General features: G+C 38.9%; 2 protein-coding genes across 6 annotated transcripts; one reads left to right on the top strand and one right to left on the bottom strand.

Annotated features, from left to right (window-relative positions):
* Window positions 1–525: 525 nt before the first annotated feature.
* Window positions 526–16379, top strand: GORASP2 (golgi reassembly stacking protein 2). Of its 2 annotated transcripts, XM_035571040.2 has the most exons (11): window positions 765–796; window positions 2751–2797; window positions 7905–7985; window positions 9584–9787; window positions 10201–10287; window positions 10805–10935; window positions 11555–11687; window positions 11810–11933; window positions 12300–12386; window positions 14427–14522; window positions 15312–16379. In XM_035571040.2, exons 4-11 carry the CDS (start codon window positions 9644–9646, stop codon window positions 15629–15631), a joined length of 1122 nt encoding a protein of 373 aa, XP_035426933.1. In that variant the 5' UTR covers window positions 765–796; window positions 2751–2797; window positions 7905–7985; window positions 9584–9643; the 3' UTR covers window positions 15632–16379. The 2 variants fall into 2 exon arrangements, with proteins under 2 accessions (XP_035426925.1, XP_035426933.1); XM_035571032.2 differs by lacking the exons at window positions 765–796; window positions 2751–2797 and adding an exon at window positions 526–720.
* A 20289-nt stretch (window positions 16380–36668) lies between these two features.
* On the bottom strand, window positions 36669–102810 carry TLK1 (tousled like kinase 1). Of its 4 annotated transcripts, none has more exons than XM_050711424.1 (21): window positions 102727–102810; window positions 78167–78285; window positions 76332–76403; window positions 72005–72080; window positions 69447–69493; window positions 68914–69000; window positions 67728–67817; window positions 66847–66939; window positions 65364–65474; window positions 63718–63854; window positions 62313–62501; window positions 54846–54912; window positions 51158–51255; window positions 47113–47194; window positions 46745–46836; window positions 46569–46658; window positions 45625–45794; window positions 44413–44548; window positions 41850–41961; window positions 41449–41556; window positions 36669–38424 (listed from the first exon to the last, which is right to left on the bottom strand). In XM_050711424.1, the coding sequence occupies exons 2-21, from the start codon at window positions 78278–78280 to the stop codon at window positions 38248–38250; spliced, it is 2148 nt and encodes a 715-aa protein (XP_050567381.1). In that variant the 5' UTR covers window positions 78281–78285; window positions 102727–102810; the 3' UTR covers window positions 36669–38247. The 4 variants fall into 4 exon arrangements, with proteins under 4 accessions (XP_050567381.1, XP_035426752.1, XP_050567379.1 ...); XM_035570859.2 differs by having other exon boundaries at window positions 102382–102805; XM_050711422.1 differs by lacking the exon at window positions 102727–102810 and adding an exon at window positions 101908–101987.
* Window positions 102811–121896: the final 19086 nt, after the last annotated feature.

Genomic DNA, 121896 nt, shown 5'->3' with positions numbered 1-121896 from the left:
ATTGAAATGGCGTATGTATGGAAGCAGAAAATGTACTTCAGCTGGTAAAATTCTTGGCCTTTTTTGGGTGACTCTTCCTTTATCAACTCATGCAGGTGTTACAATGCGCTGCAGTAAGTTTCTCGTACCCTATGAAGACCACAGGATTTCTTGTCAGATAGAGTTTAGTTATGTGTTACTTGCTTTGCCTTTTTACTTTGTACCGCTGCCTTTGGTGATCCTAGAGGTGAATTCTTGTAATGAAGTGATTACATCAGGATCTTCAGCGCCGTGTTCCGGCTCACCACACACTGCTCTTTTGTGCGTTACTGAACACGAGCGGCGACCGCAGCGCTCCCTGAGCACCTCCCCTGGGCTCTGATGGCGCCGCTGGCCGCTGCCCCCCCCGGGCCGCCAGGGGGCGCCAGTGCCGAGCGGGCGGCGCGTGGCCCCTCGTGGCCACCGTCCGGCCCCGCCCCCTCGTCCTGCTGCTCCCGCTCCCGGCGGCGGCAGCAGGGGGCGCTGTGGCGCTACCCCCCCGTCCCGGCCTGCCCCGCGCCGCCGGGCCCCGCCCCTGCCGAGGCGGGCGGGAGGAGCGGGTGCCACGTCCGTGGGGGCCTGTCCTGCCTGCCCTGCCCTGCCCTGCTTGCTTGCTTGCCTGCCGGCCCGCCCGCCGCCATGGGCGCCTCGCAGAGCGTCGACATCCCCGGCGGCGGCACCGAGGGCTACCACGTCCTGAGGGTGAGGGCCGCGGCGCGCGGCGGGAGGGGCGGGAGGGGAGGGGGCGGCCCCGCGGCCGTTAGGGCCAGGACGGCCGGTAGGGCCCCGCGGCCTCTCCCCTGCCCGGGGGCTCCCGGCGGCACCGCGGGGCAGCAGCAGGGGCCGGGGCCGGGGCCGGGGCCGGGGCTGGGGCTGGGCTCCCGCGGCCCGGGGGGCTCCCGGCGGGGCGGTGCTGCGGCCTGCGGGCGGCACGCGAGGAGCGGCCGGCTCCGGGAGCGCCTCTGCGGGCCCTGTGGGGGCCTGGAGGCCAACGGCCGGTGCGAGGGCACCCCCACGGCACCCTCACGGCACCCTCACGGCGGGCGCTGCTGTGGAGGAGCTCGTTTGCGCCTAGTTTTACCGCGTCAGCTCCCCGACTCGGGCTGGCCCCGCGTGCCAGGGGTGTAAAGGAGCTGCAGAACCGTGCCCGTGTGGATTAGTGCTTCTTCAACTTGGTGTGGCTGTTAGCAGTGAGCTACAGCTGTATGTAGGCGAAGAACAGAGGTCGTCTCTTAGGTGTTAGAATGTTGGGTGATGCTTTTGGAAAGCAAATGTTGATATTCTGATAACACCTATTCGTCTGGTAGAAAATTTTCCATAGAAGCTGAAGTCATGGGGGTCTTTGTTTCTCCTTTATAATGTTAGTAATATATAACAATCCATTTTGGATTTTCCTTTCCTCCACAAAATACCTTGTTTTAGCATGGTGGGTGAAAAAGGCATGTTGTGGAAGACACTTATTCTTTAGAACGGAATAGCGTAAATACCATCTTCTTACTTTCAGGGGCCATAAAATAAGTAAGTGGCTTGCAGTTAGAATGTCAGCTCTGTCAGATTCAGCAGTTCATATGGTTTGGTCAAAGCTTGGTAGTAAACTGAGGTGCATCTCTTCTGTGAAGCACAATCTGCTTCTTTATTATAATCCTAGTTGAATCTGGCAACTTTGTTTTCATTTAGGCACCTTCTGGTTGTAATGGTTTTGCTGTGGCTTGAGGTGGCAGTGTTTGATTACTGGTCTCTAACTGTAATTGGTAGGTGCATGTTGAAGAAGTTGATTTGCGAGAGGACAGCCAGTTTTCCATTAAATACAGGAAAGGACCTGCAGGCTGTTGCAGGCAGACTGATGTTTCTGTTTTTCACTACTTTATCTTCCTGCTGAGTCTTCAGATGCCACGACAATGAACAATTATTCTTCCTGTTGATAGGCATCTTAAATCGCACCACGATCGCAGCCTAATAGGAGCAAGGCCAGTGCTTATACGTAGTTAGGTTTGTAGTTTCAAAGTTGAGAGAAGCTTTGAAGTTTCATAAAATTATAATTTGTAATGTTTAAATTGAAATGTATGTGAGCAGAATTTTCCAACTTAGTTTTCCCAAGCTGAGCTGTGCAGTTGATGTTCTGTAGCAAGGTGCTCAGCTCCTGCTGCTGGAGGAGCTCTGCACAAATACTTGGCCTGTCTGTGTGGCCCAGCCTCTGGCAGTGCGTTGAGCAGTGGTCTTGCTGTCTTCTACTTTATACTCAAGCTCGAACTTGAGTTCTGAGCTCGGTGTTTTACTTACGTAAATCAGACTGGCGGGCCTGGGAGCCACGCAGAAGCTGCCCAGGCAGCTGCACGTCATGGGTTTCTGACAGCGAGCTTTCCAGACCGCACCGACTGCCTCCCTGCGGGGCTGGTAGCAAGTGCCATTGCCGTCACTCCGAGCAGGACCAGAACAGAGAGCCAAGGGAATAATACAGACTTTTTAATCGCTAATTTCTCACTTTTTTTCACTTCCCTTTAAAAGATTACTTGAGTCTTTTTGGCAGCTCCTGCTAATATGCAATGCAGCATTGCTTTCATTGTGGGCTTTTTATCAGTGCACTTGCAACAGGAAATGTGAACCCTCCAGGACTGAAGCGTTGTAGAAGGAAAGCAATTTCATCACACTCATCCCCGATGGGACAAGCTGCTGTGGATTGCGCTGTTGGGGTTCCTAGGCACTGAAACGTAGCTTTTTTTTTTTTTCTTAAGATGGAGATGAAGTTGCAGACTGTTTTGTTGCCATCACCCCTTCACAGGTACACCTAATGATCTGTCTGTCCTGTGTTTGAATCAGTTCTTTAGAACATGTTTTTATTTGTTGTACACGATTCTGCTGTTAGGCTTTCAGTTACTGGATTGTGTGATGTGCTGATAAATCTTGCTTTCAACCAGTGCCTCCCCAGCTGATAGTGTGCACTGTTACTTAACTCTGGGGATTTTCACCATTGCTGCTTCTTACATTGGAAACACCTTTTAACATACAATTACGTGGTGGATTAGGGCGACTGTCTGCCTCTGTGTATTCTCAGTAGACACTTATGTCTGCTCTTCAAATCAGATTGAAGTGTAATTTTGAAAAACTTTACTGTTCAGCATTGCAAATGCAAAACTGCTATAGTTTGCCCACACTCAATTTGACAATTTTTTCAGAAATAAACAATACAAGAATTTTTATCTTCTAGAGGTCTGTATGTTGCTGTGTCGTATGCTGTTCTCACAAAAAGATAAGTGAACCACCATGGTTGAAGTTTAGATTTCTAACTTTTGTTTCAGTTTGTTGTAGTAGAGATGCAAGTATGTAGCCATGAAGAGGATTCTTCTTTTCTAAAGGGGGCTCGGTTTTTAAGTGCTCAGTGTGAATGCTCTGTGTTAAAAGTAAAACTTGGTGCTGTGCGGAGGGAATCTATTTTCTTGTAGAAAGCTTATAAAGCTTTTTCTCTTAAAAGCTGGTTGTTCATAAGGAAATTCAATACAGTTATACTGTGTAATGTGTTATAATAGCTGACAAATAAAATTGGTTATAAGCCCTAACAGAGGAATTGCTCACAGATTATACGTAATGAAGTTTTATTACCTATTACAGAACGTGCAGAAGAACTACAAAAAAAAACTTTATTCAGCATTTTGTTGGTAATAAAGTAAATATTACTTAGGATTTCTTGTTTGGAAAAAAAAATGCTTTGAAGCTTTTGCTCCCTAGAAGTTGTGTATTTAGTGCTTGCAGCCAAGCTCTAAAAGGTTTAAGTGGACACTAGTGTAAGATGTGACTTTCAAAAGTGACGAGAGCCTTCATCTGCTTTTGAGAATCATGGTTTCCATGCCTAATTCCATGTGCTGTAGCATCGGAGGCCCAGGGCTTAAAATTGTGACCACTGTGTTGCTAAGCAGTCATACTGTAATGTGTGAAATAAATATATACTATGTAGTTACAAGGGATAGTGTTGAGAAGGGGTTTTAGCAAGAAGAAATATTATGTATTTACTGAAAAAGAAATCTTATTTGTTGTACAATTATTATTAGTGTCTTGACCTTGAAACTTTTTCCCTGCTTAATTCTTGACAGTGAATTAAAAGTGAAATAAGTAGTGTGTGTGATGTATGTGCTCAGCAGCCCTGCTGTCTGGGTGCTGCCTCCTCGGTGAGAAGCTGAGGGCCTGCAGCATTATATGAGGCTGGAAGGGCCATAAAGCCCTTTTCTACCTTCTGACTTTCAGCATTCCTGATATTTTCTTTGCTTGCTCTTAAAAGCCTCTGGTGGCAGCAGTTCCACAGCTCCTCTTGGTAGTCTATTGCGCTGCTTTTCTGTACTCACAGAAAGTCAGAGCATTTACCCACAGGTGGCTGTAACTTACACGGCTGCAGTAACAGCTGGCTTTTAGGGAATTAGGCTTCCTAAGCTGCCGTGGATGGTATCTTGCCTGCACTCGCATCTGTTGTAAGCGGCAATACTTGTTTTTTTTTTCCTCAGTCCTTACTCGATTATAAAGGCCAGTTACTGACTGACTTGGGAAATACAAGCAGAGAAGCACAAAGCGGGATTGCTCAGGAGGCCCAGAATTTATGTACCTATAAATGGAACCTTTATTTCCATCACTAGCAGCAAGGTTTCTGTGCCCTCGTGTTTCCTAAGACACCTAGTTACCCTTTGTTGCTGTAGTGCATGACCAGGGCTTGGAGCAGAAAGCTGTGCTGTGTGCGTGGCACTGTGCAGCGGTGGTGGCAGATGGATGGCTGAAAACACGATGGTACAGCGTGGGAGCTGTGTGGGGTCACTGCTGGTGTCACGCAGCGCTGAGCGTGCTGCTTCTTTGAGGGGGAGAACTCTCGCGTGGAACGAGTGCAGCACTTAGGGGTTTTGCTGGGACTGTCAGGCATGAAAATGCTTTTCCATCAGTGGCATCGGGCCCAAACAAGCTAGGGAAATATGAAACTTTGTGACTGAACCTGTACATCACAGGATAAGGACACGCGGTGACAGAAGGGGTAGAGGTACATGTGTTTGTGTGATTTATGCAGCTATAAGAGCTTGATTACTTTCAGAGACAGCTCCCTGGCGGTATCTGCAAGCACTTTTACAAACAGACCGTGCAAAGATGTTCGGGGTTCAGATGGATATGGGGGAAAGTGTTCAACATCTACAGATAATTTCTGCAAACTAATCATTCAGAACTTGGAAGCTCTCACTGTGCCTTCATCAGTTTTGGGCAGACTGTAAGTAATGTACTTAGAATACCAAATCCATACATTTCATGTGTCAGTGAGCTTGACATTGATAGATGCTGAGTGTATGTAATTCTCATTTATTGTAGGTGCTTCTAATTTTAAAAGATTACCTTACTGAATACTGGTCGCTGTTGGTTTAAAAGGTTCAGGATGTAATCTATCATATGTGAGGTTGTGGTGGGAAGGATGTTGTGGCAGAGGGGTTGGGCTTTTTCTTCTTCTTTTAAGGAATGCATTTAGAAATGGAGGAAAATCTCTGAATGAAGAGCAGACCGTGTCAGGGCTGCTTTTGCAGCTGTTTGCTGGCTGACATCTGGCTTTTCATGATTTCAAGGCCATGATGTGTATCTAGGTCTAACAATCTGGTATGTTATCTGAAGAAATGTATCGGGTTGCTGGGTTTACTCATTTTTCTTGATGAGGTTTAAGATGACATTTTCTGACTTTGAGTTCTTCCAATAATTTCTGAAACCATCTGCTGATTTTGTTTAGGCAGAAAGCCTTCCTGTCAGGCATATTAGGCATATTAGAAAATACAAAATGTGAGCATGAAATAGGTGGTGGAATGAGGGAGGGAGACCCTATAAAGCATTTTTTTGTGCCCTCCCTAAACTGAGTAACAAACAGCACAAGCTCATCCATTAGCTACTAGAAGAACCACATCTGAGGAAAGGATGTTTTGAATGACTTGAGTACCGGAGAAACTTCAAGCCTGAGAATGCAATTATGGAACATGTCCATCAGAAACTGGAGTTCTTTACTGCTTTCATGAAACTGTTTGTTTAACCTTTCTTTGGTGGAAAAGCCTCGAGTACCTGACTTAGCAAGTTAATGCTCTCCATATTTGAGCAGAATAATCACCCAGCCTCTCTGCAACGTTTTTCATAAGCTACAATTTCTGTTTGTGGACGCTGTTCTGAGGGTTCTATGTTATTGGAAGTTTTAATACCTGAAGTTAAAGACGAGCTCTGGGTATAGTTCACTGAAGTCAAAGCAACACATCCTCAGTGTGCCCAGGAGTTTCTGTGCAATCATGTCAGAGGGCCCGCCACATGGAGTGTAGCTTGTACTCTCACCCCGACCTGGTGCACAGCTCGCTCTCTTACCCCTAGTGATTCTTGGCAAGAGGTATCTCGAACCCACAGACTGGCCTCATAGTGTGGTGCATAGCGTGGTGCAGTGCTTCTGGCTCGCTGGGCTGCGCTGGTGAGTGAGAGCTGTGGTCCCATGCAGTTAATAGCTGGCACCTGGGATAATACCTTTCATTTCCAAGGAGCATGCAGGTGTCTTGAAGAGACACTTCTGTAGACACACTTCAGGATCTCATTGGAAATGTGGGTTTCTGTGATGCTATTTCTACCTCAGTTGTTTTTATTGCTTTGGCTGAGATAGCGTTGAATTTGTACTTGTTGGCTGCTCTATCAAATTTTGACAGCAATTAATGGAACTACTGATTCCAAATTATTTTTCGTTCATGTTTCGATTATGTGACACTAACATTCTAGGCTTCTGGCATCTGTTACAGAAGGCTATCCACAAGTAATCTGTGCTTTTTCCAAGCCCTGACATTGTGATTGTGTCAGGTGGAGATAAATAGTCTGAGGCCAGTTTTAGTAGCAATCTAACTTTTTTCCATATTAGAATATTTTCTTTTAGATGAGTCATCCTAAGAAAACTGAATTCCTGCAGAATCAGATTGGTAGTTTGTTCAATACCAGATTTGTGCCAGTTTTGTCAGATGGATTAACACGTAATATAAGAAACCACACTGTTAGGGATGATGCTTTTTAGAGCATTTGGAAGATGAATGTAGGATGTAAAAGAAAGCCAGCAAGTAAAATGAATCAATTGACAAGTAAAGATAGATACACTTTGCTCCAAAGGCTGTAGGAAAAATCTGACAGCCATGTTGGAGTTTTTGTCTATATTGGCAATGCGTGTAACAGTGAAAAGCCAGCACTGGCAGAATATGTCTATCAGTTGTTCCATTTGGAATTAAAAACATACTTTAAGATTCTGGGAGAAATGCATATCCAACATTTAAGCCTGTCCTAGTGGGGTGGTTGAATTATTTGAGCTGCCATAGCTGCAACATTGCATCCTTCCCTTTTCTTGTGGCTTGCTGGTATGTTAATGAATCATAGGTTATACACATGCCCTCTATTTCTCAAGAATCTCAACAGGTGATGTTTAATCATGAGATAACAACCTCTGCTTATGCAGATGTAACTCTCCTTTTCCTCTAATAAGTGTAAGATGAAAAACAGGGCCCAGTGTTGGTACTTAGGGTAAAGATGCTGCTTTTTAACTAACTTTTTCAGAATTTCTTATGCTTGCCTATTGACCATAATGTCCTTTATTGAAATAAATGTCTGCAATTTAACTGCTACAGCTGTTGAAGCAGTGCTTGTCCCAGTGGTTGTTTAGTGTTGTCCTTCCTCAATAAAATATAGTGATCTTTTTACACTTTTTAAGGGAGGTATTGTTTTGGTACAAAAGATTATATCTGAACATACTAAAAATGGTACGTACAAATATCAGTAGTTTCTAGAACTACACATAGCACAACCAGAAATATAATTCTAATCTATAAATCAGCATTGGTACGCTGTTGCTAAACTCTTGTTTCATTTTCTGTTAGGTACAAGAAAACTCACCGGGGCATAGGGCTGGATTGGAGCCATTCTTTGATTTTATTGTGTCTATTAATGGTTCGAGACTGGTAAGTGTGCTGCTATTTTATAATACTGACTGAATACAAACAACATGTTGGGAATCTTATTTCTATAGATAAACAATTGTATTTATTTAAATATATATATATATATATATATATATAAAATATTTATCCTTGGTCTAAAATTGGAATGCCTAACTACATCAGAAATCAATTTCCTTTACCTTATAATTTTATCAGAAACTAAGCTGGAGAGTAAGAGTGCAGACAGACATGCTCTCTGAGACCATTTCTGCCAGCAGAAGGTAATACTAGCTGCTGACCCACCTCTAGCTGCTTGTGTGAGTGCCCCCTCCAGTTCAGTCTGTAAAACTGCTTGTGTGAGAACTTGCGAACTCATTTCAGTCAAAACAAGTTGGTTGAAAGAACTGTTGTCAAAGCTGTTAGTTGGGCAGGAATCATGTGAGAAAGTTTTCAAGTTGAGCTGTTGTGAGACAGCAAACCATCAGAGCAGTGGAAAAAAACAGCTGTGGGTAAACTCTTCCAGTGAAGCTGGTTCAAGAAAGACTCTGCAAAGCTGCAGGGCATATCTAAGAACATACGGAAAGAGCTCAGAGTGGGATGAAGTATCCTATCTCTCCTGTGGAAATATCTGCTCTACTTTAAGTGATTTTGTTCTCTGGAAGCATGACAAGTAGGCCCTGTAGTTAGTTCTCAAAAGTTGCTGTTTCAAATCAGTTTTCTGGCATTCTCATAATACAGATTTACTTTCAGAATTAAGAATTTGAATTGCACATTATGTCCTGCGTGGGTTTTGAGTAAACAGGTCCATGTTTACGTGGCCTAAGATTCCACTACCTGAGGACTGTTAAACTAATCAGAGCAACGTGTATGTCCATGTGCAAAATACAGTGCTGCATTAAATGCTAAGCTGGAGCCTGAAGTGGTGTAACCAGCCTGTAACCAGGATGTCTGTGAGCAGTGCAGCTTGGCTTTGGTCCCATGTGGGGCTGGTACCTGGCTTCACAATCTAGAGCTGGCTCGTTCAGGGGGGCCTCAGTCCCTGTCCTCTGCTCCCTCTTGCCAGAGAGGCGTTCCCGATGTCTTCTTGCAAACATGGCCTCAGATGCTGTTGATATACTGGTCCTTAAAAAAAAAAACACAACAGAAAACACAAACATCTATGATAGTTCCAAAAATGCTGTTGTTCTATGTTTTGAGTAACCAAAAAACAAGTTACTGGAGCTAGTTAATATCAGTGCATAAATTCTATCATTAATTACTTGAATGTTACATGAATTGAATGTTTCTGATGTGACCTTTGTTACAGGTACCAAGTTTATGAATGGGAAACAGGAATATCTCCATATTTAAATGTTAATTTCCCATATATCATATCTTAGGTTTAATTGAAGTGTTTTTACAATTGGAATATATGATCTATTACTGTGAAACCACAGTTTTTCTCTGGAGGTGTGTTATAGAATTGTGAAGGGACTGAAAGCTTGTTATGAAATAGCTGTAGAGAGATATTCTGATAATGCTTAGTGTTTATAGGAATTCTGACATGCAATAGTGATCCTATAGAACTGGATGCTCACTCTGTTCAACGCTAAATCAAGCTCTTATTTGAACATTTACAGAATAAAGACAATGACACTCTCAAGGACCTGTTGAAAGCAAATGTTGAAAAACCTGTAAAAATGCTAGTGTACAGTAGCAAAACACTGGAACTAAGAGAAACATCAGTGACCCCCAGCAACATGTGGGGTGGACAGGGCCTGCTGGGGGTGAGCATTCGTTTCTGCAGCTTCGATGGGGCCAACGAAAATGTATGGCATGTATTGGTATGTACAGACTTCCAAGTATTTTTCTTACTGCAAAATATGTTGCTTACTGTTAATGTTTTTCAGTTTTTTTTACAGAAAAGTAACTTGCAAGGGGGTATGCAAGCTATGAGATGAAATTGGTCTGTTTTCTGTTCATTGGCTTTGTTTTTTGAAAGGCTTTTGAAGTAGAATTGTGTATGTTATCAAATCTCATATCAGTGCTGTTGCACAGTATTCTGAACTCCTTGTGATGGTGTCTAATGAGACTGTCACCTCACTGCTGTTTTACTAGTTCAGTTTACTAGTTCACTAACTGGGTTGAAAACTTAACTAGTTTGTCTCACTCAAAACTTGTGTGAAGTGCATATGTGACTGTTCTGCTGCACTCTGGCTGTTACGTAATGTTTCGTAATTTTCCATCTTAAAACCAGGAAGTGGAACCAAATTCTCCTGCTGCATTGGCTGGACTCAGACCTCACAGTGACTATATCATTGGAGCAGATACTGTTATGAATGAGGTATGTACATATATATAAGTAATATATATATATATATATATATATATATATATATATATACACGTAAGTAACATCTTGATTTTTTTTGTTAAACTAGAAAACAGCACCTAGGTGGTTTGAAACATCTCCTATTCTGTCTGTTCACTGCTAATTGAAGTAACTTGATACAAAGAGGAAGGTGTTCTGGCATGTTGCCCTTGCATTGTGCTTAAATGCAATTCTGGAAATAAAAATTGCTCTTAAATATCATTATGAAGTCAGATGTAAACGTTTTGTACTCTAATGTTAATATATCAAATAGCAGATTTAAGATCTAGGGTTGTCCCACGTGTTCTGAGTTGTGCTGGCAAAGCACTTAAAGTTGTCCTTGTGATAAAACAGCAGCACCGCAACAACTGCACCATGTAGCAATTTCCAGGTTCTGTTACAGAAAGTTAGGACGAGGAAGATAATCATTCTCATATAAAGTGATAAAATAAGGACAAAAGAGCCCTCATTCGTTATTATCCTTTTGCAGTCTGAAGATCTCTTCTCCCTTATTGAAACACATGAAGCAAAGCCATTAAAACTTTATGTGTACAACACAGACACAGATAACTGTCGGGAAGTAGTGATTACTCCAAATTCTGCATGGGGTGGAGAAGGCAGGTAAGAAAAAATATATCATGGGAGCTGCGGCAAAGTGGGACAACTTTCTTATTAGCACTAGCCTAAAAGCTGCTTCCTTAAGTTCTCTGCAAAACCGGGAAAAGACTGTTCTTATATCCAAGGTGTTTCTGCTATAGTAAATTACATACTTACTTGAAATTCAGATTTAGTTACTAATTGGGGGGATATATTTGCAGAGGAAATTAGCTAGTTCAAAAATGCACGGAGTGCAATGATTGCTTTCTGCATGAGACTTCAAATACTCATTAGGCTGTAGTATATTCGTACAGTATCGCACTGTACCCAGAACAGGACTGCAAACAACAGGTGTGAGTTGAATGCAAAGGTATATTCCTGATACAGCTGCTTGGTTCAAATAACAATAAAACTTCTGCTAAATATTTATTGGTAAAAGCTACAGTTTCCTTTCTATTGTCTCATAACGATTACTTCTCCATAGAAAATGAGGCAATATTTAGCTTTTTCCTGTAAACACAGATATTTTTATAGAACTTATCTTGAAACCTGTTGGCATCTTGGGTCTTTCATGCATTTGCTTGATGTGGAGTTTATAGTATTTAGAAGTCAGTAAAGCAACTTTATGTTCATGTTTTAAAAGCCTAGGATGTGGCATTGGCTATGGGTATTTGCATAGGATACCTACACGCCCATTTGAAGAGGGAAAGAAAATCTCTCTCCCAGGACAGTTGCCTAGTGCATCTCTCAGTCCCCTCAAAGATGGCTTTACAGAGGTAAGTTGTAGTCACTCCTTTAGCTTCGTAAAATGGATTATGATGTTATCTTGCTTTTCTGCTTTTACTGGTTCTTGTGAAAACAAACCCTAATGATGTAACTTTTTTTTTCTTTTGGAAAGGTTCAGCTGTCATCAGTTAATCCCTCGCCAGCATTACCCCCTGGGCCAGCAGGACTCGAACAGAGTCTCTCCGGACTTTCTATTAGTTCACCCTCAACTACTGTCAGTAATGTTCTCAGTACAGGTTAGTGTGGAAGTAACTAACTTCTGAAATGCATAGATATATTGACTTTTTTTTTGATTCACAGGTGTTTCCATGTATTTAATAAAAGGGAGAAGAGGGACTCTTCCCCCAAACTTCTCTCTTCCCAAAACTTTTCTTAACAACAAAGGCTAGAGTACTGTAATAGTTATATTCTCTTTAACACAAGCATAACACAAGTACTGCTCACAAAAGATTTGGTAACTTCTATCAGAAATACGTGTTATTTTAAATAATGATTTTCTTCATCAATGTTGTACAGTTATTTAAGGCATGTACTCCCTTGAGGAAGGGAGCTGAAGTGTTGTATGCTTAAAATTAGTGTTGTTTTCCTGTATACTCCACCAGGTGTTCCAACAGTTCCATTATTACCACCACAAGTCAGTCAGTCCCTTACTTCTGTGCCAGCAGTTAATCCAGCAACTACATTACCAGGTGAGTAGGTAACATTTAAAACACTTCTGAAACAAAGGAGAAAGCGAAGAGTCTTGTCTTTTTCCACCCCTCTTTTAGGGCTGCAGGATATAGCTTCATACAGCTTAGGCATTTCATATCAGAACAATTTTATACAACCTCTGCAATGTTAGGAGCTTTTTTTTTTATAGACATGCTGTGCACATGGTTCTAGCACAGAGGACTGAGTTAGCAAGAAAGCTCATAATCACTTACATTTCAGCCCCCCCTGCATAACAGATGTAGCATTCTGGATTTCTATGGAAGGTATTAGCTGTGCTTGCAACACTTCTTGATTTGATACATCACTACTTGCCATACTTCATAAACGGTATGGTGCAAAATACTCTGGCAAGTAGCTTCAGAGTTCCTGTTTGTCCTTTTCATTCAAACATAAAGACAGAAAAAAGATTCGGGAAGGCATATCTTGCCTGTTTCTACATTCCTTTCACCTATTAAAAATTCAATTTTAGGAGACTCCTTTTTAATGCTCAGCTTGATCATTCTTAGTATAAGCAGAGGGCTAACAGTATAGAACTATATGTTGCAGTTACTGTTTCTGAATTATTTAGCAATTAAACTCTGTATAATAAAAGCAAGAATCTGTCTCCAAAGTAGTGTATGTTATTTCCTGATAAGTGTTTTGAGTACTAGTACTCCAGAAATATTCATAGTGGGTAAGATAGGTTTTGTATGGGATTTTGCCATATAATTGATGCACTGGTACAGGACTCAGTCATGCACTTCCAAAACACTGGAAGAACTGTGTTTTGTTTTGTAGGCTATAAGAAAAGTAGATAAAGGTTTTAAGTAATGCATGGAGGTATGGTCTGTAACATAGGAAATATTATGTAGGAGAGCTAAGTGCCTGCATACAAGAGTAGGGAACTTTTAATCTTGTACTGCATAGCTAAAATAGTAAACCATTATGCTTAGCTTCTGTTAATGTCTTCTCCCTTCCTGCATCCATAACCGTCTCCTCAAACAGCTGCAAATATGAATTTTTATTCCACCTTGTTCTCAGAACAGTACCATTGCCTTTTTGAAAGTTATTAGAATATTGCATTACAATTTCACGAGTATGGACATGCAAATTGTAAGCCTTAAATATATAGGAGGTTTAATATTTGAGTGAATTTGTGTGAAGTTCAGATTTTTTTTCAGATTAAAAAAAATCAAAGTTGCTTATAGCTGAGCTGAAAGCTCTTTGACTCAGATGATGTCAGCCTTTGTGGCTAATAAATTCTCAGGTAGGTAAAGAAAAATGGTTTTTAATCAAAATTTGTGTACAGTTGCCTGTTTTTAGACTTTCTCCCTCCTCTCCCTGTTGCTACTGTAATATTAGCAATTTATCTCAAAATTAGACTTCCTTGAACTAACTATCAAGTAGGAAGAAAGCCATTGTATCAGAAATGCAGCTAAGACAGGAGAATCAGGAGGGAAAAGATGTTTTACAGCAAACACAATGATGAAAGGCCATGTGTTATGTTCACTGTATGTTTGTATTGTATTTTCAATCCTTCCTGACCTTGAAAGTTACTGTTTTGCCTTTTCTATATATTTTTGTGTTTAACTTCAATTATAAACTGAATAGAAAAGACTAAGAATAGTATTTCCGATCCTTAATACTGATTTTTTTTCCTGTATTTCATATTATGATCTTCTGACATTCAAACTAGGAATGGAAGGCTTCTGGTACAGTGCTGCAGTGAAATAACTATTTTTGTTAAAAGCTGAACTTTGAAATTAAAAATGTTTATTCCTTAAAATAAGATTCTGATTTCCTCAGGAAAATGTGAAAGATTGGGATTGTGTATTTACTAGTCCTATCTTCCTGCAGTGGGTAACTTTTTTCATTGTGTAACGAAGTTGAAAGTCAAGTGAATTTGCATTTTTATATGTAAAGATGATGATCAAGATGTAAAGCAATATGAAACAACTTCAAATAATCAATAAGATCCCAGAGATGGGAACAAAAAAGGCTTGAAATTTTCAACTGTCATTTTTCCACTTTCCTCTCAGGTCTGATGCCATTACCAGCAGGGCTTCCCAACCTGACTGATCTGTCCAAACTTAATTTACCGGCACCACACATCGTTCCAGAAATCATACAGCCTGGTAAGTGCTTCTGCAAACTGAAACACTATAATAGCAGGTCTCTCCTTGATGATCTTTGACACTCTAATTTAGAACCATCTGGTGGAGTCCTAAAGAGGATAAATTGAACGTTTGCCGGAGATGGGAGTTGACATTAGTGCCCAGGTTGGGTAGGCAAGGAATATGTTTTGAGATAAACTAATTCTGAGCTTGTGTCTGTGTTTAGTTGTGTCATCCCATATTACCTGATTTATAACCCCAGGAGAGATTGTCCTGTGCCAAGAAAGAAAGTATGTAGTTTTATGGGTAGAAGAAAATATGAGGTGTTCCCTTGTTTGCTGGACAAGGAGATTGAAGAACCCTGACTGAATGCCAAAAGTACCGACTAATGCTAGATTTATGGTTTTGAATAAGATAAAACTGCTGAAGGTGCATATGGAGCAAGCAAAAAGAAATTGAAAGCTTACATGGAATAAGGTTCTCGTTAATTTCTTGTTCCTGGCAGTTTAAGTGAAAGCCAATAAAATCTAATCATCGGTATTAATGTCTTAAAGTCCTAGTCCTCTGGGGAGGTGGAAACAAACTTGAGTTTATTCTGATTCTTTGTCTCCGAAATCCAAAATGTATTGGGCTTTGAAACTCGTCTGCCGAATCAGTGCTGCAGGTATATCGTGCTCACGCTCCTCTTGGAGAAGAGGTAGCCATTTGAAATTAAGTAGGGGATTAGAGAAGGGGAAGATTTTAAACTAAAACAGAATCTATCCAGATCTGTGATATGTAGCAGCTCACTGCCTTTTTTTTTTTTTTTAGGTTTGCCAACTCTTCCGTCTTTGCCACCTCTGAACCTAATGGGAATAACACCTCTATCAATGCCACCAAAATGTGTTCCCCTGCTTCCTTTGGTCACAGAGGTTTCTACAGTGCCTACAGATTTGCTTCCCTCCATGACTCAAGCCGGAAGCTTTTCCGTTGACCCTGGCACTACTGTAAATGTAGAACAGACCTCTACACTCACTTTGGATAGCACTACTCCAACTTCTAAGGCGCCTATTGTTGACAAATCAAATGAATCCTTGGCCATTAATGAAAAAACATCTTGCACCACAGATACACAAGCTTCTGAATCATAACTCCAGATCACTGTTGGATTGGCTTGGTATTTATTTAGCCATGGGATACATATTTGAAGAGCAAACTATCATTAATTTCATACTAGTTTGTACTTAATCTTTAGGAATCCTGTAAATAATATGGAGGTATAATAAAAATAAAGGGGATTTATAAAGTGTGCTTGGTGGGTGGGGAGGAAGAGTACTGGTACTTAGCCAAAAAAAATAAAAATAAAATTCAAGGTGGTAAATAGAATTCCACTGCCAAACTCGGAGGTATATGTTTTTAATATAGCCTGATAGCCTTAGTCTGCTAGGTCTCCTTGCTTATTATTAGCAACTTTTGCTTCTGATAGAAATGAAGCAGTTCTTGCGTGTGACATTTACATACCATAGTTCTTGTCTTTGCAAGTATCTTGTTACTACAGTGGGGATGAGAATATTTACTCTGAGTTGTAAATTTTAACAGTGCAAAACTTCCACCTAAAGATATTTCTATTAAAGTTGCTGAGTGACCTGTTAACTGACATCTTGTTATTCAGCTTGTACACAAATCTTTATTTTGAGCTCTTGAGAGATGCTCAAGCCATGTTTTGTGACCGCTGCTGCGTTGTTTCACACACCCACTGTAAAATGGCATTTGGAAGGGAATGCAGGAAATGTTAAATGTAGCACACAATTTGGCACTTCATGACTACTGTAAGACAAATTAATGGATTAAGCATACATACAGCAATAAATTCCTGGAATTTTATCCCATGTGACAAAATAGCACGTTTATTTGCTTAACGCTTAAATTCTTTTAACTGTTCTGAGCTTAACTCTCAAGCACAAATCAGTGAAAGGGCTCCTGTCCAGAGAAACAGACCTAAGAGGGGAATGCCAGACTTCCTAGTGCAGGCAGGGTCAGTAGAAGTGGTTAGATCTGTTGTAGCAATGAGTCATGAAATCTGCCTGCAAATGTTTCAGACTTGTTTTTTTTAAATTGATGTTCAGGATGAAAATTATAGCTTAACTGTAGACATACACCTGTATAACCTGGTATGTGTGCTGTGCTCCAGGTGTCAGGTGCAGCTGATGTGGAAAACTTCTGTGCTGCTTCAGTCCTTCTATACTACTGGGATTTCATTTGTGTTTGTGTTTGCTACAAATATGTTCAAAGTATCATCAGCAAGCTGGAGACCAAGTCTGTCTCCACAGCCACAAAATCCCTTTCAGCAATGCAGTGTGCCTGCTCACTGTTTGGAAGGTGCATGTAATTGCTGATCATAACATTTCAAAGAATTAGTTCAAGTGGAAGCCTTATCTAATACGTGTTGTCCTGTCTTATCTTTATCACTTAAGTATTTGTACTTTCTTTTGGCCCACTGCTGCATGTTTCCTCATCAGCTGTTATGCCTTTAAAGGTCTGTCAAATGCCCCAAAACCTTTACTTTTTCACACTGTGAGCAGTTTATTTTCTTAACTGCTTGGAGCCTCCTCTGCCTTGGTAAGTACAGGGCTCACTGTTTGTCAGAAATTTACTTTTTTATTTACTTTTGTAAATCCAGTGTCACATACCTCAGAATTAAACCTTGGAATGAGAATAAGGATATTCCCTCTTTTCTTTACTGGATACAAAGAAAGTCTGTTAGTATGGAGCTTCATAAAGCCTTACAGGTCTAACAGTCCTTCCTGTAACTTTACAACCTTCCCCAGCTACAGTCCTCATCATTGTTATTTTCCTTCTTTAACCCAAGAGCAGTAGAAATAGAAGGTTTGTCATGTACCAAATTTAGAGCAATTGTTACCAGGATTGTAATTACTGATTGTAATCAGATGCCTTTTTTGTTGTTGTTATAGGATGGCACAGTGTCCTTTAGAGTAATATCTGAGGCTAGCTGGTATGTTTCTATGCTTTCCAACTGCAAGCTGCAAACTTTCATAGTTGTGCAGTTGTCTCTAATAGCAGAAACAAATTAGAATGCTTAGTCTGAAGTCATGCACTTCTGTTACTTAAAGCAATCAAGAAGAGACCTTAATATATCCAGCATCCTGATAGGTGTGAGTGGTGGAAGCAAGCAGTGTGTAAGTGTAGTCATCAGCAGTTCTGCTAAAGACAACGCAGCTTCAAACTTGGAGATGATTCAGTGGTGCAGAATTTAAGCTCTAATCTCCCAGCTAAGAAGTCATTAAAAGTGAGAATCAAAAACAAAAACGTGTCACTTAGAATAGAAGTGAGGACCTGAACTCCTACTATTGTACTCTGTCCTTGTGTTTTGATTTCCTTAGCTTGATTTAGGGAAATCATAGCTTAATCACTTCGTGGCAAGGGTCTTTAATGACTTTTTCCCCTTAAAAACAGTAAGCAGGAAGAAAGACTTAAGATACACGAAGGGACTGACAGCTAGTCTAACCCTGTTTCCATGAGTTCATGCATTCAGCTGTTAATGAACAGTTATGAATAAGCACACCAGTGTTATTTTAAACATCAACATATGGAGTTCTTCCTGTGCTGACAGGAGACAAGAAGGTAGACATACCAAGAACATCTTAAGTCCTGCATATAATTAAGAATGATTAATGTGTATGTGACTTACTGGAAGATGGAAGTATTTTCCTGTTCCACAAAAGGCTGCAGTGGTGTTCAGTGGTTCAGATGTTTTTGTGGGTGCGGAGCATCTCTATGGCTCTGCTTGAAAAACCACAAGCACATGTCAAAGAGGTGCATTCTGCAGCTTGAGGCTCTGCTGTGGCTCCAGGAGACAGCTGCTGAGGCTACAAAGTCGAGATGCAAGTATGGATAAAGCATTAATGATGATGAACGCTTCGTAGCTTTAGTGTGGCCATATAATGGGCTCTTTCTAACCCTGACAGCCATTTTTTTAAGCAACCCTGTCAAACATTAAACCTCACTGTCATGGTTGGAGCTCCAGTGTGTTGCCAGGAAATAGCTGTGCAGTGCCACGAGATGGCGTTCAATAGTTTATTTTTTGCTGAATTTGCGAGATTAGGCTTCATAATGATGGTGTTATCTTTTTTTCTTTCCCCTTTAGCAGCAGCAACTGTATTCAAATGGATGCCAGCTGGATGCTGTGTGATAGTACTTTGAGGAATTACAGATAACTGTAAAACCAACTGATTGAAGGCAGGAATGGGCTGAGTTTAAGCTATTTCTAAAATCCAGAATTTCGCTGGCAGCTTGTCAAGCTAAGCAAGGGGCAGGATCAAAGTTTTGAAGAAAACAGATCCTTACAGGCAAGACTCATTTTAGATAGTGCAATGCTGAACGAGAAGCCTGGGTAATATCTGCAGCCTCTCCGTGATGTAAGTGCTGATTATGGAATTAAATTTAAGGGGGCAGGATAAGGGTCACTGATGTTTGATCATGATGTCTTGTCTTCCTCAATTATACACCAGGCTTTGTCTGTACAAGTCAAATAAATGTTGACAATCCCTCCCTATCATGAAGGCCTCACTGGCATCAAGCTCAGTTTTGGTTTGTCAGTTGGAGCTGGGCACCTAGAATCTGTCTCGTTTTAGATTTGAATCCTGTAATGGGTGTAGGCAAAAAGTAAACTGCAAAATATTTATGCATTTGTAATTGTTTATAGTTTGTAAGTAATCTGTGCTATGTCATCCTGCTCTGTACATTCTTCAGAGCATTGCCAATGACTTATTATATATTTGTACAGCCCTGTGCTGGGCCTTCTAGTAAAAGCAAAAATTCTTTATGTGATTTGCTTACACTATCTGTGATGGAAACTGTTTTTTTTGCTGTAGTATGAGGAGCCAACACTTACCATAGTACTATTTTTAAAGTGAATTAGTTAAGATGCAAGAATAATCTCAAAAAAACTGCTCACTTAATCAAACATAAAACTTCATTTACCATTGGTGATTCTTCAACAGCTCTGCTCACCCTATCACCTGCCCCAGACAAAGAGATAAAGCTCCATAAAAGTTAAAGCATAGATATTTTGTAACATGTCAAGTTGCTAAGAGATTTGCAGATAGGAGCAGTAAGCTTAGTAAGGAACAAATACATCCTTTTCCAGAAGCCTCAACTCACGCTTGTCCATAGGCCTTGTGAACACATTCAGTTGACAGTGTACAGCTAGCAAATCAGGATTTCACTCTGAGGGCCAACTGGTGTTTCTTAGGAACATCCTTTGCACGTTATTTCAGTTGTACACTAATACCAAGGTGGTGTTTTTGTGATATACTTGGCACGAGCAACTGCATCAAGACTCAAATTCAAAGGCCACAGCCCAGGCCCAGTCAGGACTGGCAGGTGGAGGCCTGTTCTGGTCGAGAAAGGTTAAGGGGGGGGTTCATGTTTTGTTACTTTACTCCTTGGCAAGAGTCCTCGTCGTTGTTCCGCAGCAGGAGAGTACAGTCCCATCTCTGTCCGTTGGCCACACACCTGCCTCTCCACTGCCCCTTCCTGCACCTGCAGAGGCAGAATTTTGCCCTGAGAAAAGGCTGCAAACATGATTATGCTGCAGTTACAAGCTGAGTACGGCCCTACCAAATAGTCAAGTTCTCAGCCTTGGAACTTTTATCCTACAGGATCAGAAGATAAGTTTTTTCCTTTGTTGTGCAATGTAGTATTACTTTCTCAGCACAGTTTTGTGTATTTGTTGGGCTCAGCTAATCCTTAAAAGCTGCATTCCAGTGTTGCTCAGCTCATCCACAAGACAGCTTCAGAGAGACCACAGAGGTCAGGCTCACCTTGGGCAACCTATGGCAACAGTGAAAGCCACTTCTGCCAACAAAACAACCCATTTTAATAACAGTTCTCATGTCCAAGAGCTGTTTACTCCTTGCAGGCAAGTGGTTGCAAATTCATATACTTCGTTCATGGAAGTTGCAGCTTATAGGTGGGCTATGAAACCCCAGCAGAAACTACGAAATGAAACTTAAGTGGTGAACCTAGGCTTCAAAGCCTGCATTTGACATAGGCTTGCTGGTGAGGTAAGAAGATTATGAAGATAAATCAAGATTTCACTTCAAGGACCCTTTCTCCACTATTAGTCATCAGTAAAAGCAATGTAGAGCTACAGGCTTTACGTTTGACTGGGGTGTTGAAACTATTGGGGTCACTGGGGATTGGCTTTTCTGGACCTTCTGGTGTGCTGCAAGGACACTTACAGCACTGCCTAGATCAAGCTCCTTGAAGATGTCTCTTCCCACTCATTACAATCAAGCACCATCCTCTGCTGGCAGATTTCATGAACAAACAGCTCCTTTCACTGTTCTTGCTCCTTAGATGAATGTTAGCCACAAATAACCAAGTATCTTAAACACCACTACATTCTCACCTGCTATTAGAGAAATAGCTTCAATTTCTCCATGCTGCAACGTGTGTGCTGTGTGTTGCACAGCTAGTTCAGTAGCTGAGATTAGCAGCGTCCACCCTGCTACCATCTCTACCTTATCCTTCAAGCTGACTTCTCAAGAAATTCCATTTTCTGAATGTTCAGAATAGTCATCTTTAAAAATAAACTGAGTGCTTCAGACCTCCCATCGTGGAATTTCTACATACCCATAGTATGGGCTTGGAGATGTGCACTGATAGGGACTGGCACGTACCATCAGGCAATGCTTACACAATTTAAATAAAAGATCTGGGAAATCAAGCTAACAGAGGAATAGCACAGCTTGTTTAAGAAACATAAAAATTTGGAAGCAAATGTTGACATTTTTATAAACAGAGGCTCAATTTTAACAGTCAGTAGGCCCTAGTCAAGCTTAATCAACTATGTTAAAAGCTAGACTTGTAAGAAAAGATATGAGAAGTTATTTCACAACACTGTTTATGCCTTAAGGTGGGCTTGTGTTCACACGAAACAGAGAACAGAACAAATGAGGTCCCAGGCAGTGACACTGGTTTCCTAAGGCTCAGACATCTGACATCAGGAGATGTTTTTGTACATATAAACGGTACTTGGATAAAATCCTGTTAGAAAACAACTACAACTGCTAAGAAAACAGAAACCAACTGGAAGCCTGTGTGTTGCCAAACAACATGCTGGGCACTCGAAATGGATGATGTTTTTCAAAAATAATAATATCTTTAATACCTTTTGTTTAAAGGTTACGTTTTTATTTGAAACGTATTTCTTATCCATCTTACAAGTAACACCTGGTCAGAGAGAAGGGGGAAAAAAAAAGTCTCTGGGAAGTACCTGTTTAATAATGAAAAGGAACATACTGTTCCCAACCCACTTCTTGACCATTTTCCTTCCTAGCAACAAAAAAGTAATAAAAATAACATCCTTCTGTATTGCATTGTGCTTCTGAATATTTTTAGCTTTAAACTACATGTCACAAAGGAGTAGCAAGACTTTGAGGAATTTGGGGTGAAATAGCTAGAACCTTGAGGAATTGAGCCAAATATTTTTGAAATGCTTCTTGGGAACTACCATATCTCTCTCACACAGAGGTGTGCTAGCACGGCCTTACCTGGCAGGTTCAGATTGCTGGAGTTCAGTATAAGCGTGGTCTGCTCCAGGGTCTCACCAGCTAGCAGCAGTACTTGCTTCAGCCCTGGACAACTCATCACCATCTCTCAGTAAGTACATCAACAGCCCCTTCTGCAAAGGACTTGCTGCCTCAGTGGCTGCTGACATATCCTGTGCTACAGAGGTAATATTGTAGGGTAAGGCCTGAGGGCATCTCAGATTCTTGTCTTCTACCACTCCCATTTTTTTTCTTTCCTTACTCACCCAAAGTCTGTGTCATTTCTGGGTGGTGCCATGCACTAGCACTCAGAAAGGGTAGCACAGGCTTGCTAAAAAAAAGTGGTTTTTTTTTTTTTTTGCTTGTTTGTTTTGTGGTGTGTAGGAAGAGAGAGATAGACACTAAAAGAGATCTATTAAAGGGCAGGGAAGTCAGATGGCTGTCTTGTTCATCAACGCATTTGGAAAACCTGCTTGGCTCCTCCACAGAGCAGAGGGGTCCTACTGTCGCCTCTTGCCTCAGACTCCTCAGTTGCTATCCTCCCAGGGAGAGCCAAGGCTCTCTGAATGTCTCAGGGCCCCAGCAGAAAGAAACAGATGTGGGCACCAACATCCACTGCCTGGTGGCCTGTACGCCCTGATCACCCCCCCCCGCAGAGCTCTGTGGCTGGGATGGAAGCAGCGGGCTGGCCCAAGGGAGGGCCACGAGTCAGCTGATGGGAGAGAACCCACAGACACTGCTCTGCGCCCAACACCCGAGGCACCCCAAAGGCACACAGAAGCGGTTTTTCAAGAGGCAGGCTGCAATAGCAGCTCGCTTGCTCTCACACGTGTGTTGCCTGTTAGAGGAGAGACACCGTGCTCTCTTCACGGAGAACTCTCCAAAAGGATTAAGAGTAATAGAAAGCTGTTCTTATTGTGTACTGGGCTAAACATGAGCAACCTCTGCTCCTGGCCGTCATGCTGAGAACAGCCCAGGAGCGCACACAGTGCAGTTCAAGCACAAGGCCTTTGCTTCTAGCCCCAGGTCCTGTGCAAGGGGGAGTTTTGCTGCTTATCCAGCAGGTGTGCTTCACTAGAGAAGGGCCGTCAACAAGACCTGTATACAGCTCATTATAAAAGGAAAAAACAAAACAAACAAACAAAAAACAAAACAAAACAAAACAAAAAAAGTAAGAATGTGCTTTCTGAATTCAAATTGATTAGGCACCCTCAGCTCCCTTCCGCAGCAGTCTGCAAGAGCTGTGCCTGTTGGGCCTTTCCAGACCGCCCCCCAGCAGCCAGGGAGGCAGAGCTGGTGCTTACCATTTCACCTACCTTTGGCAGGAAACAAAACAGCTATTTAATCCTGACAGTGGGGCTCCCCAGCAGTTAATCTAAGATGGTTTAAAAAAATAATGTAATTGAAAATTATGTTTAGGGCAGTGGAAGGCAAAGATAGATTTTAAAATTTGGTAAGACTTAAGTCACCAAAACTGAGAGCCGTAGGGCTATTCTTCATAGCCATAGCCAGACAGGAACTCTGCTTCACAGCTAAGTCAGAGAGAAACCTTCCTGGAAAAGGCATCTTTTTAGCTGGGCTAAAAAAAGAGACAGGTGGTTGCAGCTCTGGGCTGCTCACAAGCCGAGCACCTGTACTGGCTGCTGCCCTCAGTTCTTCAGGGCACCAGTGGCATTTCTCATCGCTGTTCAGCCACAGGGCGGTGTTAACTGCTTGAGCACTCAGACCAGTAATGTGAAAAAGCAGCATGAGCAGACATGCCATTCTGTGAAATTTATAAGCAGATGAAGACATTTATTTTGAGGAGGAACAACTTCTGAAATGATCTGTTCCTCTAGAAAGCTAAAACCGGGCTGACAGACTATCAGCTATCAGCTAGGCAGTGATAAAGAGGGAGGACAGCTGCAAGTCTCACCTCCTAGAACAGCAGCACAGACCCAAGTGGTCCAAGGAGGCTGCCTTAAAAAGATGGAAGGGCATTTACTACGGGTGATGTGGTCAGCGTGGTCCCTTGAACCTAAGCAAAGGAAACTTTAGACCAAATACTTGTAATAATTCCTATGTCTCAGATTAATCTGCACAACCATCCTAGCAGGGAAGTGTTCAAATCCCCTTTCAAAAATGACAAAACAAAGTCTTGGGTTCAGCAACCCAAAGAACAAGTCTGTGCTGAATTACTGGAGCAAGATGAAAAACAATTGCTGTTTTGTGGGATTCAGCTCGCTCTGCCCTCTTCATATCCAACAGAGTCTGCTCACAGCCACTGCAGTGCTCCTCTTTGAACTGGTTTGGCTCAGTGGGTGGACGGGCATTTAGTTAGCAGTGGTCACTGTGGAGGAAGGAGGGGTTGGAGACTCCTTATTCCACAAGCAGTTGCTGAGAACAGATTCCAGCTGGCTGCAAGCACTCCCACCAGGATGTGAGGCACATCCAGTCTGCAGTGAATGGTGGTCCTGAGCACCCTTGTCAGCAGGTAAACACAAGCACCCTGGCACTGAAATGTATGGAGACATAGTCATTAATGTGGCACCTCATAGGAAAGAGCTGATTTTGCTGCAGTTTGCAGCAACAGATGTAAAAGAAGGACTACACCCTCCAAAAATTTGAGTGCATTTGAGGCAGTAAGACATAATAAAAAGGAGCCTGAAGCCAATCAAAGACACAACTGAAAAGCAAAGTGGGACGTCGGTAAAAATAGAATGCTCCAAGGGCCGATTTTATTGCTGCTCAAAAAACAACAGCTACCTGCAGCAGGAGGGAGCTGGACTTTTTTGTGGCCTAGACAAAGCCAGAAGAGGAATGGATGCAATAGGCAGAGCTCTAACAGAGGCTGCTGCTCTAGCTGCAGACTTGACACTAAGGCCAGGCAAGATCAGCATGATCTTCCACTCTGACCTGCTGCAGTATGCCAGCCACGAAACGTCACCAGGCGTTCCTGTGCAAGCTCCACATTTCTGGATGAGCTGGAGGATATTTCAAGGCAGAAACCTCAGTTGGTGGTGGTGGATATTCACCTACCACTATTAAAACTCTTCCCATATATGCCTCACTAGAAATAAGAGGTGATCCTTTCCTCTCCGTTATGGCCTTTGTAATACTGTGTGAAATGGCATTTTTTCAAGGGTACACTGCATGAAGAGTGCCTTGCTTGACTGCTGGCCACACAATCACAGGTGTCTTTGCTGTCAGTTATTGATGCTATCAAGAAAGCTGCAACCCTTAAAAGGCTTCCAGCTGAATTTACGCTCCAGGCCAGGTACCTTCTCACTGCAGGGTAACTTTTACCATCAGATTTCACTGGAACAAGATGGCTTTAAAACTAGGAAAAAATGAATGAGGAAATCAGTGATACCAATTATACACCAAATGAAGATAAGCCCCTCTGTCTCATTAGCACTGTTTAATTATGCTTGGATATAAATTCTAAATATAGCTCATGAGAATTCACAAGGGCAAGTGTTTGCTTCCACTGTTGTAATTCTCCCAGTATCTAACACTTCTTTTGCCTATAAGATCAACAGTTTTAAGGACGTGTCTGCTTGAGTCATAAGTAAATAAGATGCTGACACTCCACCCCTTTCTCAGCAGTGGCAAATGTTGTTAGGCAACGTCTTATCTCTGATATTTGCACTGCAGTGAGCATCCAAAGGTCTCAGCTGACTTCTCAGCTTCCCGTGGCGGGTCTGTGCGAACACATGGAGAGGACCCTGCCTCAGCAGCCTGTGTTCTTAACGAGGCAGAGGCAGTATATTGCCAACATGCATGAGTGTGTGTATTAATGCTGGTATATCCATCTATCTAGATCTCTAAATGCAAAGCACCAAATAACAATGGCATTTGGCCTGAGTTTGCAAGAGTTTGAAGTATTCCTCCCTGCTCTTAGTTGAGCATTTGACCCAGTCCATCCCTCTTTGGGATTAACTTTAATCTCTTTATGAGTTCATCCATAGAAACGTGGCAACAAATATTTCTATTTGCCTCAGTCCATTTACTAGTAGATTTCTGCAGGATGCTAGGTACCCCCCCTAAATTTGGGTCTTCCAACAAGGGTACAACTGAGAAGAAGAGGCAAGCAAGTCCCCCACTCCCCACAGAAAATGCCCCCAGTGCCAATTCTCTTCTCACCCAGAGGAAGCCTGCTCTTAGACCGTGCACACTGTACCTGTCCAAAACGTAGATGGGGGAATTCCTCTGGTCCAAGGGAGGTGGGGTTTAGAAAAGCATTTCTGCGCCAGCCAATGCTGAAAGGAGGGAATGGGGCAGGACAGCAGGGAGGAGAGAAACAAACACCTTTTTCCACTTCCACATCTAGTTAGAAATTCACAGCTTTAAGAAGCCCCATCCAGAAAGAAAGATAAAGATTTTTAAAATATCATCAGCATTTTTAACAGCCCAGAGAGTGCAAACATGCTGCCTAGCATGGCAGCAGTCTGCTAATTCTTTGTTGGTGGCTTATGACTTGGAAATACTACGCATTAGTCTAACCCTATATAAATCCTACAGACTGAGTGAGAATTTTACTGCCCGTGTAACTACAAGTTCGTTGCACTTAGGAAAACACTGTACATGTGCGTACTGGACTGGTACGCATCTGCCAGAAGAAATGCAATTGCTGAGTCACTGTGCACAAAGGCGCAGCCCTGGGTGTCCAAGGAGAGTAAATGTAGATGTGTTATTAGATGCTCGAATTCAGGCAAACCCTACAGGAGTAATCGCGTTTGCACCCATGGGATATGGGATAATTACAACACTGGGTTCTTCCTGCATTAGTTCAGTCAGGAAACACTTTATAGGAGGGTGAGTTTTTATTACTGCTGCTCTCTGGAGATAACTGTGCCGAAATGGCTCTGTGCGCTTAAATGCTGGTAGCGCCTGGATCGCTGTGGTGGCTGCTGTGATCTTGGTTGTTTCCTGGAAATTTTGGTTCTTCACAATCCCTCAGCAGACAGCGCAGACCAGCATGGGCTGTGTGCTAACAGTTCTCCTACATGCTAAAAAAAGCACTGCTTTGGTCAAGTATTTGTGTGACCGCACAAAAGAAGCGCCAAACTAGGCAGCTACGTAAGGCACCTGCGGGCGGTGGCATCGGCTCCCAGGGGGTTCCTACACCTGCTGCCCGCGGCTGTGCCTGCTGCTACCGACCCTGTCTGCTGCTTGCTGCCTGTCAGGTGAGAGGTAAGCTGTCCCCACTCCCTTGCACTCCTCTTAAAACAACTGGTTTGGGTCAGTGAATGAAGCTATTACGCCACCTGCGAGGGTAGGATTAACGGCTGTCGTGTGGAGGAAGTCTCTTTGTTCCAAGCCCTGGCTGAAAAGTTTCCTCCCTGTCAAATCGAGCAGAGACCTACAGAGAGCACTAAAAGTGGGCTCTAATCTCTGCAGTTTAGAGGGATGTAATGCAAACATGAAAGAGCATAACTGCTGGATACCACTCGTTGTTGTAATGAGACCATGCCCTTGGGGTTTATGACAAACAAATTCCAGTTGCTTTATTGCATTGTGTCTGAATTTCCCCCTGTCGCTTCAGCTGGGTACAGCACACTGTGGGACCATGACTGGAGAAGGAAGTTATTTGTGCAACCACAGAGGGAAGGGAAGGGGACCGCAGGAGAAAATCGCCCCCAAGATGTCCACGCAGCGAAAACATTTGAGAACAGCCGCCTGGCAGCTGGCTACAAGGGCATGATCCCAGCCTGGGCGCTGGCTGCTGCTCACCCAGGCTGCCAGCGGCAGGGCTTAGGGGACACTGGCTGGGAGAGGGGCTCCTCCCAGGGATACCCGGCCACCTGAGGGGCTCCTCCTGGGGACATGTGGCCACCTGAGCCCACCCCCAGGCAAGGCCCTCACCCCACCAGCCCGAGGGAGCCCCATGGGGTAGTGGCACTGCCTGAGCTGGAAGTGCTTCTGTGAAGCACTCAGATAATTTTCACATTAAATATTTGTCTGGAGTCGAAAATACAAAAAAAATCTTTACAGGTAAAAGGCTATTTAGCTGCCTTAAAACACAACAGCCATGCTGTTAGGGTTACTAACTAGCACATTATAATAAGTGAAAAACTCTCTTGCATATCATATGTTGTAGCAGCTATCACTGTCTTTCACCTTATTAGAAATTAATTTAGAACTATAATCTCCTATCATTAACGTGCTTTTATCACCACAATATCCTATGAATAGCATTAGAAATTGTAGGCAGTGACCATCACAAGGAAATGTGTAACTTGAAAATGATAAATGCAATACTTTAAAGGGCTTCTGAGTTGTGATTTTGTCATTTCAAGTGATAAGAACAGCAGTCACTAATAAGAATAAAGTCCAGAACAGAGATGAAAAGCTGAATTACGATATTTCCAGCCATTTTCAGTTACAAATCCATTCTGTGAATCTTCATACGTTTAGGTATTAATTAATGACTTTTACAGAATCATCATTATGGTATCCGAACACCTAAAATTCCCAAGTTTCTTAATAAGAGTCTAGGGCTTAACACCAAGATGGCGGAGACAAAACTCAGAATGGTTACAGTTAAGTATAAAGTTCTTTTAAATGGTACTGTGAATCCCCAAACAGAAGTCACACTTCAGTCTTGCTTTGATCCTTATTTTAAGACTCCTGCTTCAAGTCGGAGGGATTATATAAACCATTAAATTTCTCTCCTCCTTTGTTCCACGACATTCCTCCCCACTTTACACAAGCTATAAGAGAAACAGTTTTCTCTCAGTATTTGCTGAATCAATAGCTAGCCAAGCATAGCCAAATACTAGCAAATAATGATACAGGATGCCAATTTCTAAGAAAATCAGTGTCATTAGCATTTAAATCCTCTGCCTGCAGGAGGGAAGGCAGTCCTGGTCCAATATCCCAAAGGGACAAGCAATCCTGACTGCTCAGTCACACCATCTGCCGCTCTGCTATTCCCATGCCCAAGCTGTATGTCACAATCTCTAATTCTAGCAGGGGAAGGGTGCAGGCAGGTAAGATGCAAACAGGTGGGGAGCACCTGAGTGCAGCAGCTTGCTTTGGCACTTACAGGACACCGGGTGCTTCTCCTCTGCTGGGCTGCTAGCACAGCAAATCTGGTGCAAATCTCCAGTGGCACCTCCCAGTCTGTGGGGCGAGGTTTGGTTTGGCTGATGCTGATTTATGAGCCCAAAGCACTCGTACAGTTGTGATGGGTCAGGCACCATTGCTTTCCCCTTTGTGCTCTGGCCTTGCTTTCTGTATATCTGAATAAGGAACACCACGTGAAACTTTGCCGTTAGCTGTTACAGCAATTCACCTGGTAGCCACCCAGTACAAGGTGGCTGTCTGAACACATCCTGGGCACACAGCAGGTTATCTAAGTGAGTGCAGCTGAAGTGCCATTTCAGTCACACCACCTGTCTGGAGCCTCACCTAGCTGATGCCTGGTGCTTTTCCCCAGTTTCAAACGGGAATAGCAACTCATCTTGGCTTTTCTCTGTGCCCTGGCTGTACTGCTCCCTAGAACAACACTGGCAAAATCCCTTGCAACCTAAGCAATTGCTTGCAATAAAAGTGGGAAAAATATATGATGTGATTCACTGAATAAAAAATAAAATAATGATTAAAAAAAAACACAAAACAGAGGCCTTCACATCACTGCCTGATGTTAACAGGGGACATCAAAGCACACCCTAAAACAGAAACGCTACCTCAGTATAATTCAGCTGAATTTCTCACAGCGGTCTCTAAGCTTAGTGGTCTCTGAGCTAAGGAGAAAAAAATAATACTTTTTTATAGTTTTCACCATTAGGACCATGTTTTGTTTAACTTGCCACCTGTATCTTGATGTGTTAATTTTACCTGTAAATTAAGGCATTAATGTAAGGGGAAGAGGGTGAGATTCATTAAAAACAGAGGAATTGGGACAGGTAATAAAGGATGCGAGAATAATTCTTCTATTTTACGTAGTTGGGTTTTCTTAATTTTATGATATGACAATAACCTTTACAACATGCTGGTTTGTTAGGCTGGAATGGGTTTAGGCTCAGTAATAAAACTGTCCTGACGTGTGACAGCTCTAAGAAGACAATTTATGAGATCAGACTCAGCATTGCATATCGCCTTATGTAACCCTACAAGCAACAAGAGGATTTAATGGTATCATATAAACAGACACGACTCACCATTTAACCAATGGAATATGATGCTCTAAATTCATTATGGACAAGTCCTTATGTACGTTTGCCAATTAGTATGTTATTTACCTGGCTTTTCAATAGAAAGGCATGCAGGGAAGGTATTCCAGTGCTTGAATCAGCTCTGCCAGCTGCCACTGAGCCGCAGCTGTAAGCCTGGAAAGAACCATTTGTGCACTAGTTAGGATGATTATTTTTGTCAAGAAGAAAGTTTTCCATTATGCAAATGTACAAAGCTGTGCAATAACTCTTCATGTTGCTGTTTAGAGGGACAAACCTTGGAGAATTAAAGAAGCTGCAACTTCTTGCTAAGTCAGCCCCACGTATGTGATCATTTGGCAGGCCCGGTTCCTCTGTCATGCACAGCCCAAGGGCAGATCGGATAGACACTGGGGAGCATAGGAGAACATGTTTTATTTCTTTGCATCCTTTAAGTCGTTGTAATTCCCATTGTTTTTAGTGGTAACTGCTGTTCTAGCAATAAAGCCAAGCAAAGCTCTCCTGGATCTGCTCACGCATGCACAAAGCAGCACAGCTCTTGGTGCTCTGTCCAGCCAAGCTCTCACTAACACTAATGGGGCATCAGTTCCCTTTTCCAGCTTTCCTTTCCAGGCCTCAGAAAGCACGTGCATGTCCCAGCAGGTAAGACAGAAGAAGGTCTCTCATCTGTCTTTGTCTTGCATTGAGAACTCTTCTGGAAGAACTACTGGGATATGAATAGGAAAGGGCATTGGGAAATATATCCCTGGCTATTCAAACAGCATTTCTCAAGGCCCTGCACACATCTCACCTCTACTACAGTGATCCTTACAGGAATCTTTGCTATTCATCCAACTACTAACCACAGCATGTTTCAGGAATGCATCCTCAATAAGTCATGGAGTATGGCAGCATGGCAACACGCTGCAGCACTCCTGGGCACAGCACTAGCTTTCTCTGGCTTCTATTTTTCACGTCTTGGCTTTATTATTTATTTATGTATTTATTAAATCCATAAGCTCATTTACATATTTAGACATAACAGGATCTCAGCCTCTGCAAAGCCCCAGTTTCCACTGTTCCACTGCAGTTTGCAAACAATGTATAAATTTAGGTAAGAAGGAATTTGGTCAATAGGAAGCACATAGGGCTAGATCCTACCTGAGTACTACGATCTGTAACATCATCTTTGTACATACTATGCATAACCATAGAAGACACGGGCTTGCAGATGTCTATGACACTTAGCTACTGAAATCATCAAAAAAAAGCCCCTATGCTTGTCCATACAGCTGATGTATTTACCACAAGCTACTGCCTATCAAAGAGCAGCTTACAAGTGATTATTTTAACTACTGTCGTTTTCTGTTAGTGAAAAACATTTAGAACAGGCTGATTTGAGAGTGCATAAAGACTCCTTTTGTTCTGTCCTCAACTATAAATAGCTTAGCATTTGATCATCATTTGATCATCAAAAACGAACTATGACATTGATTCAGCAAGGTACTGACAGGCACTGCAGCACTGGACGTCTCTTCGAGCTATAGATGTTCCCAGATCTTACTGAAGTCCCCGGCTCTGCTGAGGACTCCCTTCTGGTCTCAGTGAGGGGAGCAATTATGCCACCCCTGCATTCATCAGTGCTGAAAGTAACAGGAAGACACATCACCAGGCCACGTGCAAAACCGATCCGAGCCCTGTGTATGAGCAGAATGGTTTTCCAAGAGTAACAGCAAACACAAAGGTGATATATCCAGGGACTGCTGATGTTTTATGCTGAAAAGACATCTGCCAAACTACAGGAACAGCACTGGGCTCAGGGCTCAGGATGCGGGATTCTTTGCCTGGGAAATGCTTGTTTCAGTTGACTACAGAGCCATGTGCTACTTAACATCGTGGCCCAGCTTCCACACAAAGGCAGGCAAACATCTTCTTTTGCTAGCTGACCTGCTGGTCTGATGGTAGCACATCCTCTGAGGCTACAGTAGATGTTTTTGATCTCCATCACTTTTTTGAACAGAAAGTCCTCATGTGTTTTAACTACGAACAGAAGACAGCCACAGATTTGCACAAATGGATTCTGAATTAAAACATCATGTAATGTCTTAATGATATCTGAGTAGCTCTAGAAACACTAGATATAAATGAGATTTCTAGGGAAAACCTTTTCCTTTCATTTACACACAGAATTTTACTGGTTCGTGAAGCATAACACAATAAAAAGATCACAGGGTGACTCACTCTATTACTTACACCTTGAGAATAATAGAAAAAATTAATTTCTTCAACAGCAGGAGTTTTACTGACATTCTTTTAGGAGTTGAATATGTGACATAAATAATGGAAGAACCTCACTTGTTCAGAGGATAATAGTCTTAACTCCAGAGAACGCTCAAAAAACCTGCATTCAGTTCAAAGTGAAATACATGGGGACTGCACAGAAAGCAAGGTGGACGTTCGACACAAATCCTTCATCATTTAACTCCATGGAAAAGTAGATCAAGGCAATTTGCTCACCCAAGTACAAGAGACAGGCTGACAGAAAAGCTTCACCTTCAGAAGTTACTCTACTAACATTCCTAATTAATAAAACTAAGAAAGTTGCAAGCCCCTCTTAGGTGACCAAGTCTGAACTCAAAATCAGCACTCAGTTACAACATCCATGTTTCTGCCCCAAACAAAAGGGTTATTTTGGGTCATTTCTCTCACCCACAGCCAAGTAAGCAAGCACAGCACCTAACTTGAGTATTAAAAGGCCTTTGGGCTAGTGCAAAACAGCAACTTCCGCTCAGTGAAAAACAGCAACTTTGCTGAGGTAGGACAGACATCAGGCAATTAACAGAGCATTTCAGATTTTTTATAAACTGAATTCTGTTTTGGAGTAGATCTGTTTCCAGCCCCTCAGGTATCACTCTGAGGCACATACTACAACAAACACCTGAAAGCTGGGAACAGGCAGTTTGAAGTCTTTATGTTTGTATCACTAACTGTTCATTCCATTAAAACAGCAGCAAACAATTTATACGCTGCTTCTAATACCTTAAGGTCACATAGTTGCTTAGGCTGAAATCTATCCTTTCAAGTAGACAAAATCTGTTACCAAACTAACTTTTGGCCTTGAAGTCTTACATACAAACCACAATAACCAGGACACCAAGAGAAAAAACTAATCATCTGCATATATATTAGCAGCATGGCAGGGAACTGTTTGTTCTTCACAGCATACATTGGACAGAAACTAATAAGCCTAATAAGCAGCAAGAAAAAGGTTATTAAGAAAAGCTCGAGTTTCCGGGGGGGGGTACTCTCCACTGATGGCTATCTTTAAGAATTGGGTAGACAAATTTGTCAGGGCGTACCTCAGAGAGTTTTTCAGGTCCCTTGCCTGGTCTGCATTGAGGCCTACACAGCCCTGCTGCCCATGCCTCCTGGCCATCCCAGGCAGCAAGTGTGTGGTACAAGGCCTGTCGGCCATGTTACACCCCCTCGGTCAATCTGTGGTGACAGGAACATGGCACTGCTGTGATATTGGCCTTCTGGGAACATTTGCAGTCAGTTTGCAGTCTTGACTTTCCTACCAACACAGCACAGTTGACTCTACAGCCAGCACATGGCTGTGGGGCAGGCCTCACGGGAGCTGTTTATGGGCCAAAGCCCATGGTGGGATAATGCTGGGACTACAAAAATGTGACCTAGCTGGGCCTGGTGACTTAGCACAGACATGGTGGTCTGGCAGGCCTAACAGATAATGGGACTGCAGTGGTGAAACTCCCTCAGTCCCACGTAGCCAGACACCACTTGTTTATGAAACCAGTCTCTCTCTTCTGACAGCAGTTGATACACAAATAAAGTATCTTTAAAAATACAACAGCAAGTGAGAGAACAAAGTGCTTTAGTCACTGAAATTGGAAGCCTCCAAATTTTGTGTCTGTCCCAGCTCCTTACACCCTGCCCAGACCTCCCCACCAGACTGGCCCCCCAGGCACCCTTTCCAACAAAATTACCTGTTTTTGGAGTAGACCAGCAAGTCCCAGGGCCCTCTGAGGAGAAATAAATGTCCCAGAGACACCCACCATTTTGGTGGCTGCAGTTTCCCCCAGCAGCAGTTTGACAAAATGGCGGTGGCTGCCACCTGCCCTGGTGGGCATGGTGGGCCCTGTGCCATGGCAGGAGCACCTTTGGCCCCAGCAGAGCTGAAACTGGGAGCAGAGCTGGAGCAGCAGAGCCAATGAGGCCCTGTACACACCCCCCAGACACGATGTGCCATGTCCTGACTGGCTGAGAGAGCTGAACAGCCTGGGGAAGATAGGCGTGGCCTGCAGATGCACACAGGTCTGTCCTCACCAACCTGCTGAGGGCCGCTCACAGGCCACAATAGTGCAATGGGGAAAGGAAAGACTTCATGTAATTTAAATTGTACTCCTCAGCTTGTGGACAGGGGAGACACGAGATGTAAAGCCCAGTGGCATTGACATGGGTTGGTTACAAACACCATTTCCTTCTTGCTCTCCTGCCTTAGATTTGTGTTTTCCCATAATCAGGAAGATGGCAAAGTAGGGACAGGATCTCCTGGGATGTCTCAAGACTCAAGGCATATTTTCCTTTTCCGGTTCTCAAACCACCACCTAGCCAGTCATCTGCTTGAGTTCCCAGCTTCCATGCAGGGTCCCAGCAGTGCCCTGCACCCCCCACCAAGCTGCATGGCACAGGCAGTGGCACTGTGCCTCACACACCCGTGACTCGCATACCGAGAGGGCTGGCGGCTTTGTGGGCTTTTGAAAGCTTCTCTAATTATGCAGCAGTTTGCTCATAGCCGCGGTGTGTGTGGTCAATAGCACTTGGGCAGCTGGCCAGCAACACAACACCCTTCCCATCTTTTTGCTAGTGTTAAAAGCACTCGTCAGAAAATTCAAGTATTAACTAGCCTCTCAGAAAGCTGCATCTATCAACAGCCAGGATAGACCAAGTTAAAGGTGAATAATGTTCCACAGTAAGATTTGAACAATTTCAGTACAAACACAAATAGAATAGTGCCAAAACATTTTTTTTTTTTTTTTTTTTTTAAAGAAACAAGCCAACCATTGTTAACTGTGGCTGCAATGACCTGTAGGACTATAATCATAGTTAAAAATGCAGAATTTCTCTTGCAGGCACTTCTGTTTCATACATAGGTGTTTATATGGTATAGCAATGTAGGCTTTTAGCATCTTTCAATAAACGTAGAAATTTTGAAGTATTTGTGAGTGTAAAAGAAAATAAGCCTTTTACTTCCAAGGTTCAATAATTCAATAAAAACTGATGAAGTTTAACTTCATTCCTCATCTACCTGATGCTAAATCAGTGGTGTGTTTAGGAAATACAGCAACGGATGATGTGTCAGTAAATGTACATGAAATACAGACTAAATTACTAATAACATCGATTACCTAAAGTGGATCAGCATTTCTTGACAACCTGCAGTAATTCAGGCCTTTAGATTCGGCCTCAGGGGTACTTCTATCCCAAGCACAAATTGCCAAATCTTAGGCACTGAAGACTCTAACTTGGACATCTTCTTGTGACCACAGAGTGACTCCATGTGGGAATACAAAACTTTTATTGATGGTACTGTACACAAACACAACTGTGTTCATTGGAGGCAAAAATCTTGCAACTTTCTTTCAAAAGATGAGATGGTGACTCTTCTTTCATTTATGTGGAAACTTACTAAAAACGGTGCTTAGATTTCAGAAGTATGTACTTGTCAAGCTGGAGTGTCATGTATTCAGCCACAACAGCCTATATTCCCAGATGCTAACAAGAAAAACAAGTCTGCATGTACAATGCATAATCTCCCCTATCTTTAGATACCTATACAATTTTTAGTTACTTAAGCAGTTCTCTAACATACTACTGAACTTCAGTGTACTAGAGGTTACCACAATACATTCCAGTTAAATAAATATACAGTTAACACAATCCTACATTTTTTCCTTAGGCAAAACAGTCTTTGATTTAACTTCTGAGATTGACACATGCAGAGTAAGAAGTACTGAAATCTCACATAAGCATGCAGCTATAGAACATTTCTTGAACCCTGCACTTCGACAATGCAGCACAAGACTCCTTGGTTTCACCCTGTAGATGATGAAAAGGATACAGTCCCAGCACTCTGGTGTGATGTGAAGGCAGTAAATGTCATTGAGTCTAACTTTATTCTATGGTTAAAAAATTCGATAAAGACCTACTGAAATACTTGAAATTGTTTTTGTGATGTCTAGTCAATTAAATAATGCCTTGGTTACTTCATTATGACAGATGCCTGAAGTTTTATGGAATTTTCCCCTTTCAGCCGTACCGTTACTTGAATGAATTATTCTATTATTAGCCCTTTGTAATTGAAGAGAGCTTGCTTTTAAGAGCTAAATGTAGCTCAGTGATATGATAAACTGATTTGCCCTGTGTTGAAATGTAAAAACATACAATGAAAACCTTGAAATTTCAACTGTCATTGTTTATTACTGTTTTGGCTACATTCTCTACAATTTCAGCAGCATCTTAAAGAGACAGTTAATGTTTCTTTATATACAATGAAAACAAAATGGCTTGCAACATCAGAAACAAGAGCAACAGTTTAACTGTACAATACTAAATGAAAACCTGTGGTAATACAGCCTCCTTCTTCTGAAATATGGACAAAATTACATATAGGTATTCAGCATCCAGAATGGGACAGTAAAAAGAATAGCAAATGGGAGAGAGATATGCTGTTCTGAAAAATAAATTTCTACCATACAAGGCAGTTAGAAAATGTTTCACATTTTAAAATATCTGTACAAGCCACAAGAAACATTTCCTTGTTGATAGGAACTTCCAGAAATAGAGAATAGCCATGAGCAACTTCTACATCTAGTATTGATGCGCTCTACAGGTTAAGAGCACAGTAAACTGACTTAAAGAACTGTACTGTATATTACCAACACAGATCTGTTTTACATGCCTTGATTGTTAACAAATTACCTACTCAATCTCTCTATAACGTACAGTTGACTTGCACCTTAAGGAGGTCATTTGATTCTTCTGCAAAAGTAAAAGCAACATCGTTTAGCAGCAATTAAAAGCGCTTTGAGGGAGACTTAAAAAAAATACAATATCCAATTAGAAAAAGCCATACTTTAAACATTTGTACAGGAATAAGTTGCTGAAATTTAACTGAAAATGTGACATCTGTACAACAATTTACAATAGAGCTAGAAGGGAATTTATCATTATTCCTGCATAGAACATTATACATGACCTGTTTGCATTTGGTTTCATATGTTGCTTGCTTTTATCGGAGGCCTGGAAAAGTTTCACAAGTTTCAATACCACAGCAAGTATAGTATTTTTAGTAAACTGAGTCTATTTCAAAATTAGCAACCTATCTGAGAAATAAGTACCGGGAATTCCCTATCACCTTCCAATCAAAATTCTGTGAAAGAACACCACATTTTTGGAGGTACAAGCCTGAGCTGCCAAATAAAATACTATAATTTTATCTGAGGAATCTGATATAGAACATAGCTTTGACCTTCCTGCACTTCTTACTTTGGTTTCAAAAGACCAATGTCTTGGATACATGGCAGTTTAGTTTATAACCAGGCACGGATTTTTTTTCCTGTGTTTTTAAATTTGCTCATTACCTTCTTTTCTTTTTTAATTTAAATAATGAAAAACTACCCTTCCTGTTAGAACTTTCCAGTATCAACCAAATGTACTTTAAGTATTAAAAAGATTATTTACAATGTTCCCCAGAAAAAACTAAAAACCTTTTCTTCAGTCTTAAACACAGTATAGCTGTTACTGTGCAACAGGCAGTGTCATCCTTCAACGTTTAAAGGTTATTCTCTGAAGGGTACATTTATTCACAGTCCATGATCCATTCCAATCATACAAATGACACTATGTAGGAGGACTTCAGTCTGAAAACACAGTTATCAAACTTGTCCTGCGTAAAAACACTCAAATGCTCCCAAGCTCAAGTCTGCATCTGGAAACTACACAAAGGTATCATGCCATTCCTCGACTGGAGAAATTTCAGTATGAAATAATGCTTGAAGTAGGTGGTGTAGGGGATGCTGCTAGCCCAGTCATATGCAAGTTTCCTGAAGAATTTGATCTCCGCATATGAGGGAGAAGATAAGGATCATTAGCCAGCTGATGGACATCAAATCTATCTTCTTTTCGGTATGCTAAGCAGCGTCTGATAAAGGCCTAGAAAAGGAATATAAAAAATTACCATTCCAAATAATTACATCTGCTTACAAGCAAAGAAACATGTCCTCCCAGATAAACTAGTTTTGAAAATAATCTTTTGTTCTTATATAATTCAGTTCAAAGACAGCCTAACATTTTACTACTGAATCCAATGAAAAACAGAGTACGTTGCAGCAGAAAAAAAATCTGCAAGCCTAATTGGCTTAAAATAATCACACTTCAAATATGTATTTCCATGTTCAGACAAAAAAAATGTAGGAACTACATTTACAAGTAAAACGTTAGCAGCTCACACAGTGAGAATTCTGCATGTGTTATCCCTGAACAGCTTAGTAAAAGCTAAAAGCAAATGTCAGAGGATTGAAAAAGTACAAAGGAGCTCCACAGAACTTCTAAAATCATTTAGCAATGCAGTAGATGAAGAGTAGATGGAAGATGCAGGACAAAACTTCAGTGCTTTAGCCTTGGAAAAAGGCATGTTCGTGTGCCATGACTGAATACAGCAAAAATGTGAATTTTGACAATGGTTGTTGCCACATTCAATTCGTATTAAATAACCAATAGACTATTTATGAAATCAGTACCTAGCTGTAACTTCTCTGCCAGAAAACACTCGATACTATATTTTAAACCAGATGAATTGAAAAAAATCTTCTAGCTTCAAGACTGCTCTTGAGACAATATACTACCCTTCATGTAGGTCCATACAATGTCAGTCAATTATTTTACAATGAAAGTTTCTGTCAAGTCTCACATCTAGTACACACAGAACATTCAGTCACTTGGGAACTCGGGCTTCAACATTTAATGATAGAAAATCCTTTTTATTGCTACAGAACTGATTAGCACATCATTACTTAATTTAGAACTTAATTGAAAAGAATTACATATCTTTTCTCGATAAATCTGTTCAGTTGTTTGTTCTTCACTCCAATTAAAAACAACTGAAGATTAAAGGAAAACTCATCTCTAATATACGTTCCAAAGAATCCTGCTAGAATTTACTTCAAGCACTTCCATATCCAGCGTGAATAAGTTAAAAATAAAAATCATACACATCTTAACATATATTCACACATTCTTGGACATTATGGATTTTAATCAAATGCTTCGTAATTAATCCCTATCAAATGAGCTGTTAACAATTACTTGCAAGGTTCTCAGGTTAACGTTTTGTTTCTAAAATTTTTGTAGAATACTTAACACTTCTGTGGCACTGCAGGTATTACTGTAATGCAAAGCAGAACACTGCACAAAATAGGAAAAAGTGACAAGGATCAAAGGACAGTCTGAAAACTCAGTGTCATTTCAGATTCCATACTTATTTAATATCCATATTTTCCAAATCAAACTTTCAGTTTAAAAGTTGTTCTTTTCTAACTACGAGGCCTATAAATCTGAGAGACAATTTAGATTCTACACAGTCATCATGAACAGTCCAAATTTACAAGTCAGTCTGAAATTTTTTTTTATAATATTTCCACCAGAGATTAAATGTTTCCCTCTCTTTTATAGCTATCATGACAGCGCTAATAAACTTCCATTGTTCTCCACTCTTACTCTTTTTTCAAACAAACAGAACATGGAACACAAAGGATGTAAAATAAGTCATTAATCAGGATCCTATATCAGGACCATGCTGAATTGTCTACTTTCTCCTGACATCCTCTACAAAAACACTACTAATCACAAAAAATGCAGAGTTAAAAGACAGAGATATAAGCCACTAGAATGTAATGGTATCAGTTCTATGCTTGTCTGTCAACTGTGTTGTAAGGGACATGAGGTGAAAAAAAAACTTCCCAAAAGTGAAATGAACCAAAAAAAGAACCCACAAAATCAAACAAAACAAAACAAAACAAAAAACCCACCAAAACAAACAAAACACACACACACACACACACACACAGGAAAAATTAGTTCTTCAAACCAATTTTCAAAATCCTAACATCAACTCAAACTTCTTCTAGAAAATATATTCAACATAAACATACCACAATTTTTAATAATAGGTTTATGTACTGAAATGACCTATTTTCTTGGGAAACCTACCTCATCTAGAATTGTGTTTTCTTTCGGTTTAATTTCGAGAAGATGAATTGTCTTAACATCCCTAAATTCTTTGCAGCTTGTGTCCCAAACCAAAGTAGGTATATCAGTATTCTACTAATCTGGCTTTTTTTTCTTTTTTTTTCTTCCCCTCCCAATGAGAGAATCACTTTTGCATATGTCCACTAGTTTTTTAGAAATCAGGACAATTTTACAAACAAATAACTCATATATAATACTTTATTCCGTATTCACAGAATTGGATTTGTTATAGATACTCACGGTAGCCGTTTTGGAAAACACATTAATCTGTTCTTTTCATGGTTAGTCTGTACATATGAGTTTGATACTACAGATTTTTTAAAATAAAAATATTACCAAATACAGGAAACATTGCCATCCATATTGTTAAGGCTGATCAACTATTTATTTAATTAGTCTTCTTTCTCAAATTGTCATTGAAATACTTTAATTGCAAGAATTTGTGTTTCTAAACTCAGATTTAAGTTAATACACACATACTATGACCTTTCAAGGGGAAGAATGTTGGCAGGCACACTCTCCAGGTATTCAGTAGTCAAATAGTTCTTTAAGCCAATAAGGCTGGGGAGAATAAACATTCACTATTTTCAGAAAGAGCTTTCTACTGTTTGCAGAAGTATTTCTTAAGAACTTTTAGAGAGACAGTTAAGGTCCTCTGCAAAAAGGCAAAGCAGGTGATTTTAGAGAATGTCTACTTCACAAGAAAAAACTAGATTGTAAGGTCTTGCATTTAGGACAAAATTTTAAGAATTGCTAAAATAAGTTTGATGAAATTAAAACATGAAAATATTAGTTCTCCATTATAGTTTCCTACATATTTAGTTACTACGTCCCGGAGCATTCTTTACTTAACAGCAATGTTATAGCTGAATCCTCAAAAATAAGTGACTGAGGTTTTAACTGTTACCCTGCAAATGTATGAAACCTTACCTTGGCTTCATTGCTTACAACAGGTTTGACAGGGAACTGAACTTCTGTGGCTTTTAATATTGTATTTTCTTGTAAGATATCTTGCTGTGATTGATTATGGCCAAATGGCTGAAAAATAAGCACAGGATTTTCTGCATGAGTTATCCAACTATTTTGAATTCATAAATATTTATGCCATAGTAAGTTGTTACAGTGGTAATATAAATTTCTAACCATTTCTGAAATTAAAACAAAAAGTTCTAGTCAAAATTTTCTACATTTCTTGCAATGTCAATGCACGCCAGCTAGAACTACAAGTCATTTTCTGTATAGATTCACATCTTTATAACTGTTGTTCAAAGTCTACTGTAGACAAGCATTTACACTAAAGCTTTAAGATTTTCAAGCAATATTTTCCTTACCTTTCTACCATAAAGACACTGGAAAAAGATTACTCCAACTGACCATACATCAACCTTATTAGAAATCTTTGGTGGCTCTTTGCCAACTACAAAACACTCTGGAGGCAAGTACCTGAAAAACAAAATATGTGCCTAGATGTCAGCAAGTACATGTATGCAATCACTAGAACTTGTTCAAATACCAGATTCTACAAATGCTTCATATACCACCTCTGATTTTTTGACAACTGTACAGTTACCTTATGATCTTCATTCCAACACTTCACACACCCTTCAGAACTGACACTGCAATTTTTTGCATTCAAATAGAGGGCCTATTCTTTACCTAAACCACTAATCATCATTTGTTTTTCAAGTATTGGGATCGTAGGTTAAATATATACCTTCTTCCTCTTTCAGCATGAGAAAAGATGAAAGCTATACAGGGCATTTTACAGCAAGGCCTGGTTAGGAATCAAAGCTAACATACATATGGCTTCAAAGATACTCTACTTAAGTTTTCAGTAAGAATGATGACATTAATCAGAGAGCTATGTGGTAGGACAAAGGTCACTGATATTTCCATTCCTACAATCTGCATGAAGCCATATTTAAAAAGCTGAAAGTTGAGTAAGTTCCTATGCCATCTCTGAATTAGGAAAGAACTAGTGAAATGGATTCTCCTTTAAAAAACAAGTAAATCTTCCAAATGATCAAGATGAGGGCAGTTAAGTATTAATGACTGTAACATTCAAAATTTAAAAATGTTTAAAAACCTATTAGAGCAATTACAGACCAGACATTCTTTCATCAACGGCATGTAAGTTTTTAGAAAAAATCTTGAAGAAATGTTTGTGAAAATGAAAATAAGCAGAAAGATGAGACAAGAATGCAACATGAATACGAATTTCACACATCACCACAAAATCTATTCTGGAATACTAGCGTGCAATTCTGATTATAACATTAAAAAACGATGGTCTTGAATTGATTCAAGTGCAGAGAAAAACTACTGAGATGATCTGAAGAATGAAAAGCCTCCAATTCAGAGAAAAACCAAAGAATATACAAACATAATAGAGCAATTACTTTATCAGGAAGGGAAACAACCTATTTCAGAGGAGAACGCTGTTGGTGCAGGAACAAACAAGTATAAACTGGCTACAAGTAAACACAGGCTGTAAATTAGAAGATTAGGTTTCTAATGATCATAGAACTGAGGTTACAGAACAGACTTCAAATCAGATTACTGGGGACAAAACACTAAACTCAATACAAACGACTAAGTTTACAGAATATATTATGTGACCTGACTACTTGGAAGGAGAGGTGACTAGACCCAATGACTGAAAAAATCTTTCCCAGTACTATACTACTTAATTTGTGTGATTGGCTTTACACATACAGATTTCCACCTCTAACTCACTCAAAACTTTCCCTAACGAAGATTTTGGGCTCAGAAAAGGTGTGAATTAGAAACACAGAGATTCATCACAAATCTATAATGCTCAAAGACCATTTTTCATCTCCCAGTTCACAACACTGCCAGTGCATGTGTTATTTTAGATGAAATCCAACAGACATTTTTTTTTGAATTGTGTTCCTACAATTAAATACTTAATGTTAAAGTAGCTGGAATATTAAGAAAAGTAGCAAAACAGTATAACACTTCCAAAATGCTTTAACTTGAATAATTGTCTTTTCACAGCATGTACACATTTTAGTTACTGCACGAGTGTACATGTTTTTTTCCTAAAAATTCTGAAGGAAAATAGAAAAAAATGTTATGTACAACTTCCAAATATGGGAAAATTCAATATTAAACAGGAACGACACTGGCTTCTCCATTTAGAGTTAGGTTTCAGTTTCAGACTGTATTCTTGCTACAGGCAGAAATGAGGAGAAAAAGAGCAAATGAATTCACAAAAGTAATAACGTGGTCTATGTAGGCTTTCTACTCCAGTCACCCTGACACAACTACCATGCACCCAGGCCCAAAGAGCTACTGTGCCAAAAAGAAGGTGCATCTTTAGAAAGCTAATTCGAAAAACAGCTTTTCTGTAAGCAACAAAATGCTTTTTGTCATTCCTAGTCTCTAGGCAGCTCCAAAATTTCAGGTTTTGGGATAAGCATGTGGGTACACAGAAAACAAGTCGCAGCTGCTGAGCTCTCATTAACCTTTAGGATGAAAGAGTAAATGCTCTTTTGTTCTAAGGACATTACCTTCTGGTAATCCCTGCTCTAAGATTTCCAAGGACTAAGCACCCACACTTAATCATCACAGCTCTGTCAAACGTCTTCAACCACCTGCAGCCAAAGATTAAACACCTGCTTCTTCTGGGAAACCATATTTACAAATCACAGAGATCTTCTCCACATTGTATATATACTTTTATCTTACTTCACTTTATGGCATCATTCTGTCATATTTGAGAATATCAAGATCCACTGTACTCCGTAAGAATCTTTGTCACCAATGTTAGTGTTTTTAATCCTAGCTATATATAGGAATTAGATATGAAACCATTTCTTAAGTCTGAACAATGACCCAGAGTCTGAACAATAAAATCAAACCAGGCATTACCAATAAGTTCCTGCTCCCTGGGAAGTTAAATCCATTCCATCCACACCGTAGCTATCATCATCCATTATTTTAGACAGACCAAAATCAGTAATTTTTATTTCTCCACATGCTGTTCCATCTACAAGAAGGATATTACCTAAACAGAGGGGAAAAAAAAAAATTGTTTCACTTTTTTTTATGAAGCTCAAAAAAAGCTATCAGAATGCCCAATTTTCAAAACTACGATCAATTCTCAGGAGCATTCAACTTAATGAGGGGTCAGTGACAACTTTACATCTTTATATCCTCAGGTCTAGAGTGACTTGACTATGACACATTTTAGTGCAGTCTCAGGAACTCTCTATGTTATCATCATCATCTGAAATGGCTCCCTCAACTGGGAGCTAGCTGGACAGTGAGGAAACAGCAAAGTGTAGCAGTATACTTGTCATAATGAAGTTTCATAATTTTCTGTCCAAAACAAATTCTACCCTACACAATTCAAGGTTTGTATATGACACAAAATAGTGCCAAGACATTACTGCAGTAACGTGCTAAGAATCTAACTCCATGTGTTAGAGCTGTACAGCAATTTCTTGATACAAAAGTTATTTGATGAGGTTCCTCTAAAAAGAGAACAAAAAATAAGGAGACTAAGAATACATTTGGTACAATGCCATAATATGAAATCTATTATTCCATAATATAAATCTATATGAACAATTTAGTACACAGTAGCAAGCAAACAGCCTGGCACTATTAGACCCAACGTTAAAAAAAAAAAAGTTCTGTAAAGTCCTGGTTTGAAATGCTTATCCTCAGCTGCAAAAAGTGATTGATTACTTGTTTTAATCCTTTTACAGGCTAAGAAATATATAAGAGAAAAATTATTTACAAATCAGCATTCCACCATGATCAGACAGGATTAAGCCAATTAATGATCTTATCTGCTTACATTGTTAAATGCTAATGTATGTATCTATGTGGTCTACAAATTTTTCCTACAAAGTGAAATCAAAATAATACAAAGGAGAAAAGTTATGACGGACATTTTTCTAAAGAAAAGACATCTGATTTTTACAATAAAATGAGAAAGAGAAATATCCATTTTTCAGTTGATTAAAATAAACCTGATATACGGAAGATAATTTTGGTATTTTCAATCATGAATTACAAATAAAATAAGGATAAAAAAAGGTGCTGACATTTTCAATTTTATCATTCCTCATTTACCTGGTTTAAGATCATAGTGTATAATAGGGGGCTTGATCTCATTGAGATACCGTAGTGCATTTACTATCTGCATTACAATGGACCTAGCTTCCTTCTCTGACATCAATTTATGTTGCTTGAGATAGAAATCCAAGTCATTGCCTTCACAGTATTCTAACACCGTGCAAAACCTAGGGCAGAATTTAAAGAGACAAAATTAAATGATGTATCAAACTACAAGATCAGAGATATGACAACCTCGTTTGATACGGACAAACTTAACGACGGCTACCTGAATATTAAACTATATGAGTGAAATTGTTAGTAAAACACATGGCATAACCATTAGCTTATGAAACTTGACATCAATCAGAACATTCATATTCACCAAAAAAGAAAATGCATCCCTACTGAAGAGAGATAAAGTTTAAAAACCAAACCAAACCAAAACAAACAGAAAATCCCTACCAACCAAACTCACACTTATTTATGCAGACATATTTCTCTGTAGAAAAGATATATTCATTATCCCTTAAGATGTGACACAAAATTTCATGCCCAGTGACCATGGGCCACACTTAAGCTACTAAGGCTCCTGATGGTATTTAGTCTTGGAAACTTAAGCTACAGCATTTCCGGGCTGCCCTTCAGCAGCCCTTGCTCTGCCCAAAAACATTACAACACTGTATATTCCCTTTCATCCTCAGAACACCCTGTAGGGTTTGCTAGTCAGGTGTTACAAAACAGTGTTTACATCACTTTATAGAAGGTCTGCAATATTTATCCGATACAAAATTCTGAAACTAGTGTTGTTTTTTTGTTTGTTGTTTTTGTTTGTTGAAGTTGCCCTAAAAAAACCCTAAATGTTTTGTCTGAAAGCAAGAACATATTCTTTTTGTTCAAATATTACAATACTAACAATCCTTGTCAAGTTTTAGAAAAAACTTATCATTTCATGTACGTACGTATCTGTATCCAAGGAGAAGTAGTCATATAGTTTAACTATCCGGGGGTGATCCAGTTCTTTGTGTATTCTATACTCTCTGCAGGCATGTCTAAAAGAAGATGGATACATTAATCTTCCACAATCAATAAAACGCTATTCAATTTAACATACGAAGCGTAAGTCATTAATATTTACTTGTGGTAGTTTTCTTTCTTTTCATCTCTCCAGCTTTTGTTAAGCTGGTGAATCTTCACAGCAGCATATCTTTGTTCATAAAGATCAAAAGCCTAAAAAAGAAACCCACAAATATGGGAAAGTTATAACCAAAATAACACCCAACAGAAAGGAAAAAAATTGTCACGTAATTCCCATGTCTACTGTAATGCTACCTCCTTCCATGCATTAATCAAGGAGTTTGTTCAACCTCTGTTTAAAGAGTACACCATGTTAAAATCCTCCTGTTTATTCAGATCCCTCACCACCCCTCCGCCCCAGTCCCCAAATTTAAATGTACAAAAATATATGACTCAAACATTAGATTTAGCAGACTAAACACACTCTACCTTGTATACTTCACTGAAGCCACCTCGGCCAAGTAAGTGGAGTAACAAATACCGTTCATTCAATGTGGGGTGATCTTTAAACCTTGAAAGAAAAAAAACAATTTAATTCTGTTTAAGTTACACAGTCATAGCCTACAATTTAAATCTCTTAGTATTACTTCTCAAGCAGCTCAAACAGAACTTTTCTTTCTACTAGTGATATCTAAAACGCCGAACAATATTTCACCATGTGCAACTTTATAGAACTATACAACACAGCCAATTTCAGTACCTGCTGACTACTCAGCAAACAACTGCTATCACAACACCATCATCAAATCACACAATTGTGACAAACTTTTGTCATTTTTTTCTTTTTGTGAGGATAAGAAAAACACCCTTAACCCACTCACTATAAACACTGTTCTCGTGATGAGTCAACAGAGAAAATACTATTCTGCATTGTCTTTTTTTTTTTTTTAAATTTTTGAAACTAAACCACTGCCTATCAACAACAGTAATCATTGTCGATGTCAGCAACAGTAATAACAGTAGAGTCTGTGTCCTCTCCATAGCATGAGTTCTGCTTCTAGGCTGTCTGAAAAATCCGAAGTGAGCAGAGAATTTCAGTACATTTTCCACCCTTTCAATCTGTTCATTTATCCTTTACTAATAAACATGCCCAGAAACCCTCCAATGGTAATATTCTAAACACAGGTGAATATTGCTTTGCAACCCGAATCACTAGAGGGCTGCTGTTCTCTTCCCTATCATCCTACAGTATGTATCCTGCTGAAATCCCAAACCCTTCCTCTGCATAAAGGTTAATGAGATGGGAACCAAGGGCTCTCTGCTCACTGTGCCAAATTTGTTATATGTCAGCTCCTGTTTTCTGGAACAGATAAGGAAGATATGCTTCCTTTTATTTATATATATATATATATATAAATGGACTTTATATAAGGCTAAGAAGTTAGAAAATAACCAACAGCAGTACACAAGAAAATATATCAAAGGACTGAATATCTGCACATACTCTTATCAAAAGCAAGAAGGAAAAACGCCTTCTAAATGCAAAATGATGCTGAAAGATACAGAAAAGGACCACACACTCTGGTAAAATGTGAAGACGACAAAATAAATCCCTCCATACGATCAGTCATCCAGAGTCTGACTGCTCACGTTTGCAACAAAGGGAAGCAGAAAAAAAAAGTGAAGGATTCAGAGAGATGATGGTGACTGCTGGAACTCTTTGGGGGTTTGTTAGATGAAAACACATTTTTTTTATCAGCTTCCAAAATCCTAGTAAGCTGAGCTGGTGACTTGATTGTCTTTCTAACAACAAATGGGATTTCCGAGTTTACACTTTTTGAAATACGGATTTTTAGTAAAGCTCTTCAGAGATAGAGAAACTAGGTAAATATTTAGGTAATATTAGGTAAGATTTTATGAATCCTAGTAGTAAATGACACAAACAAAACAAATGTTTGCAAGTCTCTTCACTCACAGTGACAGGTGACCTCATAGGGTCACAGGCCTCACAAAGCCTGATAGGCTCTATCATTTTATCACATCTTCAGTACAATGATGAGATACCTATACTCATAAATCTAGAGCCAACTGCTAATTATACTGCATTGAAAACCTTAAGGAAGGTTTATGCATATTTGAATGTTAAAGTTTTTATTCTTTTTAAAAATCATAAATAATAAGCAACACATTCAGTACAGATTAAATAAATTTAGAGGTATAATAATTATGAGACTGATGTTACGTGATCAGTAGCCCATTTCTTCAAACCACTCTTGAAGATTTTAAATTAATGTTTTCTTGGTCCTTCTATGACATCTATGCCCCTAGTAGGACCAGTCTTGAGAACATTTCCACCTCCCCCCTCCACTGCTGCTTCTGCTAACCCTGAGTGGCTCTCCGTGACTCAGAACCAGCACCCTGCAGGAAGCCCCAGCATCTCACGGGCTCTCAACCCAGACAGGAAAGCCCTAACCTGTAATCTCCACTTGTCCTGTTCTCCCAGTGTAGTTGTAACATACAAGTTTACCCATCTTTAAACTGGGCAATACAAAATTTTCTACGTTTTGTTGTTAAGCCTGTGGCCCCAAACAGGTAAGTTTGCAGAATACTTCATGTTTGGGGGGCTTGAGGGGGGGGCATGCATGCGTAGAGTGATGTGAAGGGGAAGGCGGCCAGAACAAGAAAGAGGGCTCAACCTCAGACCCCAGGTGGAAGTTGAAAACCCAGCAGGACTTGTGTCAGGACCCAAAGGCCACTTCAGAACCCTCTCTCTTATCAAGTGGTTGAGACCCAAGTAATATTAGGAAAAGACAGCAGGGGCTGCAGACCTAAGTGACTTCCCCATTACTTCTGTCTTCTGTATTATACTTGTAAGCTGCAGCTTGGCTACTTGGCAAATATTCAAGTCTAACTCTGCCGCCTCTCCCCCTGCCCAACGAAAACCCCCAAAAATATGAACACTAAGTAGAAAGCTTTTAATTTTGTATCACAAAGGATGCCAACATTGACTGGAAAAAGAAGTGAAGGTGCTTGTCCATGTCCTGTAACTGTTTTCAAGGGGGGACTAATTTGGGCACGTTTTGTCCCTGCCCCTCCTACACAATGTGTACACAGACACACAACCTGGTAATTTTTCTGTGGTATTTATTCCTTCTTGTTGAATTATTATTATTATTTTTAAACTTCTTATGCCAACATTGAGGATTAACAGTGGTTAGCATTTTAGCATTTAACATTCCAAATAACACATCTATTTTTATTTTGTTGTAGGACGTTTATTTTCAAAAGAAAATATTCTGCCACCAAAGTGTAAGTAAGCATCAACACCCATTATTTTTCATAACCAAAACAATGACACAACATCAATTTAGCTATCAATTAGCACTACAGCCACATGGTAACAAAATTTTTCTGTATTCCCTGAGGGTATGGGGACCATTAAAATAGTAGAAAACAATTTCATGTCTTGTCGCTTTAACGTTCAGAAATCTTAGTGTATATATAAATCTATTGTGTCTAAAAAGTAGAAATTAAAGCCCTCAAGTCCTAAGGCTACTGTTTCATAAACATTTACTAGTGCAGAAACAAGCCCAGTCCTGCCATTTCCTTCCCCATGGCTGCTCATTCCACCCTTGCACTGCCCTCTCTCCTCATGGCAGCACAAGCATTTATGCAATGGGGGGCAAAGAACTAGGCCAGGAGTTTGATTGATATGGTGTTAAAATTAATCCAGAAAAAGAAACCACAGGAACTGGAAATTTAACTTGCATCAACCTCCTGCATCTGTTCCCTACAGAAATGCTATTGCTAGCATGTGAAAAGAAAAAGGGCAAGTGCATAAGAAAGAAGTAGATAGGCAGAACTGGTTTCTTTCAAGCAACAGTGCCGGCTTTAAGTGCTGGTGGAACTGTGGTGTTAATGTTTGTATTCTCCATCATGGAAAACACACTTAGACTTTATTAGTTATGTAATTACTTTGGAATCTACATAGTTAAAGCAAATTTTAAATGCCAATTCAACATTATGATAAATTGCCATGCAAGCTGAAGTACAGAGTAACATTTAACTTAACTCAAAATACTTTGCATTTATCTTTTTTACTATCAGGTACCTGTGTAATATGTAAATTACAGTGCAATAAAACTAAAACTAATTTTAACTGCATCATAAAATCTCTGCTCTGACATCAAACCTCCCCACCATTTTCTTGCGTTACTGTCAGTTAAGGGAATTGCATTAGGTTCCCTTACAGGATCTTTTTTTTTTTTTTTTAACCTAGTAACATGGTCTTGAAAGTTTTAACTTTCTTGCATTATAATCTGTGTATGTATGTTATTTCCTGCATATTGAATAAAACCGTTAACTTAAAACTGGAAACCTTTCTATTTGGCAAAGTTTAAATGGTTTTTAAAAAATATATACATAAACTAACAAAGAAAAATTTATGAACCTGCTTCTCTCTTATAGGTAAAATTTGATGTTAGCTCATTATATTAAAAGTAGACGTGCAAAATTAAAACATTAAGTCTCTTACTGTGAATTATCTTCATTATTTATTCTTTTCAGTTCTCTTATGTGAAGATTTCTAACTCTTTCCAAACGTTCAAGTTCTGCTTGTATTTCAGCTTCCTCCTGCAAATGAAAAGAATGAAGTATAAAAGCTCATTTACTCCCCATTTGAAAAGGATATTTTTACCCCTGCATCAATACTAGTGGTAATGGAGGAACATAACATTATAAAACCCTGCTGAACTAGAAGCACTGTTTTCCTCTTAAAGCCTGAAAAATTCAGAAAGATAAGGCAAAAGCCTGTTTCAAGGAACTTTCTGTCCATGAACCCACAGGTAATGGGATGTTCATAGTTTTGTTCTGCACTGTAGGGATGCTATTCAAAATGAGAGGCAGCTGGGTTTTGTACCTCAGCCAAGGAGAGAAATTATCTGGGAAGCGGTCTGAAATTGATGTACAATGAAGAAAAAACTGAGATATGTGCAGTTACAGATTTTGTACAAACTGACATATTAGGAAAAGATGTCTGAAATATTTTGAGGCTGAAGCACAAACCGAAAAAAAAGAATAAATCATTACAGCAAAAGTGCTCTAAAGGTGTTGATATAAAACACCATAACCAAACTAATTTCAAAAGATTTTTTCATTTCTATCTTATTAAAATTACAAATGCAGAACATGTGTTGCCTAAAATTTCAAATGCAATTTCTAAAGTATGTCACCTACATACACCTAGGACATTCCCTAATCCTGGCACTTAGAATTATGTCATTTTTATGCTACATATCAGCACTGAAATATCTATTCAGATTTTCAGATTCTCCCTGCCTCCAAAAATGTAAAGAATGCACAGTGCCTAATTTGTGTAAACCAGTGTATTTATACTTGAAGCAAAAAATGTATACTCATTGAAACACACTGTAGAAAGTGTTGCATTTATTTCAGAGTTAGTACCTATAGGACGTGAAAGTTTGAGAAAAAAAAAAGTAGAGACAAAATTAGTCTGTACATGACAGCTAATAATTATGGAATTATTCTAGCTGAAAAGGAGAAAGAAGGCCTGGCATTTGATATGTTTTTTTGTTTGTTGTTTTTTTTCCCAGCAGTGCCAGTGGAAGCAGTGCCCCACATCATCTCTTGTTATTTTGGCACAGCTATTTGTACAGCCACATGGTGAACCAGACTGGAAAACTAATCAATCTCTTCTTTAAAAGTTAAAAAAAAAAAAAAAAAAAAAAAAAAGGTAAAAAAATTGCAAGCCTTGCAAAAAACATATTTATTTTTTAAAGAAGCTAAATCAGTTTTCTGACCCAATTTATATTGTAACTGCACATTCTGGCAGTGCTGGTGAAGGCAACAGGGCAACAAGTCATGGCACAAGGGAACAGAGGTATAAGTCAGCACAGGGGAGATAAAATACTTTAAAGATGGTATTTCCAAAAACTGTACATCGTAAAACCATATCCTGAAACAACAGCTGTATTTATATAACCTAGAACACACATTAATTAAATGAGTAAATTCAGGAACCCAGACCAGATGATTTCAGCTAATATCCTGAATCCCTTCTGTGATAAGCTAAGGAAAAAGCAAACAAACAAAAAAAACCCCACACCATCCTCAACCCAAACAGGACATTAGATGAACCTCCATTCAGAAAAAGAAACTCAAATCCCTCATAATTTAAAATTTGGACTAAGTAACACTAATCTGCTAGCAAATCTAGGTGGATCATTTGTTTTTCCTAACATGTACTGTCAAGTGTTTTTTTTGTTGTTGTTGTTTATACAATGTTAAACTCTTTCGTATTTAGATTCATGCTTGCAGTTCTCCATTAAATATCCTGAAATGATACGCAGTTCCTCATAACCCATTAGTCTTCTATAAAGAATTCTAGCCCTTCTCCCCCCTCAAAAGGCCACACACTTATACACACACAATTGTCTATGTTCTTCCCAAAGGCTGACAAAAAAAACACATCAGTTATGCCTCTTTTGGGCTTTTTTGTTCATATATTATGCAATTCAGTGGTTCTCAAAATGTGGTTCATAGGCCAATGTTAGTCCAAAGAGAACTGGCTGGTTGCATTGTTTCCAGCTGTTATTTAGGACACTCAGGCTGTGAATACCTTTAAGCAAGAATGAACCAGCTTAGCTGCCTCAGGTCACTGCTATATAAAAGGAAGTGAGAAAACAAGAGCCTCTCTCCAGGACCAAAGCTGCTAGTTGGAAAAGAATTTCCTGGGGAGCAGAAGGAAAAAGAGAACTGGTGGTGGCAGCATGTACAGGGCACCAAAAATAAGAGCACCAGGAAAGCATCTGGAGAGTGAAAAGGAAGAGGAGCAGACAGCAAAACAGCATATGCAGCAGGAAAGAATAAATGTAACCAGCAATGAAGCACTAGGGAATATATCCATGTAGAAAGATAATATTTTTCTTAGTTAACAACAAAATCTATATCACCCATAAGAATTAAAATGCAATAATGTATTTTTATTATTACTTTCAGATTTATTCAAACTTGGTTTGCTAAGAAATCATATTTATTTCCCCCTCTGGCATTCAGTCAAATTTTTTCTTATACAGAGCACCTTAGCATTGATGCTAAAGGTGAAAAACAAGTTGGGGATTAAACAGATTTGAAACAGCTTCTTTCATTAGTCACTTGAAATTTCCAACAGATTTCAAAAAATAGTTAAAGCATGGGAAAAAAATACAAAATTTCCTAACAGAATTTCATATGAAGCTGGTGCTATTTCTACAGCATTAACAGTGAAGGGCAAACTGGGCAGTCTACCTTGTAGGGCCAACAAGTTTCTATGCAAATTCCCTACCACAGATTCAAGTATTTTGTATTCTTTGATCAACAGTATCAGTGTTTTCACATGGTGGCCCAGCTCTGTTTAATCACAGCAGGATTTATAACAGGTTATTTGTACAACTGAAGAGTACAGGCCAGAAACAGAGTCTTGCAATGTTTCAAGGGGAAAAACACAATGACCTGTTTTGATGGAACATCTCAATAGCTACTGCTCAGCAGATAAAATATCTGTCTACTCAAACTGAATTATCACTAGAGAGTTTCATTTATATCTACATTTTAGTGGTACTTTCCTTTCACACTTGAGATATTTCTGCCTTCTTCAACAGTCACTCCTTTTCAAAGGCTATTCTTCAAAAGCCTTACTTGACTAAGCTATAGCTTGTTAATATCGTAACTACTTCATTACACAGATTTATTAGAATGGATTCAATAAAAAAGCACTGCTAGATTTTTTTCAGAAGTCAAGAACTGGAATAAAGTATCTGACAGCACATATCATTTAAGAGGCAGAGAGGAGGTTTTCCATAAAACTAGGAAAATTCTTTTCTCTCTTACTACAGGTAATATGCTAACTGGTAACAACTGAAATGTATACTATAGATAATAAAAACATGGTATTTATTCAGAACTGCAATGTCCCATACATCGGACCTTTTTAAAGATTAAAAACAAATGTAAAAAGGCCACATATCAGATTTGGTTGACTCCACATTCTCAACTCTAAAATGAGATCAGTAGTGGCAGTTACATCTCTGTTACAAGGATTCACTGTTATTCCCTTGTACTCCCAATGCTTATGGCAAGGAAGCCCTCTCCTTATTTTGATAGTACTAGTCTTCATGGTTCAGGGCATGCTCGCAGAACGTTAGAAAAACAGACCATATACATACCTTTTTGAGATGTCCTAATCGAAGTTTGAAAATTTCTTCCTGTTCGTGATACTCTGCTAGAGTCAAACTGAAAAAAAAAATAAAAATCTTATTAACTATTCTTACTTAAATGCTACAGTAAACAGAGCATCTTATGCTAATTATTTACAACCATAATACCAAAAGGTATATTTTTGAGCCATTTGAACATCTTTGTTTGTAATTTCAGAGTGAACACATACTTACAGAATGCATTTGTCTGGTGTTCTGGAACATTAACTGCCTCTCCCAGTAGACTCTAGCTGTTCTCCCAGACAGCCTGTTAGATTACCTGGATGCATTCTAAATCATCTCACCACCCTAGTATTTCAGCTGATGCTTCACTGCTTGGTTCTCAACTCTAACACTTAATGCACCAAGAGATGGAGATACAGAAACTAACTGGATGAGATTTGTAACAGTAGATTTTTGATCCACAATTTAGAAAATGTAGTGCTAATCCACAGATTCCAAGTTCATTAACACTACATTTTGCATGAGACCATAAATTCAGTTTTGAATTGGCATACAACTCTTCATCTTGTTCTCTCTTCATTTTCCTTTCAGATAAGATTCCTGGTTACAATTAATTTAAAGGTCCCTCACTGTCTGTGGGCTTTCTAGGAGAGGTCTGTTACCACCCAGATGATCCAGACTGTTCATATGGACTAGTAACTAAGAAACATACAAACTGACTACATGCAATAACCATCTCACTAACAACAAACATGCAAAACAGAACCTCTTACAAATCACCAAGAAAGAGAACAAAGACACTTCAAGTTCCAGAGAAGAAACCATATGTTTATGATGAAGGGGTACAAGAGATTGGGGTGGGCAAGAAAAAAGTATGGCTTCCACACAAATCCCTACAAATACAGGCACAAAACTGATGCTGGATGACATATGCATTTTACTTTGCCAAGACCTATTATTTGCATTATGCAAAGCTAAAGATAATAGCATAGTATGTTTTCACAAAGTCCACATTTTACTAGGTTGAATTATCAACTGTCCTGGGAAGATAAGTTATACAAATGTATAGAAAACACTCCAAGTCAGGTGAAAAAAGCACCCATGACCATGTCCTGTCCATTTTAGAAAGAAGCCATCTTTTATTTTAAGAAGCATCACACCAAGTTACCCTGCATCTTTTTTTTCCCCACTGTAATGAAAAGCAGCCACGTATTCCAACCAAAAGAAATCTACAAACATGCTGAAGGCAATGGAGTGAGGAAATTCACCTCTCTTCAGGAAAGTCAGAAAATCTCTCAAAGCCATATTTTGGAACTGAACATTTATATTGTTTTCCTGACAAAATTTCCTCTGGGGAGAAGAAGGGGCATTATGGCAAATATGAAATGGAGTGTCTCAATAGCACAGGAAAGCTGGCACGGCATTCCACATATAGTCCGAATGACAGCAAGAAACCTAAGAAAACAACACACTAATTCCTGCTCTAATGATAGACCTATCAAAGACAGCGCCAAGACCAAGCTAGACAACTCACAGTAGCATCCCTGACATGTTTTCAATATTTCTACTTGAACAGCAAACTATTTGAACATGGAATAAGCTCTCAATTAAAAAAAAAAAAAAAAAACAGAGAATGAATGCCAATGTGAATGAGGTTGAGTATTATTTCTTTCCAGATTCCTATGTGAAGTATAAATTACAGGTCTGTGCACTTATTTCCAGAAATGCAGATTTTGTAAAGTTTGTCTCTCAGGTAGAATAATCTTTAGGTGGCTTAGCAAAGCTGAATCACAAGTAAAACACACTGAAAATATAAAGTGTGTATCATGAAACTTTCCAGAATTTTCACTGAACACTGAGAGCACTAAAACCAAAGATCCCCTGAAAAAATAACACAATATAGGAAATCTGTTTTTATTTATTTTTTTTTTTATTTTTAATTAAACCTCAGCTCTCTAAGCAGAGTTATGACAAAGTGCTTGGACAGCTCTAACAAGTATTGCCTTCCAAAAAGTTTTTAAACAGCCCTCTTGAGCGCAGAGCACAAGTTAGAGGTCATATTGAAAACATTACGATTCAAAGTCACTTTTTCCATGTGTCCATGCTATATCCCAATAAGTTACTGTTTTCTATTTTTCTATTTCCTTACAAATCTAATTGTATTAGAGACACAGCATGATTCACAGCAATTTGAAATTGTTGTTACTGACCATAGCATCTTGTAGGAAGACATAAAACGCTGAAGTGTACACGGAAATAGCTGCTTTGGATTTTGTTAGTTTACTTATGAAAAACAAGACTTTATTCCTTCATATTCAAAAATAAGTGTTTAAAAAAGCAGGAGTTAATTACTTTTTATCTTTATATATACTTTGCCTATATATTGCTGAAATAGTGTACAACAAATAGTACAACAAAGACAGCATGCATGTTGTCTGTTTTCTGGCCACAGGCCACCAACCAGCCCACTGCAGAGGCTGAAAACACCCAGACCGGAGAGTGCTTTCCACCACCTCCCACTTATGTCTACCCTCTGCCTTCTGCAGGCCAGTGGCACACTGGAAGCCCCTTCTGACAGCAGAAGTCAACTACAAGATGCCGTCACTTCCTGCAGAAGGGGCTACTCCTCCATGACCCAAGAAACACAGGACTCATCAGGCACGGAGGATGGAAAGTTGAGGAGCACACGGGAGGGATGGAGGCCAGCAACGGGCTGCTACCAGCCACTAAGTGCACTGAAGTTGGAAAATCAGGCTGGAGGCTGACGGGAGATGTGCTGGGGGAAGAGGGCAGCTGGTAGTAGGCTGAGTGAAGGAAACTGGTAATGGTTTAATCCTGACCATGATTTCTTTAATTCTAAACTACTGTGCAATAAATGCTGTATTTTAACTGTCTGCAGCCAAATAAACCATTACATACATGCAATAAATTCCTGAAATTCCAAAATAGCACTGGATTTATTATATGCTTGCAGTATAATTTGATGTGTAGGGGCATGGTATGCCATATTTATTTGTCACTGGAAGAAAGCAGGCAGCCTTCCCGGTCTGAGAGGTTTGGTACCATGATTTAAACATTTACTTTATTAGCAAAAACGAGCTTTCCAGTAGCTTAACAATGTTTTCATAGGCTAATTTATAAGACTTTGACAAAGTATGCACAAGTAGACCTAACCAACCTCTGCACTTCTTCCTCACAAGTTAGGACAAAACCTTTTTTCTGTGACCAAAACATTCTTACTTGTGGGTACCGACAACACACACAAATGGCTAAATGCTCCTTGGTTGTCATGACAATTAAGCCTGGCACATTTACAACAATCTTTCCTCCCACCTTTTCCCAGTTGAAAAATCATTCTGGATACACATTAACAGCAGAACGCTGACATGCCCCAAAACAGCAATTTGCACATCCAGTACAAGCTCTTGGTTACAATTTTTGAAGTGTTCCTTTTTTGGGTCAAAACTTATTCAAGTTCCTAGAATTTCTACAAAGATGGGCAGTGAACACTGACCGATTCAAGCCTTCCATGAGGTCTTTCTGCCATGTCCCACTTCCATTGTTCCCATGTCTGCCTTAGAAAGAGACTGCCTCAGGAAAAGAGCTGTTGTCACTTGTCCTGTAAAGCCCAGACACATTGTTGGCACTTCAATCTGAAGAAGTTTCTGAAAATATTTTTATTTGTTCCATAAAGAACAGAATGCTCCCTCTAACTGATGCATTTGTTCAGCTACATTAACAAACTTTGCCAGCTCTCTCTGCTCTTCTTCTTCAAATTACGTACAGTGACAAGGACCCATGCAGACTCTCACGGACTAACTGGGTGAGCAGAAAAAGAGGCGACTGGGAATTAACTACAACCAACATGGCTGAAGCTGGAGAGGAAGGACTACACCACCCACACTACATAAAATGCTGCTTCTAGAATCAATTGCCCAGTAAAAAATAAGACCTACTTTCAAAAAGTTGGGACAATGTTATCATCTGTGAAATCACCAGGAATTTGGAATGGATTTTTTAAACAGATTTTTCCAGAACTATGAAGGCTACCCCTATTTCAAATACATTTTAATTCTTGAAATACATTTCAATTTATCACTTTCACATAAGACTAATAAAGTTACTTCATTCGGTAGAAAGGTGATCTCTCAAAACTGAAACTACTTTTTAGTTTTGGTTGGGGCCACAAAAAACAGAATGAATGTTGGAAAATCAGAACAGTGTTTAAATAACACGCAACACACAAGTCTTTACACCAAAATCACCTTTCACTCATGGTAATGACAGGTGGCCACTTTGCACTGAAGTTACCCATACAGAAGACTTTGCTTTTACATTCTTGTCAGAGAACATAGTATATCCAGCTAAACTAAAACAACGCTTTTCTTAAGAATGCCTTCAGACAACACCTTAAATCAGTTTCAAAACAGTTAACCGCTGTTTTCAGAAAAGTCTTCAATAACATTGCTTGTTACAAAGCTATAGATCATTTTCTCTTGTCAATAGCTGCAGCTGGAGACATCTTCTAAAGCAAACAGTGTTAGGAAGGTAGAGACACTTGTTGCTAACAACAGATAGCAAGATGTTTGTTTGTTTGAAAAAAATTTGCCTAATCACTTGCATGTATGTTGTGCTGATTTACTACTGGTTTAGTTCATTAATCTCAGCAGCTCTGTATTTTCCCTAGCTTCATGTAAACAGAACATCTTCCATTTGGCTATACTAATTAAGATCATTACTTTCAACGTAACACAGGAACAGTGATAAGCACAATGTAATAGGAGGGAATCACATACAGCAGATGACAAATTCACTCTAAAATGGAAGAGCAGAATTAGTAATGGTTTTATCAAGGTACACAAGGCATATTTAATTCTGTACTGAGAAGCAAAAGGGAATCAACATACAGCACTACTCTATAAAATCATAACAAATCATAAATACAAACATTTTTAACACCCTTTCAAGTAAGGGCCTAAGAGCATGATGTGGCTTAATGATTCTGTGATCTCAGGACATACTAAAAACCTTCTCAAAGGTTTGAAATAAAATCTGTAAGCTTATCATAAAGGCAAGCTATCTTTTATCTCGATTATGTTATGTTCAAATTAGGATACTTCAAGGCAAAAGCAGTTTCAATAACAATTTATTAGACACAAAAGGGCAATTCTGATTTTTCTCTTGGCAATTCTGCAACCAGCAAGCAATTTCATGTGCCGTTTAACACAACTGGTTAAACCAAATTAAATGAAAATTTGATATTTTTTTTTTAGTAATTTGGAAATGATTTGAAACTGCGTAACACCAGAAGCTATTCAGAAGTCCATTACCAGGAATTCACCTTGACCTACTTCATAATTAGGCCACGTCTTCTGTATTTTTTCCCCAAAGTAAATATTTTATCGTCTCCTAAAGTAGCATTAAGATTATGGAAATTTAACATGAAGGATAACATGGCCAAGTGCACCTGTCTGGTATACAAATAAATAGTACTAAATAGTAATTGTTGGATTTTCAAAATTCATAAAAAAAACCAACAACCCACAACTTCTATGACAATGATAAATGGAAAAAGCAACACCGAGTTCCCTGCACAAATACAAGAAATGGGAACTACACACTTCCTACTACTACCATTTTGTCCTTTATGTTTATTTCTATTTCCTAGTGAATACAATGTTATATACTGTCAAATCACATAGAAAAATAGCTGTTACATATGGAAGGCATCTAAAACAAAAATCTGGTTTACATATTTGAAAATAAATTTTTATAATTATCAACTCCTGAAAGGCAACAAACTGTATGAACTTTCACTTTTAATGTGGAACCTTAAAGGTGGTCTTCTACACAAGAAAACACGCCCACGTACAATCTAGAGCATTAACATCAGCCCATCAACCATAAAAGTACTACTCTCTCACTGATGGGGTAAACGTTCAAAATGAAGATTCTTTTTTCCTGATCACTTTCAAACTAAGAATTGGTTAGAGCCACATTGACTCAAATGTTCTGAAAATATTGCTTGGATGCCCAGCCTAGTAGTTCATAATCTCATTATCAACTGAAAAAAAGCCTTTGCATTCTTTTACTATGAAATATACAGAGACTTGCATAAGAAGCATATATTGTATAAGAACATGATGATTATATACAGGCAAAGATAACATGCTAGTGAATTAAAAAATCTGTAATTTTTCATTCCTTAAATGTTACTTTTAATAACAAGAGATATTGCATTCAAACAAAAAGGTATTTTTAACAGGACAGTAATCTTTGGCATACTATTCAGAAGTATTAATTATGTTCTAAAAAGAAGTGTAGGCACTAAGTATTGCTAAAGAATCAATTTGACTGAACACTCTTCATCTCTCTGCCAAAAAACACAAGTAGCACTCATCAAGATTTGCTTATATTGCCAGCCTTACTATTATATTTTGATATTTTTGTCACAGCCAAATGATTTCACAATGTGATCTTTAAGAATTATATATTATGCAAAATATGTGCAGCTGTCTTCGAACTGATGGTCAAAACATATGATTTTGTAGATGTAACCAAAGGAATTTAGAAGTTCCCTTCCTTCGAGGTATAAATTACCACCTCCAACAAGTGACAGGTGACATGCAATGATGTGCAACACACTTAGCCTACTTCTGCAAAGAAAAATACTAACTTACTAGTCTTTTTAAACCTACTTATTTACTTTTTATTTAAACTGACTAGGAACATACACACCATCAGCTGCAGCCTCTCAGCGTCACGGGCAGTAACTAGTATCTGTAAAAAGCAGCTTCTCAAAATACTCAATTAAATGTCAAGAACACATCTGCCTGTGCGCCCTGGATGGTACCACTTCTGTTTGGAGGAAAAAAAAATTCACTTTAAGAATTGAAAATTCTTTGATAGCCCTCAATTTTTATGTGTAAATGACAAAAAATTTCAAGTGTGAATACGTGAAATAGATCAGTAACCATAATAGACAGCTGATCTCAGGATCTGCATTCAGAAGGGGGAAAAAAGATTTTCTCCTCTTTTTTTTTTCTGGACACATTTTCAAATACTAAAGGCAAAAAAAAAGCTTTTTCTGTCAGATAAAGACTGTTAAATAAAAAAAATGAAATGATCTCTAACGGAAGAAGAGGTTCCTAAATCAATGTGGACAGTTCAACAGAAATCAGTAACATTGCACGAGTAAGAAATCAGAATAAGGACTCCTCTGGATTATGAAAAAAGAAGGAACATTGCATAAACACAGAACAGGCCTTTCCCTGGTGACTACCAAAAATAAATTGGGCAATTGTACGGCATCTTCATAGGCAGTGGTGCAAATTTCCCTAACATCAGCAAGTCCTCAGTAAGTATATAGCTGCTGAATATACTGAGTGTCTTTTTATGCTGTTATTTGAATGGAACTCACACAGACAATATCTGAGAATTTATGTAAAAGACTGATTGAAATGTTAAACTTACAGCTGTGGTAAATTGGGTCTAACAAAGGGATCGTTTTCTGCCCCATTCACAGCTTTATTTTTCCTCTGCTTGGGTTCAGAATTGGCAGATGGTGCCTGAGAATTATTTGTAGTTGGAGGCTTTCGCTTGGCCAGGAGCTTTCTTTGCCTTTCAATGTCTTCCCTTTGTTGATTCACCCATTCTTGCTGCCTGTAAACCCAAAAAAAAGCTTTATTAAAGTTTCATCATTATGCATTTTTAAAGAACTATCTTTTAAACTGATGAAGTTAATATTTTTTAATAAAATTTACTGTACATTTGAAAATGTTTCTTAGGGTTTCTTAACTATGATTCTTTACTAGGTGGAAGATTTTTCCAGAAGTTTTGTCACAATTTAATTTTGAAGTAGTTTTTTTGTTTGAAATGTTTTTTTGTTGTTGCAGTTTGTTTATTTAAAAGTAATACACATTATTTCTGCACTGAAAAAAATGCATCTGAGCTGGAGGATACCTTGTTTTATAATGCCAAAAGAAAAGCAGCAGAGTCAATGGGAAGTAGCTGATTTTTATAGGCCAAATACTGAATTTGATCTGACCATGATAAATAAATCATCAGTTTGGGTGTATGACAATTACGGCTTTTATGCAAACCACATACACAGATTGTCTTTAAAAAAAAAAATCAACATCCTATGCAATCACATAATGCTAAGACTACACAATCCCCTTCAAAAATTAAAATTTTGGTGAGCTACTCAAATATATAGAGCCAAAGAGCAAATTAGACTCATCACCAATATACATCTTTTGATGCACTGCATAATTACTTTACCACCATCTCCAATTGTCTCCCAGGCTGCTTTTTCTTGGCCCCATCTCTGCTGCAAGACCTGTTGCAGCAGCTCTCTTCCAGCTGGCTGCTTTCCTCCATCCACTTGGGCTAGACTATCTAAGGCTGCCAGATTTGTCCCTCATCTTTCATTGCAACGAGGAGCTCGTTGCCTGAAAAAGCTGCTACAACCATGCATGTGCAGAACACCTATGTGACCAATGAGAACTTCAGACTTCATCTGTCCCAATGATCCCCAGTAATACTTGGCTAGCTGCTTGAAAAATCACAGATTTAGTTTCACAGCTCTTTCTACTAGCTAAGCTGAACAATTACATTCTGCTCAATTAGTACATTCACATTTTTTTTTGTAAAGACGGCTAAAATCAAGTGAATCTGAATCATTTTCCAAAGACATCCAGCCTTAGTGTTCTCTCAGCTGGTTAAGGGAGTCCTGTACTGTATTCTCAGTCTTCAAAAGGCAAAGCAAAATATAATGTATGAAAAGCTGCTCTAATCCTAGAATCTCAGTAATAAAAAAATCCACTAGAGGGAACTAACAATTACTGAGAATTTTAAGAATATTGCATTGACTAACTTCACAAGATTTTGAAATGCAAAGCCATCTGTCCACTGTTCAGTAAATGAAGCACCATGACGAACTGTTGTAAAATGCCCCAGGCGTAATCTGTCTTGCATGCTCTTCTCTCTGCTTGCCAGCTTTTCTTGTGTGCTCTAAGAAAACAAAATATATTCATATTTAGTAATACTAAAGCATTCAAAAAGTCAGTATAGTACTCAGTTTTTTTTCCCCCAACAGATTTCTAAGGGAGGGGAAAAATTACAGTAGATGAAAAAAATCCTTTATTACTTTGCTCCTTTTATTCTCACTTCTGCAGAATTCATCTGCACTTTTCAGAATTGGTACTGATGATATTTATACACCAAAAAAAATGAGTTAGACTTAGTTTCCCTACAAAGTTTACTTGTCTTCATAATTAAAACATTTTATTTGTAAATGCAGCAGAAGTAACAGTGTCAGCATCATTTAAGTATATAATTAAGATTATGCCTGTACATGTCTATTATATTAAACAAACCTGTTTAGATATTAGAAGTGTATCTACTTGAGTTTACCTGGAAACTCCCTTGACAGGATATCTGATTTATTACTTGTACCAAAGTGACTGGGTTCAAGAATCGCTAGGTAGGAACACACTGCAGGTAGGTTTCGTCTTGGTCCTATGGCCCAATACCACATAGTGAGAAGTTGATGGAATTAAGGATTGTTGTGTTAACAGACTTCCAGACTGAAGAGGAGGCCTGCATGGCCTTTGGAGAAAAACTGCCTATGTGATATTCTCAGTATGAAGTTGCTCACCTAGCAGCATAGATGATGCATCTTTTCCTTCTATTCCCCTCATGCTGGAAGTTAAAAAGGACTGAAATAATGTATTTATGATATGCTAGCGAGGAAATTCCTCCTAAAAATCTACAAGATCAGTTTGCACCCTTGTATCTGACAACAGCATCTAGCAGCCAGTGTTAGGGAACAGACTTGGCTGTTTACCTTAAAAAGTTTATATCCTAATTTGTAATAAAATGATTTTCTATTCACTTTGCATTAGTTATTCTTTTAATAAGATGATTTTAAAGAAGAGGAAGGGAAACAAGGTATCCTTGTCTTTTAAGGAAAAGTGCTGCTAGTTCAAATATAATTGGCATTACATTTGAAATAGACATTTCTTTCAAAGAAGTATGAAGGCAGCAAATGGTCACCTTCATGTCCTTGCTTCCATTAATTCTGAGCTAAGAGAGCATTTATTATTTTATATCAAAAATTATCTCAGCCACTTATACGTCTCACAAAGATTATCTGTCTCTTCTCCACAACAGAGTAAGTTCAAAAAATGTTTTCACCCACTTACAATCTTAAATTTTATCCAGAAAATTAGTTGCATCCTGAATTCGTATCTTTTATGACGTGTTATACCTGAATTACTCATGATGGGGGGAAAAAGGTTTAAAAAGCAAATTTTTTCACAATCTGAAAAAGGCTCGACATTTTGTTTTGATATTCGGGCTTATAAAAGAATGCATACTTCCAGATAGATACCATGCATACGAAGTTTTGGTCTCAGGGATTCATTCCAAAAAGTTACAGAAAAAGTGAAAACTAAGGAATCATAATGGAGTTCTACAACACAGTTTTTATCACAAACATTGTAAAAACAGTAAACTTACCTTTTCAATTAGAAGCTTCTTGCTCATTGAAATACATTTGTTTAACCTTTCTTTGTATTTTTCAAGTAGCTTTTGTTGTTCATCTATTTGTCTTCTAAGATCACAGTTAGCCTAATATAAAAAAGTATTTAAAAATAGTGTTTCATTATTTCTTTTATCAGCAGTCACAGAAAACAAAGGTATCTACTTTCAACATATGTATCTTCTTTCACATGACTAAAGTAAGCACATACATAAATATTCAAAAGTATTCAGAAAATCTGATTTCTACATATTAGGATAGATCTGTGAAGGATGCTTTTATTCCTATTTTAAAAATAGGAATGAACTTGAACGAAACTGCATTTAAGAACATTATTTCCTTTACACTGAGCCACACTCTGTAATACAGACCATTCAGCCTGTATTTATTTTCTTTACATAAAAGCATTGCGCTGATTGCTTTTCCAGTCCTCCAATATTAAACTGAAAATTTAATTTAATTTAGCTCCAGATCCTTCGTATACTGTTACTGAAATAATGCAAATTTCTAGTGTTTCATATGAAATTAAACTTTTATCATTGTGAATTTTCATTCTGAAAATATTCAACCGAGTAGAAAGCATACTAAGTTCCCTATATTCCTATTATAATATATTAATCTTATTGCCTTAGAAAAACACATCAATGTCATTTTGTTTAAATGGACCTTTTTTTTTCTTTTTTTTTTCTCCTTTTTGGAGATTAGCTTTTCATGTCGCATACTGTAGAACTGTGCTAAAACAGGCACCTAAGAAGCCTATAAGTACAATTTTATAATCTCCGGTTTCATGGATAAATATATATTTGCACACATATAAATACTAAACAGACTGACTTGTGAATGGAGTACTTTTTGTTTCATTAGTATGCAGTTTAAATACATCATAATACTATGTATCACCTCTCCAACCCTACTTTCAGGAGCATAAGCATTAAGACTCCTGTATCAGTAAAGACATCTTAGACTACAAGATAGCGTAAGTTTCTTATGAAAGAGTTACTGTCTATAACAGTTTGTCACAATCACCTCCATTTTGAAACTGCAAACAGCTGCCCCACTGATGACTGCTGTTCACAAATAAGACGAAATCTATTATGTGAAATTATATAACTTAAGGAATTATCTAACTGCTTGCTAAACAGCATCAACCTTTTTGTAACTTCAGACAGTCTATAAATATATTTAATAATTAGTAAGCTGTAATACGGAAGCAGAAAAAAACCTTCTGCATTTATCTAACAGGCTTCTCAGATTTTCAGAAAAAAATAATTTAAAAAAATATACATTTTTTTAACCTTTTCATTTAGGGTAACGTTGAAAAACATCAATTATTCAAACATTTAAAATATTTGCTAAGAATTCACTGCTTGTTTTTGTGAATAAATATCTTTACCTAATGCTGTCTACAATGTCTAACACTGTAGATTTCTTTACCTAACACAAACAATATCTAATACTTACCCTGAGTAAGTCATCTATACGACCTTCTTTCTTTTCCAAGTCTTGATTTTTATTACTTTCTAGTGCAGCTAATTTCAACATTGTGAGATCAGTCTGAAAAGAACATTTTGAAAATATTTAACCGTTTTCTTTAACGATTACAGCATTATTTTTCTCATGTTGGTTATATTGAGAAATAAGCTACTTTAAAAACATTTAAGCAGGCCAGCACATATTATTTTCATGAATTTTGGAAGTGATGTGGAAGGTTCACATTAAAAACTACTTTCTCCCTGCATTAGGAAGACTGGAAGCAATTGAGACAAAACCACTAACAGTGTGAAAAGATTTCACCACCAATTGACAAGTTATTGTTCACAAATAAGCATATAAAGCAGGGCAAGAACGTAGATGTCAACTAATTACTTTAAGTCCTCTGTATTTGGTCAACAGGTGAAGTAGCCTTGTTCTAACTAACTTGTGAAAGATAGAACAAATCACATTAGAAATTGCAGAGAAGATAAAACAGGTGCTATTGGTTTTTAAATGTCATGACAGGAACTATATCACATTTTGATTAACAGCTCATTTTTCTTTCTCAATACTTTATTTGAACAGTAATATGACAACAGCAGCTGCCACCTCAAATATTATCTGAAAGAGAAGCCTCCCCTTCTAAGATCATGCAACAGCTAGTAACTTCTATAAAAGCATACAAAGTACATTGTCATCTAACACTGGAAGCAGAACACAGAATACAAAACTAATCCGAAAGATTTAAACTATGAGCTGCTGAACTTGAAATCATTTAAGAGTTTTAAAACAGCTGAAAGACAAATAAATAAACATGATTTTTCTATAGTCTGAATTGATACAGGATAGCTCTACTCAAAAGTGCTTACCTGAGTAATTTTAAAGGATAACTGCTTTGGTTGCGTGACAGGGTGGTCCCCAAAAGCTAATGAAGTAGGAGAAGGACTATTCTGTCGAACCTGGAATGCATGAAAGCAAAGATTTTTAGATATAACTGTAATATTCAATTATGAACATAACCTTTTTTACAACTCATAGCAGGAAAATCATACCGAACAGAGAAATATGGTATCTTTATTACACAAGGTACCCTGCATCAAGAACTACCACTATGCTGTTATACATCACTTGTATTCTAGAAAGGATGCAATATATTCTCTGAGAAAACTAGGACTGTCACTCTTGGGAAACAGACTGAAAGATTTAAGACAATACAAGATTGACATAAGGCAATGCTAGTCTTACACAGACTTATTTTTCTGCTTTTAAGTGTTTGCAACTCAAAATAATGAGAGTTATTTTCAGAGAGGTTATTTCCCATGGGAGAACCTGAAAGGGGAAGCTAGTGCTGATCAGAACACAAATTCTGTTATTGAAAATTTCCCCAAGCCCACTAGTTTGCATGAATGAGGCAGTTTTCAAGCCAAATTCCACAATCTATATTATTCTCCATACTGTTAGCAAGAATAAAAGGATGTCTGAAATTGAAAGTATGTGGAATAAAACCAGGGTCTACCAACAGAAAAAATAAACCCTTTCTGTAATTGACAGAAGCTGTTTGGCCATTTAGGCATATGCATGTGATTCTAACACTAACATTATGCATATGAGGGGAAAAAATAATTATTGTGACTAATGAAGAGAATTGTAAAAGGATACAGGTAAAGTATGTATCAATTATTTTAAAACTCGTGATTTATCAAAAGCTCAGAGTTCAAGTCCTGAGTCAAGGGTTCATGTTCCTTGTAATTAATGAAAATACTCTTTTTTGTTTGAGGCTTATGAGTAAGTGTCAGTAAAACATTTCAACATTTTTAGAACATTTCACATAATTACCTTGTATTTTATATTGTTTTAGAAAAAAAAGTCCCACTGTTAAAAGTTTAGTTCTAGAATATTTTAGTTTTAACATTTAACTTTTTTTTCTTTTTTTGCTGTTTAAAGAATGAATTCCTTCCTTTGAAAAAATTTCCTTTATATATAGATTTTTTTTCTAGTTATGCTACTTTTAGACCATGAAACTATCTCCAGCAGTCATGAAGTTCACAAACTTACAGAAGAAGGGGCGGAATGTGAATTCTGAGGAGATCGGATTGCAGGAGGTACACCTCGAACTGGACTAGAGCCGTTTCCACCTTGGTACTGAAGAGAAGATATGACCCTCAAATCAGTCAACCTTTTCAATTAAAATATATTACACAAACACTGAATGACACAGCTCATCTGTACAAATAATTTGTAATCTAGATTGCATTACTCGTGTTACTGTAGCCTTTAGTCATCAAAAGTGTATAGTAAAATGGTTTTTGCCTTTTAACTCAGGCTGCACCACAAAACCACTACAGCTCTACTTCAAGGCTTAACACAAATTTACATTTAAAAAAAAAAAAGAAGTGCATCATCTGAAGAAAAGCTAGACTTTATTATATCTAATATTTTCACGCACAACTTGAATTAGGGTAGGCTACTAAGTACAACACAACGCTGTGCCGTCACTCTAGCTTGGTAATCCTCCTGAGTTCACAAGTACCATCTAAAATTGCTTTCAACAAAAAAGTAACCTAACAAAAAAACTATAAAAATCTTACCTCAAAATAGTCACTAATTTTGTGACCACGTCCCCCAATACTCTTTCCTGAAACAAATACATGAGAATAAATATATTACTTATAGATATCTTACATTTTTACCTGTACAGTAGTTATTGCAAAGTTTAACACATGTTAATTCGTTTTCTTTGATGTGTTAATGTGTGCTCTCCCCATGCAGATAATTAAGGGACTGGCCACAACAAACAGATTTGCATATTCCATTCATTGAGAAATCAGACATGAAGTCACACTTCAATTCCTAAACCTGATTTAGTACAGACTTAGCAGTGAGTCTATACCTCTTCTTCATAACAGGAAACTCATCTCTCATTCTACAGATGAAACAGTTAGCACCTAGTCCCTGCCCTTTTCAAGCACTATCTCAAAGTTCACCCACATCCAAAATACCAAATTAACCTATCAATATTATATGCTTCAGGTGAGTTGCCCAAATGTTCAGCCCAAGGATTTCCCTAAGTGCCAGAAACAGCGTGGGCACGGAAGATGACAAGTATTTCCATTCCTCACAGTATGATTAATAATCAGCTATGTCACAGTGTTCACTAGGGAGATAGAGCAGAAAAAGAGAATAGAATTTCTTTTATCTTAATCAGTATCAAGACTTCAGGAGAACTAACTGGAATTCTTTGACATGAGTGACCCAAGCCATATGTGACATGCCAGAGATGTCACCAAGGCTATATCCAATGGCATAAATACTCTTCTCTATTATGCTTTAAGATAAAACTGAAAACTGGTCAGACTACCTGTTAGGAGATATCTTGAACGTATACCACTGTTCAAAATTTTTTTCTTTACAGAAAGAATTTTTTGCAATAAATTAGGAGATCATTAACCATAGGTCCAAAGTTATATCTCTGCCCTTTTTAAGCAAAGGCTTTCAAGCTTTCCTATTGCTTCAGCCCTCAACACCTCTTACTAGTCCAACATTCCTCTGTATTGGCATTGCTACATAGTTTTTTGTCACTAACAGTCACCATGAAGAAACAGAAACATTTGGCAGCCCTCTCTGTGTCAAGACTTACCAGAAATATTTAGATAAAACCATTCAAAGACCTAGAATAGCATAGACCTAACTCCTCCAGTAGTTACCCATTTTGTGTACATATAACTGCTAGTTAGCCTGGTATTTACCTACCATGTAATTCTGCTAGATTTGTCTTCTTCATGCTTAATTCCTATATATCACTTTATCAAATTAAAATTTGCTCTCATCTAGATAAATCAGAAAGACTGCTTTTTTTTTTTTTGGTAGAGAAAGTCTACTCTATGTCATGTTACATAACTCTGCACTGATGAAATACATCAACTTATTTTGGCACAGCCAATTACATGTAGATTCACAGTGATTTTAACCCACTTTCTAATTACCTCCATGTTCTAAAAACTACTTTTATTCAACATTTATGGATTATTTTGCATGTTACGGAAGTCAAAATCCTAGGTATGCTGTATACAAGAGCTTGTTCCTCATTTTTCATTGTAATAGTTGAATTTGCTGTGCTTCAACTCTACGACTCCAATATTCTGCAGTTTCCTAGGACAGTTCCTTATGAATGTTGCAATTCAGACTACTCTGTTTCACTGCTGCTGCCAGTAAAATAGTAATTATTAGACATTATAATCATGTTGTCTATGCCAAAAAGTTATAAAATTTCTGTCATCTCTAATTTCAACTCCTGCTGGTAGCAGGAAGGATGAGCTACTAGAACAATGGAAATAGGAAATCTCATTCAAGTTCTTTGAACAAACCAGGTCTCTGTGAAGTAACACTTACAAAGAAATTCATTTTAGTCAAACCACATAATTCTTCAACTAATAGTATGTTGCATCATGAAGCCCTCCAGATATGGAGCACATTGGTATGAATCTGAAATAGCATTTCTTAGCTTAGAAACAAAAAGAATCTAATGCAGATGTTATCATAACTAGTTCTTCTCCCTTTTTGATGAATTTTTGTCTTGAAATTAAATTTTCACCATTTCCTCCCCTCAAAAGTCACATTAGAGAGAGGAACAACAATAACCATGCTTTGTAAATACTGAATGGAAAGTTTGTTTCATCCTGAGTCATCTATCCCTCTACAGCACTATACTGTACACACAGTAAGGAAGAATAGAATTCAATCATTTTTAAATATACCTCAAAACCAAGCAATCACATATTATAATCAGTAAACCATTTTTCTCCTTATGTACTGAAGATAAATACAAACCACAAAGGTATTTTTGATGAAAATAACTGCTATAATTTTAAAACTACACAGAATGCCATCACAGCTGCAACTTACAGGCAGAGCTGTGCACAGTTCTTACAGGCTATTACCAACACAGCTCAAGTTTTACTTGCCTGTCTCTTCCAGTGGCAGATAAATTTTCATTGGGGTGGGAAGATGCGTAGTTTATCATCCAAAAACCAAGACTCATCTTACGCAAGCAAAAATGCAGAATTTTTAAGTCTAACACTAAAAACAGCATTATCATTTGGATCAAACGTATGAAATAACCGTATAATTCATTTACAGTTTAGTTTACCTTGGCTGCTTTCACTCTGAGTGTCTGCTTTTCTTTTCCTTCCTCTAGAAGGTTCTGACTGTTTCTTCTCTGGAGTCTACGAAGAACAAAAACAATGTGATCCAACAACAGCTCTATTCACTTATATCACTGCTATAGCATTGTGAGATAAGCTGAAATCTTACGGTACCCAATATCTCAAGACTAAATTTGCCATCAGTGATAAGATGCTTCATTCTTTTATGATACCAATATTTCATCATTTCACCAAGTTTGTGAATACTTTTGTGCTTAAAGCATTATTTTCCAATACAGCAAACGTCATCACAATTCATATCTCAAACCTATCACTAAAAGCATTTCAAGTATGTTTCAGTTCCAAGAACTTCACACGGGTACCTTCAAACATAAAGTTTTCTACAAAAATCCCAAAACGTATATTTTGGCGAAGAACCACTTGAGGTTACCTGTGATCTATAGAAAATTATCAGTCTACAAGTGGAAAGTCAGGACAAGAAAGCTCTAACTTCCTTATCTATAGCACGTACTGTTTATAAGCATTAGCTTTTTGGATAGCTTCACAAAACTACCTTTGGAAGCTTTACAATTGTAACCATCGTATTAGCAGGCTACAAATTAAGTTCTAATTACATATATGTATTAAATATTATACGAAATAAAGTCTTCCAACTAAAATCTGTGAGCTTTACAATGCAATTGTACATTAGCCAACTGAACAACACAGACTCCTGAAAATGGAGTTAGCTTATGATGACACGATTCTAAAAGCAGAAAGTGTACCTCAGAAATATTATTTTAATCATTTGCAATTGCTGTCAGGTAAATAGTTGACATTAAGCTCTCTCTCCACATAACTGGATTGAAACTATTTAGCCACGCACTTTCATCCTATTCGTATTTTCCAGCTTTTAATTTTGCAGTTATCCTTCTAATGTAGTCCGTTTTACCTACTTTATCAAGCCAAAAAAAATTGTTTACAAGCTAATTAACATTTATGCATTTAAAATTCTCCCTGAAGAAAATTAGTTTCCAACTGCAGCGAGTGATGTCCTCCATTTAAAAACCAGACATTCAAACAGATTTATAGTTTTAAAACTAAAACTCAAGTAATTCATAAATAAATGTATATTTGCTCAAGCTCTTCTGATTTCTTTCAGTGTTTAATTTAACTTCCCAAACTAGGAAGTATTAGCACACTAATGAGGTTACCCAACAAGGTCATGATCATCCTTTTCTAAACACGATATTCACATGGCAATGTACAGTGTGTATCTATCACTAGCAAATGTTCTCCAAAATCCTTTCTAATGAATGGAATCATATAAATTACAAGAAACTGAAGTCTAATGGGGCTGAGGCGTATCCTCCCAGTAAACAATGACTCAAGCTGCTTTCAATTGCTTCAGAAGGATTTACCTGTAGCCAAGATTCAGATTAAAATCCTGCTATTTCATAGGCAAGAAAATACTTTTGAAGTTACCTAAAGTTAGCTTTTGAAGCTATGCTAAAGTTACCCACAGCTTGGCATATTAGCAAAGCCTTGACCATCATGGCCTTGATCCTAGTTTGCTCCTCAATTCTAATGTGGTTCCCCTCAGTCTTTTCTTCATAGTTATACTTTTAAATCTTGGCTTTTTAACATCCTCTTTTATGAAATAAACATTTTTAAGCACCAACTCTCAACTAATCAATCTCCTTTAAAAAAAAATTGGATAAGAATTTCTATATATTTTATGTATAGTTAAATATTTTCTACCATTATTGCAAAAACTGGTAACAATGTAACTAAGGAAGTTATTTCTGTAGGAAAAAGTGTGTAATAAAATCAGATTTTTTTTTTGTCTCAACACTTACATCGCCAGTGCGCTTTTTTTTTTAGCTGTTATTATTTTTCATTTGCACAATGAATGAGATGATAGTTTTGCATAAGTACTTTCTTTTAAATCTTACACCCCTCCAAAGCTTTACAGCTACAAACAAATATATACAGCAGTGCTGTTTTTCTCAGCAGCACATTATGAATTCCAATTAGATCAAACCTTCAGTTACTTCTGAAATTACATTTATAATGAGGGTTCTGTATTATTGGGAACTGAAGCAACTGAAAAGCTACAAGCAAGCAGAGCAAAACATTTAAATAACTAATCAAACTGGACAAATCAAGCCACAGACAAGGCTTTCCTCCTTTAAATAATTCATTATCTACAGAAAACAGAAAATAGTAGTTATAATTAAAAGAATGTAGAATCACAGAATCGTCTAGGTTGGAAGAGACCTCCAAGATCACCTAGTCCAACCTCTGACCTAACACTAACAAGTCCTCCACTAAACCATATCACTAAGTTCAACATCTAAATGTCTCTGGTGACTCAGAGAGACTCTGGTCTCTCTTGGTGACTCAACCACTTCCCTGGGCAGCCCATTCCAATGCCTAACAACCCTTTCAGTAAAGAAGTTCTTCCTAATATCCAACCTAAACCTCCCCTGGCGCACCTTTAGCCCATTCCCCCTCGTCCTGTCACCAGGCACATGGGAGAATAGACCAACCGCTACCTCGCTACAGCCTCCTTTAAGGTACCTATAGAGAGCGATGAAGGTCGCCAAATGTATTTGTAATCAAAACAAGGAGGAGTAATCCACTTTAACAAGGAATGGTGGGGAGCACCAAAAATACTGGAAAACTAACAGAAGCACTTGTTCACAATCTGAGGTAGTTAACTTAGGATTTATCTCAACTACAAACAGCTAATACACAGAGTTACAACACCAAATTAAGAACTATGCACCATACCAACAAAGCATTTAATAAAATAGTAACAATATATAAGTTTAAAAAGAAACTGAAATACCGGTCTGGATATTAAGATTGAACAGCCAGTTAACATTTATTGCTCAGAATGCTGAATTGAATCCAGAATAAAATTTGGTTTCAAGTTATTTTGCAGTTCAAAGTTTACTTTGTAAAGTATCTCTACTAAAACTATTATCCAATTATGCCGTCCTTCTTGATGCTTCCATCAGTTAAAAAGAACAACCAAAAAACTGTAATTCTTACAGCTGTATTTTCTGCAGTCCTTTGTGGAGGAAAAAAAAAAAGAAAAATGAAAAATAGACACACCAGAAAAACAAAGAGGTGTTTGGGGGGTATCTGCCTTGTTCTGAAAACTAAGCGAGAATGATTTTTTCTTTTTTTTTTTTTTGTTGTTTATAACTTAGCAATGAAAGTACAGCATGATTACATGAATATACCATCACTGTTTACTAAGAAGCTGCCATTCTTGCTACAAATTCATTTCAATGATTCTGAGATTTGCATTTCTACGTTTTTCTCTCAATAGCTGTTGTAATACAGCAGTTCTTTCTCAACATCAAGTGATGGTACTGCTTCCCATATGAGCAAGTCCTTGTATTTCCATACTACCTTCCACAAGAGGAATTCTCTATTATGAAACCTTCATTGTCACACCATAAAAAGACACCTTACTTCTGGTATTAAAGTGTACTTTACATAGGATTACAGCATATAAGAAACCAGATGTTATTTTAAGAACTGAACTCTAAAAACTTATTAAAATATTTGGTATTACAATTAAAATTTAATTTAAGCAAATACAACTGACAACTTCTGAAAATGGGTCAAGAAACCATATTTCATTATTCAATGTCATTAAGACTGAGCTTTCAGAAAACACAAAAGAAATTTGGAATACTGAACTGCTCTGTGCAGAGACCATTTAAAAATATTTACATTTTAGAATTCAAGTATTAGAATATATATAATGTGTATTGAGATATATAGTATATATTGGAATATACAGTATATATTCCTACCCAGAAGTATAGCTTGAGGTTAAAACACTGTGCAGAGACTGAAAAAGTGGATTGGACTATCAGATTTACATAACTTGGAAAAAAACATTTTGCCTCTGCATCCCATGTGTCCAGCTGTAAAATGATAATCTACTACACCAAATATTACAAATATATTTTCAAAGATTCAGCTAAACACTAGTCAAAGTTTATCTGTGCTGATGAAAAGCGTTACTACTTGTTAGAAAAAAAGTTAGCAAAGTGTTTAAGCATTTTCAGCACCAAAAGCTGTAGTATTTATCCTCATAGCATGACTAGATAGGTAAACCAGAAGAAGCTAGTAAACAAAATCTAGTTTTGTGACTAAAAGCCAAAGAACAGTACTTTTTAGTAACGCATGCTTTCTCCTATCTAGATGTGTATTTTGTATTTTACTTTAAAAGCAAAGTGGAATATAAATTATGACTTGCAAGCATTAAAATTTCTAGTTAATAATAAATAAGCCCAGTATACTTACCTCTGATTCTTTATCACTTAAAGACCCCAAGCTTCCAAAACTGTGATTCGAACTTTCATTATTTGTTGAGGCCTACCAAGAGAAATATAATACCAAATATTACATACAGATTTATAAAACAGCTAATCCTTTATTATCACTCACAGTTATAAAAATTAACAGTAATAAAATTTCATGCTTATAAGGAAAAAATTATTAACTATAGAGTCCCTGTGATTTGCAAGGGGGATAAGAAATTTGATAGGTGTGTTTTGACACGGTTCTTTATTTTAATTTCTTTTAAGCCAAGTAAAACAAAAAACGAGTAAAATATCAAAATTGTTTCAGTCTTATTTGGAAGTAGCAAAACATTAAATGAAAAACCCTATAAAATGATTCCAACAAATGGGCTTATATATCCAATATTGCTGGAAGTGCTGGAAGCTACTAAGAATTCAATTTTCAAAATAAATGATGTTTCAGTTTTCTCCAAGACAGGCACTAGGCTATTGTAGTGAGTTCCTTAATCCATTCAACAGCAAAAATACAACCTACTTACAATATCATTGTACATTTTTACAACAAAACATATCGCCTACTACAACAAGTTTAGGCTAGTGGAGAAAAAAAAAGAAAAAACTGAAATAGTTTCAAATTACAATATTTATTTAAATTTTTTCCAAGGCTGATTTACTCAGACATCTTTTGAACAGAGAATGACAACAAGGACATTCTATTGAAAGAGTCTATTCCATATTCACATACGAAAAACTGTTAACGTAAGTTGAGCTTTTTTTAAATTTAAAAAATGTTATAATGTTGGATTATTCTCTTCTTCCATATAGGAAGGCAGAACAAATACTTTGAAGTACAACAACAACTATTCTGAAGGCACACACACAGCTTGCTTCAAAGCATTAAATTCCAGCACTGCATCAGCTTGCAGGACAGTATAGATTGGTGACATCTTCTGAATAACTAGATCACGTCTGAGTTAAGATTTCTAGAAAAACACAACTAAAAACACAAAAAAAATCTGGTTTGCTCCCCTAAAACAGTCTCTAGTTTAAAAATGCCTATATGTAGTTGTTCTTTGTGATCTTTCAGTATCTGGTCATCAGGGTCAGATAATGACCCAAAATGGAGTAACCCTGTTTAGGCAACAGTATTGCAGAAAACAGTCTTGGAAATTGAAGTAAACTTGAATAGGATTTGTTATAAAGACAAATTTGTTTTGCAGATGTGTTAACTGAAGGGTAATATATGACATCTGGAAGGTAATTAAGCCATACTATTTAATGTTCATAAGGTTTTCACTGAAGTGTTGTATCTTGGTTTTAACATAAATGGACGGATTGCAAGAAGTGTACAATAAAAGTACATAAAATTGATATAAACGTCTGGAAAAGCTGAAGGAATAGGGCTTTGCTAATTACATATATATCAATCTACAAACAAATTTAATTTTGGAAACAGAGGTCACACAAGACTCTGTGAGTCTATTTCAAGCAAAACAGTTAAGTAGTTGGCCATCTCCAGAAGAGACAGCTCCATTTAAATATTGGGAAAAACTTCCACCTCTGATCACAGGTACACTAGAACAAAACCATGAAAAAGCCTGTATAACTCCATTCTTTGGTGTTTTTTAAGAACAATTCAATGTTCATATGGTCATAGATCATTTCAGGATAAACAATCCTATCCCAAACCAAAATAACCAACTAACAATGATTTTTCTGAGATCCTACTCCATCCCAGTACTTTTACAAGTAAATAGCATGGGCAATACAGAAGTGAGACACTATAATATATTAATTCAAAGATAGAAGATCTGAGTAACTGCTCTTGGAACTTACTTTAGCTCCAACACTGCAACTTCCAGTACTCCCAGTGCTGCCACTTACTACTCCTGTGAATCTTGCCTCTAACAGTTCTTGTCTTCTTGGGTCCAGGCTATGAAGCTCATCCATTGCTCCTAAAAATAAAATAAAATAAATCATTATATTCCCTAAAAAGCTTGCTTGCAGTGAAGTGTTTTAGAAAAAAGCCAAAAATGTCACTGGTCTATGCAAAGATAGGATTTATGCCACCAACTTGTCAATGTTTCACCATCTGTTACTTAGTAACAAATTAACTCAATGAATTCTAGAAATTTTGGGTAAACTTCCATGTATCAGAATACCCTTGTCAATTTTGGTGAAAACTAAAATCTGTTAGAGGCGTGTTAAGAGTCATGGAGCCTGCAGTGTGTGATACGCCAACTAGGTAATTATTTATAGCTATTAAAAAAAAAGAAAAAAAAAACTAGCAAAAGGAGCAAAATACTTTCCAGCATAAAACCTCCCAATTCAGCAATTCCCTTGATCACTGTATCATTTAAATTGTTTAGGCTATCACAGTATCAACGTCCAAGTCAAGTAAGAATCACAGGAAAACGGGAAAATGAGGACATAAACCATAGTCTGCAGCACGCACAAGGAAACATGGTGTTATTTGGAAGGCAGACAATCAAGAAGCAGGATCAACAGTGTGGAAGAAGCCAGGAGTAAGCAAAGACCCTTGTACAGGGTCTACAGGGTCTACCTCCTACAGATACTGCTAGAAGGAGGTAAAGCAGTGCTCCTGGCATCAGGAGGGAAAGGAAGATAGAGGGAAGTGGGGGAATAAAAGGAGCTTCTGATGAGCTCAGCCTACATGAGCATGTGTAGCATGAGCATGATGTGCAGCTTTCTAATTTGTATTTAAATCACTTACGACTGTTTAATCAGTCTTAAAGATCATCTAGACAAATAGCCTTCTGTATTTACACAAACTGTGTTCTTTGTTTTTGTCTTTTCAACTACTTGAACATTCAGTTTATCTTCAAATTGGAAACATTTCAGTTGCTTTATTTTAAATAAGTTCTTTAATGCCAAAGTCTTTATGAAGTATTTTAGTGACATATCCCTCTAGTACCTCACAAAATGTTGCAGCCTTATTTTTTCAACTAAAATACAACTTACCAACTTTGTGCTTTTCAATCCCACAGGGCAACACACATTGTCAGAAAAGTAGTTCAAAAAGGACTGAAAGTAATAACCATGTACATTCAAATGGCACTATTAAAAAAAGGTTTTGGCATTCTCTTTTCATGGAAACTACAAATTTCATAAATTCTACTGCTGCTAACAAGATAAACAAAATTCATAGTTTAAAAAATATACTCGCAGACTTCTTGAACTAGCTTCATTCCTACCTCTGAAAGCCAATTCACCAACTCAAAGCTCAAGCACTTAACTGAGGCATATTTATGATGATGCTAAATGACAGACTGGCATTGCTACCAACTGCTGCCACTCAAACATCCACTATCTTCCAAAAAAACTAAACCAAAACAACAAAAAAAAACCACAAAACCCTCAAAAATTACCTAAACGATTACAGTGAGCCCTAAAAAACTACTTTTCTTTATTCCTTGTAATCAATACAAGATTTTGCAAAGCTTCTTTTAGTCATTTTAAAAAATAAAAAATAACCAACACTACCCAGTTGCTGTATTTTTTGGTAGGGTGGGGGGTGGGTTCTTCTGTAGTAATTTGTCTTTCAGAACCCTACACAGCCTCTAGTATAAAAGTCCTAGTATAATGTCCTGTAAAGGACTTTTGTTTGCCAGAACTCTTCTGAGAAGTCCAAACTTCTCAGATAACTTCTTTAGCAATTAGTTATGTCAAAAGTCAAAATCATAAACTCAGAGAAATTACAAGTTTTTGCATGGCATTCAGTATCCTCAGTCATATCGTATTTCCACCTTACCAAAACAGAGATGTAAGAAATCAGTGGATTCTCCACAGTAGTTTGAATTTTTCAAAACTAGTGACCAGAAAATAATTAAGTGCAACACCTGTACACCAGGCCACAAATGCCCAAATATATGAATACTTGCAAATATATGATAGTTTGACCAAACGTTTGCTCGCACCTCAGTATAAATGACATTTTAGGAGAAAGTTTAGCAGGAAGTTTCTGCTGTAAGTCTTAGCCTACTACAAACTGGATCTTTTGGGACACACGCATACTACGATCTCTACCTTGAGCACTGCTAGACTACAGAGCAGAGCTGCAGACTGGAACACAAAGGCCTGACAGATCAGACAAGTTTCTTTCCCACTAAATATGGAATCAAGTTCCAAGCCTCAATCTTTACCTTCGACTCCCTTATTACCCTGAATGGACGCTTGTTATCTGGCAATCAATTACAGCTTCCAGATGAAGAAAGATCAACAGCTTCACACATTGTCAGCCTTCTACAATGAAGATAAAGTTCATTATGCAGAAGCCAGATTCTTCTGAGAACAACCCTCAAGATTAGATTGAGGCCCCCTCCCCTGAATTCAAGGCTGGCACAAACCACCTTTCACTTAAGTGAAAAGCCTACTGGTTTGGTCTGGTTTATTCAGCAGACTTATATGCATATAGCTTTTAATTCCAAAACAAAATACTTCAGCAGGGAGACTTATCTATTGAAGAGAAGACGACAGTTCTACAATAGCCCAAATGTAAATCGAATTTCCTAATATACTCCCCGTAGACACTCAGGTATTATGGTAATACGCATGGCATGAGATTCATGTCCAACATTTTTTTTTGGAACACTTCACATTAACATTGATTATATTACCACCACGTATTCTCTTCACTGACAGTAGCATGCTTTAGATCTAACTAATATCCAGCTAAAAGAGAGTGGGAAAAAAAAAAAAAAACAGTACACATTTCAAATGGTAAGAAAAGCAGCCTGGAAATTTTTTTTTTTTTTAAATCAAGTTCCAATAAAAGTACCAAACAATCTCTGAAACTAGAAATATCAAGATTTAGCATGGTAACTGCACTGCAATGTAATTCTTAAAGTCTTTAAGTAACTTTATTTCAATTTGGAATATCCTAGAATATATTTATCCCACTGTGTTGATGCTCTAATAATTTAACTTCTTAACAACTGAGCATGACACCGTGTCGTACACATGCACCGGCAGATAAAACGAAAGCTTTACAGATTTTTAAATTCTTGCAGTCTCATAAAAATGCTACACAACTGATTTTCTTGAAAATCTTACCAACATGAAGATGCACCTCATCTCTGCATCCACATGTACTTCCTTTTGAACTATGCTTTGGTCTCATTTGGGAAACAAAAACAAACAAAAGCAACAAAATATACACTCAGCTTCTTTCTTCTCTTTCGTCCTTCTGAAATACTTGGCCTTCCTTACCGCAGAACCAGCCAGAAAGGACTTTTTCATTCTCCAGGAAAATAAGGTAATCAAGCTAACATTCTGCCTCCAAGAAAATGAAGTATTTGGTACAGTGACAAGTAATAGTCACGTTGATCCAGTTCTCTTCTTCTAAATAGTAAAACTTTCTATTTATTACAGCTTATACTTTATTTATGGCTCAGCAATAAAGCAACTCAGAACAAGCAGTCAGTGAAGGAGCATGCCTTTAAATTATAACTCTAAGCATGTGAAAAAGCAAGGCAAATCAACATACAGTAAAAACATCACACTGTATGGACTGAATGCAAGTTTCCTAATTTTTAGGTTAGGAAAATATCTGTTCCATTTAAAATAGAACATTTAGGCTGTGGAATTGAGAAATGATTTAAAAAAAAAGTTGACCTGTGCTGCTAAATCTTTCTTCGACAGCATGTTTTAGGGAATCACAGAACAGCATTGGAGACAGCCTTGAAAACTACTAATGTGTTAAGAAAACAAGTTGAGGTGCTAGTATGATGGCATCAAGCCAACCAGCAGTAATTTGAGAAGGAAGAATTCAATTCCAAGATAGCAGCACAAACACAGCCCACCCTCAGTAGAAGGCTTTGAAGTGCATCACCATCCAGGGTGAGCTACAACCCCAAGGCCACAGGCATTCAGTACTAGGGCCTCTGGAGTCAAAAAGGTCCCATCCAACCTAAACCAGCAGTCAACGGGACAGCAGAATACAATCTGAGATTTAAAACAGAAAAATCTCAAACTACACATACCTCCTAACAATAGTTACATATCCAAAATCTATAGGACATTGTTTACTAAGACCCCAGGCTTGCAGCTCTTACAAAATACTTAACAAAAACAGCCACAGATCAGCCATGACAAAGCATAACCTGGAAATTTAGAAATCCATACAATTGCTGGCTTTCCAATCAAGAGGATTAACTTTTTTATAGGAGACCATAAATATTGGGTAGATTATACTATAACTTCCACAAAGGCGACTTGAAAAAGTAGACTACTACATTCAAGCTACAATGAAGATTTTCAAGTCAAATGGTAGCAGTAGAAACAGACGAATAGGGAAAAAAATACATCCTGATGTTCAAGTGAAACTAACCTTTTGAAAAGATTGCAAGTGATAGGAAATTCCTAATGAATACTTACCTAAACCCAGGGTCGGGAAAGAACAGAACCTACTTCATTGATCAAGAGTCATTTTAAATGTGTAGTGAAAACAACATTCCTCAGTCCCTGAGCTGGTAACATCAAAGCTCACAATAGGGAAGACCTATGATAACAGTTTTTCTTACTCAAGTTATCCTCTACTTCTGTTTACTAACAGACTTCTTACCACTGATAAGGTGCCTAGGTGAACTTAAAACACTTAATATTCTTTTATTTCACAAAGCAATTCTCTTGAAATGAGAAGGACTGTGCTTTTAAAAGAGCAACCTAAATAATATACAAGATGTGACTTCAGTAAGACAACTCATCCCATACCTCAAGTTGTTTTATATCATTCATGTCTGCTGATTTTTCCACACGGGTTCCAATGAGTAACAACCTGAACTAGATGATACCCTTACTGAATTACTTGTTTAAAATCCAGCAGCATAAAACCACAATTTTGCCTGAAAATTACTGACTTTAAACAGTATTCTTAAAAGCACTGCTTGGAAATGCAACTGAAATTCAAGTTAGTGTTTTGTCTCTTGTTCCTTTACAGATTTACAGTAAACTTCAAACAAACTTCAGACCTCTCTGTCTTTATAGCCTAGCCCTTCACCTAGCCAAAAGATTTTTAAACTACTCAGGTACTTTAAAATGGGGATAATGTTCAAAAGAATGCAGGCAAGTGAAATATAACTACTGCTTATGGGAGTTGTGGTTGTTAGAGGAGGGGGGGGGGAGGAGGTGTTTTAAGAAGGGAAGGAGAACACTTTATTTAGGAAAAATGCTGCATAATTAGCAGGCAGATAGATCAGACATAAAACCTGTAGGAAGTAAAAAAAAATATATATATATATATATAAAACTGAAAAACTTCGGCCTTAAACAACGTAAATACAGTAAATCTAACAAATAAGAAAAAAAATACTCCCTATAAACATCAGAAGATAGCTGTTTTTTTGTTTGTTTGTTTTTGACAAATGTAATTTAAAAATCCACTTCCAAAGTACTTTTATAAAGACTTTTGTCTGCTGGTTACAGTTGTATGATTGTTGGATGCAATCTTGTTAAAGTACAAAGTAAAAAAAAACACAAAACAAAACAGGTTCTTCTGATGGGGAGAGAAAGCCCCTACAACTTCTGATTTCCCATGAACTAAAGAGTTGACAAGGAAGAGCAGTTGGTTAGGGTTACATGCACTCTTATGTTCAACATTAATTCTCCTGGTGCTGTAAGATCAGGAAAATATTCCGTATCCTTCCTCTCCAAACCCCAAGATGCAATCTATTTCTTTTTCAGAGTCTTTTTTGAAGTCTGTCCCCCCCCCTCCAAATGACCATAGATCTTTTTTTTTTTTTGAATGGTATTTGGAGGTTGTTTATTTCACTTTTTCCAACAGCTCACCAGCCCAGAACTGCCGGATAGATAAGCCATTTTCTGCAAATCATTCTACAACAGAAATCAATTCTTTAACGCTAAAAAATTCTAATGGTCTTTAGACTTCATCTATATGCTGCCAGTTTTTGGATTTCAATTGTCTGGCCAACAACCTGGGAAAGTGAATTAGAGAGAAATGTTCCTGAGTGAACCTCCACTAACGTCTTAACGAAAGATTTATGAACAAACCACTTGGCCCAAATCCATCCAGATCAGCTAGGAGGCATTTGTGGGTAACAACCCAAGGATCTGTAATTCTTCCCACCTTTCAGCTAGGTACCGTATTCTAAGGATCCCTTGGCTGTTACGTGTCTCATCAGACGGCTGTACGCAGCTGAGGCAGAGATGGATTTACAAGTTGCTTATCAAAGCCTTCATTTTGGCTATGAACCAACAATACACACTCATGCATGTGGGCACATGCCACAAGGATGGAAACTCAGAACGGCTCATGCAAAGCTCAGGGAATGATTCATACAACAAAATGGACAATAACTCCCCAAGGGTCTATTCTGCTGTCAATGGGGCTGAACTGGTCACGTAACTATGTCCAAGGCAAGCCAGTGACAGACATCTCCTTTCTAAGTCCCTCTGGTTCTATCCCCTGCAAGTACCACCTAATTGCCCAAAAGCCATATGTGACTCAAGAGCAACACACTGGCCTCCTGAAGCAACCGAAAGCTCTTATTTCTGAGTGACAGCATCTTGGCTACATAGTGCACAAAAGCAATTGGTCTTTCCTTCAGCGCCATGGGCAACAAATCTATTGCACCAGTGTAAGCACAACATGTGCAGCACAGTACCTATTAAAGATAAGCACTAATGTAGGCAACAGAAATACTTATGCTGATGGGTTTAAAAGCTACCAAAGCTTTTTTGCAATATTCACTTGAAACAATGGCATGCCACATCTCATTCCAATCCTGTTCATTATTCAGAAGACAAGATTCAACATTTAATTTGACACAAGTCCTTACAATAGATAAGTTTTTAGCCAGACTTTTCTTTATGCTACCTCTTGCAGGAATTTGTCACAGAACATTTTTTTTCCCCACTTTGCCCCTGAAATTACTATATCATTATTTTTGCATTTTTTCCCCCATCTTAATGACAGGAGTTGGCAAGTATAGAATAATTTGTAAAGATATAACATAGAACATTCAACATTGCACCTACCCAACCATTTCCCAAGCTTCTAATACAACTCCACTTGCACCATGTACAGGAAGCGTTAGCATAGCAAATAATGCTATGAGCAACAGAACCACGACAAGGTCCTTCCTGAGTCTGTTGAATAAAGTTTAACTTAATGAACAAAAGGAAAAGGACAACTGAAAGAACATACGGTGTACTACTAATATCTTGAAATCTTTTACCTTGGAATGGTCAGCCCAAAACAGTGGTAAGGAGGCTACCTTTTGAAAATAGGTATCGCATATTTTGCCCTCTCCTCTACAGTACTTAACTAGAGAAAAACTGAATTCAACAGATGTGTTCACGGGCATAGTAACAGAAATACCTGCTGTGCCCAAAAAGCAGAACACTCCACTTGGACAAAGAACTCCCCAAGTCCAAGATCCTTCTCCATGTCCAGTAATATCTTCTAGACTTAAAAACAATATTGAGTTAGGGAAAAGCTGAGTGTACGTCCTGTGTTGAAATCCCAAACTGTACGAACTTTCCCCATCTTGAACACCCTCCTGTATCAATCAAACAAAACAGGCACTATATAATAATATACTCCACAGAAAAGTATTATCAGTGAGTAACAACCCTTTTGGATATGTCCTATTTTAAAAGACTTATTCTGAACTCATACAACTAAGAGCTTAAATAGTAAAACATCTGCTAAAAACAGATTTCCTGTATGGTTGGCTACAGTACTGTATGCAGAAAAAGACTGACAAAGAACTCAGCACTCTGAACATCTACAAACTAGGTTGGTGATATCCTGAATATGTTCTTTACAGAGAATAATATCTATTATTTTGAAACTTGTTGCTATTTAATGTTGAGTGCTGTATTTTGCCATATTTTTTAAAATCCAGATTACTCACCTGCAATTGTTCTTTGGATTACTTTTGATTACCAAAAGTGATCAAAGAGCAGGTTCTGATTCGACATGATGACTGATAGCTTTTGAACACCACCAACTTCTACCATTTAATAGTGAACTGGCAGAGCCAGTGTATATCAAAGAAACAAGAAGGCTTAACACAGTATTCACTGACCATTTTCTATTGGTCACAGCTGACGACGGTGATACCTGAGAGCAAGTTAACTGACTAGTTCACTCCCGCTGTCCAAACTACTACTCTAAGCATTTACTCCATTTAGAACAAATGCATGTGTTATTCAGTATCCGTACATCTTCAATAAAGCTCTTCTTTAAGGACAACATCTGATTTGAACATCTGCTACAGTGACAGAATAATCATAAGTACAAAGCACTCATTTAAAGTGCTTTTAATAAAGTTTTGTTCAAGACAACTGTTTGGGCTGGGAGCAGCTGGGTAGCCAACTAGCACATCCTCCTGGCATTTCTGGTCATCTCTCACCACTATAATAATCTGTGACTGCATGAACATGATACTACACTTCCTAAAGTCTCCTTTAAAGCCTTAAGTGATCATCTCTAGGTTCCAGGCAACTTCCTCTTGGAAATGGAAGACTTCACTGTTAAGGTCAAAAGCAGTAACTTTCCTTAGAGTTAATGACAACATTTTGGTTAAGGAAAAAAATACATTGAAGATATTGTTTCCATGGCTGTATTCTATCAAGTTAGAAGAAAGACTAGAAGAAAATATGACAGCACCACTTAGGGTTTGTTGTTTTTGTTGTTCTTGTTGTTTAAGTCTTCTGGAGATGCTTGGTGAATCAAAACGTTAAAAAGTCCACATTACTGTCCCATAGGACAATAGAACAGTGTTGGTATATTGCACTGTAGTATGTAAGTACACCACTAAAGAAATAAACAATACACAGAGAAGTTTATGCATATTATTCCCCTATAAGTTAGGAAAAGCCTATTTGCATTTTACAGAAAGAGACTAAGGTTTTCGCCAAAGTTATGATAAGACATCCGTGGCAGAAACACTAAAAGACTATTTCTAGGTAGCGCACATCTGCCTTGAACACAACATTATGTCAAGAGAAAGAAAAAACAATACTGCCTGGGCCAAACACATGCAGGTGACATGCTGTCTGCCCGTCTCTACCAGCTCCCTTCTCATCTCTATGAAGAGGAATCTGCAGCAATTACTGCTGCTCCCAGACAGCGCTACAAAGGGTATCCAGACAGAAAGACAGAAGCAGTATTTGCCCTCTTCAGCTTCATTCGCAGCAAAAAACAGATGCTCCCTGTCCCTGTTGGGGAACAGGCAGCAGGCAGGGAGAAGCAAGCTGCAAGTTTATGGGTCACTTGTTGGTAACACTGACTAACAGGTCACAGGATAACACGAGTTTTGTGATACACCAAAAAAGCGCATCACACTTTCAACAAAAGCTTGCTTCTTTCCATCCCCCTCTATTTCTATGCTGAAAAGCACTAAAAGCCTGGAGCAGTTATGAAGAAGAAACATCTACCTAGAGAAATTCTAGAAAGTACAGCACATTTCATTTGCTGCATTCCGTTATAAGGAAACAAACCAGGAGCCCTAAATGCTCGAGCCCACGAAATGGCTGTTCTGCAAGAATTTAAAATGGCACAGGCCTTTTGTACATATCAAAAATAAACAGCAGCTTCTGCTATCTAAGGAAGGAGTGGAAAGGAAGTTAAAAGCAGAGGTCACCTACCAAGCAGGAAGGGAGAGCAGTGCCCCTCCCCGCAGCGTTTCTCTGCTTCTCTCGCTCACTTCACAGAAAAAGTGAGCCATGAAGAAACAAACAAACCATCCACCTTTTCCCCAAATAAATTTGTCTGGAAGTTATCTATAGGGTAAAAAGGTGGCCATAAAAAACAATTTCATAGAATCTCGTACTTCCCAGTTTCAACACAAGTCAGCTGCTATTTGAAAGCCGTATCTGTGGCAATAGGAGTGTGTTTCAGTTGTTAATTCCCCAAACTTCCTAATCGCCTTACTTCCATAGCTCCTACTGCCACTTCTGCCCTTGTGATCTCCAAGACCTCTACGGTGCAGACACCCCACCTCCCCTCGCTGCTCCCACCTGCACCGCTCCAGGCGAGCCTCACACTGCTACTGAGAAATCAAACAAGTCCTTCCAACTACATTCATCTATTTCTTTCATAACATTGTGATCGACTAATTTCAACCCCCCATATACTTATGTAACAGGCTACAGTTTCACAGCAAACATGCAGAAAAGAAATTATCAAGCCTCTAAGATTAAAGAGGGACAGTCGACTCACCTCTGACTGTAACCACAAGCCTCATAAACCATTTTGGCTTTTCAAGAACGCTATTTTAAGAAAAATGGTCTTAACCTCACTTCAACAGTGTTAATTTTTCCTTTTGAAATACCCGTACAGCACACAGCACATAAAACACTAGAAACTGAAACAAACAAAATTTACATCAAGAGTTTCCACAAGCTTGGTGAGAAAACAGCACGACGCCAGGCAGCTCATGCAACGGTGGCTCCGTCCCCCTGTGCTGAGTAAGGCCACGCCAACTGCGTGACTGATCGCTGTTTGTCTCTTGTAGGCACCCTGTCTAGAGGCTAGGTGGTGCTCAAAGAATCAGTCAACTAGATATCGTTCCTCTTTTTTTGTTGTTCTTTTCTTTTCCTTTCCTTTCTTTTCCTTTTAATTTACTCAATCAGCAGTCTCTAACTGACAAGAGAACCCAAGCTTTGCTGAATACACCAGGAAATTCACTTCCTCAAAGCCCCTTGTAAGGAGGAGTGTCTCAGAACACAGCTCCAAATAAATAAGTTACATACATACACCAGTACATTACTGACTACACCTACGTTTTCCTAGGACCTTACTGCTTTGCTTCCATCCTACAGAGATGAAAAAAAAAATAAGACTAGTATGAAATCACACATGAATCAGTGAAAAATCAAGTTGAGAGCTAAAAGAAAAAATGTTTTAATTTCTAATTCAGCACCCACCCAGTTCACAGACAAAGAAACATCATATGTAATCATCTGTCAGAAATCTGGTTTTAGTCTTGCTCAGCATCATCATTAAAGAAATCTGCATTACAGCTGTTTCTCCTATCCAGTACTTTGCCTAATTTTAAACCAGCTTTCTTTTCTGCTATACTATCACTTTCATTCATTTAAGTTTTAGAACAAAGAAAGAAGGGATTCTCATTCTTTTCAGCACGTCCCTTTCCTGAGGACTGCCCATCTTGCACGTTGAATAAAGAACGGACCTCATGGAACAAAGCCTGTGATCACTTGGATTAAGTTTTGTAACATCAGTGCAGTTAAAGCCCTGAGAGCAACCAGGAATTAGGAAAGAGCAGCTCTTAGTCTTCGATGTGGCAAATAAAACATACAAGACACACATACAAGTATTCAAGACACTAGTAAAAACATGTGCAATTAACAACATCCACCATGTAGAAAGACCTGAAAACACAGCTGCATAGTACTTGTAGCACTACAGAACTAACCACACTTATTTTAAAGGATAATGTCGTTACACTGGCTTCTGAGGACCACAGCAAACATAACTTAAGAACAAGTGTGACCCAAGCTCTCCTCCCCAACCAACAAGAGAGAAAGCAGGAGTTCTCTTTCACACAGCTCAGGCAAGGGAGGACCATGAAGTTCCTCGGATGGCTGAAGTAAGCTTCCCAGAGCCTCCTGCTTACAGGTGACTTGACAGAGACAGACTAGTTTGTGCTACCAGGAGCAAATGGCTAGCAAATTGGGATGCATTTCACCCAGCATATGTTTAACCCTTCTGGTTCTACAACCCCAATGTTGGAGGTAACTAAACCCCAAGCTGATCGCATCAAGGATACTTTAAAAACCAGAATGAATCCAGCATTAAGTCTGTAACGGACTGAGAGAGGAGGCAGGGCCATGTCAGGCGCAACCCTGCCAGCCCAAGCAGGCCAGCGCCTGCACCCACAGGCACCGGGCACTCCTCACGCACCCGCTCCCTCCCCTGGTGATGCAGCCTCAGAGAGGAAAAGCCTGAGGACTGAAATTTAACGAGTGAAATTCACTAACCCATCAGGAGCAAGAAAGTTTCCCCAGCAGTGTTCTGGGGAGGAGGGTGGGCAAGCCAGCGACAGTCCCCGCTGTGCCACCCGGCACCCGCGTAGCGTCAGCACCAGGGGCACCACTGCGCCAAAATGCACAGGCAAATTTCTGAGTGTAGGGGGCACGCGCTGACACAAGTGACTGAGTACACTGTGCAGGTCTGAGTATAACTTAAAAAATAACACAACTGTTTAGTCTCTGATGACACTAATTTAAATCCTTAACAGCTTTTCACACTACATATTCTGCTAGTTACTTGAATCACTAATTCAGTCTTCGCTCACTACTTTTACATAAGATACTTTTCTGATTACAAGCTAACATTATTAGTTGTGCTAACGATTATTTATCAAATAGGAGAATTCCTACTAGAAATGTTTTACTTTTGTCAGGAACACCCTTCCACACACCTCCGCGCAACTGGATGCAGAAACCAGTAGATTCAACAACTCAATGGATGTAACAAAAAGCAATCGTAATGACCTGTCTTAACTTGAAGTCTAAAAAACCACAAGGAATTTCCATTATTAAAGACTGAAATGCTAAGAGGATCTGTTATTGCCAAAAAACCACAAACCTCCATTTGGACCTCTATCCGCTATGACCTTAGAAGTGTTTCATCTTCTGCTGGGCAGCACGCCGCAGGACGCTGGGGAGAAGCTCCTGGGAGGCCCTCCCCTTGCAGCCACTTGTCCCCACGCGTCCCCTTGGGTTATGCCCAAGCACTGGGCGTGCTGGTGGTGCTGCTGCCGCAGCAGCCACCTTTTCCCTTTGCAAACCAAAGTCCTTCTGGCAAAACCAGCACAGAGGCAGCTTCTGCTCCTCAGCCATCATGTTATGGGACAAACACGAAGGCCAAGCACGTGGTTGTCAGTTCGAAGAGGAAAATTAAAGTTCACAGAAGCTGAGAGGAAGCAGAGCAGGCTGATGGCACAGGAGGTCACGCTTGTGGCCAAGTGCTGGTAAGAAAGGGAAACCAGTGGTGGGAAGGCACAGCCTCAGGGACCCAGCTGGGGAAAGTGTGTCACTCCCTGCACAGACAGTGGGACGCGGGTGCCCCAGCAGCATGCAGGCAGATCCTGCACCTTCTGGCAGAGTCCCTGGTATTGTTGCCTCACACCCCACCTTCCTTCGGAAGGACGGAACCAAAGGCGCAACAATGATGATCACAACAACACGACAGCCAGCACAGTCCCCCTCTCCCTCTCTCTCTTTTTGGTATAAACAAATGAAGAAGGAAGATTTAAGGAGAACACTGGGAAGGTGGTGTCAGATGCTGGCAGGGACCAGTGCCTGTTATCTGCACTTCTCTAGAACAGCAAAACAAGCAAAGGGCTCAGAGAACAGCACGCTGCGATTTAGTCAGGAGAACAAATCAGGTCAGCTTTCAATCACATGACACAAGGAAAAAAATCACTATTAAGGTCATTTACTGGAAACTGTTTTGTCATCACAGCTTCAATATTTCATTCCCAAATTAAGATATATGTTGCAAGGATAACAAATGGACAGAAAAATACAATAAATATAATACTAATGCAATATACAAACAGACAATATTTTTCTTTGAGCTTGACATGTTTTTATTCCTCTGTTTGAAAGTAAACAGCAATCTGTAAAAAAAAACTAAAACTCAAGTACGGCAAAACTAGTACTATTAATCTAGCAACCAAATCTTGTATTATCTGCAACACTCAACAGCAGGTTCAGCAAAATGATGTATTTGAAATCATGAAACAAGTTTTGAACAAGTACATAATAAGAGACAACATGATTTTAGAACATTTTTACTAAAAAGCGACCAAAGTTTTTGAGTAAGCTTGGTGTGTTTATGACACTGCTATGGAGAATGGAGAGTCCTAACAATAACAGGATTCCAATTGACCAAACAGCTCATGAAGACTTCACACACATATTTTGTGTACGCAAAAAAGCAAGTGTGTGCATGCATGATGCATAAAATTGTCTGTTCCTTAATATTAACCACTTGGATGCTCTGGATGTGACAGCATGTATCAAGCAAGGGCCTGAAAAAAAGTATGAATGCAGAATACAAAATATCATCTGACAAGGTAGCAAAGATAATGGTATACTGGTGTTACCCATCTTAGGTATTATCAGCATCATAATCATTTAATAATACAATTTAATTAAAAAAAGTAAAGCAATCAGATTATACAAGTAGAGGTAAATCAAACACAATTTGATTTCAAACTCACAAAATAATATCCACAGAAAAAAAAAGTGCTTTTTGCATTTCATTCAAAAATTCTAAACCCGCATCTTCAGGAATTACTTCTATTGGTACCCTATATTAATGCTAAAATACAAAAATCCAACTCCTCAAGGTGGCCTTCAAAATACTAAATACAAAGGTACTATTATAACGATTACTCCACTTTATTCAAAGTTAAATCTTGTGGATAACTTGCAAGATAACTTTTTTAATATAGTTCAGTGCCGTGAATAGACCTACTGAAACTAAAACTTAACACTAATAATCAAAAACTTTCTAAAATATCTACCAAAGACACACCAACCACTCCCCAGAATACACCCTGCTCAAGGAATAACTGACTTGCAAAAGAAACTAAAAAAAAAAAAAAAAAAGCAAAACCCTAGTGATCAGTACTAATCAACCCACTTCAATAAAATAATCCATAACCACCAACACCAAAACTAAACCCAAAGCATGACTTTATGAAGATATGCACATTGCCTAGACCACCGCCATCATCACCATTATCCTCTCACTACAGTACAGGCTCTCACCTCACTGGTGAAGGGCACACACCAGGGGTAAAATGGCTGGAAAAAGAAAGTAGGATACTTTCCAGGATACACCTTAAAAAAGCGAAAACACACAGAAGAAGGGATTCTTTCCTGAAAAAAACAATTAGACAAAATCTTGAGGAAAGCAAAGATGCATTTTAAAGCATTTTGATCTTTTCTCTCCCATGAAATCTGAGTTTCTACTATCTACTAAAGACTTGTCATAACCCACATCTCTTATGAAAATACTGAGAAGACTATCCTTTTGCAGAGTTCGAATAAATACATATACTTGGCACAATCTCCTTGTTTTGAGCCTTCCAGAATGACCCACTTTGGTTTAAGCAGCATTGTTTTGATGCTCTCAACATGTTTTGCTGTGTGTTTTTTCTGTTTTTGTTCCCCCTTTTATTGCACACATGAAGAAGGCTGAGTTGGTATTTCATCATGTTGAACTTCTCCCACTCCTTCCTGCATTTACCTTTCATGAAAGGCTAAAGCTTAGAGTTTGTTTGAATTTTCATTTGAAAAAATATATATTTTTTTAAATAAACACAGAAGTGAGCAAAATTTAGGTAGGACAGAACGATTGAAGTTCTTTTTCTGAGAACAAGACGGTAAAAAACAAGTATATGACTAGAAGATCAATGTGCACTGGTTATAAAGTTAATTTAAGGAATGTGCTAGCAATGACACCATGTTATGTGACAAATGCATTACTGTATTTCCAACTGATTTAAGCACATTTTACACCACTTCATTTCCAATAAATTTCCTCTTTAAAAGCTGTATTTCACAACTCTTTCACACACTATAGATACGCTTGGACGTTGTATGTTTTCTTATTCAATTAATTCTCAGTGACCAATGCACAGAAGGGATTGGATTATCAGAAGATCCAAGTCGAGGTTTTATGGTCTTTGGGAATGATCTTAAACAGGTCAATCACTACAGAACACAAGGTACTATAAATAAGCAATCTCATTAATATATGTAGCATTTTGATACAATTATTCCAATGAAAAGTTATCCCAAAGAATGGACATCATACTGTAATACGCACAACGCTAAATGTGAAGAAAGAGGTTACTTGAAACATATTTCTTCATTGGACAGCATATAATGTCGAACACTATCTTCGCAATACCATATGTGAACTAAGACAAAACGTGATTATTTTCTACCAAGCTACAAATTCTAGTTCAAAGGACATCAAATGTAGGATTAGATGCCATCAAATAATTCTGCCATTCCTCTTCAGATAAGGCACAAAAGGAAGGCAAAAGAAAAGTATGGGGAACATTATGAAAGATAACGAAGAATTTTTACTTTGAAAAAATTTCAGAACTTCTGTAACATCTTTTTATACAACTTTTAATATAACTGTTAAAAACAGATCATTACCCATCAAGACTAGAAGCATTTGCTAATAAAGACCTCCAGCAACCAAAATAAAATTACACTTTCTAAACAATTGCTTTAGTTATAGTTCTCTATAAATTAATTTAAAAAGACATGCTTCTACTAATGTTAAAGCATATTATTAATAACATGGGGATTTTGTTTTCAATTGCTTTATAATAAATACACAACTTATTAAAGTACGCTTCTTCTCCCATCACCTTCACTAGGAATAAACTAAGAAATAAAGACTGAAATCTCCCTGGGGACCCAAATAGCTACAAAAACGGTATTTGGGCACAAAACCAACCAACCAACCAAAAAACAAACAAACAAAAAAAAAACCACCTGCAAACATTGGCTGAAACAGAGCTGCAAAGTTTAGGTCAAAACTGTGGAACCAATGGGAATGCAGTATTAACTACAAAGCACCATTTATCAAATGCAGGTATACAGTGCACAGGCCTATTCAGTCTAAGCTACAGGGGTGCAAGGAAGACATATTAGAAATCTTACTTGTGGCATCACCTGAGTCTGTCTCCTTACAAACAAGAGCTCCTAGCATTCAGTGGTGGAAGAAGAAACAGGAAATGCCTCTGTTATTAAATCCAGGTGATCTCAAGAGCATCAGAAACTCATTGAGTGAAGTCCAGGACCATGATCTAAATTGTATTATTTCAGACATATACAAGTTTAAAAAAAAAAAAAAAAACTGAACATTTACTTGTATGTTTAACATTACTTTCCAATTTGTTGCTCTTACATATATATATCATTCAAAAGGTCTAGGACTTACCAAAAAATAAATAAATTGTAAGCTACCAGAAGCCACAGCTGCAGGACACGGTGCTTGAAGCATCTACATACTATGAGCTGAAGGTACAGGCATAAAACTAGGTAAGTATCTAAAAGGTTAGGCGTATGTTGTATCATACCATAGATCTCTCTAAAGGCATCAAGATTTCCTGCTGTTCCTCAAAAGAGACATTTTGCTTCCTTTTCTCTTACAGGTATAGCTGTATTAGAAGTCCAAAGAAAGGGAATGCGGTACTTGCAAATCTCCAAGTAATTACAGTCAGGCTTCATTTCCTCTAAAAGGCACTCTGGAATTTCTTACCACCATCCCAATCTCAAACCCTGAAGTACAGAGTGCTTTGTTCATAAGGACATTACAAAGCACAGCAGCCTTTAAGTTTCCACCCACTTAAAGCTGTGCAGATATGATGAGGCAAGAGCCATTTCTTAATGCTCCTGCTGCTACCTCTCAGCAAGTGCAGGCAGCCTGGGGGAATACCGACCATCTCCCTCGATGTTCAGTTTCATGTAAAAGCTCCCGTAAATGAAGTTCCCTATTCCAAAGCTACCAGATTCCCATCGCAGTCTTGTAATCATCTAACCACCTAACTTTCACTCCAAATCTTTGGAGGATACATGTCAGCCTTGGAACCTACCCAGCTAAAGCTAAGAAGGCCTTCAGAGTATAGGATGTATAACTTTTCTTATTTCTGTATTTTAAAAATACCCTCTGGTGTTAAACGTTTCAGCTTAATTTTGAATGGTAATTTATGGCAAGGCTTCATGTTTATGACCTATTAATTTCGCACAGGTGAAAAACACATTCGAAGAGCATGAACCTTATCACCATAATGGCGGCGGTACCACGCTGCCGGCAGGTGCCCACACGCAGCCCGGATGGGAGGGCCAAAGCCCCGAGCGACCTGGGCCTGCAGCCGCGCCTGCCATTTTCACCTGCTAGGCTCCTTCAGTTCAGCAGCTGGTTTGCTCAGAACCGAAAGAGCAACTGACGATTCGGGAAGCAGGAGAAATCTTGGTTTTCTCTCCCAAACTAAGGAACAGCAACTGGGTTTGATCAGTTAACCTGAAATCTTGAAAGGCACAGTGGCCAGAAACAACCGACTCACTTCACAAACTACAGACGATTCCCCTTCTGTTTAATCTGCTTTAAACGCAAAACGCACTTGGATGTATTTGTTTCTTCTTATGTATCTAGCACAATTAGGATTCGTTTTATTTAGCTAATAAAGTTAGCTAAAAGCTATCTAAAGCATGGGGAATTATGTTTCTTAACACCAAGAATCTAAGCTGTGTAACCACTTAAGTAAACGCATATAGATGCGCCCCCCCTGCCTAGCAAGAAGCGTGATCAAATTAGACCAATTAGAATCAACTTTTCTTTGGGAAAAATAATTAAGCACAAATGCAAATAAAATTAAAAACAATTATTTAATCAGTATTTCCTGCTCGCTGATTTAAGCCATGATTAAAATTAGTAATATAATCACTGATTTCAGTCAATCCTTCCAGCGCAGACCCACCCCCAGCAGCCGCCCCCCGTCAGTCTCCAGCACGCCCAGCCCCAGCCGAGCCCTCCTGTCCTCGCTTCTGGGGCACAGTTTGGCTGCCCTCTTTTAAAGCTTGCAAGCACTCACATTTTCGCCACCTACCGCGTCCGCCCCGGGAAAGGCTGGTTGCCCCAATTTTCCTGCTGGCATCTTCTGAAGCTGTGCTCAGGAAGGAAAGAAAGGAGGAAGACCTCCAGCGAGAGGCTCCTCAGGAAGGAGGCAGAATCTGGGTTTCTACCCCAAACTGAGTACCTCAATACGGACTGAGTCAAGACGAAAGGACATGCAGGATCCAAAATACTTTGTGATGCTCACTAGCCCTTCTCCACTGCTGCAGAACTCTGTCCTTAAACACTGAACACAAAGTGCAGTGCTCGTCCCTTGCTACCTTTAGCAACCATTAAAAGTTTTTCAGTTACAAGCCCACCCAAGAAAACAGACTGTATTTTGAAGGCCAGTTTCTGTTTAACGGCTACCCTTGAGTCACCATTGGGACCTCTGTGGAACTGCCCCACCAACACGCACATTCAAAACAGAAAAAAGTAATTAGTTTTCCTCCCCTACGCAACTTTAATTTCTACTTAGAGCAATCCAGCAACCCAAATTTCCCTCTTCCTCTTCCACAGCCAAAACACACCAAGCCAATGAAAAAGAAGCTCGTAAAGATTGTAAAGACAAAACTTTTTCGCTGGTATACTTTTAGGTTTTAGTGGAGCCACAGTTCAGGAAATACTCTACTTCACAAACATATAGTATTTACTAAGTTCAACTCCGGCATTTACTTGTGTAAAAATTTCAGTGTGGGGGCAATATTTTTAGTATTGGAGTAATCTGGATCAGGAACAAGTAGTACTTTAAAACGCCACCTTAAGTCAAACACACACAAAGTAGAGACAACTATTTAAGCCAGTCATGTCTCCATAATCTCCTTTCTTCAGGTAGCAAGACAGCTCACTTTGACCATGATACAAATACATACAACAGTCTTTTCCAGGAGCACTTAGAACAGTATTTCGGAATCATTTAGAAGAAAATCCAAGGTAATGTCAACAATAACTGCATAACAAAATTATTACAAAGAAGCAAGCTTATTTCAGCTTGATAAAGAAAAATTTTACTTGCTGAAACAAAAATACAGAAAAAAAATCAGAGAAATAACATGCTTGTTATTTGAATGGAGGTAATAACAAATAAATACCGCCTATCCTTAAAGATATTGATTCTCTCTCCATTTAAAATGGAATAGGTTAATGGGAAAACTCCCTTCTAGGCAAGTTAAAACAGAATTAAAACAAAACAATCACACAAACATTAATTTGCTCTATTCTCTGCAACACTTGCCTTTCAGAAAACCAGATTCAAACAAGTATCCATATTAAATAAGGTCTTCTTTTCCCACTTCTCACTTGGGCACACTATAAAATCTCGTTAGAATTTGGCATTAGCTCACTGTAAGAAACACATCTGCAACAGAAACAGCAGTAATATCACAAGCTAGAATCTGTGCATACCAGTGGAACAACATTAAGCCTTACACAACACCTGCTGTAGCCAGCCTAAATACGATTGATGTGTTTATGCCACGTAAATATATACCCATCACCTTCAACAGCAAATGCTCCCATTCTTCTTTATTCCCACATTTACTGGCCAAATCTGTAAGATTCTCAAAGCTCTACGTCTACAGTTAAATGGTAAGAAATGGCAATAAACAAACTTACTGAGAGCTTACTGGTTAAGAAAATAAAACAGTTGAGTTTTTACACTAAAAAAAAAAACAAAAACAAAACAACAAAAAACAATGCTGCAAGTTTTAATAAAATAAGGTAGGTTTCATGTACATGTACTAACACTATATGAAGCACTTGTGACACAAACCTGCACCTATGAAGATTTGCTAAGCTGGAAACACGAAGAAGAAAAACCCGTATGTCTATGTTCAGATGGACAACTACCATCATATTTTAGGTAACAATGAACACAAATACTATACATTAATCAAATTAAGAAATAATTATCACCAAAGTTTGCTACACATACAACATTAGTCCTTAATAAATGATTAATAAATAATGAGTTTATTTATCCTGTTGTCATCGTATGTTAACTTGTGCTCAAATTCTAAACGTGAACCTTCACGCTCCTGCCATGGCAATTCAGAGACATATTTGGTGGTGTTCTGCTTTTAATAAAGTCTTCAGAGCCAGAAGCACACAAAACAACCTGCAAAGCACCATGCCTGACTACCAGTCACTGGGGCCCTGCCTTGGCCCCTGAAGAGGAACTATTCCAAGATATTCACACATCCCTCCCCAGTCCTCTTCCCTCTGCCTTCTCATCCCCCATTTACAAAACAGCACTCTCCAACTCCCCAGTTTGGTCTCCTTATAGGCACTCTCCTTATAGGCAGCCACAAAGCAGTCAACAGTCAAGAAACTTATGTGGCACAAGATCTAGCTACACAATCACATATGTTATTTAAAATAACAAACAGTTATCGTAAATTCCCTATAGCCCATATTGTACAGCTCTTGAACAGGAGACCAAATATACCACATATAAGTTACTGGCATATAAAAGAATTGATAGAACTATGGGAATCTAGATACTGAATGGAGAGGGAAACATGAGATAGTCCTGGTATAGTAAAAGTGGATGGATAACATTGTACTTAAGCCCAGTTCAGTATTTTCATTTTGAAACCCTACAAAACTATCTAAAACCTAAGTCAAATCCACACAGCTATACCATGACGCCCCTGTAAGTCAAGATATAAGAGAAGATAACATCTAATAAAGTATTGCTACAATATTGTAACACACTTCAGAAGAGGTGAGTTATTTTCTTTAATTTCACCCTATATTTCCCAAGTAGTCCCTTTTCAATACTGACAAGGTACTGTATTTACAATTAAAAAACAAAAAACAAAAAACACAGCTTTGGGTGATAGTTATATATGTCAGAGGTTTGTTTGTTTGTTTCTGCTTTCTCGATATTAGTAGTTCAGAGAATGCTTTTGGGACTTCCTAAATCAGGGTGCTGGGGGTTTCTGTTCTCAATAAACCTTTAAAAGATGGTGAGAGCCATGCAGGCAGGTACCAAGCCCTCACAGCAGACAGCAGTAAGGCCAGGCAAACCGTCAGCGAGGCCTGTGTTCCTGAGGTCAAGGAGTGGGGCCGGGTCCCACAGATCTAACAGCAGGACCAGGACCAGGCCCCAGGCCCAGCACTAGCATGGCTCAGGGCTTGCCCAGGCCTACGGCCTTGCACACCGCTTCCAACAAGCCGATGACCTCCAGCAGCACCGCAAGGGCTCGTTGGTCCAGACCACGTGGGCGCAAACTCCTAAGAACACACTGTGTTTCAAACATTTTGAGCTCATTAGTTTGGTCTGCCATGATTCTTGCATGCGCACAAGCCACTGTCTATGAACGCACTAACATGCCTCTATTTGATGGTCTGTTTTCATGCATGACACTTCCCTGTAAAATATATGTATATGAAGTAAGGTGTACTGCTAACATCCCGCCAGTTTAAACAGAAATTATAGATCCAAGCACTGCTGATAGCCTACACCGATTCTCAAGCATAACTACCTCTGCCACACAATCATCACAACACAGGAACGCTATGCAAATAAAGTACATTATAATACCAAGCACATACCAGGGCTATCATTACTCTGTAACCCCTGAATCTGAACTACATGATGTAAACCATCGCGCCCAGGAAAATCCAACTGCATGAGTTGTGAGAAAAAGAAAAAATCATCATCATCACCTTAAAAAATTAATTTCGCAACACTGTTTTTCCATGCCTAGATAACACACTCAATAAACACCGGTTTTCTTTAGAATTAATAACATATATAAATTATATATATATATATATATATATATATATATATATATATAAAAATATATACATATAAATTTATACATATATCATATTGCAATAATCATTTCAGGCTTGTATGCCAGACATCTGAAATACATTCAAAAATACCTCACATATGCACCCTACACAAATATTATATGCACACTTATTCATAACAAGCATTGCAACAGTCATGAATCCTACTCTCCATAAAGTTAAAATCAACTGCATATTCAGCTGGCGGTGGCTGCTTTTGAGAGCATCAGCTTTCAAGAGAACAGGAGCACAAAATGCCTGCCACTTTACTCAGCATCTTTAACATATACGGTAATCCCTCTCCAGGTACTTTCTAGAGCATTTCATGTCAATCTACCTGGAGGAGCATGTGCAAAAGTGACAGAGAGTGACACAAGTCTGACAACTACTGGCACGGAAAATGGAGAACCACGTCCTACATTACGCATTTTCAGGATAGCGGATCCCCGTTACCAAGTCCTTAAATTGCTTATCAACAACAACAACAAAAGCTACAGGAAGACTTGAAAAACAAAGACTCCCCATTCTCGCTATCATTTCTATTTAAAGTTAGCAAGTTTCCTGCTTAGGCAGCGACATTTTGCAGGCGCTAGAAGAAAAGCTATATGGAATTCATCAAACCGGGGCAAATCGAGTAAAATTATACAACTGTTTAGTATGCAAGTATCTGTGTATAAAAGTTCTCCTCTGCCACCAGCCAACACTCAGCAAGTAGTTATTTTAGCTAAAAGCTCCGAGCCGTTCACCAGCTGTATAACTGCTACATCTTGTGGCAATCCATCTCAATGCACGGAGGAAAAAACAGACAATAAGCGAAACAGAATAAATAGAAAGGGGACTTGTTTGCACGTAACCTTCATACAGATATTCCCTGCAAACACCCACAACACCCCGCTCTGGCTGTCGGTGTAACACAAGAGGGGAGGAGCAGGGGAGGGAGGAGAAAAATATTATCATCTAAGACGTGATGGAGGAAAGGAGAAAGTTGCAGTCATTCCGTGGTGGCCGTAAGGTGCCCTGTCACCTCGGGCCGCAAAAGCAGCCGCTCCCGAGGGCGCCTTCGTGTTAGGGACAAACGCTGCGATTTCGGTCCCTCTCTCTGCCCCACCTCCATGCTGCCAAAAGTGCCCGACTCCTTCCATCCAGCAACAGCGGCCACATCCACCAGCACCTCCGGCGCGCCGCTGGAGCGGGAGGAGGAGGAGGAGGAGGAGGAGGAGGAGGAGGAGGAGGGGAAGCCGCTGTCGGGGAGGACGCGGCGAGCGGCCGCCCGAGGAGAGCCGCAGCGGGAGCAGACGCGAGCGAGCGCCGGCCGCCGCGGGAGGACGGCCGGGAGCGGAGCCGGCCGCAGGGGGAACGAGGAGGCGCCGCCGCGCCGAGGAGCAGCGGCGGCGGCGGGCGGGGGCGGCGCGGCCCCGCTCGCCCGAGGCTCCCCGCGGCGCCGCCGGGCCCAGGGCTGACCCCGCGCCGCCACCGCCGCCGCCGCCTCTCCCCGCCAGCCCGGGACCGGCCTCCGGCGGCGGCCGCCGGGCCCCTCCCCGAGGGCCGGGCCCCCCGCGCAGCCCCGCGGCGCGCCGGTTACCTTCCTTGGGCGGCCTGCCGGGCGGCGCGCCGTGGAGCTGGGAGGCCGCCGCCGCCGCGGAGCAGCCCTGCAGGCTCGGTGGGGACGTGGAGAGCCGGGACCAAGATGGCGGCCCCTCCAAACTTCCACTGCTACTTTGGACACTCATCAAGCTACTTTCCTGGAGCCCGGCAGCCGCCGGGGGCGGCGGGGGAGGCGGCGCGGCGGGGGGACACCCAGCGCCGCGCTCATGGCCGGGGGGCCGGCCCGACACCGGCGCGACGAGGCCGCCGGCGGGGCGAGGGCTCCGGAGGCAGGCGGGGCGCGGGAGGGACGGGGCGCGGGGCCGGCGCAACCTGCCCGCACCTCTGCACTGCGTCGCCGCGGCCGCCGCCGCCGCCGAGCAGCCGCCTGTGTGCGAGGATAACCTTCCCCGCCGCCGCCGCCGCCGCCGGGGAGGGGAGGGGAGGGCGCAGGCGGGGAGGGGTCATGCGCAAACACGAGCGCTGCCGAGCGAGCGCCGCGCTCCGCCGGCGCCCAGCCGAGCCGCGCCGAGCCGAGCCCAGCCCCAGCCGCCCAGCGAGCGGCGCCCCCCGCGCACGCACCTGACCCGACCCGGCCCGGCCCCAGGCGGCCGCTCGGCCCCGGCCCCGCCGCCCCCGCCCCTGCCCCCGGCCGCCGCCTGTGCTGCGGCGCGCACCTCGGGCACTGCCCCGCCTGCGGCACCGGGGCCGGCTCCCCCGAGGCGGCGGCGCTCATGGTGCCGGGGCGCGGAGGCGGGAGCCCGGAGCTCCTCGGCGCGGGGCGAGCACGCGGCGTTCGCGCCCGGGGAGGCGGCGGCAGCGGCGAGAAGCTCGGGCCGCGGGGAGGAGAAGGCGCCGCTCGCTCGGCGACAGCAGCGGCCCCGGGCCGGCAGCACCCCGCCCGCCTCGGCGGGGCAGGCGCCGCGCATCGTCCCCGCCCGGCCCAGCCCTGCCACCCGCACCCCTGCCCGCAGGTAGGCTGCGGTGCGGGCGGAGCTGCGCTGGAGCCCCGCGCTCACTTCTTCCTTCCCGAAAACTAACGCCGTCTGTACCGAGGATGGGAGAGACGTGATAAAGTCAGGGCTGGAACAAAGCCTTTTAATTTATGAGCGCAACTTATGCACGGAACTGGCTTTGAGTACTTAAAAGTGTCCCGGCTCGCACATTTATTGCATTCTGCGTACAGTGTAAGTATCTTCATCTGCTGGACATGGCAGTCGTGTTGCGGTGCCATGTAGAGACATCGTGGCCCTCCACTCACCCGCTTGCTTTCCCCCCTGTTCAGAACAACAAGCACAGATCACTGTTGGGGGGTTGCAGATCCACGCACAAGGCAGATATTACCAATTTTTTTCCACTGCCTCAGTGGCATCTGTCAAATTATCTAAGATCTTCACCTCCCACAAGTATACAGCATAACTGCAAGTTTTTTAGCAATTTGGTATTAACCTGAAGTAAAAATTAGTACGTTTACTTGCTAACCAAGTCTGTTCCAGGACATATACTTAGCAACAGCTATACTTTTTTTGTGGGTATGGAGAAGTGATCTAATACTTCAACCATGACTTACTTGCTTCTTAACAGCTTGATATAAGACTTCTCAGGCTTCACCTAAGCAAATTACGCCAGGAAATGGCTAGTAGTTAGACATGAAGTAAAACAGTCTTAGTTCACTCTGACTGCAATATTAATGTTTACCAGCTAGCATAGAAATTTCTTGCAAGATTAAAACCAAAACATACTCATAATCCCACAGTCCATACCATAGCATAAGTGAATGTGTACCTCATTTCCCAAGGAGTATATCCTGCTCTAGCATGCCATTGTTAAAATCTGCCAAGTAAGAAACAGTCAGCTAAATAAGCTCAGTGACTTTGTTATACTCATTTGCATCACTTAACACAAAGGCCACTACCTTTACAAAAGCAGACATTACAAGCATTCTTTCTGCCCCATTTGCTTTGCAGAAATGGGTACTAGTCATAAAATGCAGCTTGAGGTCTACTGGGTTCTGTAGATTTGGGGTCTAGTTTTCATAACAGAACAGTATCTCTTGTTTTTCTGAGCTGTTGATGAAGATTGAAAGCAGACCATGAATTATATGGACCATCTCCAGATAAGGTGATCTGCTTGACTTTAAAAATGCATGGAGCTGGCGTATTTTCCCTTCATATTTCACAGAAAATCTACTTTCTTAATGTGTCTTAACACAGATTTTAGGTATTCCTTTACTTGTAAAGCCACATTGCTTCAGTGCTATCACTTAAATGGTACCTTTTAGATTTTTCCAAACATACTCCAAAGGACTTACCTTATTATATAGCATCATAAACACGCATAATGCTTTTCAGTCACTGGCAATACTCTGACTTCGTTTTGCAGTAAAACTTTACGGTCCAGTGGCCAGATGGATGACCCCTCACAGTGGAGAGCAGTCAGCTCTGTGTTACCCACCCAAAATATTGAAAACTGACTCTAGCCCAAATAGTACTGAAGAAGTATTACACATTCTTTTATATTTTTTAAAATAATAAATATTAGATTTTTATATTCAGTCATTTTCTTTACCTTCTAGTGTTCAGGAGTGGAATAGCCTGCTATCATGATTTCCTGTGATACGCAGGAAACACACCACGTATCATCGACATCCGGCATAACCTGAGGCAGTAGAAATGGGGAAATCCCTGTTCAGTGGGATTACACTGGATAGAAATGAAGAAGGTGCCACATACCTGCCTGCATACAAGGGAAAGCTTGATTCCAAGCTAAGCCTGAGGAACCTCATTTAGTTTTGCTGCGTGAGAAGGAAGGACCTCAAAATTCAAATAAGAACAGAAAGGAGTGAAATGCCTGTGTGCTATTTCTCCCTTGAAAGTATGTCAAGTGGAAGTTAGCAAAGGTTATCACAGTAACAACCCTCATATCAAGGACAGCTGAAGAACAGAAAAACATTTTGAAATTTCATTATTCCGAAGATAAAAAAAGCCAAGCAATGCAAATCCTGAAACACAACAGAATTGTGAGAACTTTCAGCTTTGCCAGTGGAAGTACTGTGATGCAAGTTTCATGCACAAATAAATTCATAGTCTACCCCTAAATCTTTAGAAAAGAGAACTTAACTGGGAGATAGTGAAGGAAAGGGGTTAAAGAAAAGGACTGACAGGCAAAAATAAGAATGACTGTGGCAGGAGTGACCTACAGCATTGCTACTATAAGGATAACTCTGCACTCAGGTCTAACGTCAATTTCAAAACCTTTACAAACATCCATTACAGAACAAAGAGATGTAATTTCAAAATTACATATAAAATTCACAGTTTATCCCAGATGTTCTTTGGGAAGAATATGCTACAGTCATGGGACTAATTACAGAAAGAGATTTTAGTTCCTTCCTTATTTCTTGACCTTCACCTTCAATGCTCACAGGCACCAAATACGTTTTGGTGTCCTCATGAGAAATATGTACTCTTAACATCAAATAATACATGTTCTTAGTAATGGGGTGTCCTATATCTCTCTTTCCCACCAATGTGCTATCAATTTTCTATCACTTGGCTGAAATTTCATGAAGTAGCAGATACTGGAATATCTGGGAGTGGTGACTGATCAAATCATGTAACCAATTACACAAACATATGTTTACATACAGGTTGTAAATAAGACCATTTTTTAAAATTATGTCAATAATTAGAAAGAAGGCTTTAAATTCATGGGACAATCAGAAGAAGTAGGAGTAGAAGAAGAGTTTGATTTAGCTGACTTGTACTACTTCTAGAAATGAAAGTCAAGAGTTACCAGAATTATGAGCACATTCCCCGAGTAGCACTGCACTATATGCTTCCAAACTTACAGCAGTCTCTCTCAGCTAGAGATCAGGGAAGTGTCAGGAATCAGATCATTAGGGTCTTTATTTTGGGTGCTTTTGGTATTTACTTCCTTCACCTGCTTCTTTTGATTAAGAGTTCTGTAATATGCTCAACAATAGTATTAGGTCTTCTTACCCTTCCATATATTTAACCAGAAATATTCAATATGCAGCCTTCTTCTATCTTCTTGGACTTTGAACAAGTTAACCTTCCTGGACAGAACGTAGAGTAACCCAGCCTTGCTTCTGTCTTTTTCAAACAAGCAATTCTCTTCTGCAACCGCTATTCAAGACCTTTGATTTAGGCCACCAATTATTCACAATGGCAGTGAAACTGGACTCTGTTTAGAAGACTTCAAATTCTTTGTTAGTTCACTGTCATCCTGGCACTTCTGGATCACAGACACATGAGAATTTTTAGCAGGTTGCCTCATTTGATTCTCTCTACTTTTCTGTGACCATTATGCAGTTTTTCAGAGTATAGCCCTCTCTGCCATTGTAAAGGTGTCTTATAGCTGTAGAGTTATTTTCTTAAAGGAGAAACATAAGCTGTTACAGAGTGCTAATGCTGATGTAGCACTATACTTGCCAGCATATGCTAATTTTACACACAAATATTTGTATACACATATGCACATGCATTCACTTATCCCATATACAGAAGGACATACACACACCCTATAACTATGCCAGCATCAGCAACCAATCTGATCTGATTATCATGGTAGAAAAAACATGTTCATAACTAAAACAGACATACTGGTACAGCAGCTCAAATATAAAATGCCTAAATTACTTCATCATTAAAATGATGTATTTATGACATTTCTAGGTTAGATGGAATGTAGCACTCTAGAAAAAAATAAAATACCATTCTCTGTCTTAGTGAATGGTGGAAGTCTGTAGCTCAAACACTGCGCTTCCTCCACCTAACAGAGCTGAGTGCATGTATGGGCCCTCCCCGTACCACACCAATGTGCTCCCAGCAAGCCAGGGTTGCAATGATAACTGGAGTCGTCCAATCTGTGTCCTGTTGCTCACAAGACTGAAAATGCAGCTTTGGCCTGCGTACAAGGTAAAATGCCAAGTGACTGTGACAGCATGTGCATTACTGTGATGGAACACACTTGCAGATTTTAGCATCTCTTGCACCTGATTCTCATGTAGCATTTCTATTTATGAGCAAAAAAGAAACATTGTAATTGTACTAATGTTAATTTTCCAGTTTAATCAAACTTTTCTAAAACTGATTTAAAGCAATGATATTTTCATAGGAAAAAGTTATTCAGATCTTGATTAAATTAATTTTGAGGCTCACTGAATTAGAGCTGTCTCCCTGAGCCACATACTGCACTACATGCTTTATAATTTTTTTAATATAGCACTTGCTAGCAACTCTGAGTTGCAAGGTAACAAAAACATACATAAATAATATACTAGCAAAAATATCCTCCCTAAATATACCAGCATATCAAGATGAAGAGAAGCCAAAATGAAAAAAATGCTATCACATTAAGCCTACATTCGAGAACAGAAACACCATGTAAGCACAGATCTATTTTTATCATCCGTGTAATTGTCAGAAACTGCGTTTATCATATACCTTTGATATCATCACCAGTAGTCAGACCCAGTGATCCACCTCTGCTATGATTATTTGTACTCTAAATCTCTAAGAAGCCTGCCTGCAAACAGCTTTCCTGCAAAGCAGAAACAAAAATTAAACCTATCTTTCCATAGAAGCATTCCTCTCTACTCCATTCTCCTTGAACTACTAACATTATTAGCTACCTTCCAGTCAGAATGAAAGACAATTTTACAATCCTCTCTCGTGTATGTCATTTTAATAAAAAATAATTTGGTTTTAAATGTTCCCCGGTGAAGAAATGAAAAACTCAATCCTGATGGATGTTACATTCACTTCCTTTTCTCCCACCTGTCTGTTTTCATTTTCTCCTATTGCTTTTCTTCCTGTGTCCCTTGCAATCTACTTATCTGCTACTCCCTGCAATTTTTTCCTACACTCAGACTATTCCTTTTATAGTGCTGTTTTCTGGTAAACAGTCCCCTCTTATGTGTCAGGCTTCCTTCTACATCCTTTTTTTAAGCTCATGCTTTTCCATACATCTTTCATACTTGCGTCTAACTCTTTATACCTTATATCTTCTTTCCTGAAGTATCTGCCTTGCCTGGAGCTTATTTTGTTGCCTTTGATTTTAAGCCATTAGAGACAGACAATGTTTGTAGAGAGCCATGTCTGTATACAGTTTCTAACAGCAATGAGGCACGTCTTGATGCTTTATACGGACAGAAACCATACCAATTTCAAGCTGTTTTGTTGTTGTTTTGTATTATTGAATAAGGCCTTCAAATTTTGGCCAGATAACATGAACAATAAGCCTGACAGAGGGTGAAATGTTAGATATTCAAGTAACAGTATTATAATTTACAGGTTCCCTGCCTTTGCTCCCTTCCAGCTCTAGCTCTGCTGGTCTGCTGCTTCACTCCATGATGCCCCTTGTGCTGGGAACAGGGGAGCTGCTTTGCCTGATCAGATGTGACACCCACCTAGTCAAGCATCCTCTCCCTGGTCCTGTCCAGACAAGTCACATACCTTAAAAAAAAAAAAAAAAAAAAAGATACTGGTCCCATGGTGAATCTGGGACAGCCTTTCCTTCTTCCCCACCACCCCTCGGTACACACACACAAGGTCCTGGAAAATAACAGGATAGGAGACAAGCTGGCTAGCAGATTCCTGAAAGGTACCGAGAACAACTTGTGATTTCAGATAGTTGAGGAGATGAGAGGGAAAAAGCTGTTTTGTGTATTATTCAATCATGAAGTATTAACTGATAAGGCAAAAGTAGATGACTATGTATAAAACTGATTGCAGAACAATAAAACTAATTATGCCAAAGAAAGCATGGAATAGCAGAAAGAGAATGGGCTTCCAAAAGCAGATTCTAGTTGGCTTAGGGAATGAAAGGGTGGGTAGATCTTTTTGAAGAAAGTCAGAAGGAAATAAGAGCATAGGAGAGCTGACAGTTATTGAGAAAGGCATATTAAAGGCACAACAGCAGACTACCTTGACACACAGAAAGCATTGAAAGAGAGCAGCAAAACTTCATCAGGAAATCTCTGATTCACTAAAAAACAAGAAGTCATCACACAAAAATGTGGAGACACATGGTGTGGCATGACTGGTCATACAGTGTGATCATATAAACTTTGTTTCCACAGGAAAACATGCTAAAATATATGCTGGAACACTTAAAAAGCCAAAATAATATCTGCATGATGATTTTTTTTTTAAATTTTGAGAATTCGTGAAGTACAAGGGAGGCCCTGCAAGACTAGAAAGGATAATAAAAATACTGCCTGTATCAGGAATTAAGAGTTCAATTCAACTAACTTTCATAAATTCTTCATCCATCAGTGAAGGATACTTCCATAGGTTATTAGGCAGTTAGTGTATAGGCATGAAGATAACAATATAATAGAAAACAATTTAGCAATGAGACATTAAAATGTAATCTAAAAATCATTTATTGTGTCAAACCACTCTAATTTGCTTCTTAGACGGGGCCCTGTTGAATAAGAAGGAAGCACCAAATGTGGTATCCGTTATTTAGCAAAGCTTTTAGTTTGGTCTTCTTTAATTTTGCTTGCAATACAAAAAAATGCAGTAGATGAAATGAAGTAACAGTTGACACACAAGTAGTTAAATATTTCTCCCTAGCAGTATTTATCAACTGTTTCCTGACAAATCAGGATGGCACAGTAGTAACATCCTTCAGGGATTTCTCATCCATTCTATTTTATTCAAATTTTAATTTAACAGCTTGGATAATAGAACAGAAGGTAAACTGTAAAATTTGCAAAAAATCTAGAAGGGAGTTGCCAACACATTGGAAATAGAATTCAAAATATCTAGATACCTTGAGCAACAGTCTAACTTCAACAAACTCAAATTCTAGAGAGATACTAAGTACTACTGATGACAAAAATAAAACGATATATCAATATAATATAATGACACTTTAATGGGGCAACAGGATTGCAGAAAATGATATGAAGGTTAGAGTAGATTTCCAAGTAAATACAAGTCAACAACACGATGATGCTGCAGAAAGACATTTCTCATTCCAGGATGTATTAGGAAGCGCACAGTGTGTGAGATGCAGGACCTAATTATTTTGCAGTCTTCAGTACTGCTGAGGCCTCAGCTGGAGCATTCTGTGCAATTTTGGGCAATGCACTCCGAGAACAATTTAAACAATTTGGATGGAGTTGAAATGAAATCAACAAGAATGATAAGTTCTTTTGAAAAGAGGACTTACAAGGCAAGGTTGAAGGAATGAGGCTTGGTCAGTTCAGAAAAAGAAGATTGGGTGCATCTTTTAAAAAGCATCATACAGAAAGCAGTGATCAACAGTTCTTTGTTCTCACCTGAAATATAACAAATAATTGCTTAATTTGCAGCAAAGAAGAGTAGACCAGATGGGGGGAAAAAAAGCCAACAAAAAAAACCTTTCAACTTAAAGTCTAGATTAGATGGAATAGGTTTATGGAGATTGTGGAATCCCCTTCATTTGTGGTTTTTAACAGCAGCCTACAGAAACATCTGTCAGGAATGACCTAGTTACCCGTTTCCTGCCTCAGAACAGGGATGGACTGGATGACCTTTTAAGGGCTTTTTCTGCCCCTCTCTTCCCCCCCCACCCTGTAATGATTTCACTACTAGATAACCTGTTTCATTTCACTTGGCTCCTGTAGGTTAGGCAGCACAACTACTGTATGCAGTCCAGACCTTAGTGAAATAAAGCAGACTTCCACATAAAATAAGAAATAATTAGGAAAACGAAAAAATAAAGAACACTCATTCTAGCAACTTGAAAACATAAACATGACAAAAACCAAGAATAAACACATAAATGCAACCCACATTTTTATAATGACAAATGCTGTTTACAATTTGTAGCCAGCTTGCACGTATATATCTTTGCAAAGGCTTCATTCAGTACTCGCTATATTCTATTAATAATGATGATGCTGTTGGTTGTCATATTGAGTGATATGATTAAACACATGGCAAAAAAATCATAATGCCATGATAAATTTAACTAAATAAAACATTACTCTTGATTAATTGCATTGTTTCTTAAAATACATTTCTATTGTCCAAAATATTCATTTTATAACCTTCAATATGTCAAATTGAGATTTTGAATTCTTTTAAAATAAGCAGAGCAGTAAAAGGTATTTTGATTTTGATTTTTAACTTTAATCTGGGCTTACTTAAAGAGAAAAAAATACCTACGATTTTCAACAAGAAACAAAACTGATACAAGAAATAATGAAAAGCAACTCACAGGAAAACTGTGAATGAAGCTCTGTCAGCATCTCAGGGTTATGATGGTATCACAAACCACACAAGAGCTTTTCTCCTGTGCTTAAGATGCTGTCATCAGAAACCTTCAATGTTTATCCACAGTAGCCTTAGGTATCACTGTTACCGGTACTTAGATAATATCAAGCTATGCACATGCACAGAGGCACAAAGTGTCAAGCTATAGTTACAGTTGAGCTGATGACACTTTCATCCTGACAGCTAATGCAATCCCTTTTAAAGAAACCAAGCCATCATTCACGTTGCAGCCTCCATGACTACTATTAAGCTTTTAGATGATTTCTAAGAGTTACTTTAAATATATATATACACTTTTCTTTCTCCATTTTTCATAACTACTAAAAAGGCCTCTCCCAATTATCCAAGCACAAAAACAATTCTGTTCCAAAATGAATTTTAAAATATTTATTTAAAAATTATTTACTTTCCTAGAACTCTAAAATGGTTACGTTTGCAGACCAAGCTTGTAGTTTACAAAAGATACAGAGCATAACGTATGGTTTTCCAGGTGCCCTAACCTATCAAGAAAAGAAATGCATCCAATTCCTACTACCTGGGTTTATGTTATACTGATCTACAGTGGGATAAAAGGAAACAACTTAGTAAAACACAGAGATCTAGTTCAAATTATGGGATGTGTGGCCAAAGGCCATAACATGTTCCACATTACCAAGATCCCTATCAAAAATCTGTTCAACCTTTCTAAAATAATGTGAATTATCAGAAGTACAATAAACGGTAATTTATCCAAGATCAATGTTATTCTTTGGCTCTCCCATTTCTTCAGACAGGCATGCTTAATTCTGTGTGTGTTTCCCAGATGCTGCTAACTGAAGAGAACCTGAGAAGGAATTTACTGAATCAGCAAGACAAGAAAGCAAAATGCCCATTGCTTAGCTGGTGTATGACATTCATAAGGCAACTGAGGAGGAGATTAGCTTTAATTTCCAATTTTAACACGCAATCGCATGCCAGATTTTTACAATGCAGAAACGCGATTGGGAGGACATTACAGGAACACTGACACATACCACTAAGTTCCTCTTCATTTTCTGGAATGGATTTTTGATCATCCTGCATGCTAAAATGTGGGCCTTTTTTGCCTTTTTTTTTTCTTCTCCTCCACACCTTGTTTAGAGCATACAGAAAAGATATGAACTATATAATGTAAGAATTAACATAACTGTTTGGGAAATATTGAGAATAAAGTACACTGGTTGTCCCTGTAAAAGTAAGTTCTTATGCATACAAAAAACAAATGTATACAACCAACTGTGCCATTTCTACCTATGAAGTAAAAGTTTGTGCCTATAAATACATGTTTTTGTGGGTGCAGCTTATGTAGAATTGCTTCTTTTAAAACCAGCTCAAATTGAAATTGAATTTTAGGCCTTGCCATCTTTCCACCCCTCTGGGATAAGATTGCATATAGAATGAATGGCATCATAAGGGAATTTGTTTGTATCTCATCTCTTTTTTCACCAAATTGTATTCCCAGACTGTTCCCAGCAGCTGTTCATCTAATTCATCAGCAAGAACCATAGAATATATTCAACAAGATTATACTGCTTTCCGTTCGGCCCCTTTGGAGAAAGAAAGAAAAAGTAGAGAAATAGGAGAGGTAAAAAAGCAACACATGAGTATATAGGAAAATGCAAAATTCCTACAGTCCCGCAACTCAGCTAAATGTTAGTTTTAGGCAAAACCCCTCAAACTGCCCTTTGATGTGTTAATTGAAATCTAGCTTTCCACGTGGTCCCATTTTCTTCTCAACACAAGGGATACTAGCTGCTCTTGAGAAAGAAAAAAAATTAAATGCCTGTCATACAGTTTTTCTTTGCTTACTTCAAGAACAAAGGATTAAGACAGGCATTGAAAAAGCATCCAGGAGATTAGATAAATAAAAATGCTCGTGTATGTGCATATGATGATAAGACAATTCCTGGACATCTTTCCCTCTCCCCTTGCTCCAACACAGACAAAAGATGGTGTCAAGCCTCCCTTTCTCTTCTACTGCAGCTCTCAGTAGGCATAATGCTTATTAGTACCACAACAATCAGGGATTTTGTAGTTCAAGTGAATCTACTCTTTTGGGGTGTAATCAAAGGCTAAATGAAAAAAGAGGTCATAAGTTAAAGACTCAAATTGCAAACCAACCCAGAGAATAACAGCAGATATTAAAATACGCTACAGTATGCGGAGATGACATCGACTCTTACCTGCCCCTAATGAAAGGGGCTCAAAGATCAAACCAGACATATTCATCTCTTGCTTGTAATCTGCTCAATGGCCATCCAGCAGTGTTTCATAGAAGTACTAACAATCAAAAAAAATACAGAAGGGAAAGAATTCTGCACATTCTTCAATCAGTGCAGGATTTTTCATTTTGTATTTGCCACTGCTTGGTTCAGTAGCAAGCGCTGGTGTATTTTAAGTAGGTGGATCTGCAGCCCAGTAGCTTTCAGTACACTGGAGTATTCTTCATTATGGTCTGGCAATGCTAGCTTTGCTTGTTTTTCTAGAATGCAGAAGGTTGTTTTTTTTTTCTGCGCTCTCTCTCATTAGCTTCCCAATTCTTCAGTAAATATTGAGAGGGTTGGATTCGTCATTCTTGCCAGTTTTAGTAGGAAGCAGTTACTGTCCACTAATAATAAATATTTATATTTGCAGAGTTGATTTCTGTTATATTACATCTTGACCTATTGCTGTTGTTTTCACAAACAATCCATATTTGTTGCATATTTGTAAAAGTCAATATCTGCATGCAGATACTGCAGCATATTTTGAGCATGTCCTTTTGCTGTCTCAATAGACGTGTAATTTAAGTCCTCCATTATGACCTTATTTTGAGATATCCTCTGTTTCCCATCTATATTATATTTCTATCCCTTTTTTTAGATTGAAATGTCTTTCAGTCTTGAATGCTTTCAGTCTGGTCTGAAAGATGTATGCCAGGATGTATCATAGTTCATATATTAGAGAAAAAGATCAAAACTGCATCCTCTGCAACTCTGATTAAGGGACAACTTGAATCCATAAGGCATTTTGGGGTACATTGCTGAAAATAATGCCTGTAAGAACAGGAAAATTGAATCTACTGCATGTAGTATAAAAAAGCCAAATATTAGAGATACTCAGCACAGTAGCCTGAAACACACTAGCATGAAATGGGGCAATGAAGTGGTCTCAATATCTCAGGATGTTGACCTCCAATATCTCAGTGCAGAACTTTGCCTAGTCCCAAGTACAATCTCCAGCTTGCCTTCAGAATCTTAAAGCATTGTGTCACCTCACACTATTGCTTTACTTCTTTCTGTTTCAATACACATCATCTTTTTCCACTTTATTTTTGGAAATTATTCAGTAAACTTTCTTAAGTTCTCTCTGCCATGTGCACATACTCCTTCAAAAGTTTTCCTATTTATACAATCAAGAAAGCTTGAAGTTTCTCAGGGAGGATCACTACAAAGAAATTCTAGGGCCAGTGTTAGTTTGAGTCTTGTTTTCTCATTTACACTGCCAGAAGAATTCCCTTAACATAGACAACAGCCACTGCTGAGTTTAAAGCTACAAGGCACCACTTGATCTGAGTCAGCTGATTTTAAGTGTGCAATCAAACACAGGCAAAGGAAACTGACTGATGTGTCAAAGCCCCCTTAATTTGGAAGAAGATATTACACAGTGCACTGAAACACCCATTATGGCCGCTATTGCTGCATATACGTATAAGCTCAGCAAAAGGTGATCTTCACTGCTCTGGCAGGAGGCACCCAGACACTATTCAGAGAAAGAACAAGTGCTTCCATGTCATTAATCGAGCTGAGAGAAGCAATCAGAAGTACAAAGCAGAGATCCAATTTCATAGGGAGATGCTGAATTAAATTTTGGACTACTCTAACAAGTATCTGGGGAGCTGCAGGAAATTATTACGAAATACAATTTTATCTGCAGGATTCATTCTCATGCAAACACATCAAGGAGTTATTTTCTTGTCTGACATCTAAACAGCCCTATCGAAAAGAGTATGTTAGTCTTACCTAGAAGATATTAAGCAACAGTCTTCAGCCCGTGACTTGTAGGCCCTTTGCTAGCCGAAGACCCTTTGCAATGCTGCTATCATCCACAGCATACTACCTACTGAGCAGTGCGTCAGGGAAGGCTGGGATCCCAGTTAAGTCTTTTCCTTCTTTTGTGAGATGCGAGACACTTCACAGAAATGCATGCATGATGATATCTGCTTTACAAAAGGCAAGGCCTGAGGACAGGAAGCTAATAAAGAGCTACACAGAGCCAGACAAGGAGAGCTGAAAAATTAAACAGTGCCTTGAAGGGCTTTAAAAACTTATTTATACATGGTGTGATTTATTAATAAAAATCAAAGAAGTGACACCACATCAGACATTCTTTGATGAGTTTCAGAAAAAGTTAAAAATAAATAAATAAATCAACAATAATAACAAAACGCTAACCATAGTTCCACAAAGAAACCCAACTCATCCTAAGTTCACCTCATCCAGGTATGAAGAAAATATTACATAAACCCAGAAGGCTGGTGAGTAACATCAATACACTGCTCGACAGGATGCTTGCAGCAGCTATTATTGGCTATGGATGTCATTTAATGTTACCCTCTTTCCATGCTATTGCATTGATGATGTGCTGGCAGAGGCTGTAGTTTGTACATTAGCTCTCCTAGGAAAGCACAACTGCACCTTAGGGGTAAAGCTGTGATCTTACTCAAGTCAGTAGCAAAGCTCTCATTGTTATAAATAGGGCTAGAATTTCACATTAGGCGTTATTGTATGGAGAGATGTACTAATCCTTTATTCCTCATCTCTCTCCCTAGGGAAAACTTATTCTCACTTTTGCAAAATCTTATATAAGACACTATGCAGACACATAAAAGAGCATATCTATCAGACCTGACCACTAAAAGATGATGCATCTCATTATGCCTTCCAAAGATAGATTCGGCACTCACATTCGCTGTCACAGAAAAAACAGCGAAAGAAATGCCTGTCTCAGGTGATGACATTCAGGCAAGGTTTAAGGATCCTAGGGAAGCAAAGGGAACATAACTTGCTATCAGATAAATTAGGTGTATGGTGTTATTCGATATTCACGTACTTAATAACGCTCACAAACCCCAAGAACAGCCAAAATATTTGTTTCATTGCAACCTGAACTTAACCTTAAAGTACTAAAACCAGTCATAAGACTCATAGACACGACTTTGTATACGATTTGCATTTTTTTCCACAGAAATTCCTACCCAATTTCCTATTAGACAATTCCACATCAGGTAGTAAGACTAAGTGCCTAATAACAGACAGGGCTCCTTTGGCTGCTTGCATGCTAACAAGCGATGTAATTGTGCCTAGATTTTTATTCAAAATGGAGACTACCTGCTTCCCGTAATAATGGTCCTTCGTTAGATGACATCTTCCATCATGATTTGTATGATACCTACCCAAGCTCCCAATGGGAGATGTCCTTTGGATAATAAATGTAACTTCTTTGTTCCATACAGATTTGTGCCAGTTCTATCTCGTTTTCACTTATTCTAGTCACTATTTTGATCTTCTTTTTGATGATAGTGCCATATTACACTCATATATTCATATGCCAAGTTACTTTAAAAAAAAAATCCCAAAGAAGTTATAAAATATCCTGTAAGCCTTGTTCCAAATGAAGATTTCAGGTCATTAGGAGTAAATGATAATCTATGGTCAATTGCACATATTCATTTATTTATAACATTTAAAGAGAAACAAAAATGCAGCAAGACATCTCTGCATAATAGTTTCTATTTTTATTCTATTCTTTATGTATTTCTATCTTGTTTCCTGACCATGTCCTAGGCATGCATAAAGCACCAAACTGCTATTTATGCAGTTCTAAGATTTTGTCTGCATGGAGCTGGGAAGGAGCAAGTCAGCTTGCTTTCTTTTGCAAATTTTATTTTGCTTTGCACATGTGTACACAAATATGGGTCCTTATGTTGGAGCACACAACATAAAAGAAATACTCATTTTCTGTAACTTCTGAGACAGAGCTGAACCATTTCCAAAGAAAACACTGTTCTCACACAGTCAAGCTTTGCTATTACTGTGGGAAAACCCATTGTTCTAGGTGATCATGTTTAATTTCGGAGCTTCAGGAGATCCCTTAAATACTCCACATCTCATTCTCGGAGTGCCTAGGGAAAATAGAGCAGGATACTGATGGTGATTTATTATTCTTTGAAAAGGCACAGCAAGGAATAGAAGGCAAACAGGCAAGTATCCTTTGTCTCTGGGAGTACAGAGTACTGCTCTGAGCCTTTAATGCCAAAGTTACTGCTACACACGTTATATTTCCCTTGCCTTATCCCAGCCATAAGCTGACAAGGACTGAGATAAGATTATTATTCATCAGGATGGGACAGTTCCTGAGCCTCACACATACGAAACAGTTAAGCAGCTGTACTGAACTACGGGATTGCAGCCATGCCCTTTTTGCTGATATGACAGCTACAAACTATCCAGGTTGTTTGGCAGAGAGATCTGCAGGGCAGTGTAAAAGACAGTCCTTCTGGGGTCCAAGACACCAGTAACTGAGGCTACCATATGTTCAGAATAACTCAGGAGATCCCAGATCCTGGCTCAAAAGAGCAACTGCACTGATACTACAAAGTTCTCATAATGAGTGTGAGTGCAGAGTTCATAAAGAAATTAGCTTTTTTTTCCCACTTTGCAGGATCACAACTCAACTGTCACCCTGCCTTAACACAAACAAGCAGTGACTGCTATGAATAAACTCAGAAATGCTACTTACGTCTCTAATGCTGGGTATATTAAGTAGACTATTAAAATACCCTGTTAGGAATTATGGGCATTTTTCCCACAAAGCATTTTCCACATGTAATTCACAAACTAGATTCATGTTTGGTTTCAATGAAATTTTGCTTTTGTAAAAAAAATCACAAACAAATACTAAAACTTTACAGATCTTAAACAGCTTGTTAAATACTATCTTGACCATAAAGTCTTTGTATAAGATCCCATGAGATCTACTCAGAAATGCTGAAACTGAAAGGGGCTAAAGCAGGTGTATGACATAGAGGTGTGTCATTCCCCCGTCCCCCACGATTTCTCCTACACTTCCAATACAGTTTTCTGTTTGATCTGCATGGCAAAACTTCTCATGACCACTATCTGCAAGAAGAATTTACTGTCAACATAACCTGTAGGCTAGAGGAAAATAAATGAGCTCAGACTACATCCACACCAATCCCATAGCTCCTTATCACACTTATGTACAAAATATTTTTGTTCAGTAACATGAGTTTTGTTTCAAGCTTCTTTATGGCAGGTCAGTCAGTAGAATCAAAATGAAGGGAGGTTTGCTAACCACTCAAAGCACTTGCCTTCTTTTTAACTTCTCTTGGGAGAAGTTAAACAAATATATTCTGTTTTTCCTCCTTTAGCACCAAAGTCTGCACCATAGAAGATTACTGAAACGTGAGTTTGTGAGGGCTGTTTCAAGCAGAAATATGTTCCTATGTATAGGAATGATGTTAGTTCCTGTCACTCTGAACATCCAAGCAAGATTGTTAAGGCTCTTTCTAAAGGGCCAAGCAAATTTGTGCCATTCAGTTCAATGACTTTCATCACCTCTATTAGACCAAACATAAATGTAATACAGCTAAGACAGACTCCAAAGGTTAGTTTTTCATTTAGGCGAAGTACTGGAGATGCAAAAGCTGTGCAGCATTTACAGGAGTCTAACATGGATTCAATAAACCAATTTGAACACTAAAGGAACATCCTTTCTAAATGCAAATTATTCAGGTACGATGTGAATTCCTTAAAGGTTAGTCCTCAGTTCTCTCTCTCTGTCTAATAAATGAGAACACAGAACAGCTTAGCTTCTTCTTCAGGATTCTTTGTATGAAGTCATCGCACTGCTCCCATTACAGGCCTTTTCTGTAAGGTGCAGACACAGGCTCTGGACTGGTTCTGTCCTGTGACTGCTGAACACCAACATTTATCTTCTACTAAAGCACTTCTGGGAAGAACTGAAAAACCGATTTTAAAAAGTGAGTCCAACAATGCAGCAATGCACAGACATACACAAGCTTCAAGATTTTCTCTCTCCTTTTCATTTTGCCAGAAGATTCCACATTTTTGTATCTCAGAAAAAAAACAAACACAAATATCGATAAGGTCCAGAAAATGTAGACCAACAATATGCCATACTGAACTGATCAAAATGTCAAGAGATCTACCTGGACAGGGATGTACAATAGCTGCAGACCCAATTATGATGAATTCATGCCTTGAGTGAAGCTGGTGACAGAACCTGTATTTGTTTCCCAGTGGGCGGAACAGGATGCGTTATATCAGGTTTGAGGTAGGAATCATGGGAAAGAAAGCTACTATATTATATTAAAAATAAGTCATATTAGAGATGCTCTCTACTAGAGGGACTGTATTTGTGAGTAATTTAAGCACTGCATAATGGTGGCCACTGACTAGGAAGCTGTTGTGGGCCCTTTTTGGCATTGGCAGATTCATTAGAGAAATCCGCAAGTATATTTCATACAATGAATCCGCATTTGCTATGTAAATTTAATTTCACCGCATGTAGCAGCATTTTCAGAATTAACAGGGATGACTGAAACTTGAGGGCCTTCAGACTGAGAAAACAACTGAAAGAAGAGTTCAGCAGGTGTCAAAACAACAGACAAGAAGTCTGCGTCTAGCAGCAGACTAATAATGGTACATTTTAAGTGCCAATGCAGTCATCTGCCGTAGTTCAATCAGAAACAGATTCTTGTTATCATCCTACTGTAATATTATCAAGAAATCCCCTTTTGCTGTAAAATAGTCATACTTAGTCTTACACCAGATGGAATGAAACTTATCAAATTGGTCTTGACTTAGAAGCAAATAAAAAAATACTCATTTCAAATTTTAACTCAAGTTTCTAACTCATTGTGGTTTTGTAACTCACACATGGCTGACTAAATTTTAAAACCTCAAGCTTTGCATGTCTTAAGTTCTCATGGAAAATGAGGGCACAGTCTCATTTTGAAGCTCACATCTTATACTAAGGGTAAAGACTTTTTTTTTCTTTTTGACTAACCAATCAGCTGCATGTGAACTGCCACTGTACAAAAGCACTGTATGTTGGATGCAATGGCTAATCCTTCAAAGCTTAACATAGCTACAGGTATTTTGCACCCCACTAGAAAGCTCTGTTTGCACTGCTGGTATAGCAGACAAAAGCTCGATACAAAGTTTATAGAAAGAACTATTTTCCCTCAAAATACTCTTTCCTCAGCTGCTATCCACTTGCTAGACATCCTTCCCTTAATTTAAAATCACCAAGAGTTTTGCATACCTGGATTGTAATCAATGTAAATAATGAAGCATTTGCTGAACTTAAAGCAGAGTCAGGCACTGGTGCACCCCTGGGCCATACCTGGCCTGCCAAAACAACACCCATCCGACCTCACAGCTTGTTCAAGGCTCATTTTCCCGAAAAACCTTGACACGTGGGGTGGAGATGGCACCTACGATGCACATGCTGTGCAGCAGACTTGTGTGGCAGGAATGAGGAATGAGCCACGGGCACCACAATGGCATCGGGCAGGCAGTAGTTGCTGTAATGTACACATTTAACCAGACAGACCTTGCTGCTGGTCGGGCAGGATTTCTCCCTTCCCTACCCAGCCCACCCCAAATTTTCAAGTGGGGAAACACTCAGAAAGCATTTCTTCAGCTAGGATCAATGCAGAAAGCACAAAATGCTGTCACACTAAAGCAATGAATCACCAATGTAAAACCTTGCTTTTTTAAGAAAAAGCTCCTACTACTATCCTATATGGTACTGGATTATTCAAATTAATCTACAGCGAAAGTGAAAATGCCTTTTTGTAATTCTGATTCTCTGCGACAGCACTTTAAGTGTCAAGTAAGGTCCTATTTTAGCAAAGTTTCCAACCGTGTGCAGCAGTTCATCAGAAATTAAAAAAACACCAGCCCAAATGCATAGTTAAAATTCACCCTTTCTAAGGTTTCACCAAAGCTTTCTTAATTACATTAGGTTATTCTTCTATCACCTCCCTCAAGGCCTACTTGCTCCAACTTCTCTGTGTAGACTGAAAGCACACACAAGCTATCCTGAGAGTTTTCATGCTTGCTAAGGGACTAAAACTTGCCACTCTTCTACATTTCTTCTTTTCTTCATTT

This window comes from Cygnus atratus, chromosome 6 (assembly GCF_013377495.2).
Source record: "Cygnus atratus isolate AKBS03 ecotype Queensland, Australia chromosome 6, CAtr_DNAZoo_HiC_assembly, whole genome shotgun sequence".
Lineage (NCBI taxonomy): Eukaryota > Metazoa > Chordata > Aves > Anseriformes > Anatidae > Cygnus > Cygnus atratus.
Note: the sequence above shows the minus strand (reverse complement) of the source record. Positions and strands in the feature narration are given on the sequence as shown.

Coding starts and splice junctions, on each gene's coding strand:
- TLK1 (XM_035570859.2), bottom strand. CDS start 102,529: ATGAGTGTCCAAAGTAGCAGTGGAAGTTTGGAGGGGCCGCCATCTTGG. Junction 69,494..72,004: donor TCAGAGTGAAAGCAGCCAAG/GTAAACTAAACT, acceptor TATTTGTTTCAG/GAAAGAGTATTGGGGGACGT. Junction 65,475..66,846: donor GTATAGATGACTTACTCAGG/GTAAGTATTAGA, acceptor TTTTTATATTAG/GCTAACTGTGATCTTAGAAG.
- GORASP2 (XM_035571032.2), top strand. CDS start 658: ATGGGCGCCTCGCAGAGCGTCGACATCCCCGGCGGCGGCACCGAGGGC. Junction 11,934..12,299: donor CAGTAATGTTCTCAGTACAG/GTTAGTGTGGAA, acceptor ATACTCCACCAG/GTGTTCCAACAGTTCCATTA. Junction 14,523..15,311: donor TCCAGAAATCATACAGCCTG/GTAAGTGCTTCT, acceptor TTTTTTTTTTAG/GTTTGCCAACTCTTCCGTCT.